We start from the raw sequence: 144,179 nt of genomic DNA, 5'->3' as shown, positions 1-144,179 counted from the left end.
CCCCTCCCCTCGTCTCTTGGACCATCGGGCCCCTTTTTTTTTTCACATGATTATATTAATTAGATTTGTGTCAATATTTTTTCAAGCAACACCTTTCACGAAGCAAGCAACACAAAATCTTAATACACAAATTGCAAATAAAGTATCGATTTAATCTTGGGCGGGCCTTAGGAAGCTGCCTGCTGATTGGCTACTGAGTTTTGGAGTGACAGCGCAATGGACCGGAAGTAGTCAGAGGCTTGGAGTCACTGTGGAACTATACTATACTATACTTCTATACTTTTAGCCATTAATGTCACATGGTCAAACATGAACAGAACTATATACGTGGTTGTGTGTGTGTGTGCGCGCGTAAATAAGCTCGGCTTATCCTTTTTAGGTTCGCTTGTCAGTCCGCTATCAGTTGTTCTCATCAGGTAAAAGAGTGACAGTCATAGAGCAGGAGGACGAGGGAAACGGGGAGTACAGGGAAGAGATAGACAGTGTAATACATAGTCTTGGGTAGAGCCTAAAGCGGTACATCTCCCTGGAGAGGTTACCGCTGACAGCAAGACATAAAGATAGAGAGAGAGCGAGATACAGAACAGGAGAGTCGTAGAGAGGGAAGAGAGAGAAAGGTAATCACCTACTTCAGGCATGAGTGCTATGGAGGATGAGACTATGCAGTACTCAGGCATTTTACATCACTTAAATAGTCATCTTCACATAAGTGCAAAATAATTAAAATTAGCATACAGAATGAATGAATGAAGGATTTTTTTTTACCAGGTGTTAGCATTTGGTTGATCTTAAAGAGCTCTTATTTGGAAAATGAGTTCAAAGATTTGGAATTTCGATTGCCTTCACATTTGTGTGAAGGAACTGCTCTTAGCTTTCCTGCAGAATGAGTCATGAGTGCAGAGCGAGGTTTTGTTAATGATGTACTTTCTCTGTATGTTTTCTTTCTGTCCATGTGCCACTGACTCAAAGACATTAAGGGCTTGTGTATATTTGGAACTTGTATGTATTCATTTATGTAACATGTTTGTCATTTGTACAGTCATTATATTTACCCACATGTTATTTATTGTACATTGATGTGGATCTTAATGCGTCTTTACATTCACATAACGCAGTTTTTTTATTCAATTGCACAAAACTGGCAGAGGTATACACAACATAAGCAAGTCTCTCTAGGTCAAAGGGCAAATTTGAGCCAGATTGCCACAGAGAAATATACTGTAAAAATGCTGGAGCGTGGGGGAAGACAATCTGGCAAAGAACAAGGGTGGGTATTTTGTACACATGGCCAACTCGACACAGGTGAAGACAATCTGGGCGGGGCAGGAAATAGCAGAGGTGGGAAGGCAGACGGGGAGCAGTAAGTGGTCTGAAACAAGACAAGAAGTGAGCATCAAAGTGAAACAGGAAGTGTTCAAATAAAGCGTGAAATGACCAGACAAAACAAAACCTTAGCAGGATTGGTACCAAGATTATCAGGCTGGTTGTACACAAGCCAACATCTTAGTTAAATTACATAAACAACATCATGCATTCTTTGAAATCGCTCTATGCACAGGCAATCTACAGTTGGGCCATGCTGTACAAGGAAGTCAGTCAGTAAAAAAAGAGAGAGGTGTTTATTAGATATGTTTCATTCCTGCTTTAAACAACTTGTATCTGTTCGCGTAAATGTCCATCGCTGAAAATGTATCCGCCGCCATACCAGCGCTTTGTTTGTTTCCGTGTGAAGAATGTGAGCTGCTGATTTAGTTTTCCCGTCACACTGACTGAGTGACAGTGCCTCTGGGGGACTGCCACAGGGAGTGAACCAGGACGCTTCAAAGTGTGTGACTATTTTGTCTGAGCATGCTCTGTGGCGATAAAAGCACAGATGCATGCCAAATTGACAGATCATTTTTGTCTTTTGAGGCAGTTAGGTATCTCTCTCTTCCTCTCAAAAAAAGCCTGTCATAGTGGTTGAGTCTCATTATTGTTTACATATTCAGTTTGCTTCTCTGAGTCTAGTGAGGTTAAATATAAGGGTGCATGCAGGTGTTTGCATGAACGTTGTGGGAAAATGAAATCACCGTGTACAAAGCACTCAACTAACACTTTCTCAACGAACACCGTGTCATCGCAGATGTAACAAAATCACAATTACCATATTACATCTACGGTAGAGCACGGCTCTGCGTTGTATTTCTAATGTAAATTTGTATCTCTGCTTTGTTGTGCCGTGCAAATCTCTGCGCCAATCAGGACACCGTCTCTCAAGTGGTTGAACAGACGAGTTGAAACAGTTCCGCTTTCTGAGTGACACCCATGTCTTTAATGTGGTTTCAGATATGATAAAATAAATCCCGCACCTTGACATTCGTGTTCCCACTAAAGACAGTACAGTAAATGCCAAATTACTAAGATGACAATGCAATCGCACTCAGATCTAGACAGGTCTTGAATGATGCAGACACGAAAAACAAACAGACACAAGATAATATCACTGCATACAGTGCTGCCTCTGGCTCCAAATTGTAGGTTAAGATGTTGTTCTGACAAGAAAACCCAACGGAACACAGCTTAGCCTGTCCTTAGAAACAGGCCTGTGGGTAAGTTTGTCAAAAAAGAAACATAAATCAACCACCACATTTATTTGCAGCAGCCCTACATATGTACCTGAACTGTTGAGGTGGTGATGCCAGAAAAGAAAAAAAAGACTAGCAGCAAAATGGATTATCCAGGCAAAACTCAGCTGTATCAACAAAATAATGTGAGAACTATCAGTTGACAGTGAACCCTCTGTATAGCTGGAAGTGCCCCAAACCCCCATATGTCTGAGCCTATACACATGCGGGTGACATGATAGTTCTGTCAGCAGTTTGACATTATTCTTTGTTGCTTTACCTGTATGCGATATCCCATTAAACGTCAAAAATAAGACGGAAACAAACCCTGTTATAAATACAGATTAAAATGTAGGTTCACAAAGGCAACAGACACAGAACTTAGACGCATGTGTGCAATATTGAAACTATATATTTTTTGGAAATAAGTAATAACTGCAGATCTTTTTGTTATTATTATTTCTGAGTGGTTCGGTTCGGTTCGGTTCGGTACAGTACGCATTTTTTTGCGTTCGCGTTTAATGGAACAGTACAGACCGGCTCCACCCATGTCAGTCAGCTGATTGGGCGACAGAAAAACGTCACTCCCTTGCGATCGGAACGCCCGCGGTCTATTCTCATACAAACATCATTTGACATCATGTTGGGACAAACAGCCACAAACTGACAGCTGTCTTGTCTATTGTCTTGTGTCTGCTGTGTCACGCTGATGTGGCCTTCAGGCACAGCCCACACCCCGCCTACTGAGTAAAAGTACGCCTGAAACGCAAGCCTGACCGAGGGCTTTATCATTCCACACTGTGCTGTACTGTACCCAACCAAACTGTACCATGATGAAAACAGTAGCTTAAAATGATCCTGTAAGAATACATACACAGAGCACACACACACACACACACACACACACGTGCGCACTTACACTCAAGAGACCTTGCCCGGAGCCTCTGTGCTCCAATTATAAGAAAAGCCCAAAGTCCAGTGCTACATCAAAATAAGTAGGAGAGGATTAAGACTTGGGCTGGAGCAGAGCAGCAGTGAATTGGCAAGTGGCTGACAAGCCCTTCAAGCATCAGTCTGCCTGGGCACACAATGGCACAACCTGTCTGTGTGTGTGTGTGTGTGTGTGTGTGCTTGTGAGTGTCTCATCATGGACTCCACTTGTCAAATTGGCTTCCTATACATTGTGCTGCCAGACCTACATTTATTAGGACTTTCTGGGTCACATAGGTTTGGGAAAGTGGCAGCGGGTTGGTTGAACCTGTCACTTTGTCAACCATTGCTAACGTTATGTTTTCAACACACCTGGATTGAAGAAAATACACATTTATTTTACAGGGTTCATGTCGATGCATTTTATTTATGTGGATTGATTTGTACTGTTTGTACACGCGCACCTTTATTACACATCTGAGCGCAATCAATCCATTTTCCCAGAGTGCTAAACCCAATTTCAAATGCTGCATTCACTCAAGCACCTGGACTGAAAACATCCTGACTCACTGGGACCTCGTTGGGTCATGGTTATTGTCAGGTTTGGATCAGGACTGGGTCATATTGGCAGGCCTTTTATTATATGGGTTTATGTATACAGACAAAAAAAGCTTCTCAGGTTTGGTTCAGACAGAAAAAAACACGCCCTGCATCTTCCTCTCTCTCTCTCTCTCTCTCTCACACACACACAGTTTATTTATTCTCCCACAATCGGAGCCTTCAGCAGATGAGCATGTTTGTGAACTCCTGCGTTGGGTCAATCAAACCATTTTATGAGGCAAAGGAAAGGAGACGTGCATGGGCAGAGTGACGGGAACGAAGTGCATAAAGGTAGAGGACAAATCACAAGCCAATCTGCCCTTCTGAATGAAGGCGGCTTGTGTTTAAGGAAGCCCACAGAAAAGCAGGTTTAACATTTCACATCGAGCAACATACAGTTCAGTTGTCCACCTTTTTAAAAATCAATCAAGTGGAGCTGTCAAAGTTTACACGTTAATCGTTGTTTACTTCTGGTGTGCGCTGTCAGTACGATACTGTAGGAGAGACAGAGATAGTAGTTGAAGATGGAGAGAGGTGAGGTATTGTTGGGTAGAAGAAGCTGAGCGACCGAACCGGCTACTACCTGACAAAAGCTTGAATGCCTGAGTTTCTAAGGACATTCTCAGGTGGATTTTTTCATCCATGTTCCCATCCTTTGTTTTAAGATGCCAGTCAGGTTACTTTAAGATGACCTGGTTGGCACTTGATAGGCCTGAGTCTCTTTGAAACCACACAGTTGTGTGTGTAGTTTTTGTTTAAAAAGAAAGATAGTCTGATCACTCATTAATTTAGTCATTAAAAGAGAAGCACACTTTTAATAGCGATTAATCTCGATTAACAATTTAACAATTAGTTCATTTCTTGGTGAAGAATAGAGTAGAATATTTGGAATCAGGGCTCTGATGTTTTTTTTAAAGCACTAAATTCAACACAGCAGACAGGGATGAGGATGATAACTTAACCCCTGGGGAAACAGACTCAGAAGCCACAGGTGGAGGCTGAGCTGGAGGCGGTACTTCTTACAGAGACAGCAGTTGACTAAGATAACTGGCTTATTTCACACAATCATAGCTGAAAGCAGCTCAGCAAACCTGCCTCTGCTTCAATGGCAACACTGTGAAGAACATGATGTGCCATTAAACATCATAATCTCCACGGGCTCGCTATTATTTTATTCACATCGGTGCACTTCGACTGTCACATCTTAATTATGAAGAGGGATTTGATTTCATTTTACAACCAAACGTGTTGTAGTAATACGGTGTTTTGTCAGTGAAAAGAGCTTAAAGGTACATAATGGACAAAAGTGTTTGTGTGGGCGACTTGGGAAATTGTTCAGGCAGTCGAAGAGACGACGCAGATTAGAGTCAAACCTCAGGCAAGGATCCAGCAACACACTCCAGCCCGAGGGTAGACTTGGTGTATGGCAGATAATGACAGCCTGGCGTAGTTCTTCCTTTCCTAATGAGTTCGCCTTACATTTAGCCTCTCTGATCACAGAGTTTGCTCAGGATAACCTTGCACACATCACCCCTAGATAAACCTTAAAGAAAGGAGAAAACAGGATGCACATTTACTGTATTCTGTTCTGATTTGAACCTGTGTCATAACTCTTTGTTTTGTTTTTTTTAAATTCCAGTGGGAGTGGGATGGATCAGATTTTACCTCAAGTCCTGTCCACACCACTGACATGACATGATACTGACATGGCTTGTACACAAATATATCCGATAACCAGCTAAGATTCTGATAAAATAGCCATCAAGGGTCTACACAGTGATAAGACTATACATGATCCTTTGTCTCAGGAGAACGCTTTCATAATCTTGGGGGAACTTTTACATTTGTTTTTAAAATGAACTACTTATATTTACGTAAGAAACTCCCCTTAACTCTTTTTAATGTCCCTGGCTCAAATCTGGTTGTTGGTTGTGCAGGGGCATCATCCTCTTCCTCCTCCATCTCAACTTCCTCCTGCCATTGCCTTGCCTCACCGCTGCCGGTGCGTGAGTTCCTTGCAGTTGACAAACTCATGTTACCTGGACACAACTTTGGATTTATACACAAGATAAAATAAGTAGTAAATAACATACAGTGTGTTGCATGTGGATTAAATATACTGTACAGGTACAGATCTCTGTGCTTTGATCAAATGTAGCATTTAATATATATAAAAACCTGGTTTTTGTGTACTAGTAGTGAGGCTGGAATACAATGTGCAGATGCTTTGCACATAAATCTGCCAATGGGATGTACTCAGCACCACTTGTGATTGCTAAGGAGCAGCGAGTAATAAAAAACAACACAAAATCATAATCAGTGACTGATGAGTGTTTATGATGTACAGCAATAAAGCTCTGTCGATTCTTAAGAGACTCCAGGTCCTTCTAGTTTAAGAAGCACGTTTTTAAGCCATCAGATTGATTGAGCAATGCGGTGAGTAGCGCATCAAACTTAAGAACCTCAAGTTTACCTCTGACAGTTCCAGTTCCAGCATGCTGCCACATGGAGTGTATCTCATTATTTTCTCAACTGTGCTGCATTGTCTTGGCAGCGTTTAGTGGACTGTAGAGTTTGGCTGTGGGCTGCCACTCTCAGAACCAGCTGGAGTTTGTTTGTGTGCATGCTAAAGGCTAACACATTGCACCTTCCAAGGTTGTGTCTGTGGGGGACTGCCAATGTGGACAAACACTGACTTAATAACTGTCCTCTTTGGAAATGACTGTATGCATGTGCAAGAAGGGAAAAAGAAAAATTGCAATCACATCACATCTGAGCCGGAACAGAGAGAAAGAACTGATCTCATAACGACGACAAGTCACAGAGATGAACACGAATCGAAATCTTTAAAAAAAAACAAAAAAACAAAGGCCAGTAAGGCAGGATATGCCCCTGAAGTTTTATCATCCCAGAGGGACAAATTTGCTAAATGGAAGTTCTCACAGCAGGACATGGTGTCTGTGAAATTGCTTCCCTTGGGACGTGATGCCTGCAAGTGTCACAGTCCTCACAGGGCTCAAGTCTCCAGGCAGCAGCAAAGACCTACTGTTGGTTCCAGGTCAGACCTCAGAGGAGATAACCTGTCTATGTCTGTCCCTGCTTGTTCACGCCTTGCCTCTATGACTGTCTCTCTTTTTTTTTTTTGTCCTTGTTCTTCATCACATACGCCTCTCCATCTGTAATGATCTGACTGCCTTTCATCTCTTGCTTCTCTCTTGCATTTTCCTCTCTTCTATACTTGCTTCTCACTCTACTGTTCTTTGTCCTTGTTACCATGGCTACTGCTATCTTCAAATAAAAAAGAAGATTCACAAGGACTGGTGGAAGATATAGGGGCCTATGATACGCTTGCCTTTCATCGTTTTTCCATCGTGAATTCTTTCTCTCTGTATTTATATTTATACTATTTGGCAGACATTTTCATCCGAAGCTATTCACAAGTGTGGGACAACACAAATACAGTAGGAGACCTTAAAGTAAATACTCTAAATAAAGCAAAATGTAGGAGCTCAGTAAGTCAGTAAGTTTACATGTACAGTTTAATCAAGCTAAGGCCGTAGTCCGACTAAGACAGGCAATTGGACAACTTGCCGATTCAGAGTATACATGTGTAGGAGAGAATCAATTTATTGGCCATGTAGTTCCGACTCCGCCTCTGTAGGTGTATCTCTCTACAAGCTAGTACATATTTAATCAGTTTCCTGTTGACCTTTAAGCGTCTGTGAAACGTGCTGTGATTCTGTCTGTATCTTATCTGCTGTACACCAAGTCTGACTCCAGTCCGACTAAGCATATACATGCAGGAGTAATCGTACCACATTATCCAGGTATGTTAGTCAGACTAAGACGTGTTCACAGTACATGAGATTAAGAAAACTGACTATTGTCTTAGTCCGACTAAACTGAACCTTTAACATGCACGTAAACTTACTGAATGTTAACTCAACATTAGAGGCGAGATGCATTTTCAAGACATTTTCTAAAGACAGAACGAGCCAAACCTGAACTGATGGCATTTGGTAGCTCTATCAGCTGCTGAGGATCTGCTGGGCTGCGGCTCTTCTGTGTGCATGGCCATGCCAGAGGACAACCTTTTGAAAAAAGCAGCAGCTAAGGCAGGACATAACCCATGAGACTGAGTTCAAGTAGATAGGTGCAGACACAGAAGTAGTAGTGTTTTGAATTTAATCAGGGCACGGGTAACCAGTAAAGGTCGATGGGCGTGATGAGCAGTGCAGTGACATGTGCCCTTTCAGCCTGATCGAAGACCAGATGTGCTGCTGCAATCTAGACCATCTGGAAGACTGGTGATTTCTATAAAAGTCTTCAATCAGCAGCTGCCACAAAAATATTAATGCAGTACTAATGCCGGATCTATCCCCTTTTTGTGTTGTTGTTTACCACAAAAAAAGTTGGTTTCAACCCTCCGTTTTAACACTTTAAGTAATAAAACACTCGGTGGTTGATTAAATTGGGTAGCCTTTGTAAGTTTGTGTTGGGATAGAGAAGCACGGGGTAAATTATGGAAGAAATCCAGAGGAACAAAGGAATGGGATCACAAGATGTGTGAAAGGGAAAGACAGACAGCAAAGGAGGAACAGAAAAGGGGATGTGCATGTCTGTGATGCAGATCAAAGTCGAGGTGATATCCAGGGAGTGAAGAAAGAAAGAAAGAAAGAAAGAAAGAAAGAAAGAAAGGTGGAGAAAAAACACACACACATGCAAAGTTTCAGTTTGTTTAAAGCCCATAAAAAAAGAGAGGGCAGGGATCAAAGTAAAGATGAGGCGATGGAGGAGGCAAGGGGGAAGACATAAGGAAGAGTGGGAGGTAAAGTCGTAGGCATAAGGCCTGTGTGCGCGCATGTTATTGTTATGTGCACAGCATTTATAGGACCGTTTCTCTTTCATGAGCTTTGCCTGGAAGAGGCATTCACACTGTGTTACACCCCCACACACACAAACTGTCACCAACCTTCACACCAGCTTTTTTATCAGGGATCTGTGCAAAGCGCCACATCCTTTAAAGATGTGGTCACACTGTGCCTCACAGCTTTGCCTTGTTACGCTGACCGTAGAACTATGGCGTTAAAGAAATGTCAACTGATGTTGTAGATACCATTAGGCCTTTGCCAGGTTTGTCCTAACTAAAGAGCAGGCACCAGTGGGGACTGCAACCAATGAACAGCAGGTACACGTTCGAATACACAAGGCTCCCACACAGCAGCAGATAGGAAGTTATTTACATAATGCTTCTGACTGATTACCTTTCTCCCTGCTTGCACTTTGAGTTGCAAAAGTGGAAAAAACAAGCTTGATAGCATGTGATTTCCTGTGTTATTACAGCATTGACTCCTGTGACCTTGGGATACGCACATATTAAAATCTTCTTTATTTAGAATAAATTATATCTCCTTCCTTTGGGATTAGATTAATTTTGTAGATGTATCACACAGGAGCTTATATTGTGCATGGCTCATGCACATTAGAAGTGTGGGGACAGCAGTAAGACTTATATTACCCAGCTATCAGAGCCACTCATTCAACTTGTTTACCTGCAGTGACCCATCAACACATAGAATCCGTGGAAAAACATAATTATCGTTGTATTTTTTACCCCTAATGTTAAAATGGATGCTTTAAATCAGAGGTTTTAAAGTGACTCAATGTAGAATTTCAATCTTAAATGTCTCCAAGTTTATTTTGAATGTACATAAACTTACAACAGTGTGAATAGCATCCCTGCGTTGGCAGTGGCACTATGGAACTTCTGGTTTCTGGCATGTCTACTGTATTTGAGTTTACAAAATGCTGATGAAACTGATGAAACAGCTCCACATGACTCCTTCTGTGGCCCCCTTTATGCCATTAGTGAGTACAATTGTAAATACACCCAAGGACAGATTGTTATTCGATCTGCCAGACCACTTTAGGAGGTGGTCTGAGACGCAGACGTGTAAATGCATCGAGTCTCTGATGTGTCTCCAGTGCATCTCTGCTCCACCCACAACACCTATGTAAGCGGAGATACGGTGGTGGCTCCAAGCACAGCTAACGTGGAAGCGTCAAAACTGCACAGTCTCCTCTGCAAAGAAGACTTCCTCCCCTGCTTCGAAAAGCAAAGAGGAGTCTATCTAACGACACTGTAGTAAGAGGGGGAGGTGACGTAAGGGGAGGAGGACCATGATCAGATAGCAATCTGATCTTGATGTGGACACCAGAGACGCGTGTTAATACCAGGTGTAAATGCATGTGGTGAAACGCTATCCGATCGCTATCTGGTCACAAAAAACTAATGCCAGGTGTAAAGGGACCAGTGTTGTTTTTGTGACACGACTGATGAAACAAAGGAGGAAGCGTAACAGCGACACTCGTAAAGCAAAACAGTGATATGGCAGGTTAGAAAATAGACCTCAAGTCGTCCTTTCTTAGAGCTCTGCAGGCTTATCTGAGGAGTGGAGTAGGGGAAGTCTGATATCGCTGCCTGCCTTCTTGACTGAAAATGCCAAGGAGCACCAGTGGAAAGTTTCCTCTTCGTAGTTCTGTGTGTATGTCAAAAAGCTGCAGCAGGAGAAGATGTGGCTTTCTCACAGCACCGTCTCTGTCACTCACTGCAGATGCTCATTTCATGTCTGTTTGTACTTCCAGCAATTTGTTTGTGAGCTTAACATTGTAAGAAAAATACCTAATAATAGTGTTTAGTGGAGTGTTTGATTCACGCTCGTCGGGTAGCAGTGTTTTGGCGACAGCACACCAGAGCTTGAAAATTGCATATTAGATTTAAACATCCTCCAATTTTACTTTGGTGGCATCTCTTTGGTATTGTTAAGTGTGCATCCTAACCCCAGTTGCCCTGTTGTGTCAAGTACTGAAATTTACTTTGCTTAAAATGGTCAAAGCTACTTAATTAACCAAGTTAAAAGGTTATCTCTCAATCAGCTAAGTCGGGCAACGGTAGCTCAGTGGCAGAGTAATTTATCCTTTGATTCCCGCTAGTCTGCACGCCAGCGTGTCCTTGGGCAAGACACGTAACTCTACATTACTCCTGATGGGTGTGCTGGTGTACACATTAATGCGCTGCAGACCATTCATATGGAACAATCTAATGCCTCAAGTCCTGGTACAATATCAATATGTTGTTGGTAAAAAAAAAATCCTGTTCACTCCAGAAGACACTTCTACACAGCAACTGAACACCTTGTCATGTTTGAACACAGGCAGGACGGAACATCACTCACAGAGGGCACTGAAGGGCCAGCCTTGGCCTAAAGGTTAGAAGGCCTCAGAGTTGCAGTGCTTCGATACACTCCTTATGAATGATGCATTACCACCTCGAGATTGGTCCCGTCTGGTAAAGGAGAGGGAGTGGGCAACACTAGCCGTAGAAGCAAATGAGCATTGATCAAGGGTGCTACAATTATACTGACCTCAGCTGCTTTCTGTTCCTGCCCCCAGGAGTTGAGGAAATGGCCATAGCCAAATAAAGGATCCTGATGTGTGTATGTTGTGTAACTGCAACTTTGCAATTTTTCTTTTCCCTGAGGATATTAAAAAAAACACGGCAAAAGAAAAGAACCATTAGTTACTTTATTTTGTAAAAAAAAAAAGAATGTTATTTTGTGCTGCAGCAGCAGCGTCGTGGTATGGTAATACCCAAAATGGGACAATGAGTAGGTGACAGGGATGAAGTTGGATAAGGAGCTTGGTGAGAGACAGAAAGAGCGAGGTGTGAGATAAAAGAGAAGGATGGGAGGAATGCAAGAAGGTAAAGGAAAGGTGATATGGTGGGCTGGGGAGTCGACAGATTGATGGATGGTGCTGCTGCAGATGGAGACTGAGCAGAAACAGAGTTTCAAAATCACACCTTCGCACACACACACACACATATGGTATGCAGGCACACCTAAGTGCATTCACACATGTAAATTAAAAAAGAGACGAAGAGATAATAACGAAATGGTAACAATCGTATTGAAATGGTCACACACTCAAATCCAAATGTGGCGTTCAGCTGCAGACAATTATCCATGACACTTAACCCCACAGATACACTAATACACTAATGTGTATCGTACAGCACAGGCTAGTACGCTAATACTAGCCTAATAACTGTAAACAAGTATCACCATGGGGCCCATCACGCAGCCCAGTAATGGTTATGACCGCCATCATTCTTCGTATGATTATCTAGGCCCATCATTAGCGAGAACATCGTTCTCAGATGCTCTGAAATGCAGCGCCGCAGAGAACACGCTCGACGACTCTCCGCTTCATTCATTCACACCCCGAGTACATCTGCCTGCAACGTGTCACCGCGGTGTGAGCAGCGGTTAAAGCTCATCGTCAGACTGTCTGAGACCAAAGAAAGACTCCCAACGCTTGGTGAGATGCATGTGTAACAAGTGGCGTCTTTTTCGGAGATGACTGGAATGCGTCCATCTGTTGATGCACCGTACCTCACAGGCTGGAGATGTGTGTATACTCGCGAAAATTAAAAGCAGCTGCGAGACGTCGACATATCACCTAATGTATCTTGTATTTCGATTGAAAATCATTGAAATCTGTCTCTGATGAGGACGACAAGAGGCTGTACTTGGTGAGCGTCTCTGGGTGCACATTTGGGATTAGAGCTCCTTTTTTATGGCTGTCAGTGGCTGTTCACTTTAATTTACTCAAATCTGTGATATGCTACTTCTTAGTTTGTAAAGGCAGACGTATGCATATGGTAAATAAGTATCAACCCTTTAACACGGACGACACACTTGCGTAAGCGCGCTTTGCAGTGGTTTCTGAAAGTGGAGAAGTTGCACGTCAAATACAAAACATTTGGTTATTACGGTAATTTCGCTCACGCTGTTGCAGGAAGCCGGAGAATCAGCGAGTTGGAAAAACGTAGTACAGTACATAGTTTCCATTTTCAGCCTGTTTTCTTTGGCCATTGAGCCAAAAACTCAAAACATGGTATATTAATTATATTTTATTCTGTTCAAATGTAAATTTAAAATCTGGTGTCCATTTACAACTACAGTGTTTGTTGTTGTTGTTGTTTTCTTCATTTTAAATTGTTAATACACTGTTTGAACATGCAGTAAATTGTAAATAAGTGCCAGGTACTTGAAGATATTCTGGGAAAATGGGCAAAACTTACACTTACTCACAGAATCATTTTCAGGCCCATTCATGATTAAAATAAGCACACAAAACAAGTCCAGGCGGACATTTTGAGGCTTAGGATTTCTGTTACAGGTTATAGGTGGAAATCCTCTTCCACTTAAGAGTTGTAAACATTCAGCACTTTGCGTCGAGCTGTCTTCAAGGTTTGTCTTCTTGGGGCCATATTTTCCCCGCTTTAATCAAGAAATTAATGGGCCTTTGGCCATGGAGGCTCAGATAATAAAGTCATTTACTGTAAATTAATTAACAAACATAACAGCAGCCAGTTAGAGGGAATTATGCAAATAGGGGCAAGCATGCATAATGAAACTTATATAGTATGCTAATGTTGTATCAGTGTGATGTGTAGCGTTATCCAATAAGGCCAAGGAAGCATCAAAGCAAACCAGGGACTGATTTTCCTCTGCATGGATGTCATGGTCAGCAGCAGCAATGTTTTTGTGCTGTTTCTGTTCTTTCTCATGGACACTTGAACAGAGTCAATGCCTTTCAAACTTTATACTTGAATAATGTTTTTCTCTAGTTTGGTGCTGAAGTTAACAGAATCAGGTTAAAAATAAGGTAAAACTCAAGGAGGCGCAACAAAAGTACGACCCCGTGCTATCAGCTCCTGCTCATTGAACCACTTTGACTTCCTCCGCTGCACAATTCTCACCATAAAAATGCCTTTTTACATTGTGAAGCATGTTGGCGAAATCGGTGACTGTTGTGTGACATTTTTTTGAATGTTACTAAAAATGTCAAAGGATTTCAGGCTACATCTGTCATGTTGAATGCTGGGGATGTTGAATAATGGATGAGCGCTTATAAGAAGGCCTTGCCTCGCGCTGTGTTTAAAGCTGAATCACATCTTACCTTCAACCTCGTGCGAAAGTGTGATGATTTGCCTCCACTGTAAATGTTTCTTTTGAGAGATGTGAGGCAACAACACTGACATAGAATAAAAAAAGGCCCAGAAGTTAGGTGATGGTCGGCTTGCACTTCTATTAAAATGAGTTATTAACACGCAATTAACTACATCCTATTAGAGCGCATTTTTGTGGGCTGCGCTTCAGGTGCTGCTCTTGATCTATGCTCTTCATTCTTGTCTTCATCGTTAAGAATGTGTTTCATCTCTGGTTTGACTCTGCAATTAACAACCTTTCAGTGGCCGACCTGAGTTGTCTGCTCGCTTTTATAATCACAGGCAGACAAAACATTTATTATGCTTTATTTTTTGTTTCTTTTCACATAGTTGTTTTCTGTATCCATGGATTGAATTGTATTTGAGTATTTGGCTTATTTTGAGGAATTGATCTCCCCTGTTTCTCAACTATTGTGCCGTTGTACAGCAAATGTGTTGTGACTGGTATTTTATTGATCATCTTAACACTGTTGACAATAAAATCTTATTTTGGAGCCAGTGTGTTAAGACGTACCTGTGCTGCCATGTTAACAATTAACCTAAATTCTATGTTGTATAATTTCCAGGTGATGAAAGTTGCGACAACGCCTCCTCGGTTCCCCCAAGGTGGCGTCGTGGCAACTTTCCCTCCTTTGCTCCTGCCACGTTATCTAGGCTTAAAGCAACTGATTAAATTTCCATCTGCACTTTTTCCCCCTTCTCGTTGCTTTCATCCTCTCTGTCTACAATCAGCACGCTCACTTTGTAATGGATTAAATTGCCAAGTGATCCAGAAGCTACGCTTAAGATGATGAATAGCAATACTTTCCTCTTGACATAAATACACAAAATTAAAATTATTGCTTGTACGTGACCCCAAGAGACAAAACCTACTTCTTGACCAACGTGAAGCACGTGTTCTTTTGTTTATTGTTACTGTTCTGTAAAGTACAGGTCATATAGAAACACGTCATCGTGTGAAGGACACTTCCTTTTGCCATTTTTTTTGCAGAGTAAGGTGATCAATTGAGTGTTGTGTTGTACTTTAAGAAATGATTCATACGGTGCATTAATTAACTGCAGCTGAGCAAAAACAACTAAATAGACTGAAATCTGGATGAATGTTACTGATCATTAGGCAGCTGCAGGGCCAGGATTAGCCGTATAATCCACAGCTGTATGATGACGTGCAAATGTAGGCTGATGCAAGTTAAGCTTCAGTCATCTGCCCGAACTTATACAACGTTCCATTTGTTTTCTATATATGTAGAAAACAGCGAAAAGAAGAAAAAAAACACACACCGAAAGCCGTGATGAGAACCATCTGTAAGATTAACCAAGACTCTTTCTCTCCTAAGTAAGAACCCCCATTCCATTAGGGAGGTCAGCTCAAAGTGCATGTTTCGCGTTGCTCCTGCCAGCTCAGGTTGTAAAACCCAGACAGATAAACTCAGACTTTGTTCTTGCCAAAGTTTCTGCACGCTCAGAAAATACTTGTGCGATGTAGGCTGCATATATGCATGGACAATATTGACTTTAAATAAGACGGGGATATTAAAGAAATACACCAGATATGTCGAGATGAGTCACTGTCCTGGTCTCTGCTTTGACATATACTCACTCAGCCAAAGAATACATTTATGTGATCTTTCCCAACCATCTCTTTCATACATCTGCATACGGAGCTTTGGAAACTCTCAGTGCTCACTTCTTTGGCCCGGCACACGTTAGTCTGTCAACCACAGATTCAGTCACTGATCACACAACCCTTAACCAGCTGTTTGGCAAAAAAAAAAACAATGCCAAGAACAGAAGGTTCATTTCTACTTTTGTTTGTTTGTTATTTTTCCAACTAGTGGTCAAAATTGCCAACCGTGTTATCTGCAGCAGTGGTTCCTAAACCCCTGGAGTTCCAAGGCTTTAGAGTGCAATGGATAGTCAAATTATTTTGACTTTGCTGCCTGAAATAGGTCACAGATTCTTTTCAAATCAAACATTTTAAAGTGAAATAATTCCTTGGCAATTGTTTTAATCTTGTTGTGGCTCCTTCATATTTGATGATTAGCGGCTACCTTATTAAACCAATTTGACAGGGGCTGTATTGCCTGTGCTGGCAAACACGGGCAAACATTACGTCGCAGCTTTCTTGGAGACTTCACACCACCTGCACCCGCTCAAGAGACAAAGGAAGCCATTTTGTCACACTGCACACAATCAGCAAACACAGCTTGTGCTTGTGAACATTAAAGAGTGTTTTAATTGGGTTTTAATGACGGCGTTGTTGAGATGTTGAACCTGTTGCATGAATGTGTCTGTGAGTGACGTCTTTATGTGTTTGTCTGACTGATTTTCCAGCGGACTCTTAACACCTTTATACATTCTTATCTATGTGTTTATTGATCTCACACACAGACACACAGAGACATACAGAGAGAGAGAGAGGCAGTTTATGCACACATGCCATGGGGGTGAAGGGGGCCCTACTAACCGCGTATAAGCCACCTGTGGGCAAGCCAAGCACTGTGTAAATACCCCAAGGGACAGAGGGGATGAGCCGTGGCACTCTGTCAACTCTAATCTAGGAAGACACCTAATCTCCACAATCCCCCATAGAGCCTTCTCCATCACTCTGAGAGGGTTAGGTGTAGTACCTGAAGAAACATCACAGCGGGATAACTGCACTGGATTCCAGAAAATAGCCTGGGTCATAAGAAGCCACAAAAGACTGTATATATTCCCTGGATTTTATTGTTATCTTTTGTCTTTTTTTTTTTTACATTATATACATATATACTGTATACATATATATATATATATATATATAGAGAGAGAGAGAGCAAAGGTCTTAAGCCCACTAGATTTCATGTTTTAGCAATGCTATCATGCGCATACAGTATAATAATTTCTCAATCACTTTATTGGACCATATCCAGAAAACATAGGAAACATGAAAAACAGACGCAACAACAGAAAAAAAAAAACCTACTTCTGCAGGTTAAAGTGTCAAGTATTTAGTGTGACCCACCCGTCACACTTGAACAATAATAGCACAACCCTGGCTCTCTTGAACCTGGAGTTTAACCCCAATTAATATTTCTTGCTGTGAAAAAGGTTTATTATGGCAGGTTTATTCAAGACATTCTTGAGCATTACATGCATGATGTATGAGTTAAACGATCAACAGCATGCTTATACAGTATATACACACACATATATGTATATATATATACATATATATATATATATATGTATATATGACCAATTACACATGTTTCTAACCAAATATTATTGCACTTCAAAAAAACACAGTCCTTGTAACGACTGCTCTGGCAGGTGGAGTGCCTCAAAACAATGCGCTGATCCATTAATCAGAGTGTTCTTTGCACACGGACGTCATTTTAAAGAGGCACTTGAGCTTGTGTGCCTCCATCAGAGAGACTAATGAAGACTATTGTATTAATCAGTCATAAGCAGACGGCTCGCCTGCAGTTTAATACTGTGCCTCAGTGTCAGGACTTCACGTATACCATGTTCTGGTATAAGGGGAAAATGCCAATAAATAAGACAAGCGGAGGGGTGATTTATGGCTACAGAGCAGTCATTGCAGGGAGACGTATTCATCTTGCTGCCATCGAGAAAAAAGTGTCAATATTTTAGCAGCAATAATCAAAACCATACCATCACAATATACCTTTTTTTTCAAATCTGAATACATATCAGCTTCCTTATCCTCATCAATCATATGTAACCCAGTACATGGACCACATTCCATTCTTTCCATCCTCATCCTCCACTTCTTCATTGCCAGTGTTTCTCTCCCCCCCCCATATACTATACTAAATAGCACATTGACAGTTATACTTAACAATGTCTATTCCCCCCGCTTGCCGTGTAGGACACCTTTAAACAGTACTGAGGACTGAAATGTCAGGGAAGATTACAAGGTGATCTTACAATGGCACATACAAAGCAGGAGACGCACACCTCGGTGTCTTATTGCAAAACATAAATGGAGACATGCCGGCCCGGCCGTGACCTTATTAGCTAACCCCTAGTCAAGAGCCAGATGGCAAGAGATGAAAAAGATGGTGTAAGAAACAAATGAGTGAAAGTGACACATGCTTTTGATGAAAGAATAATCCAGGTACTGTAGGTTCAGTTAAAGATTGTTTGTAAACCGCGGTGACACATGTGTCAATCGTATCACATTTCATGTCACCGCACTAACCACTGAATGTAAGTTAATACACGTCAAACATTGTCATGGGCTTGTGGAATAAACAGTGGAACAGTTAAAACATAAGAAAACCGTGTCAGAAATTGTGATAATAACACAGAGATACTAAAAAAACAACAACAACATATACACACAAACACACAGAAGCTTTATTCATTAGATTGATGAATAGGTTTTTATTATAACTGCACCAAGTCAGGGCCGTAATATAAACACTTGGAAGGGATAATGAGTCTACGCGGAGAGCCGTAATTGTGCAGTAATGAAAGCTTTATAGTTACAGTACAGATTAGAATAGAGTCAGACATCTAGGGTTTCATATCTGTTTGTCAATGTGTTTGTTTTATCTTTGCTAATTTGTTGTGTTGTTGTTTTTCCATCCTCAGCAGGTACGTTAGAGAACAGAACACCTATGAACACAACATGTGTGTGTGAAGCAGCGTCCATGAGCAAAAAAAAAAACCTCAATTAGAGAGACCATTAATCTTTTGTGTGCAAAATGGTCACATGAACATGTGGCTCAGTGGCCCATTAGCTCAGAAACAAGTTCTTGGAAACATAAAAGCTAAGTAAACAAAATGACAGATCAGCGCCCAACCATTTCTGAAATAATCATGACACTACAGAGAGAATTCACAGTATATGGATGATGACAGTGCTTGGGATAGAGACTTTCACCATGTGGAAACTGAAACAACATCAATGTCCAATAAAAAGATTAGAATTCCCACCTCACACCCAGTCCTCTTAGCTCTGTGGTAAATACTAATGCAAGTATTTACCACAGAGCTAAGAGTGTTGGTCATGTGTCCCACCCAAGTGATGCTCACTGATATGCAAAATGGCCACAGGAGACAAAAAAAGGAGACAAAGCAAATGTCAAACTGTGATCCCCTGAATTGGGATTGGGGTGGTGGGTGCAGTGGTGGGGGCATATTGACGTTTCGGGGAGGTTATGCAAAAATGTCTCAGAGTGTGTCTGCGTGCCAGCAAGTTCTTAAAAGTGCAAGCAGATGTTCAAGGACCCACATTGATGTGCCCATGTGTGCGTGTGTTTGCGTATACAATTATTAGCTGCATCACACGTTACCTTGTCACAGCTACCTCCCCCTGTCATCCAACTGTCCCTGCATATACACACACAGACACACAAGTCTCACAGGGCTTGATATTTAATGCATGGGAGAAGGAGGGTGTCTTGTGTTACTATGGGGCCCTAAGCCGGTTAATGACGCCGGGCACCAGAAGCCCCACAGATGGCTAATCTATCCATTGTCTTCTCTATCCAACCCCTTAGAGCAAACTCTCATCCCACTGCTCCCCCATGCAGCATGTTACTGTTTACCCCTATTCTACCCAATTCTAATCCTGTTTAGCAACATTCTCAGAAGTCTGAATGGCCTTTCCCCGACCCATTCCTCTCTCCTTTCTCTCTCACTCCCCTCTAGTTTTTTTTTTTTTTTCAAATGATAAAACAGGACTGCTGGGTGAAGAAGGGCCGCTGTTATCCTCTCTTGTTTAAAAGTAGAAGATAGGGCCACTGGGGGAAACGGGTGAAAGCACAAGGAGGGTGGGAAGACCTTGGAATGTTCAGGGTTTCTTTCAAGGAGAGTTCATGCCCTGGCTAATTAACGATTATGCTTCATAGTTGTTGCATTCACTAATATGCAGGGATGATGGATGTGGTGCTGACAACTTCAGCCTCCTAATGCTGCTCCCAGTGCCTCCCTCTCCTTCCCTTGCATCGTCTGTCAATCCAAGTCCACTGTGTCAGTCTCGGCCCCAGCCTGGCTGACTAATACTCCCAGAATTCCTTTCCCTCTATCTAAGGGGAGGTGTCTGTGTGTGAGGGGGGACATTGTATGTGTCATATAAAAAGGCCTCACATTCAGGATATGAATATGACTTCATTACCTGTCATTAACCTTATTCTTTCTCTCCCTAGTTTATCTCTCTCTCTCTCTCTCTCTCTCTCTCACTCTCTCTCTATGTCCTCATCTTGCAGGTTGCAGGATCCAGATCCAGTTTCGAGGCTATTGTTTTTATTATTATCATTCACATCATGTCATCACCATTATTATTATTATTATGCTATAATTAAAGTTGATATCAGTATAATTGTTATCAACAATCTCTGCTGCTGCTTATATAAACATGTCTAAACTTATAACTGTGTATATTGTATATTCTGCTCGTGGTCTCTTTCTCTACCTCACCTCCCTCCTGTCCTTTCTCTTCTCCCTTTCAGACCCCCTTGTCTCCTCTGTAGCTCATTTTTCCTTTCGCCCCAACCGGTCGAGGCAGATGGCTGCACATCTTTGAGTCTGGTTCTCTCCACTGATGCCTGGTGCTTGCTCATTGTATGAATTGTTGGGTTTCTCTGCTCTCTATAGTGTTGTCTATGAACACAGCCTTGAGATAATGTGTGTTGTGATTCGACGCTATTCAAATAAAATTCAATTAAATTGAAAATAAACCCATTGCTCGTGGAGCTGCACACACACACACATAGACTGGTGGTCTGTAACCTCTACCAAAGCAAGGATCAGTGGACTGGGCCTGTGTGCGCACGTTGCCCTCTTTTCACTTTTGTTTCCACACATATCAAAGCATTTCTGCAGTTCTTTCACTCAGCCCCGCTAATATGACATATTGTCGTTTACACTGATTTGAATAAGTGGATAAGGGGCTCAAAAGCCTGCACAGAATAGGGAATGACTTGAAATGCATTCATCACCTGCTGAAAAGGATATTGTTACTGTTAGACCTCACCGCCCGACATCCAGAGGCGTTTCAACAGTACAGGGGGATTACAGGCGGCGAAGGAATCCACTTAACATGTTTTTGTTTTGTGTTTCTCTCTTTTCTTCTCCGCCATTTCCCCTCGGTGGTGGACATTTGAAAAGGTAGGAATTGTACACAAATGGGATTGCTCTCTATCTGTTCCACCCAGGTACGAGCATGCGACGGCTTCAAAGGCCACCACAGTTCTTTGAAGTGTAGCTTGAAGAGAGACACCTGTTTTGTCTCTTGTTGTAATAACTGCTTTGCACGCTGATACTTAACACTCGGCTGAATGACAGGCATGGAGTGTGTGAACATCTCAAATCCAGGTCACACACTAAAAAAACTCCAATCCAATGATGTGGCAGAGGAAAGAGCAGCAGCAGCAGCACCAAATGATACCGATCAGTGCACGACTCAACTGTGCACTGATCAGTAAAGATGATTAGTCATGAAGTATGTGCAACTGGAAACTGTCATTCAATATTAAAGAAAGGAATTACTTGCATCTAATGTCAGTGATTTAATTTATTCAGTGTCATCAGCCACCTTCTGCTATCACAAGCTGCATGTGTCATATTCCATTTAAAAGCCTTGTGAGAAGTGGTTTGTCTAATTAAAAAAATACTATGAGCTCACATGCCCGCTGTCTGAGCATGTACTTTTTCCCTGTACTGTGAAATATTCAAGGAGTTCTTAGGCGACCTTATCATTAAAAGTCTTCCTATTTGAAGATGATGGTGGAAGTGTCATCTATGTTGGGGTGAACCCAGGGGAACTGTGTTAATCTGTAGCCATACCTGTGCCTTCTCAATTTCACTGCTGAAGGTGAATATAAAAAGTTATTATGTTTCTGACCTCAGGCCAAACATGTGCACTCACCGCCCCAACCTCTCTCAGTTTATAACTATAAAAAGCATTTCTAACATTTCCTCCCGCTAACGTCTTCTTTTATACGGCGTATATTTACCCAGAGGACCTTAGAGTATTAAGAACATGGGTTTTTAGTATCTTTGGCACATGTTGCAATTGAAACCCTGCAAAAATAAAAACCTCTTCTCTTTATCCGTTTATCCGTGAAACCTTCTGTGAGACGTCCACAACACAGTCTTAGAAAAATAAGTCTTCAATCCACAAAATCGACGATGACTACTGTGAGTATATTCTATATTATACAACCATACACATGAATACTAACAGCAAGTTACTCATATAGTCGGTTTATTGAATGTTAACATGGCATACAGCAAGGGTCTCAAACTCGATGTCCTGTGGCCCTAAACTACAACGACATTTTTAAAATAGGTTATATTTATCACATAATTAAATTCAACATTCAATTATTTACTGTATAAGCTTGTCTCGTGTTTTAATTACAATTGTCTTTTATTTTGATTTAATGTCTTGATTCCAATTGTATTTCTGTCACTTTTTGCATCCTTTGTTGTGAACAGTGTGAATTATTTTTAATTGCGACATCATGATGGATTATCAAGATATCATTTTAATTTCTAATCTCCAAACACTTACTTTTTCCCCATGCTGTTGGACGTTTTTCACCCCAGATCATTTCAAGTTTGAGGCTCCTGGCTTACAGTGTACTAACTAAGTGTACTACTAAGTTTCATGCTGCCAACCATTAAGGCCCAGCAACAGGGAAGTAAAGTAAAGTAAGCTTAAATATCTATATCCAACTGTAGGTGTGGACAGATTAGGTTTGAATGACAGCTGCACTCTCCTGTTGATTTTGTAGCTCTTGTGTGAGTGAGACAACTTGGTGGCGCGTTAACATTCTTGTTAGCACTTAGAGTGTTGTGACATCCTAAATTGCAGTCATTTGCAGCATTGTCTATAGCTATTATCAGCCAAAGAGAGTGAAGAAGCTTTAAGTCCTAAGTCACATTGTTGACCGTAGACCAGATAACATGACACACGTGTTTCAAAACAAGAGGTAAGTTGCGTTGGCTCTGTTATACTTTATTCATTATGACACAAAACCTGCACAAATGGTGCATATCACATATGTATGCATCATATAAGCAGTGGTAAAATACCTGTATTAAAATATACATAAATATACCAAAACATAAATTACAGTTTACCCCAACCTCCTTGTTTTCCCCCCAATTTTTGAGTTGAGAGAATTTAAATGTTCATACATTTTACTCATTCTTAAATTCAAAGGGACCAATCTGCCATCTTCCAGCGTGTACGCGTGTATGGCAGGTTAGCAGCATCAGCAGCATGAATCTACAATGTGGTTTCCAAACTGAGCAATAGCACAAAGAGAAGCTCTGTTCCCCCACTGATGAGCCAGCACAAACTGCCAGCCCCCTCACTGAATCATTCCTCTAGTAAATGTCCTTCACCATTGGCTTTTATGCAGCACAGCTCCCTCGCCCAGACTTCAGGCACTGTAAACGGCAAGCAGGGTCAGAGTAATTGAAATCATTAATCGTGTTTTATTCCACTTTGGGGCAAAGTAAGCTTGAATTGGAAAGAGGTAGGTAATGGCTTTGGATAATGTACCAGTCTTTGAGGGGAGAGAGTGAAACAATATTGCGTTGCATATAGACTATTGAGTTTCAAAGGTGGAATAGTTGTACATCATGTATTATTATACTGTCATAATAAAATAATTGATTTATCTTATGGAATTAATCTCATTTGTGCCGATTTATTGCATTAAATAAAGTCACTGAGACATAAACAACGCCTCACACTTTTTCAAAACATCAATAGCATGTTGACAGTTTTATGAAAATCTGAATTTTATATTCGCGTTTATAGATGTTTTTTACATTAATGACATGAACTCATACTGCAAGCAGATAGTGTCATGTGGAGAGACTGGAAGTGAATGGTGCTGTTTGAACGAGGCCTGTCCCGGCAACTGGAACTGACCTGTATTCAGAGACGAACCCAAACCGACATATTCAATTTTAAGGTACAATATCCATCGATTTCTTTCCTTTCCTTGTTGATTTTGGTATTGTATTTGTGTCAGGCATAATAAGTAATAGCAGTTTTCCAAATCCACAAATCATTACCATAATCTACCTATATTTATCCTTCCCAGAGGCCACGGCGGTGTCTGTGTTTTGTGTATGGACCAGACATAGCTAAGGTTTAGAGGTGACTGTCTGGCTGATTGTAGGTTCATGTAGAGCAACATGTCCTCTACCCTAATGATAGCAGAACAGCGTGATGACCTCTCTGGCGCCGTGCTCTCAGTTAGGCTGTGACCTCATGATGTTCCCCAACTGCTTCTTACAGGCCAACGATATCAGCTTGTGTCCGGGCCTGCTCGAGTTTCAACATCGGTAGACGTGCTGGATGAAGACTCAAAGCCCATTTGTCCACTCAAGCTGCTCACAATCCAGGTTGACTCTGCCTCTGATGGCCAAAAAAAGCTGTGAAAACAAAAAGTCAAATATTAAAATGAATAAGCTAATAAAAAAATTGTTCTTCCAGTAGGTCTGAACCAAACATCGCTCTAATTCATCTGCCAAAGAATGTATCACTGAGTTGAAAAAGTACACACACAGAATAATAATCTTGTCTGTTAAAATCTATGGATCAGTTGCTCCCTTTGATTCATATTTCACTACATGCTTTCCTGGAGAATGTGAAGCACCATATCGTAACCTGCAACCTGTAAAAGAGGGGATTGGGTCCAGGGATGATTTACTGCACATTAAAACTGTACTCACTGCAAACGCAGCGTCGCTAAATGCTCGCCTTCGGAGAAACATTTAACCTCAGCATCTTTTTCTCCTCCATACTCAAAGCCGGCCTCCACATGTTCCAGATGTTCACTTCTCTTTACGCTGGGGTGCTGTGCATATCATCCAAGTTGTTTTGGGAATGTATTCCCTCATGCTGTCGTTTGCGTAGCCCATTTGAAATGATTTAAAGAAGGTTCGCCTAAACTGAATAACAACAGATAGAGTTTCCCTCAGTAAGTCATCGCTGGCTCTTTGGCCTCGTGCCATCAATTACTTTGCTTTACTTTTTCGATCTGCTTTTTAACATATTCCACATAACAAGACTCCAGAGATGACTGCTCTCAACTTTGCCATATTGCTTATATAATAAGAGTCTTCATCCTCTTTCCCCTTAAGTGATGGCATTCTAATTGTCTTTTCTGCTTTTGTTTGTCTGATCCATGTACCAACACACATGTGTTGTACAGAAACGTATTTCATTTCTCTGATGTCCTTAGTTTAGCTCCATGTTTGTAACCCACCATGCTGATTTCATTAGATTATTACTTGTCCACTTGTTTTCTTGTGTTCGAACACGACATGTCTGCTTATTATACACTGTCAGACTGGAAAAACACTGAATTCCATAGCATTTACTAATGTCCGCTCAACCTGGTCACTGTTCAGCTCTTACCTGTTTATTACTCATTCATTGAAAGGCTTCAGGGAGAGTAACTCCTCTTCCTTTGTGGTTATGTTAGATGTGCTGATTGCATCTTTATCTTTTTTTGCAATAACTATAAGGCCCTGGTATACTTCTGCGTACATATCGCGGACCCTGGTGTACTCACGTGTCAGGGTCCTGTAGTATCCCACTTAACCATTGGGCGGTGGTCTGGGCACAGGGAAAAGGACGCATTCCTACCAAAGAAGAAGAGAACAATGGTACAGCTCCCTGTTGCACCCAACATGGTTAAAAAATCTGCGCTTTGCTGATGTAATTTGTGCCATTTGCAGGGTTCAGGTGTTGACACTATTTTGCATCACTCTCATTTTCCAAAACCATTATGTTCTGGTTTTAGATTGTCCACTGTTGTGTTGCTTATCTGACTCTTAACTTCAAATTTTCATTAGCCCTAATGAGTCGGAGGCACCTTTTCAACTTATTATATGTTCTTTTACTGGTAATTAACTTATAGATACCATGTCAAGGCCTGGTTAAATGTAACCTATAATACATATTAAAACCTAGCTGTATGTGACAATAATGTTGCTTTTAAGTTGTATAGACAGCTTCATGTTTCTCCAAAACTGGGGAAAAACCCACAAAAAACAAACAAATACTACCATATTACTGATGTGCTGACATATCATGTGTCACTGTCACTGTAACCCAAGCACTAGAAGTATAATCATTTTTGACAGGACTGATACAGCAGTTGTGCAAGGCAAACTTTCCATTATAAAGTATGACATTCAAAGATGTAAAAATCTGCGCTTTGCTGATGTAATTTGTGCCATTTGCAGGGTTCAGGTGTTGACACTATTTTGCATCACTCTCATTTTCCAAAACCAAAATGTTCGCAAATTTCAGATCACAGTTGTCAGCTAGATGAATTTCTACTGATTGTTAACATTTTATTACTCTATTACCAGATTCTCAGTTAGCACTTCACTGACCATAACAACTTAAACACAAGTTTAAGGAGTATGTTTAAAACAAACTTTCACGGGGTTAAACCTTTTTTATGCTTACTACTGATGAACTCCAACAAACAGTAATGAATGTCCCCAGAAGTAATGCAAGAGCGTTTCTTCAGAGCAGCAATTATCTGACTAAACTCCCCTCTAAGAGGTGTGTGAACCAATTCTGTAGCCTGATTGAAAGCAATTCATCACAGCTGGCAGTTTCCCCACCTCTTCTCGGCGTATGTATAAGTGTGTCACATCTCAGTCCTCTGCAAAAAAAAAAAGCATCTTTCATTTTACAACAGGGCCTCTCGGTCTTTGCTTGTATTTGCAGCTACAGGAGCGTTTCACATGGAAAATACTCAGCACTTAAAGGAATAAATCCACAACTAAATACACAACAACATTGAATTGTGTACATGATGTGGTGTGGCAGTTAGCGTTTTGTGTTGTTTTCAGAGTCAAATGTGGATCGTTCATGACTCAAATGGCACAAGCGAACTGCATGTTAGCATTTCTCACAGGAACCAAACCAATTTTTTAGCAGACTTAATCACTCTTGACCCTCAAAGCAAAGGGCAGATAAAAATAAAGTTGACTTTGAGATTAAAAAGAAAAAAGCCACCACTTGTTTTCTCTGTGCCATAACAAAGACGTATTACCCTAATCACCACTTCTAAATCAATTCAATTTCCTTCCATTCTTCCCAAAGTCCTTTAGGAGAAGCAGTATCTTCATGTTCAAGGTGAATCATGTGGGCTTCTGTGTGCAGGAATGCATATTTCTGTGTCCATGTAATATGTGCATGAAGGTTGCGTCTCCGTTTGTGTGTATATGAGTGTGGCGGGAATGTGGTCTGTGTGAAAAGCAATAAAGTCTGGCAATAATCACCTATAGCTGGAGAGTCTTGAGGAAGACATCCGCTCAGGCAGTAACTGCAGCCACATTATCTCAAATATACGCAGCGGCATGGTAACGGTGAGAGAATTGAACTTTTCAGGTTCTGTAGTTCAGACCAGAAGGTGTAAAAGATATCAGTTTGCATTTTGAACTGAATATGTCATTATGTTTGTCCTTGAGCAAAGATTGTGTCACCCTGTAGTGTAATAAGGAAGAGTGGTTTAGCAGCAGGGGCACAAAAATAAAGGTTTAATTTTGGTCTTATGTGTTACATTAATTATAACTGGATAAGAAATGGGTATACATTTTAAAAGAAGGTTTTATAAAAATATGATTTCCAAATTGTTTTTAACTCTTTAAAACTTAAGAATGCCGAATGACCGTCTGGACTTTTTTGCTAATTTTAACGATAAAATGTTAAGATTTTATCCTGCAAGTACTTTTGCAAGTGCTTATCCTGCAAGTGCTTTTTAACAATTTAAAATGAAGAAAAACAAAATGTTTAATCTAGGAAGAACACTGTAGTTGTACATGTTAAATTTGAAATGTGAACAGTGTAAAACACATTTAAAAAAAGGAAACTATGTGAAATTACCGTAATAATCAAGCATTGGGATTTTTCAGATAGCACAAACCGGAGAACTAAAAGATTTATAGTATACAACTAAAAAGCCATTCAAGACCTCGCCTACAGACCTTCATATAAAGCCACAAAAGAGAAGTAAATCTTACAGGTTGCGGAGCATTCACAGGGACGAGAGCAGCAAAAATTATCATAATAAGTATCAACAATGTTTACTAGTTCAAGCCATAATATATGTCTCCTATCTTGTATCACAGAGAGCTTTTCATCTGGGACAAATAAAACGATTGAATGAGCTTTTTATGGCCCAGCAGCTTTTTTTACGGACGGCAGACCTTTCAGTCATGTGAGCATTTCATTTATTCATTGCTATAAGGATTTCAAGGGAATTTCAAGAGATATAACAAGTGTTTCTGAAAGAGACAAAAATCGGACAAAATCTCCATTAAACTCATTGTGAGGGTCTAAAGGTGGAAGTGTCTTGTATTTCTCAGACTGCTTCAAAATGTCACTTTCATTAGCATGAAATATTCACCTAAAGTCAAAGGTTGGGACATGGTGGCAAATTAAAGGGAATTCCAAAATATTGCTTTGGAAGTCAACTGAATTAACTAATGACTAATGACTAATATGGCAGTTGAACCTGTGTCAATCACACACACACACACACACATGATTTCACCGCTAAGCGAACTGCCAGTGGAAACCACATCAAAGCTACTTGATGATGACACATCCAAGGTACCAGATTGCTGTTATTTATAGGACCACTAGCGGCGCATATTTTACAGACTTGTGTCGTAATTAGTGCATGCAACCCATAGTTACGTTTGGTTGGAGGACAGTACTTGTGTGCGAAGAGCAGTGAAAGCTATAGGAGCTTTGCCTGTGCACATCACCCCACTGTCTGCCATGCCCCTCAGCCTTTTTGATGTTTTTTATCACATCACAGGAAACCAGTGAAGCGTGTGCAGCAGGAGGTGTACTTGCCCCTAATGTTTTTTTGTTTTTTTTTGCTTCTGTCAGGCACAAATGATCTTCATCATCGCAAGAAAACCAGCTTCATGAAGATACAGCTGTGTCATGAATGTAAATATCAACAGCCACACTCATTTGCAGACAGACACGCCGTTGTGTGCGTATCGCAGATGACACACTTGCACAAGCGCACTTTGCATTACCGCAATTTCACAACGGTTTGTGCTAGTGGAAAAAAATCCAATGGTTTCTGAAGCTCCCAATCGTGCTGTTGCCGGAAGCTGGCTAATCAGTGTCTTTGTCACCAGAGAGGAGAGCGTTGGCAAAATGCCTGTACATAGTTTCCATTATTTGGCCTGTGTTTGGACATTGATAAAAACTGAAAAATTTTAAAAATGTTTTTATACTGTTCACATTTCAAATTTAACATGCAAAATCTGATGTGGTGAAAAATGGGCAAAAACACTTACTCACAGGACATTTTCTGGCCCTTTTATGGTTAAAATGAGCAAAAAAGTCCAGACTGACATATTAAGGCGAAGGTGTTAAAGGGTTAAATACAACCAAAGGTTCAAAATCATTCAAATTCAAAAATTCACAGGTTAGTATGTCGTACAAAATGTGACAAAAAAGTCATAGGTAAGTATGTCGTACGAAATGTGAGAAAAAAGTTATAGGTTTGTATGTCGACGAAAATGTGAAAAAAAAGTCATACTTAAGTATGTCATTCAAAATGTGAAAAAACAGTCATACTTTAGTATGTCGTCCGAAATGTGAAAAAAAGTCATACTTTTTAGTATGTCGTCCGAAATGTGAAAAAAAGTCATACTTTAGTATGTCATCCAAAATGTGACCAAAAGTCATAGGTTAATATGTCATCAAAAACGTGAAAAAAAGTCATACTTTAGTATGTTGTCCAAATTGTGACAAAAAAGTCTTACTTAAGTATGTCGTCCAAAATGTGACAAAAAATCTATAGTATACAGTAGTATGTCGTGCAAAATCTGTTAAAAAAGTCATAGTATAATATGTCGTCCAAAATTGGTCAAAAAAGTCATAGGATAATATGTCGACCAATATCAATCAAAAAAGTCATAGTATAGTGTGTCATCCAAAATCGGTCAAAAAAGTAATAGTATAGTATGACGTCCAAAATCACTCAAAAAAGTCATAGTATAGTATATCGTCCAAAATCACTCAAAATCACAGGAGACATGAACCCCCGGCATCTCTCCAGGATGTCCCCCTCTTCCTCCTCCGGCTCCGCGGATGATTGGGAGACTCTAGTCGCCATCTCTGCCCGCTGGAAGTGGTTGCTGTTGGCTACCAGCACTGCTGTGGCCGCTGCTGCAGTCACGACTGCGGCTCCGCTCAGCGCCAGAGCAACTCGCCGGATTCGTCCGGCTGTGGATCTCCCGGCGGTCCCATGGGACACAAACCTCACCCCGGTAAACCTAGAAAACCATCTCGCTCCCGGAAACGAAGTCAGTGGCGGTCTGTGAGTGGAGGGACACTCTCTTACGCCACTTACACGCTGAAAATGTGCATTTAAACATCGTCGCGCCGAACTCTGAGCCGTTCTGTTGACTGTACAGAAAACGATGGTGGCCATCTGAAGGACAAACGGTTTACTCGACGTGTTCGACTAGCGGGTGGAAGCGTCGCATGCTAACAAACGACTATAAACATTAGAAGTTGTGTGAACGTGTGGTCGCTCGCGTCTCAACTAAAGGGGCGTGTCGAATCGCAGATGTGATTGAGGCATCACGGGGAGTGTGTTTTTTGCTGTGCTTGCGTTCAGCGCTCTACGAACAGTAAAAAGCAGCAGACTTCAACGCCCAGAATACATTGCGTCCAAAGTTACGTGTTGCGTCCAAGTGCTCATGGTTATATCTCGTAGCGTTATTCAGCATGACATGCCGTTTTCATCTTCATATTTTATTAGTTAATCTTTTAACCACGTCATCGACTTAACTTCTGATGATTTTATGAGGGTTTGTTGATGCTTGTGGCTAGTGAATAATAAATTAAAACAAGATAATATAATATAAAATGTGCTCTTATTTATGCAATTCAAATTAACATTAGGTAGCAGCAAAATGCAATTGAATATAAACAAGAATAGAGAGTGGAACAGAAACAAAGTGACAGTTAAATATAGGACAAATAAGATAATAACCTAATTTAATATCATATACAATAAACAGCGTACACAGGTCGTGTAATTATGATATCCTGAAATGATAGATAGATAGACATTTGTTAATGGTGTCGAATGGTGTTTGGCGCATGTTGCCTATCTGCGCATGCGCAATGTAGTAAAGCGTGTTGTCTGTCTCTATGACGACGGGTTCCTTAAACCTTTTAGTGCTGCAGAGGGACCAGAAGCAGATTATGTGCTCAGGTGTTGCTCCGCATACTGTGTGGACTGTGAGAAACAGTCATATGAAGAAACAGTGACCAGATAAACGTGTCTTCATGTCTTCTTTTACCGCTTTGACTCAACGCAACCGCTACACAGGAGACAACTGCTGGTGAGTTTCAATTCCGTACTAAAATAATATTTACGGCTACTAATTCTCATGTAAACCAAACGGTTGATTATTTTAAATCGTTCTGTAGTCTCTTTACTCTACCTCGGTTTTAAATAAACCAGATTGTAGTATTTTTGTGTGACACTTGCATGCCTGTGTTGCCAGAGTAAACTGCTCTCAGCTACCACAGAAACACAGATATAAAAGTGACAGTAAACAGAACCTAAATAAAAGCAGATAGTCTCACAAAACACTGCAGTGATTAACAAGAATAATATAGTTTACTTCCAAACCTGTGCTTATTTCTGTCAAATAAATAAAAATACTGTACATTTCAGAGTAACCCATATATTATATGGGCTATACCATTAACGGTGTCAGGTTGTTTAGGCTAATTCATTTTAATTTTCTTCATTAAGTCAAATGTTTTGTTTCTGTTACACACCATCACAGTATAGCAGTATAAATCTGTTGTTTATTTTTTGAGTTTGCTGCTAACCATCAAACTAACAAACAGACAGATAAACTTACTTGATATACTGTAGGTAATAATCCTGTGCCATTCTTTTGGAGCCAGTCAAAGTTGATGTTATAGTGTTTGGCAGTATAATCACACAGTGAATCTCTCTCTCTGAAGGACATGAGTGAGGTGGTTTGCACAAAGTCCCAGGAGGAGTATGAGGATGACTTTGAGAAGGATCTGGACTGGTTGATTGATGAAGAAGGCCAGAACGGGGGCCAGGTAAAAATCAACCTATGTCGTGGTTTTGTTGGATATACTGACTGCAGACCAGATGCTGAACTGGACCCTGACCCTGCTCTGTGAAAGTGTGACAGCGAGTACATGGCGTTAAATTACCTGATCTGAAACACCTCACTATTTGCCTGTGAAACCTCCTCTGTTGTCATACAGTCGGTGACATACTTTCACTGTGCCACTTTGATGCAATATTAATGAACACACTTATACATGTCTGTTATCGCAGCAGCACACCTATTACCTGTTAAGTATTGATGCTCCTCATTCATTTACATCCAGTGTCTCTTCCACCACTACAGAGCCCTGAGTACAATGACACTGAAGTGGACATTGACAAAGCACTGGAGGAGGAGGATGAGAAACTGCAAGTAATCAAACAAAAGGAGAAGCACTACAAAGACGAGAAGAAAGGTAAGAAAATGGAGGAGTTGGAAGAGGAAGAAGAGAGGTGGCCCCCACCCATGGAGCCGCTGGAGTACGACTCTGATAGAGACAGCTCTCCAAGCACTGATGACCAGACGGATGAGGAGAAAAAGTACATCCTGGAGAAGATCCAGCAGGCGAACCGTGAGCTGCAGGACCAAGAAACTCCAGATATAACCAGACGGAGGAGGCTGCATTTCAAAGAGACACTGGTGGACCTGGTGGTGCCTCCACTGCAGTTTGAGAAGGATGTAAATAGTGTTGAGGCAGAGGGAGGAAAGGAGAACAAAGACAGGCTGATGGACTCGGAGGCAGAGACTGTGTCAGGGAAGCTGTCTGAGCTGAGACTTTCTCCTCAGGAGGGAGACGATCGAACTGGACAGAGCAGTGACGGTGGGCAGGAGATGAAGGAGGGCCGAGTCCTTGTAGAAAAAGATGGGAAGTTTGACCTGGTCAGCTTGAAAGAGTTAGAGAGTCAAGGACTTCTCCCTGCCATTACAAACAACCACAGTGACCACTCACACTTCTCCCCACTGAGCCTTGTTAAGATACCCAATTCCTCCTCCTCCACCCGCTCTTCTGCTGGCTCTTCCACCATCAAGAGTGTTGACCACCTCCGAACTCCCAGACCTCCAGCACAGCCCAGGAACCGACCCAGCTCAGCCAATCACAGCCAGAGAGGCAGCCAGAGAAGAGGCAGCCAGCGACGGGTGCACTCGGCCACTGGGACGCCTTACCAGGCCACCTACACCCTCTCTCCTCAGCAGAAGGAGCTGCTGCTCAGGATCCAGGAGAGGAAGGAGAAGTTGGCCAGAGAGGTAGGTAGAGGTAACACTCTAAAACTGAAATTGCTTATACTGTATATCATATTCAATTTCCACTTGATGTACATTACTGTTGTTATCCCCCTTTACCGCGTCAGGCAGAGGAGAGGAAACGTGAGGAAGAGGAGCAGAGGAGGCAGGACAACGAGCTGGCATTCAGAGCCTGGCTGATGAGGAAAAGAGAGCAGCTTCAAGAGGAGAGAAGGATCCTCCGAGCTCAGGAGATGGAGAGGATCAGTTCTAAGGTATGGCCACAAGGGGGCCTTCTGATCTTCTAAATAATCAGTCAGTGCAATTAGAGAAATCTAAAAATTAGGACTTCAGACTGTTTCTCCTCAGTGGGAGAAACAGTATGGATGACTATAGATTTACTTCTTAAATCTATAGAGATGAATTTCCGATTAAAAATATTCAAATGAAAAGGAATATGAGTAATTCTTTGTGAAATAATTTTAAAAGGTAGGCTATTATTTTAAAATGTACTCTAATACACATGATGCAATTGTTTCTGTTCCATAGCAAATGCACAAAACTCTGCAGAAACTCAAACTTCATTCACAGATAGATTGAGGTGTTAGTGTCACATTAGGTCATAACGTTTTCATTTTAGACTCATGACTGCATTCATTTCCATTTCTCCAGAGAGACTGTGCACACAGTGACTCAGAGGAGGCTTTCAGGCTGTGGCTTCAGAGGAAGCAGGAGCAGCGGCAGAAAGAGCAGCAGCTGCTGGAGCTGAAGAAGCTGGAGGAGGACAGTGGTTTCCTCTTACACAGCCGCCAAGAGAGTGAACGTGCATTCAAACTGTGAGTTTTTACATTTTAAAGGCGACATAGACCGGAAGCTCCAATTAACGCTGCGTTTGTGTGTGTATCTGCGTCATTACCTCGTTTATGAAACCCTAAAGTTTCAGAACAACAGTTCAGCCACTGCTGAGAAAATAGTGTTGTATTGTTTTCCTGGGCTCTGCGAAGCGGATCGGCACTTCCTTAATTTGATGTCGTCATCAGAAATCCTCACCACTCCTCTCACCACCGTAGCGCCTCCTGGTGCGGCACTAGTCCGGGCACATCTGGTTGCGTACATTCAACCGCAGAAGAAGAAGAACTACTCTCGTTGTAGCTGCTGAGATGCAGAGCATCCACCCTGCCAGAGGGGGAGCTGTGTATCTGAGAGCTGGCCTATCTATTACGTCACTTCCAAGTACCTGGCCAATCACAGGACAGTGGGAAAGCTCTCGTTGGCTGGCCAATCACAACACAGTCCACATTCTGGGGGTGTGGTTTTGGTCTGAAACAGCGCGGCTGACGAGAGCGTCAGTGAGGAGATATTTTGATCGGCTCGTTTGCAGCGACTAGTAGGTTTTTAATCATGAAAACAAGTTAATATATGTAAGTAGACCTCCATAACTAACATATATGTGTGATACAAGCATTCGATGTCGCCTTTAAACAACAATGAAGTATCCCTTTAACTATTCTTAAACACTACCTTTTAAATAACTATTCATCTGTTCACCCTCACCTCACACAATTTCGATGAGTAAACTGAATTTGCTCCTGGCTTTAAGTTGAAATTTCAGTCTAGATCAGGTCCGGACTCTCTTTACACTGTTCTGAGTGGGCAAAATTAGTCCAGACAGAAAAATAAAAACTTCACCAGACGTAATACCACACAGACTGAGTCACTGAAAAGATATCTGTTATAGTCTAAAGCTGAATCAGACATTTCCAGACATGAAAGTATGACTGAAATGAAACACTGGGCACAGGCCGGCGGCACAAGCGGTCATTTGGCTGCTGAGCCACAGCTTGTTTTTGAAGTGAAAAACCAGAAGAGAAGTCGTCCTTTATGAAACTCGATAGTATAGTTAGGTTATAGGTTTTGTTTTATTTAGTATAAATACCAGAGGTGGGGGTTAGGGTAAGCTTGAATCACATGACTTGACTTGAGTCTGACTTAAGTCGCAAATTTGAGGACTTGAGCCTTGCTTGACTAACGTTAGAAAAGACTCGACTTGACACTCGTGACTTTAGACTTAGACTTGAGTAAAAGGACTTGAAATTACTTGAATTATGGAATATTTACATTTTCCCAAATATTGAGACATTACAATTTCAAAGGTTACAATTTGTTGTTTTTTAAAAACACGAAAAACATTGGGCCTTGTGTACAAACCTGGCAACCGAGCGATACCGACTTAATTCGACACATTTAAATCTCAATGTTTTTTAGCCTAATATTTGAAATGCAGTCACATGAGTTAAGTATTCAGTATTTTTTACATTTTAGGCTCTGTAGTTTTATTTTCATTTTATTGATGTTCATTATATATATGTGTCCATGAATCAGTCCTTACATTGTATGAGTAATAAGTGTTTCTGTTGCTGATAAAACTCTAGCACTTCAAGATGACTGTCTTTTCTTTTAAACATATTTAAATGTGGAACATCTGGTAAATAATCTCCATTGTCTATATTCATACGACTTGACTTATAACTTACTTGATTTAAAACAGGGACTCGACTTGACTTGCTTGATTCTAGCAAGAATGAGTCTTGACCCTAACCCTAGCTTGTGACTTACTATGTGGGACTTTAATTTCTCCCATCTCTAATAAATACTCAACAGTAAAATTAAAACGGGGATTTTACATGCATGTACCCAGACATTCACCTCAAAACGCCAACATTACATTTGTTAAATTCCAATCTTTCTCACCCAACATTCTCCCTCTTTCACATCCTCAGTTGGGTGAAACGGAAGCGGGTGGAGAAGCGAGCAGAGCAGCAGGCAGCTCGAGAGCACTCCCGCAGGCTGGTGCTGGAGGAGCGTCGAGCGCGACGCATGCGGGACCTGCAGTGCACCGTCACTGAAAACAAGCCGTTCAGATTCGGTGAGCTGCAGGCCCACCACTTCTGAATCAGAGGCTCAAAACAGGCCTGCTGAATTCACACAGAACCACCCGACAGTGAATTTGATTCTGTGTCAGTGCGACAAATCTGTTCTTATATTCATTTAACCACAGACTCAGTGTGAGGAACAAGAGACACATGTTTATTCTGTGTTCACTTGGTTTTGTTGTATACTTGCTATTTCCCTGCTGTGTTAAAAGCACATTTCTGTCAATAAGTTTACCAAAGTGACTTCTACTCAGCATGAACATACTGAAAATAAGTCAATAAATCCTTAAGGTAACATATAGGACATTGAATAAATTACTATTTGTCTGTAAATGCACTTTACTTTCAACAGATCTCTTCACAAACAGAGTTTTTAGGCTACTGTCCATCATCAGAGTATTTGAGTACATGCAGTGACTCAGTGAGGATATATTACTTTTTTGTAAGAATTTACTTTAAAAGTCTATACAGAAGTAAAATATATAGAAGACAGTAAATATGTGAGCAGTTACATTATGAAGAGATAATTCACAGAATAAATTGCTGAAAAAATAAAATGTGTGTAAGAAAAACAAATATTCACAATTGAATATAGATGGGGGGGTAGATCATTTTTTAATTTATGGGCATGGACACATACATTTTTTAGTGCCAGAGTTTTCAAAAATATCAGGGAATAATACGTTGTCTAGCTTACAAAACAACAGGATTAAGTGTCTGGTTTCTAGCTAGAAAAAAATAATAATTAATAGTTACTCTTTGCGTTTCTTTCCACTGGATTTACAGTGCACGACTCCACCGATCATCTGACTCATTGACACAAATATAAAATATAAAGACACTAAAGACCTTTCAGATAATGTATTCCTTGAAACAGGAACGATTTACATCTTTTATGAAAAAAAGTTTCTCATATTAAATGTAGACAGTTAGAACAGCAGCCTTGTGTTGGTGAAAACAAATAAATAAAAGTAACCTATGCACACATGCACGCACACACGCACGCACACACACACACACGCATGCACACGCCACACCCTCATGTCAGTGAACATGTAAACCTGTATTCTGCTCTGTGTGCTCTGAGAAGAGGAGGAGGAGGAGGGAGTGATTGATCACGAGAGGAAAAGGTGGACAAAAGTAGTGCAGAAGACAGTTTCAGGTGTGACACACAAAAGGACAGAGTGCATGATCATTAAATATTCAGCAAAAATAAAACATCTCAAAAATATATATATTTTTTTTGAATGAGTACTATTTGAGCTTCAGATACCCAAATAAAAAACAAAAAAACAGTGCACTGAGTACTTAAAAAATAATAATTACTGGCGCAGAAAGAAATAATAGCATTATGTAACAATACCATTAACAGGGATGGAATCTAATATGATTTTTGAACTACTCACCAGCGGAACTAGAGTAATTCATTTTTGTTTGTTCAGAGCATTTTGAAAAAAGGAACAAAGCAAAAACAAGGTGAATGTGGTGTTTTCTTAACTGAAGTCCGTCACTGACAAGAATGACAAAATTCAGTAAACTCAAGTACTGGTATGTAGAGAAACAGTGAATAAAAAACAAACAACATACGAGGGACACAACACAAACAATAAAATACTGATCTCACACTTCAACTTGTATAAAGATAAAAATGTCCTGATGCAAAGGTCAAACAATAAATAGTTAAAATATACAGTTTAGAATGTTTTTTGAGGGCACTTTTTCTGCTTCTACAGTTCATCTTTAGGGTTGATGTTGAGGCCCTGACCCCACACAGACTGTGTGTCCAGTGCCTGGATCACCTCGTCTGCCTGTAGTCTTTCCTAGTGAGGACAAACAAAACAACAGAAGTATGATTGAAAGTATCTAAGACGGAGCACAAGACCATGTGATACGGAAAAACTATTTAAAGTCTCCCATGAGAATTTGATTTGGGAACACAGTGGCCTTTTATTTATGCAGGAAAAATCGGGTCAGGTTTATAAAAAAGAAAGGATTTCATCACATAAGGCTCGCCACTGCCTTAACATTGAGATGCAGTTAGATGAAGAAGTTATACTGTATATAATGAAGTGAAAAAGTGTCATCTAATAAAGGACACTTTCAAGAGGGTTAGAACAAGTAATAGAAATGTTAACTGTACTTTTACAGGTATTTGTATTCTGTATTTGACCCACAAAAAAACATCTCATAACTGCTCTTTTTTAAAATGTATTTTATTGTACTGTATTATCTTTGTTGTACTGTATTATTTTTTTGACTGTTATGTAATCTTTCACATTGTCTCCTATGTGGTTTAGTGAGATTTTATATTTAAATGGAGACTTTAAGTACTGTAAGTCCAGTTCACTATATCTTTTTATCTTTTTCTTTCGTCTTTATCATTTCTGTGTATTTTATTGTGCAAAATAAATCACATCAAAGTGAAATCAAAATTCGGATGACGATTATAATTACAGCAGGTAATTACCAGTTCTCTGTAGAGTGGATCCAGGGTGAACCACATAGCCACGGCACACCTCTGCCCACTGGTGATGGCTTTCACGCCATGTGGGTTTTCACCTCCGGATGAGAAACCTACCATTCTTCCACACTTGGGCTTCACCGATGCCTGGAGAGGACAAAAGTGATTCATTTAAATTCATATTAGTAAGACAGATTCAGGTTTTCACTGTCACAGTGGTATGTCTGAGGAGGAACAGCTTACTGTGACTGTTTTGGCATCCATTTCTGTGAATATGAACTCCCCTCCTTCGAAGTTTCCATTTAGATATAAGAGTGCACTGAAAATAAAAGAAAGTGACCATTTAACATGTTTACCATGGCAACACAACAGTGGGATTATGTTTTTACTGATAATATTATCCTGGTCCAGTACCTGTAGTCTCTGTAGGTGTATGCTGGTGGCTCCTTCCAACACACATTGGCATCAGGGTCCAGCAGACAGTTGTCAGCATGAATGGGATGACTTAGGTCATTCCTGTGGTCTTGTTGGCCTGTGAAAAAACAAACAAAACAACATTATTACAGATTATTACATTTAAGCATAAATACCTTTCATTTTATTGATGTTAATACAGCAAATAATATTAATTAAGCAAGAACAAGTATTGGATCTACTCTGTCAGTGTAGAACATCTCTGTATCCCTGACTGACCCCAACTGTTTTTATTTAAGTAAAAACAAGCAAACAAATAAAACCTAAGCTCCTCAGCTGGTCTGGTGAGTGGTTTTCCATTATACAGTTCTAGCACTACTCGACTTGACTTGGTTTGGTATCAGGCACATAATTTTTCCATTACTTCAACGTGGGCAGGGTCGTCATCATAGCACAGCTGCGTGAAACTGCTGTGACATCGTTTTATAAGTGACACAGTCAACAAACACACACACCGACACAAACCCTAACCCGTCCAGCCCTCTCTGGATCCTCTCATCAGCCAACAAACGCGGGAACTTGATTTTGTGGGCAGCAGCCACGTATTCTCGGCGAGTTTGATTCCTGTATCGGACGTCACGCTCATGACTCTTGCAGTCTGTTGGTGTCACATTTTAGTGTCGGCTCAGCTCGCTTAGAACCTCACCAGAGCAGGTACCATCCCTAACAGAACTGTATGACGGAAAAGCACCACATGAATGTGTGTGTGTGAGTGTGACCTGTGATGGCTGTTCTGCACACAAGGTGTGTGTAGGAGAAGTGCAGGGTGGAGTTCAGAAGGAAGTAGGACTCGACGATGCGCCTCGCTCGCTCACTGACTTGATAGAAGAGTTGAGCGCTCCTCATGGGGACTCTGCCCTCGTAGCCATACTGTGGGGGAGAGAAAACAAAAAAAGCACTCTCATTGTTATCTGATGCTCTAGCAGAAGTGTCACTATTCCGGCAATTTTGTGTACCTGCAGGGTTTTGAGTACAGTGGCTCCTTCAAATTTTTCATTGGGTGTATGTGGAGACATCCTCCCCCTGTAACCGTCTCCACCCATGGTAACAACCTGGGACACAAGAATACTGCCATGAGTTAAGCATCGAGTACGGACTCACCTGCTGAACCTTTCTGTCGGAAAATAGTCAAGACAATCATTCTTCATAAGCCCAGTGTTTTTTTAAATCTATTACAACCAGAGGAAACTTGCACCATAATATTTATTGTTGTTCGTGACAGTTCCAGCGAATTTAAGCCCTCGTTGATTTTATCAATATTGAGTAATACTCTTACGTGTGCCAAATGTCTGAGCTCTGTGCACTCGTCCTCAGATATGACTTGATCCAGCAGCACCCGCTGGGTCCCGTTTAAGGCTGCAGAGTTCTGCACCAGCTGCACACGGTCATACAACAAGGAGCCGCCTACACACAGAACAGAACAGAACAGTGCAGCATGTTATCTCGATCACAGTGGTCAGAGAGGATTTACATGAACACTAATGTCTTAACCTTTGCAGTTTAACTCCCACTTAGCTCAGTGGAGATTTACCTTCGCTGACTTTGTGTGGAACAACAACACTGACGTCCCTCTTGTCTGAGATGGGAACATATTCCATCCAGCCGTCTGTGCTGGAGGGAATCCTGAGAGAGCAGAGAACAGAAAACAGCAACGAAAATGTAAATGTTTAACTTCAAAATGCACATGTATCACTTCGAGACAGTGAACCAAATATGTGAAAATGTTTTCAAAAACATTCCTCACATACAAAGTCAATGTGTAACTTTTTAAATTTGCTTTAAATTAAAAACAATTTGGTTTTCATAACCTTGGAATCAGGCATTAATTTGTACTTTTTACTATGTAAACAAAGAAATCTATTGTTGTAGTCCTCTGGAAATAAAAGTTGTGAATCTGGCCAGCAGATGAATTCAAGTTCAATATTTAATATTCTGTATTTCTGTTCCCTCCTAACCCCTAAGGGAAAGGTGTGGCTCTTTATCTGCTGATACTTCTGTGCTGTGTTCTCCCACTGGTCTAAATCTGTCTCCTGTTCTGTGCTGAACAGGTATTTATTGTGTTGTAAATTTTTGGATTTTTTCCACCAACAGTGGCTGTTTGTTGTGGCTGAAAATGTGAAACCATGAGAGCAGGGAATGTGAAACACATAAATCCAAAGAATCCAGAAGACGGCACAGTAGAGCGAAAGCTGTAGTTGTATAATTTACTGCAGTGTTGAAATGAAGCTTCTTTGCTATTTTGAAATGTGCATGTTATTTTGCCGATACAGAAGAACAGACAATGGAACGTTGTGGAATTATTATTTTTTTTTTTTACCTGTTTGTGTTGTTTCTTCCACCTGTGCTGCTCCAGTAATTCTACAACAAAGATAAAATGAAAAAATCTGTAATTTTGCAATTTTTGAATACGGACAAGAATACACCTGACCAGCTGATGCAATTCGACCAGCAACATTTAACAAGTATGATATGAAACACACCAGTAGGTGTCGCTGTTTAATGAGTTGACATCACTGCCAAACACCTGTTACCCTGCTGAGCGTCAGCCAGCAGCAGAGGCACACTGAGGCTGTTTACACACCCAGCAGAGAGTCTGCTCTGCATTAGCGACATGTGGACTTGAGTACTGACTTAACAATAACTGCTCATTATATTACACAACCATTTATTTTTTCCCGGGAGGGGGAAAAACGTAGTGTGGATTGGAAGGACATTCACAGTCAAACATTTATTGGCATGTTGATGATAAACAGTAACATTGGGATAAAGTTGTATTCTGCACACTCACCCCTTCAGTAAATTCCACTCCCATTGTTTCGCTGCCAATGAGAAGCAGCTCCAGCTCCTGTTTATGCCTCCGCAGGTACCAAGCTGCTTTCTGTTAACACACAAACACACACTCCTGATAAACAAAGTAGGTGTGAAAAAAAACCCAACTCATTCGTGAATTTAGCAGTGCCATGTTAAAAGTAGGGTGTGAAATCATTTTCTGGAGCATTATTTACTGTATTGCTTAAAATTCTCTTCAGACTTATATTGTAACAATGCACTGTCACAAAAAAGAAAAATGTCTGTGGAACAGATAGACCCAGTGTTTTTCGGCATCACGCTGTCTCTGGAGGTGTGGCTTCTGAGGTAAGTCTGAAGAAAGGGGCTTGGCCTTTTGAATTCAAAATGTAGCCTGCTCAAACTGTTTTTCCAGGATCTCCCACCCTAGCTTTAAGTTTAGACAAATGCCTCAAATTATTCTATACGGATGTCAGACCATTGCAACAAATTCAATGGCATTCTTTATGATAACTAATGGGGATGGCACAATACCACTTTTTCGTCTCCGATACCAATATCACAAAAACGTGATGGTTTTGGACCAATACCAATATTGTAACTCATGGCTCTACACATACCAAAAGTGATGTGCCTATGTTTAAACATTCACTATGAATATTTAACCAAATATTCTTAACTAAAGCTAATTTTGGTATTCAGCATTGTTTTCTGAAAATGGACAAACACACTTGTGCCAGTATATCCATTAACAAAGCCCATATTGGCTGATGTATCTGAATAAGTGTAAGAGTGTTATTGTAAGAAAGGAATTGTGCTGAGCGAACATATAAACATCTTTTTTTTTAATGATTTGGCATTTACAGTAACATTAAGATGACCTGAATATCAACTTAGTTAAATAATTGAAAACAAGACAATAGTCTCCTTTTTCAGAACAAAGGTTTATATTCACCCATCCCAGTTTTCCTCCTACATCCATGTGACATACAGATGTACACAGTCTGTGCTGTGTGTATTTATTTTCATTTCGTAACCTGTCTGAAGTGCAGACGATGTGTGAGTTCAGTGTTTGTAAATCTTACTGTAAATGTGTTATGACTCTACATACACCCTGTCATTTGTAATTTGTCTGTTATGTGAGAAAGGGGTTGGTGTTCGACGCCTGGATGGAACTTGAGCAGCCAATTGCATTTTGTTGTAATAGTAAAAAAAAAATCAAAGAAAAAAAAAAGCAAAGTCTTTTCTTGCATCACTCTGAACACAAACATCCCCTTCAGCGGGCACCGTGACATGAGTTTTCCTTTGCCCCCCGTTTTCCTGAAAGACCGGATTATTTGGCAGGGGAGCAGAGTGGGCCTGGCACAGAGATCTATGACTGTTTAAATGAGCTCCCTAAGGCTGGAGGCGGAGGAAACGGTCTGTGGGCCAGCAGCTGCACTGTAGCACTGTCAACTGACGGCACTGGAAAGACTTGAGGGCAAGAAAAATGTAAGCTATGAGTAAGAAAAAACTAAAAAAACTGCATGTCAGCTTCTCTTCAACTCACTCAAACACACATGCAGTGTCAACCACACACACGCCCACACATTGCCACAGCCCTGGTGGGATGTGGGAGCCTCATTCACTCTAATCAGTACCAGGATTTCTAGGAAAAAATGTTACCAAGGCTTGCATTCAAGGATTCAATAGATCCGAATTTTAAAAAAATGACTAGTCAGTGTCAAAAGTGGCTGATGACTTCACACATCTAAATTCGTCCGACATCCAGGCAAGTACACTGACTTAAAAGTACAGTGTGTAAAATTTAGCAACATTCATTGTTGAAGTTATATGTTGCAGCTGAATATCCTTCACCTCACCTGTCCCCTCCAAGTATGATGGAGAACCTATGTAGTCTTCAGTTAGCGTCAACATCTCAAAAGATGCAGTGCAGGACATGTATGAGGACAGTGAGACAGGGGTGAGGTGTGCATTTGGAGTGATGGATGGATGAGACAGATGGTACAGTGAAGATGCAGAGAGTAGAGGTAGCCAGAGAAGATGAGTTTAAATACCAGGGATCAACCGTCCAAAGAAACGGACAGTGCATAAGAGAGGTGAAGAAGAGAGTGTAGGTTTGGTGGAGTGTGTGGAGACAAGTGTCAGGGGTGATGTGTGACAGAAGGATAGCAGCAAAAGTGAAACACGATGGTGGGTAAGTTCTGCTATCATGTATGTCTTAGAGACCGTGGCACTGTCTAAAAGACAGGAGTTGGAGCTGGAGATATCAAATATGAAGATGCTGAGATTATTGTTGGTAGTGACCAGGAAGGTCAGAATTAGAAATGAGCATACTCGAGGGACAGCTCAAATTGAACGGCTTGGAAATGAAGTAAGAGTGTCAAGGTTGAGATGGTTTAGTGACATGCAGAGGAGGGATTGGGATTATATTGGACAAAGGACGTTGAAGAGGGAGCTGCCAGACAGGAAGAAGGAGACCACAGAGAAGGGTCACAAGGGATAAGACAAGATGGAGGCATATGATTTGCTGTGGTGACCCCTAATGATTTTATTTTATTTTTATTTTACCTTTATTTTACCAGGAAAGTCCCATTGAGATTAAAAACCTCTTTTCCAAGGGAGTCCTGGCCAAGAGGCAGCAAAATTGTGAACTGCATTCAATTTCTACAAAAAAGAAATTTCTCCTACAATTTACACACTGGACCTCAAAGTTATGAACACCCGACTGCATAAAAATAATGAGCATGCTTGGAAGAAGAAATAAATGTCATAAACACACCAAGTAGCAAAACTTGCCTAAAACGTCCAGCTGGATGGAGAACATATTTGAGTAAAAAGCAAACTTTATGAGGCAACTCGTGCCAAACGTAGAGAAGCAAGTTCACCCAAGAAATACAGCAAACGACACTGCTGCCTGCTGTCTTCACATTCTCCCTCAAAATCCACTTTCCTTCTCTATGTCTCTGCTTTTTATCTTCACTTCCTTTATTCTACATTCTCTTCCCACACAGAACAATGTGACACGGTAGGTAACATTAATTGCCTCCGAGGTAAAAGTTTATTGTTTGCTACACTGCTACAATCAATAGAACCGTTCATTATGCAGAGACACCCAGAGTGTTCCCAGAGCAGATCCTCACCTCTCGTGGTTTGCCGTTATATCCCAGCATCTCTCTGTAGTAATCAACGTTGTCCATCATGAACTCCTCTGCCTCGTGGAACAAAAGGTAGGTCAGAGCACACTCCAGTGCCTCCTCCAGCATATCCACTGTGGACAAAGGGACAGAAAATAAGGTCAATTCTCTCATTCTTAAATGTGTACTAATATAAGGACAAGCATGTACACACAGGTGTGTGCAAAGCATTGACATTTGGACAGTGTAACCCAAAAATTAACCTTAACTAGTTAATACCTAACGATAACATGACTCTAACCACAATTCACATGTGATCACTAACTAATCACTAATCTCAAAGGTCTGCTGTAGAGGTAGACCGATAAATAATAATTAATTATTGGCATTGGCCGTTTATTATTTAATAATAAGTTAATTAGTACTTATTTAAGTAGGTTTACACATTTGAGTTTGGAAAGTTGTCTTTTTGATGACGTTATTTGTGAGTATAATATTTAGTTTAAAGATTAATCTTTAATAATAGTATGCAGACCTTTTCAGGCTTCTACAGACAAAAAGACAGACACACACAGCTGCTATGAAATCCTGTTCACACAGATCTGCTGGTCCACGTCACATGCTTATGGGTCATTAAGTATAATCTGGTGATCTCGTAACTACATAGTTTTTCACTACAAGACTTTGTTCTCATGCCAACACTTTTGCCTTAAAGAGCTTTTCATTAATCTATTAAACAATAGAAAATGTTTTATATACACACAAGCACGCACGTATGCACGCATACGCACACACACACACACACACACACACAAACACACACACACACACACACACACACACACACACCTGAGAGCATGAACCTCAGATTTTACACACCCATATAAATGTCACTCACAGATAATATCAAATAATGTCAGTAACACATGGTGTGCAACAAACCTCAACTTCTACACGTTTTACACGATGTGGCTCACTGGTGATTGACTGCAACTCTTTGTGGTCAACAAGGATTTCTTGAGCATGCATATGAGTGCATGTGTGTGTGTGTGTGTTCTTGTTATTGTTACCTCTGTAGGACCTTTTCTAGGATAGACTCTAACCTTGTCAGGAGCAGTAGTTCCTTATGGAGACCAAAACCTGAACCTAATGAGGCACACCTCATTTCTGATGGACTGGTTTAATTTTAATTGTGGTTAGGTTAAGGTTAGGCATTAACTGGTTATAGGTACAGTTAAAGATAAAGCTGTACAAATGAATGGAAGTCAGTGCAGTGTCCTACGAAGAATAGCTGCACAAACCTGTGTGTGTACTTTTATTTCCGTCTTTGTACAACAGATAATTAGTAGTCAGATAAACAAAAATACTTTGTTGATACCATAAGTCACAGGAGAATGGCCAGACTGGTTTAAGATGATAGAAAGACAACAGTAAGTCAACTCAGTATAACAAAGGTAAATAGAAGATCATCTCTGAACATACAACATGTCAAACCTTGAAGCAGATGGGCTACAGCAGGACCTCACCGGGAACCCCTACTATCAACAAAACACATTAAAGGCTGTTTACTTACACTGGAAGTAGGCAAACTGAAGGTAATCATAATGCAGGGGCAAGTAGTTCTCCATGGTTGAGAGGCGCCCTGGTCGAGTGGCGAGGTCTCTGACACATTCATGTTCGCAGTGCAGCACCTGAGTGAAATGATCTGCAAGAAAACAGTTGAAAGTCAGGTGTAAGTTGATCAACTTTGCTCTTTACATTTGCCGTTTGGCTCCTTTGTTTTCATATTAACAATAAAGCGCACATAATTAAAATAACTGTAAATCCCATAGGAAATTCAGTAAAAATGCTTCTTCCCCACACATCAGTGGCACTGGGTTGCAGAGGATCTGTCATTTAATTTATATCCAGATGTAACAAATAACAGCCAACTGCTGAGCATACTAGTTTCTCATGTCCACAGCCATTAATTCTAGTGAGATCATTATGTGAGCTCACAATTAAATGAACTTCCACTCCCCAAAAACACCAGGGAATAATAATTATTTGTTAGCATTTCCTCTAGTTTAATGGAAACAACAGCTGATGATCACAGCATCATTATCATGATGAATGCAGTCATTTTGTTTGACTGCGGCAGAAACCGTTAATCATCTGTTTATCTGGAAAATCGCAGGCTAGTCAGAAACCCAACACGACAAGCAGCTCTTGATCAAAGCTGATACACTAATTAGCTGATAAAATATTCTGTGTGTAATACAGATTGCCACTGAACATAAGGATCTAAATCCTTATGTTCTAAATCTAAATCTAAATCCCAGCAGTTAAAAAATGAAGAAGATGCATAAAATACTAGTGAATATCTCTTGCTCCCCGTTTTCCAGTTATGCTTTTTTTTGGTTATGATTTCTTAATCAAGTGAAGTCAGCCTGAAGTCACATGATTCCTTGTTGTTGTGAAATCTATCAGGCAAACGCTGCTCTCCCCGTAGCAGTGCAGAGCGCTCACGTCTTTGTTGCTCCATCATGTGGTGATAAATCCTGGTGTTTGTTGATCCTTCAGGGAAGACAACATTCACAGGGTGCCACATATCATTTCCTTATGTCGAGCCCCATGAGGAACAGGCAGCAGCGTGGATGAGGGCTAGCATGCCTGTGTGTTATGAGCATGTATTTACAGTGAGGTCACTCTTGAGCAGCTGCAGGACTTTCCTCACTGTCAGACAATAAAGCTGTGGCCGGTTTCAGTTTCCTCTGTAGCCTCAGAGGATATAATCATGATGCGGTGTGAAAATGTGTCTGGGTCAGTGGAGCCTGGACACCAACATATTTTTTATATGAAATCATATAATTTCATCCAAGCTACAAAGCAGAATATGTTACATGCACATGTCAACACAAATACACACAATCATCACAGTCTCCACTGTGTTGTTGCTATAGAAAATAATCTTCTGACACTGACAGTAGGGAAACCAATGCCTGGTAAAAAGTAATTAGCTGTCTTTTAAATGTTATAGCAACTGGGCCATGCTTTGAAGAGACAAAATTAAGCTGCAGCTACTGCACACAGCGCGCCTCGGGTTCCAGAGAGAGAAAAAGAAGGGGTGACTTCAAAAAGAATCCTGACCAAAGTTACTGTGTAAGTGTAATCGCTTAATTATCATCTGGTCTGCAAGTGTTTCGCTGTGGCTACATGCATCTCCACATCAATCATGCATAGAGACAGTTTAAAGGGATAGGTCAGGTTTTATTGTTTTTTTTTGTGTGCTTTTTTGTCATACTGATGGTGAACCAGCCTGTGATACAGAAGCTTGAATGTGTTTAAATGTGTTTGGATTTATCCAAGTGTCACAAACTTAGCATAAGGCCAGCAGCTCCTGTGAGCTCAACTTGCTGAATAATATGATAAGATATTTAATTCATAAGCTATAGCACAGTGCTGTCAGTGCTTACTGACCTTGTACAACCACATCTATAAAACGCCTGAATTATCATTCAACAGACTTGTAAAGTACTCACGTCATGTTGTAAACAAAATAAAATAATACACTTCATGAGACGTGCGATTCGAGCTTGATATTTGAGAAACGTATTACTACATGCATGAAAATGTAGTTTATTGAAAGTAGATGGATGACAAGGCTGTGTAGAAAGTAAGAGGATCAGGTAGAAAGAGGAGGCAGTTAGGCACATGTTTATTCATGTACGTCTATAATCTTAATTACTACCCACAAAGACTTTGTGTTTTTTCAGACCAGACTGTTGTTGTTGAAGAGTGAACTTTATCGCAAAATTGTTTATTTTCGACTGCATGTGTAAAATGGCGTTGTAACTTGTCTGAATGATACATAACACATTATACAACATATGTATATATATATGTATATATATATATATATATCGTTTGACAGTCCAGGAAAACATCCAGATACAAGAGCCAGGAGAGCAATTGAAATCTGAAGATTGTAAAATATATATAAATATATATATATACTCTACACTGTACTGTAGTACATTCTAAATTTGTCAAATGGATGTTTGAAAATGTCCTGTAACTGAAAGCAGAGACTGATTCAGGTGCAAGAAAGGAAAGCAAACAAGAGAATTATACCATCATTAAAATCTGAGTGTAAGCTATTTGTAGTAAATCAAAACTCACTACTTTCCTTAGTAAACATTTGTAAAAGAAAAGATATTGAGTAAAATCACTGCGGTTAGACTATTGCCGTAAAGAAAAAAAAGGTTAAATGAGGTTAGAGAGAGAAGACACTGGAGAAAATACAGTATTTTACAATCTTCAGATTTCGATTGCTCTCCGGGCTCTTGTATCTGGATGTTTTCCTGGACTGTCAAATGTTAATAGAGCATATCTACCAAATCCAAGTGCAGCTCAGAGTTTTTAACAACAGAGAATATCATTCCATACATCTGCGCCAACTGGGGCTTGGCCAATCTCACTTGGTATTATTTCAGTTTTTTGTTTTTTGATTTTTAAGAAGCAGTGTGAAATGTATTTAAGTTCCAAGCTGCATATGCAAGTGATATATTCTGGGCAGTTTGATTGTTGACGTACAGCCTCACATAGGTTAAATCACAGCTCATATTTGGACCGGAGCTCCAGGGCAAATCCCACTGGCCCACCACGTGTCTGTCACTTTCGGGTGCACATGAGTGTGTGCTAGGACTGGACTCACTGGCCAATCATAACATGTAATCAACCCCCACCCAGTTTTCTGGTGTTGCAGCAGCAAACCTCTGCCAAAAAACGTGCCTTTGCTGAGATGAATGAAGAATGAATGCGTGTGAAGTTTTAGAGTGCGTCATTTATTTACACCTCCTAATTACCAGGAAATTCAAGTCAGCACTGACATTTTCTCATAAATCACTGTATTTCAACAGGGTGAGAGCCAAGCGATGTACAAATAATTTGAAGATTGACTGTGATTAACGGTCAATATTTGTTTATGAAGTCTTTTCGGCATTTCTGGCCTTTTTTAAAAGAAAAAAAAGTGAAAAAAAAACAAAGTTAAAGAGAGGGGGAATAATATGTAAGAAAGAGCTGAGGCCAGAATCAAACATGAACAATGTCATAATATATCTCATTATGTTTATTTGTTTTCAATTAAATCTACTGTATAAAAGGTGTTCATGGGCAATAGGGTGGTTATTTGTTACTTCCAAGAACCTGCAGTGATTTTCATCCAGTTATTTGTGTCATTTGTTTCATGAACATCCTCACTTAATCTAAAAACCTACAACTTACATCCAACACCAAGCCACTGCTGGGCAGATCTGATCACCTCGTGAGCATGAACCCCCGCAGGCTGTCTAAGCTCAGTACAGCCAGATGTGTTATTGGAACAGTCACGCTAAGTTAATAGCAACTAATCAATGTGTTTATCCAAGAGTCTTCTAAAACTCATCTGACAGGACAGGATTTGTGGAAACACTGTGAGGGCGCTGTGTTTGGTAACATGTTGTGACTTTAACATTTTGGTTTAACTTCTGAAGTTGCACAACATGCAGGAGGTGAGCAAATTCTTTCCAGCTTACATTTCATTACTGTATTTCCACAGGTTTTAAAATGAATACCAGCTCTCATACAAACAGAAACTCAACTCTGACATGTTGTTTGGGGTATTTACTCCTTCTTCGTTACATACAAAGAGAGTGTAAATGCCTTAAATAATAAACACCTGATTATCCCAACAAGTTAACCAATGACAAAGTTTATCTGAGGGAAGACCTCAGTAGTGATATACCTTCAAACAATGAGATTGATGTTATTTATTTTTAGGCATTAGGCAACATTTACAACAATCTTTAAATCTATATATCTAACACAGGATTTACCAGTAACATTAATTAAGGTTCCACTCCAGTATTAACAGAGCTGTGTTATTGTTCAAGTGTTTTCTGTTTTCTAAACAACAAAAAAACTGCATACATATTTTCTGGATGTGTTCCAGTTAAGTAAAATAGAAATAATCCTCTATTGTTGTTATAGCATTGCTAAAACAATAAATCTAATTCTGCACAATAATTGACTGCCTTCTTGTCAGGTCTTGATCTTACCTGATATGACTTCATGGAGGCTGTAACGATAGCGGAGGTGATCTTGGTCCTCAAATTTCTGTGGTCCTTGACAGAGAGCCCGACAGTCCACATCAGCTTTATAGTACTCCACCAGAGCCTCCTCAAACAGAGTGATGGCACCCAAATAGTCGCCCGTGTCATACAACCTCACTGCTTCTGCAAAGGAGCGCTGTGGATGGAAGAGAGATGGAAAATACCATAAGTTAATCTGCAGACACAGAGGTTTTTTACAAATCCTTTATTGCACATGTAACATGTTTTTAAGAATCTACAGAGGCCAGAAAACAGTTGACAGAGAGGAAAGGAATCATATGTATATATTAATGTCTTCAGAGACAATTTGTACACCAGCTGCATGCAGAAACAAAATACAGAACAGCTAGAACACAGATACAGTTGCAGATGATCTATTCAAGGTTTCTCTTGTCTTGTAGAGGATCATACTAAGAGGAATAGTTTCACTTTAAGGCAAAGAGAAAAACAAGAGCTATAGACAAGCGAGAAGCAGACAAAACAATGCAAAACTCTCACTCAGGGCTGAAACACAACAGATCTAAATGAACTAACCGAGTTTCCAGTCATTAAACTGCAAGGTCCATTTATACAAAGAGGCCTTCATATAATGAAAGCATCTGTACTTTTCCCCTTTTGGAAAAAAATGAAGGAGGAAAAACCTAAAATTACTAAACAGACCTTTTGGCACAGGCTGAAAACGGTGGCAACATGTCATTTACTGTATGTAGCATTAGCTTTATAAGAGGCCTGACAAAGAGCAGTTTATCTGTGTTAAAACTGGCCAATTCAGATTTCTGGGCTTACCTGGTGAGGCCGGGCTTCTTGGTCTACAAAATAGTTTTCATCCACATCTTGCTGGTTTTTGTACTGCTCCAGGTTCTGACCCATCTCCACATGTTCTGGATTAGCCAGGAAAAAGGTATGAGCTGCCGCTGCTGCCTTTTCAGGTAACTTCAACTAAAGAGAGACAGGAGAAGGAGAGAGAGAGATGTGAATACCAGAACTTTATATACCAGAAAGTTGTCACTACTCCTAGAACTGGTAAAAGCCTTAAAAATGAAACAAACAAAGCTGATAAAGTTAGTTTACTGACTTGGTTAAAAGTGTTTGCTTTTATCTCTAATGTAGCATCAGTGTGGTTTTCCTGTTCTATCAATCTCTCACTAAAATGTCAAACCAGACTTTCAGCTTTAACAGATGATAGGAAAGAAAAACAGACAATTTGCTGACATGTCTCTAAAGCCATTCCTGCAGGAAGTTTAAACTCGCCAACATTCGAGTGTTTGTGAAAAATGGATTCTCGGTCGGTAAGTAATTTGGACTGAAATTGGTTCATCAGACCTGAGCAAAAATGACAAGATTTATGGGGACAGAATGTTCCCATGCACATCGGGTCACTGGAAGAGCTTTCACTCATAATTACAGCTAATGTGATGGATGATGTCACTGAGTTCAATACTTGGGGGAGTAGAAGAATAAAATAATCTCGACAGGAATGCCTGTTGACTTCTTGAGAAATGCATCTCACACAGTCACAAGAGGAAAAGGAGTCTACTGTTGATAGTTACAGAATAGATAAGAAGAATACTGACGATGTTAATGCACAACATCATCATCAGTAAGTGACACTAAGTAAACTGCAGACCAGTTCCTGTGTCAGTGACTTCAGGGTTTGAAGAGTAAAAGTAACAGCTGTCATATCTCAGCTGGTTTGTTGTTCAACAAACCAAAACAGAAAAAGTTCATGCAGATAAAGTATTGAATCTTGTGGATTAAAATCCTCAACATGCTTCTATTGTTAAGTTTTATTTAAACAAAAAAAGTATTAGTGTATGTTCAAGTGTAAATAGTCTATATTCATATAGCACTCTAATCTTGATGACACATCTGCTTTACACTTCAGTTGTTTCTCATTCACTCACACATTCATGCACATAGCGCATCTATGTGCAGCGCTTTTTTCTGTCACACACCTATTAAACCCATTCACATGCATGACGGTCATTGCCATATAAAACAGCAGAGCCAGCGATCGAACCCACAGCCTAACTGTAATTCTTAGACTGTTTTTCTTTTTGTGGAGTGTGTAAACTTCATTGAGACATTAATCTTCTCAGATCAAACTATTTATAGGAAAGAAAGATCATATTAACTTACATTTAAAGCATCTGGAAGAGAAAAGAGTTTCAATATTATGTTACTGTTGATGATAACTTTGAAACTGTTACCAAGGAGGTTGTGTTTTATCCTGTGTTTATCTTTGAATAGCATATACCAAACACTAAAAAACTGATTTTGATTAAAAAGAAATTTCTTGGGATACAGTTTATGGCCATATGAAATCCCAGTGATATTTTGAAATGTTTGCATGATTAATTAAAACCACATTGATGAAATAAAATCATAGTCCAACAACCTGGACTCCATGATGTCGACTCAGCACAAAGCCAAAATAATGACCGCATCCTACTGTACCTCAAAGCAGATCAGCTCAGATGTTGTCCTTTCACATCAAAAGCAGGTAAATCTATTTGGTAGTACGCAACACACAACCCTTGTGGGTTAGCCACAAAAACTCTCTTCAGAGATAAAGATTCCAGATGTCTGCTTTAAGATACTAAAACATGCAATGTTGCAACACACCTGCTTCCATTGAGGTAAGATCATAATCATGCTCAAGCCTCAACATTGTCCGGTTGCACAAAAGCCTGAGTTGAATCCAGCTCATTGCACACAAACTCATAAAGCACAGTTTGCTCTTCTCCTCTACATTCTCTGCAGCACTGAGACTAAGACCATCAAAGAGGTGAAGAATTGAGTCAGATATAAAGGAGGGGAATCAGGATACTTGTAAAAGAACAAGAGAGTTGAAAGCAGTTAAACAGTGCCTTCACTAACGTGAATCATTAGATATCTAAGCATGAACGCCACAGATTCATGTACACCTTCTTGCTCCCAGCTGGTGTGAAGCTAAAATAGATCTCAGTGTTTATAAAGCCTCTCTCCTGATTGTTGAAAAGGTCAACCTGACCTATTTGCCAAAAACATTCCTAGCTTCAACACTTCAACAAAACAAACCAAAAGAAACTTTAAATGCGGGAAAAAAACGGAAGAAGCGGTGATTTGTGGTGTTTACACAAATTGATACAATAGAACCTTGTATTTGCTATGGGAAAGGATATTTATTCCTGCAAAGCTGCACAATGCTGTGAAAAAACAAAAACGGATCTGCTGTGATAAAAGAAGCTGAAATTCTTCTTCCCACAATCAACCCACTTCTTTCTGAAAAGTCCCTGCTCTGTCACACAAAACTGACTCTCTTTCATGTGGCAGCAGAAAGGCAGGAGGGGAAAGAGCCTGGCTGGACATGCTTGGATACACCAGAAGGCCCAAAGACTGAGGTGGGGGAGAATGCACTCCCGGTCAGGTCACCTGCACAGAGCCAGCATGACACACCCAGCATTACAAACCAGCCGACTCATGCTGGCTTTCTTGTGAATTCTTGTTTGCTCCACTACATGTCCAATGAAGTATTACATTTGAGATATCACATTTAAAAACAGTGATAATGTGATAACGCATCATCATATTGGGTGGAGTGGCTCAGTGGTTAAGACCGGTACCCTGTGTGCAAAAAGACATCATGGTCGCAATTTCGACTCCACCCCTGGCTGATTGTAATCAATTCCATTGTAAGTCGCTTTGGATAAAAGCGTCTGCTAAATGACATGTAATGTAATGTAATGTAATGTAATGTAATGTCATATAGCCTCCTTCCGATCAACTGAACATCATTTATTGTCTTTGTCTACATGAAACAGGTAATCAGAAATGTTTGTCACACTTTGTCAAAATTAACTTCTGGATGAACCAATCTAAATTTTCGTGCATGTTTTTGAGAAAAAGTAAAAAAGTTTCAATTTACATATATAAACAATCAGCCATTTTTTTTTAAATGTCACTTATCAGTCTGCTGCTATATCACATCAAACAACATAGCAAAAAAAGATGTGGAAATCATTTTAAAAGGTTTTCTTACACAAATTAATTTTATTTTTGCACAGCAAAAGCGTAAATGGAATGGATTAATCTGATGAAACCAGTTGAAGTGTATCTAGGGGTGAATTTTTTTTCCCCTCAAACTGATGGTGCAACCTCTTGCACACACCGCACCGCTCCCTTATGATCCCTCTGCTGCTGCTGCTGCTGCATTCCTCAGTCTCTCTAAGATAATTCAGGGAGAACATTCTCCTCTGACAATATTGTTGAATTTTCTGGATCTGATACTCATCTGTTGATACACTATACTGTACTTTGTCTGGATTAAACAGATGAGATCACACAGGCTGAGGAGAAAGGAGGTAAAGGAGAAGTTGCAGCATGCACTCTCCTTCTCCTCCAGTGCTGGCTGCTCTCAGTCCACTGTGAAGGACCTGGCTTTGTCCAGAAGGTCAGATGGAGGAGGAGTGAAGAGGGGTAGGTGGTGATGGTACTCCATACACATACATACACCAAACCAGCACATGTAGCTGTGTTCAGAAATGAGGAACCCACAGTCTGTACAGTGGGTTGCCTTGTAGGTTCCCTGTATTTTCCCTCCTTAATTGTGAGGTTTCAAGTTTGTGTTTTTTTATTTCAAACATACACAGTATCATGACTGTGCAATTTTAAAAATAATCCCTTGTTGAGAAACAACTGGATCTGGAGAAAAAAAACCCCAGATCTTTCTGGAGTGTTGTTCTCTTATTTCAAATTCTTAAATGTGAATATTCTTGATTTCTTGCCTTCTCTACAATAGTAAATTGAATATCTTTGGTAATTTGAGAATGTTTTTTTTGTAGTTTGAGACACTAAACTACTTGGTAAGATTAATCAATGATAAAAATGATTGTAAATTGCAGTCTTAATCTACTGTTTGTTCAGGCCATACACCTGAAAACGTACGCATGTTCACACACCGACACACAAGCACTGTGCACACACCTGCTGATGGAAACAAATTGTCTACTTTGAAGTTAGATGATAAAATGCAGAAAATAATCTTAACAAGAAACAGCAAAGGCAATAAATTAAGAGATTTCAGCCGGATGACGAAGTGGAACTGATAGCAAAAAGAAAAATGCAAAGGTGTTCACTCCATTGTTTCCAGTTGAGACGAAAACTCAAACCTTTAGCATTTTACGGACTTAAAAACTCCAGACTAGTTTGGACACAAGTAATAGATGTGACAAAATGAATGTGTTTTAAAACTAAAACATATTAGACTAGCCCCCTGGTAGATTTATAGCACCCCTGCTCACACATACAAAAGGGTCACTAGTATTTTATGGAGACAGATAATTCAAAACAGAGGATTTCAGAGAGTCTGAGTACTCTATCAAAATTGTCAAAAAAAAAAGAAAAAAAAAAAGAAGAAGCTTGGAGCTTCTGAATACAAAACACATGCTCATAAGTCAACACAAGCAGAGAGAAATGTTTTAAACACCTTGTCAGCAAAAATCAAGCATCAGATGAGATTGTCATAATGGTAAATGCTGTAATGGAAAACAGAAAATAGTCCACGTCGCTGCATGTCCGCACAGTGACACTATATATTTCCACATACTAGTAAACAGTTGCGCTTCCATTCACACTAAAAAAAGTAAATCAAAAATCAATCTAGCATTCTGCACATGAGTACTCATCTCACAATATTATTACTATTCCAGCAGCAACAATTTGATGCCCGAGGTTTGCCCTCATATCCATGACTTTGTATACTTTGAGCGATGGGTTGTACATGTGTGGATACTGGCAAACTGTCCATGGTCACCATCTTCTTTGCTGTCTCTGTGGACCAAAACACCAGACTGCATACAGTCCCCGAGGTCTGTGGAGGAGCTCACAGTGGTCTGTATAAGGTTTGTGCGGCAGGACATCATTTACTGTACATCACATGGACGATAGCAGACTTCTGCGAACATGCGTATGTACTAAGTACGACCTGGGTCAAAGAGAGGTAAACATTTTACAAGAAAGACCCCTGAAACTGAAGTCTGTCTATCATAAGCCGATGTTTCTCTGTGGATAAAATATTGGTGTGGCGGAATGCCCCAAAAGATATCACCTTTTCCAGGATTTATAAATCACAGCAGCACTAAAACTCTGCCTTGATGAAAAGCAGGTCTTTGAACACATTCTGAAGTGTATATCTTGTACCACAGGAGCACCTGTAGAAATGAATAAAAGTGCCTCTCAGTCTGAGCCCTGGGTTTGCCCTCCTCACTGAAGAGCAACCTGTGTCCGAGCTGCTGGACCTCCCTGCCAAGTGTTCTTGATGTTGGCACTGAGTAGTGCCAAGCCAAATGTACATTTGCATGCCATTCTCCTCTGGGCCTCTTGCTTGATTCCCACGTACGTTAATGGGCCTCGGCTGGCGCCACAGCTGTGGAGATGATGTAACAAAACACACGTATCTTAGCACCACAAGTAGACTCGGAGAGAGCAACACGGACGACTTGTCGGAGGAGATGCAACAAGAGGTCAGACCTGACAACCACGGTGTTGAATACTTGAGACACAAGCTTTTTGAAAGTTTCTTCAAGTTCCAAGAGGTTAGAAAACTCTAAAGTGTGAACAGAGTTTAGTGTTAAGGTTAAGAACCACTGCAATTCCACACATTCACCTGTGGAGGATGATAAATATAAAGCACACATGGTCTCTCAACAGTGTCTTTCAAATCGGGGTAATTTATTTTTTATTAAATACAGTGCAGAACATTTAAGTCAAACATGCATCCTGGAGAGTTAATATGCATTATGGTTCAAATTGAGTGCGTATACATTTTCTAGGACAGACAGGCCATTATAATTTGTGTTCATGCAACATTTGAGGAAGTTCTAAATTTCTTCGAAAAACTTTTGCAAAGTACTTTTGATATTGATAAAATCCATACTGGTGCTTTTAAGCACGATTTATCCACATATTTACACGGATGCGCTGTTTGTGAATGAGGCCCAGTAAACAGAGCTGACTGGCTCTGAGTGAGGTCCACACACTCTCTTAACAGTTGACGTAGGTGCAGGCCAATTGATTAATGAGAGGAGCTGCAGCAATGTATAAATATGAAACACATAATGTGTATTTTAATGAAGCCTGTAAATGGACATAGGTATGGATACAAAATCAACAACCTCCCTGCAGTACAGTACAGTCTTACACCACCTAACACCAAAATACAGCCAATAATAGTTTAAGGGCCAGCAAGGAGGAGAACTTGTGTCTGCATCTGAAGGGTAATGTGATACAGCTGTTTAAGAATATACTGTCAGATTTACATAAACCTACATTACTCCAAGAGATACTGGGGAGATGTGTTTACATATTAGGAGACATAAACTAACGGATGATAAAGAGTGACCACATAACGGCAAAAAAAGTTTTAAACTAAACTTGAGGTTGTAAAAAGTCTTAAATGATAAGAATGAGAAAAAATAAGGTCCTTAATTTTAAGTATAGCTGAACACTTCCCTAACAGAAAGCGTTCAACTGCTGAGAGCTATTGTCATGCCTAATACTAGGTCTGAATTAACCCATTATTTTTTGCAAATCCCTATTTTAATGTAACAAGTATAACTGAATCAATATTTGTGTCATACGGTGAGGAAATTTGGAGCTTATTCTTCACAGCATGTTTAGCCACTGAACAACAAATATACCACATAATGTAGGTCTTTGATCCAGCAGCAAATTCTGAGTATAGATGTATTTAAAGAAGACCAAACAAAGACAAACATTTAAACTGTTCAGGTGAAACCTATGATAACAAAAGGACAGATGTTGTTATTTGAGTTGATTCAATAGATGGTGCAGAGACAATTCAGAACTGAATCCTCTTCAGAAATTGATTAAAGAAGTCTCCATACTCCATAAAAGCAGGTGGCAGTCGGGAAAAAAACACGAGACAAAGGTTGATAGTGTAATGTGTAATGTCACTGCTTCTGCTTTTGTGTCAACATGTAGAAAAAATGCTTCAAGCATGATGTCAATGTGAGCGATGTATTTCAGACGTACCGCTTCTTGCCAGTATCCATGTTGAATACTGGGAGGTAATGTCAGGTAGACTTCCTATTCCATGAGGTCTTTATGGTCTCAACCAGTTAAGTCCATTTAATTGACTAGTTTCAAGGTTGGGAAAACACATTAGGGGGCTGGCACTTGGATTTAAGCATCTGGTTGGAAAGAGGACTGAGACCATTTCGGAACACTTACAAATCATTAACAAATGGGATACACTGAGTTCAGAGGTGATTGGTCTGTGATAGCAAGGGAAGTGCTGCTTCCTCTAAAATTTCATAAAATAAATGGTCAGATATGTACTGTTGTATTTACATTTCATTACTAAAGGTTGGCTAGAACTCGATCCACTGTATGACTGGTGTTTATCACAGGTCGTCTGACGTGATTCTTTCCTCGTACATTCCTGCAGCACGACACATTACAACCAGTGTGTGTGTGCGTGTGTGTGTGCGTGTGTGGGGGAGGGGAGGCTGGTCTTTTTATGGCCAGCGATAGGTCTTGCAGCTATGCTGAGTGAAAGTATTGGCATCGATGCCTGGTATGAGGAACTCACCATTATAAATTAGTCTAAATGGCTAATTGCCTCTCCATGAAGCGAGCTACCCGCTTCCTTCCTCCCTGGTTGTTTCAAAGTGAGCACACAGTGAGGTCTTTGATTGATGATTCATGGAAATTCAGAAATTCTAGAGAGGTCTGGAAAAGAACTCACAACTCTACTTTCAGAATGTGGTAGGATGTGGCAAGATGGAGATGTAACATATACACAGACGTGTCAACACCTTTAAATATATAGTGGAAAATGGTGGTCATTATGTATGTGTGGTGCTAATTGGGGAGGAGAATGTCTCTTTAATTTCATTAACGTTGCATCTTTAATGGACAAAACCTGCTTCAGCACATGCTGACTCTATGCACGGACCACACGATATCTCAACTGTACACTAAGGTAAGGTATGAACGTTGCTCTGACTACTTTGCTTCATAATCTCTGCTAAACGAATCAGACAAGATTGATTTTTGATGTTTCTCTGCTGCTAAATAAAATACCACTTTCACACAAGAACTGAAGTGCAACACATTTCTGCTATGCTCATCAGGGAACCAACCAGCCACTGAGATTGTGCATTATATGCAATACGGCCCACACGTTAAGCACATGCTGTGGAAAAAAAGACGCATTTCCTCTTAGTGATGTCATGGGTAAAAGTTGTCCACCTGGATGTCCTCCCTCTCTCCCACCCTCTTTCATGCCCTCTCTGTCACACCCCCATCTTCCTCTCATCTGTGCTGCGCTGATGACGGCTCCACACAGTGGCTTCTTTCTGCCTGTCCTTCCTCCCTCCACCCTGGACCACAGCGTGTACCTTCTATAAGGTCATGTCAAAGGAATGTCTGAAAAGGCCTCAGTGATATTGCAGTTAAAAAGCCTCTTTCATTTCCCTGTGAAGTCACTGGAGGCATGACGAGCGTGGGATAGGCTCACCCTCATTACGTTCTTTCCCCGCCTTACATCCATCAGCTTTCCTAAAAACCGCTTGGCAAAACCTTGAATCAAAAATAAAACAGAGGTGGAATAATAATGCCACTGTGCACAGGAGCAAACCATGACTACAGCTCTGTGTGTGTGGCGTGCCTGAGCTGTGTGTTTGAAAACTGCTGGCTTTGATTATGCGGAAAAATGAGTGAACATACTTGACCGCAGTTGCCTGAACTCAATGAAAGCCCAGAATGTGGAACAGACGCTCATGATCCAGAATCTATTAGTTATGAAAACACAGTACACGTCCATTATGAGCTAATCTGGATCAGACAGCTTGAATGGAGGTGGCTGTTTGTACATCTGTGGCAGTGTCTGCCCCAAGGCTGACATCATTTGGCTGTAGAGTGGAACGACTGCTTCTATTAAATTCTCCATCTCCAGTGACAGTCCAGTGAAGCTTTGTGGGAGTTAATACAACCAGACTACACAACCTTACCCTCGAAGATATCCTGTGGCCACCCGACACACCTCCAGCTACCGTATCCTTAGTCAACCATCACACCCTTTCCCATGTCTGATCTCGCTTTCTGGCCAGTTCAAGGACACACAGGCGCAGCTTTGTGTGGAAACCTCAAAAACACAAGGTGTGTACATTTTAAGCAGCACAGACAGGGTGGAAAATCAGCTATAATGTCTTCCTCCTCCCAACACCTCTCTCATATTCCCTCCTGCTAAAAACACACACTCACTTTTCACTCACAGAAACATCTAAAAACAGGACTGGTTAGCCAATATCTTACTTTTTTTTTACAACTACTCTCTGATCCCACACTCCACCAGTTTCCAGTCACATAGAGGAACCCTATTTTAGACTGGAAAGACACACCAAGTGGTCACCAATACCTGAAATGTGGCTCACAGTAGTTTTGTCCTTGAAATTTAACCACTAGTTGAAAAAGAAAGTAGGGTCTATATTGTAGGTCTAACTGAGCTCATGCGTGGGATTCCTTATATACAGTACATGCAGTCAGGCTTTCCTCAGCCAACTCTCTTTACATTGCGGTTTACTAAATGTGAAACTTAGAAGAGACATATGCTATAACCCCAGTCTGTACCAGTATATAAGAAACACACACCTGAACAAGTCATTGACAACAATTTACATTCAGATATGTGTAGCCCAGAGAAGCATAATCATTTCAATAATGTCAAACATTTCATTTAACACCATTTGAGAAAGAATCTCTCAAATCCCTACAATGTCAAGAAGAGATAACATGACACCAACCACTTCAGAAATCTTGAAGGCCTTTCACTCCATTCTCATGTAAAGCAGAGATGAGATGAGGGGATTTTCCTGTCTTAGAGGAGCAGTATGTTTAAAGGAAACATTTATGGGCACGGTACTCAGAGGCAGGAGTCAAAGGTGAAACTTTCACATGAGCATGGCTACTCTTCCACAGAGGTTACAAAAACACCAGGCCATAAGACAATTGATTTCATTCTTGATTATACACGACAGATCAGTACACAACAAAATAAAGCGTACATCTGTGTGTGTAGCAGTGAGTAATTGTGCCCCAGCAGACAATGCAAGCATTCATCCAACCCTATTCCACCCGGTACAGTCTCCACATCTCCTGAGAGAAACAGCAAATGTATTTGTTCATGTTAAATGAATCTGGTGTTGCAGCAATGAGCAGACATAAGGCATTACACAATGCCCAAAACAGTCAACGTCAGCTGGTGAGAGATTTAGATCAGTAATATGTCAAATCTTAACTGGGGAATTATAAATTTGGAAACCATTGGAAGCTGTCAATTATGTGGAAAGTAACATAATTGATGTGTTTTGCAAGAAAGAGAGAACTCCAGAGCAACTTCCCATGTCACTGAAAAATGTTAATGAGTTCCAATCGGTCAGCTGTCAACACAGAAACAATCATCCTTCTTTCCCTTTAGATTAGTATCTGTCAGGTTCAAGTGTCCTGGAGGAGTATTTCCTATAGTCAAGATTCACAGTTTGGCCTCACTCTACGATGAGGTAATGGATCCACTTTATTCTTAAGTGAAACAATGACACAACAGTCCTGTTCATTGATTCATCACAGACTTGGACCATCAATCTAGCCACCACCCCCTAGAGTCTGGAAAAAGAAACCTCTGCAGGCGTACAACAGTTGTATGGAAAAGGACAAGTAATGGCCAGAAAAAAAAGCAAAAACAGTACAGTCTGCATAATTTAAGGATTACCTCAAGGAGAGAAGAATACATTACCTTCAATATTTTCCTACAGCTGCTGGTAGGCGATGTAACTAACCTATCAATACTCACAGCCAAGCATGGCAGATTAAATCACAGTCAGGAGTCACCAGAAGTCCATATATTCAACTTCCAACATTCTTTAATGGTCCTGTAATGCATCTATGCATAGACTATAAAATAAATCTCATCTCCCTATACACTAAACAGGAAGGATGGTGTGGAATTAAATATACAGTAACCAGCCACTTTATTAGGATATTGATCTTTTGAATGTGAACTGTCAAATGTGATCTGTCCTAAATTCATTGAATCGTGAGTGTGTGTGCGTATACACTCAACTGGAGGCAAAAAAGACTTGATTGTTCTGCACATGGATATATTTAATTATTTTGCTTTTCATCTTACCAGCTGTCGCTTAAACACAAAGTGTGACATCCAACGTCAGCTGAGATTGTTTAGCTTGTAATTTTAATTACAGAGGAAATCTAACAGCTCTTTGGAGACTGGCTTACGCTGCCTTCTCAGAAATCTAGGACAATAGTCGAGGGGCCTACTGCGTTGTATTTTCAATAAACAAATGTAAAACTGTGAAAACCACAACAGAGCCAACCAGTGTCGAGTTCATGGAGTAAAATACGAGGGTAAATGAATCATTGAGATATAAATTCAGGAAGGCCACTGAAATTAAATAAGAACAAAATGATGGGTATGAATTATACTGACATGCTAGAACCATTGTTGTGGATAGAACAAATTCTTAGAGATGATTGAGGTTTGAATTGAATATGTGCACATACTCACACATTTTAAACTCACCCACACAGAGATTTTACATACGACAGCAAACAATAACTCAGGCTTAACAGTCAAAGTCCTCTTTGTACATAAAGGGAAGACACAGAAGGCAAATAATTTTCAGGCGAATTGTCGAGAGAAAAGCTCACAAGACCTCATTTTAGATATTTTCTAAATCCGTCACCACTTCCCTCTGGGGTACAGTTAAAAACCTGACCATGCCGCTGTGTCAGGGGGTCGACACAGTGCCACATTTCATCTGGCTCTTTGCAAGTGCATGCTGTGATCTGGCATGTGTGAGAAAACTCAAAAACTGAGACTGTGCTGCATGTGTGAGTGGCTGTGTTAACTGGTGTCTGAGCGGATGGCCATAACTCTACACAAATGAATACACACAAACGAGGATGCTTGTTGAACAAGTTGAACCGTTTACCCCAAAGAGTCTAATTAGTGGCTCCTCCCCTGAAAATGGTTTTGTTTTCTTATCTACGGCTACATTCCCATGCTGTACACAGTGTGAAGTGTTTTACGAATAGACCATATTAAAAATGGACTTTGTCTTCTATGTCCCAACTGAAACCGAATATAAGAAATAAATAAGAATATACTGAATAGCCACTAGGTGACTACTACACTGTTTGGATGGCTGATTACTTTCTTCATTGAATCAACTGATTGCTTTCTTGATTGATTGTTTGGTCTAAAAAAAAACATCAGACATTTATGGAAAATCAATTATGAAGCACAAGGTGACATCATAAAACGTCTTGTTTGAATAAGAACTCCAAATATTTAATAGATTACACATCAGACAAAGAAATGCAGCAAATTCTTACATACATCTCATATAGCCATGTCTTCAGCTTCCTTGGTGCAGATAAACAGGAACCAAGCCAGAGTTAAATCTCTTTGTAGGCCTCTAAAGAGCTTTGTTCTCATTCATAAACACTATGTGGTCCTGCTGCTGCCGTCACATTACACAAATCTAGCATTCTTGACACACAGCATGAAGGCTGGAATTCAGGCCAAGCCAAACTGGACAAATAACAATTATTAGACATTGTGTGTCAAATCCATGAGCAGATGTGTTCCACCACAGTGAAAAAAACAAATCATCAGTTTGTGTTGCATGCTCTCAGATTTGCAGACAGGATAAACAAGTGAGCAATTTAAATAAGTAAGTGAGTAAACCAACAAGTCTGCACCCGTCTCTCTTCCTCTCTGTGGCTAAACCCAAAACTGACTATCTCTTCTGCCTTCAGTCTTTGATCAGACTGCACATGAGCCGCTGGACATGGCCCAGGTCAAGGGTTGTGTGGTTGCCAGGCTGATGACCCGATAGTGAGACGTCTTAGGTAACAGCATACCTCACATTCTAAAGCAGTGACTGAGAGGCAATTGATTTCAGATGACACACACACTTGAGGGGGCCACCTCAGTTCAGGGACATGTCAGGAAAAGTATGCTAGTCAAGACTGCACTAAAAAGACTAAGACCAGAATGTACTGTAAACCTTTAGGGACTGAGAATGAGTCGAGACAAAGACCAAGGCATGGCTTTAATACCGTTTATTGTATGTATAACTGTATATAGTGCAGTTGTGTTGGTCTTGACCAAGCAGTAACTGGATGTGATGTAAAATCCAAACTCCTATTATTAAAGCATCCAAATTACAATTTGGATGTTGATGTTTTGCGATCATAAGTTCAAAAGGCATCACCTGCAACCAGGCTCCTATTGGACAATAGCGGCTGTCACAATGGTGTCTGCTTGCCTGGATTTATTGTCTATTTTCCTCTAAACTGGAACATCATTTACAAGACTGTGATACTGAAGACCTGAAACTAGCTACTGAGACCATTGACTCCCCAACTGACATTGTAAGTCAAGTAAGATGTAGGCCTAGTGCCTTTCTTCCTAGTTGGTGTCAGAAAAAACCTGATTTGTGTCTGCTTTCGATAAAATACACTGCGTGTTGTACGGAAAGTGCAAATAATTGAACAGCTTGGCTGCACCATTGAATCAAGGCTGTGGCTTTGTACAACATGAATGAAACCGTAAGGAGTTGGGCACTGCTTGTTTTATCAGTGATGCTACTGACTCGCCTTTGCTGCCCAAACCTCAGAGTGATTGGCCAAGCACGTAGAGCACAAATGAAAGAATCCAGAAGTAGTAATGCGATATTATGGATGCAAACTGCAGTTAAACCCAACCAAACCAACCAACGAATCACATGCTGCATTTTTACATTAATAATGTTACAGAATCAGTGAATCCAATCATCGACATTAGGCAAGAAATAAAAACGTACAAGATTGAGGCTGTACAAATCTCTTAGACAATCAAAAACATAGCCATGGCAATAATATGTGGTTTTTCGTTGAGGTCTTAAAAACATGCTTCCAGCTAAGATTTCCATCCTTCTATATGAAAAGCTGTTTCCACTTCTACTCTGAATTGTTCTTTGTTAAAATTGTAACCTTTCCTTGCCTCCACTGTTGGGTGCAGACTAATGGAAACCAACTGAGTCCAAGTCTGTCCATTTGGTTTTCATTCCATGCCAAATTAAAGAAAGGGTAAAACTTGATGTCTCAGTGATTGGCCTATTTAGATAATCTGAGCTATCCTAAGCATAGAAACTAAGTCCAGGCTGGAAATGACAGCTAGGGAAAATGAGAATGGGGGTTGTAGGAGGAAGTTGGCGCAGATGTGGATTGTTTGTTTATAATCTATCTGTATGTCTTTTTATAACTTAGTTTACATTCTATTTCCTGCTGCAGCAGTCCCAGCATGGCCACACACAGAGACTCACTGTATTCTCACCTGTTTCTGTGTCTCACATTATGTGTGTCTGTATACTCTGCACAATAGACTCAACACAATGCACCTTTATGAGTGTGACTCAGAAATAATGTTGTTTTGTAGCCTTGTTTTGGAAGCATGAAAATACTGAAAATGTTAGTGTTTGTTCTTAGTGGCTATAAATCACAGAGAAAGAATAGCCGTAATCCAAAATAACACCAGCACCTGAGGCAATATCAGAGCACAGCAATTACCACCTAGATCTCCCTGCAAAAGATCTTATCACCAGTGGAAATAGAACCTGAAATGTCTCACAAAAAGACTTTTACAAAAACAATAAATATGACTGACTCCAGATATGATCAAACTGTTGATTGTTGTCTGATCAACGTTTTATAATTTTGATTTATTTTCCACACAAATATCAAAATTACATGCACAATATAATCAGTGAGAAAAGTTGCACAGTTTACAGCCACACACTGCTCTGTGCAGCAGTATTGACTGAAGCCGACGGCAATTTAAACTAAATGCTTACATCTGTGTAGCCATACGAGTTCAGCTCACCATCTTAGTTTCAATAACATTTGCAACTTAAGCACCTTAATCTTGCAGATATTTCCTGATCAACCTGAAAGTCCAATTTAATAGCCATCTGTTCAGCAATTGATTTCACTAAAAATCAACAGACTCTAAACCTGTCCAGGCTGTAACACACCTTTTGCCTTATGTGAGTTAAGACCACGTAGAAAATAAAACTGTAGATGATGGATGGATGGTTGCCCTCATTGTCTGGAGCTAACTAAACATCAAGGATGTTCTTCATTCAAATCTGCATTACTATAGAGATTTTGCAAGTTCTCCCTTTGTCTGTGTTTCTTCCCCAGTAACTATGGTTTCCTCCTCTAGTCTAAACACATGAAAGACTGGAATTAGGTTGATTAGAGACTAAATTGCCCCTAAGTCTGAGTACAAGAGTGAATGGTTGTTTATCACTGTATGTTGGCCCTGTAGGTCTCCTGTCTGCCTCTAACAGAAGGCTGTCTTCTGTGTGTGTGTGTGTGTGTTTGAAGATCAAAATGTCTAAACATTAATGGAAATCAATCCAGTTACTGTTGAGATAAATCAGTGTAAATCAAAATGTAAGACTATCATCAAATTGGTTAAATACAGTCTAAGTGTAAACTTGTAAACTGTTACTGCCCACGGACACTGAAGCAGAAACAAATCCACCTGCAGCATCAGCTTCCATTTGTTAAGTGTTTCTGTCTGTGTTATTTTTCTGAACACTTCCCACATCAGTGAATGACTGACAGCAGCTAATGCCATCACTATGAGCAACCCTGAAACATTTAAGAGGCTCAAGATCAAGAAAGAAAGTCAATGTGAGGTCAGTTTGGAATGGAAAAAGGTGGGAGAGATGTTTTTGTGGCTCATGTGTTCCACCTGCATCGACTTCCACGCCTTTGTGTGGGGCCTGCCATGTGTATATCTCAGGCGGGAGATTGTTTGAGTGTCTGTGAGCTCATGCATGAGTGTGTTGTATCCGCACGTCCACCCATGTGTGCTGCAATCACTTCTGCTGGTATTGAGGGCTTAAAGACTCTTCTGTCTAATTGAGCAGGGTAAGCAGAATAAACAGTGATGAGTGTTGACTTAAACACTCTCACATTGAAATTGTTGCCTGTTCAGTCCTCTCAACCTCCCCAGCAACGTATTCATAAGCAGATAGAGACGAGAAGAGTCCACTTTTTTTTCTGCCAAACAACACAACACAAACTAAGTGGATCTTTTCTTCCAAGAGTCCTGAACATTTAGACTCAGGCAGCTTGGACACTCTCTGTTACACTTATAAACTTATTTTCAGGACTGTGACTTTGGCAGGAAACGATGCCAGCTACCACTTAAAATATTTTACAGAGAGGCTTCTGGACCTCAGTAGCTTTTAAAGCCCTGGTGAATATTTTGAGATGTTTATTGGTTCTATGTCTGTAAATACAGAGCAAGGTGAGAGACTGAAATGTCTCACTTTCAGGTCTGGACACTGCACTGGTACACTACTGTGAGGAAGTGGTTTGGCAAAGATGTACAGACAGGAGGTCAGGAATTAGACGACTTCATTATACGAAGCACATTTTTTTCTTCCAGGTTCTAGCCTGCCAACATCTGTCTCTGTTTTACTAACACCTCTATCACAGAGACTGAATTATGAAATAGTCTGTATAATGTCTGAAAGCATAGCTGGTTGGAAACAAATTAAGACACACAAAAGGAAAACACAATGCAGATAAATATTTCAGAGGGTTTATGAACACTATAAGATGTGAGTGCACCACACTGGCCAGCGGAATCTGGGCTGAAATCAATGCTTTCCTACATGAAAATCCATCTCACCAACATGTGCACATTTTAAGTATGCTGAGTTAAGGAAGCTTTTCATGGGTCAAGTTTTGATTAGGCCCTACATTTTAGAGCTACGTACAAAGAGACCTCTGTGTCAGCTCTCAGAAAAACAATAGTAAAACTGATATGATAAAAAATTATTTAATAAATACTTCAGTTTCAAGTGTCCTTGCGTAAACTCTTCAGGCAGCCATTAAAAAATGAAACAGCTTGATGACTCAACAGAGGATCATTATTCCATAAGTGGGATTCTTTGAGGCTGAGGTAACAACCACTGTGAACACAACAGACCACATGATGGGAGAGTATAAAAAAAGTCCTCTGAAGCTAGTGACTGCATGACCTCAGCACATTCTCAGGCTGAATGAATAAATGTGTGTCTGTAGAAGCTTGATATAGATTCATTTTGAAACCTTCCAGACTGATATTCTTCCCATGCACATGTTGATCTCAACATCCTGAGAAGTTGCTAAATGAAAGGGGAAATGAAGAGGGGAAAAGTCTGACACTAAACTTGGACAAATCTCAGACAGTGAGTCAGGAGGCTCATTGACATTGGTTTACTCATAACCCAACATTTGACAGTATACACAGCTAATACTGAAATTAGCTTTGAAAGATTTCCACCTTAGTCTCTTGGCTTCGTCATCTTTCCAAACTCCATGAGACTCCTATGATGTGGTTAAAATACTGTAATTATTTTCCCACAATATCTTTTCACTACAAGAAAATTTCCCCTCAGGTTTTGGGTGTAACTACAGGGGGAGCATTAATGACTCTTTCTTAAGAAGAAAATGACATACTGATATTTTTACTTAAGTACTGGCCATAGTGACCAGAGTTCACCCCACCCAACCGCTTAACAGGAGGCCCTTGGGCACAAGTGGGATTTTTTTTGTTTCCCTTAACTTCACAGCACCCTGTAAGGCTAATAACCCTTTGAAGAAACCTTGTGTGACACACAGCAGAAATGACCAAAGGAAACACAGATTTACAATATACTGTTATAGTGATCACTGCTGTGGTTCGCTTTAAGGGTAAACACTAGGGCTACAACAAACAGCTTTTTAGGTAGCCGGCTATTTATTGACCATTGAAACCATTAGTTGACTATTTGGATAATAACAAACTGTCACTTTTTATCTAAAAGTTGAATATCTGCTCAAACTTGGGCAGAACAGTTTAGACTCAAACATTATCCTCCACTCCCTTCTGGAACTCCCTCCCCACACACATCCGTGACTGTACCAAACATTTAACATATATAAAAAAACAACTCAACTCCACCTCGTCAGAACTGCTTTCTTTCTTTCTTTTTTCTGTATGTTCATCTGTGGTGCCAACAGCCAGCTAGCTAATGGAGTCGGAGGAGGCATCACACACAAGTCGCTGTCGTCATATTTGTATTTGTGTGTGTGTGTGTGCAACTCCCAGCAGAGATGGGTGGGAAGTGAGGTGACTCACTCTCGACAACAAAGACAATTACATTACAATTTGAATCGATTTTTGTGGTCATGCAAGGTTGACTTGCACAAAAACCTGTTCACAGTTAGCAAACAATGCCAGACTATCATTAGGACATGCTTTGATCAATTACTGTGAAAATGTGTTTTTTAGTGTTGTTGTCTTGGACACTGCTTGTCCAGTGGTTCACTGCCAAATATCCCAGGGCCTCACTGATAACAATGGAAAATACAAGGTCTGACTCTGAACAGATGATATTTAAAGATCTGTTGGTGTATGGTTTCAAAACATTCAAAATGTTTTCCTTACCCAATAATAAACTTAAACGTGCAAGCTGTTTTATTAATCTATCCTGAAAAAAAGTGTTTCCTCTTGTCCAGACCAAAGTCAACCCACACACAGCTGCTCGAGTTACAGAGCAAATGACTGATTTACAATGTGTTTCCTTTTCTTTTCCTGTTACAAAGTGGCAATCATCCAGCCTTAAAAAACTGGCATGTACCCTTATAAAATACTACATCAGTGCTGGATAATGGATCTAAGGTAATCTGGAATAGTTGATTCAAAAAAACTGACCACATCAATCAAATGTAGAAATCTAGGTGGAAGAAAAAAGGTTGACTCACTGGAAAGAGATATTTCCACTGAGTCACAGCTCAGATAACAGGATGCCCCCAGGGGAGCAGAGGAAATCCCCAGCAAAATGAGGGGAAAAAACACCAACAGACCTCCCAAAGCAAAGTTTAGTGGATACATCGACTACTGTCACTATTAGATGCTGAACCAGTCACTTTCTCAGCTTGACACATGCCTTGTAAAAATGCATTTAAACAAGAAGAGGTGATGAAAAGAGAAAGAAATGCATCATAATTGTTGGTGTGGGTTCCATAAAAATCGGACTGACTTCATTTCCTCAGTGTTCACAACTGGCTCACACAGCCACTGAGAAGTAAACCAAACATATCTTTGCTTGTCTCGTAACCCTTTCTCTGTTCATGGAGGATGGAGTTGGAGATGTGACATGGCAATCAACCACGCAACCTCCACCCGCAACTGCTGTTTCCATTAACTTCATTAGCCGCCAACTGCAATCCACAGACAAAATATTTAAACGACAGCTCTTTGTTTTGGGTTTCACTGCGGGCTACAATACCAGGAAAAGCGAGGAGGAGTAACAGCTGGAAACTGGCATAAGAGGAAATAATGACATAAAGCCTCATAAAACCTGAACTACACCATCGCATCATTGGAAAGATGAACTCACCTGATGGTTCTGATTTCCACAGGAGACATAAAGGACGCTTCTGTTAGAATCACAAAACATCATAATAACATGCTTACAAAATAAAGGGTCATTTCCAAAACACAACCCCTATATTACAAGGCAGGGAGTGACAAGTATGAGTCTAAACTTTTACTACTAGCATTCCACATAGGTATACACCAGCTGGTCTTTGAATGAGGGGAAGCTCATGTCAGGCCCAGCTATTTATACATAAACTCTATCCTTCACCCCTGACGACAAAATACACATTGATAAAAATGAATGAACAAACAAACAACTGGAACAAGGAAATGCAATACTTTATATAATTATACTTTCTGTAATAGTGTTTTTATTTACAGTGTATAATACGTAGTAACCGAAATGGGCTATAATTGCTGAGCAAATAACACACAACAGGCTGTTATTTGTTTCTACATTTCACTTGCAAACTCTGCGTGGGACTGAGACGGAAAAGGCTCTGGTATCCTGTATATTTCTTCAACGCTGTCCATCAAAAAGTGGTTCCGCCTGTCAGAAACTTCCTCCAATGGGAATGGATGAGTAGAAAATCGCATCAGACCATCTGTTATAAACAGCTGATCCTGAACAAACTAGTCATGTAGTTTCACATTCACATTCTAGCGATGAAATGAACAGTACATATTTGATCATTTATTTTATGACATTATGCACCCACCAAATCAACTATAATCAGTCAGTTAGTCAGTTTACAATAGCTACAGTTATCTTTTGTAGGCTTGTGGAATAATCATGGATAAAGCATTTATTTTTAAGTGTATACAGTCAAATACTCATAATAAGCAATTATGTTCTGGATACACCTGCTATCCACATAACCTCAGAAGTTTAAAAACAAAACAAAGACATTTAAAAACACTGGCTGGTTCCATTTTCCTTTGAAAACTTCAAGGCTGGCTTTTAGTCTAGACAAGCAAAAAAAGGAGACATTTGGGAGTGATGATGATGCAGTTACTCACTTTCGCTTCCTGGCTGGTTCTTTTCAGCCACGGCTCAACTATCAGCTGTGAATGACAAGCTCCTTAAGCAGTTTCACCTTCTCTAGACATCTTACTTTTCACCATTGTTGTTGGTTGTTGGTAAAAGTGGAGCAGAGAGTCATGCGATATCCTGTATGCTGTTGGTATATTGTACATACTGTGTGTGTGTGTATGTCAAGGTCTAGGGGAATGACCATGTAGTTGAAACAAAGGTGAAGGTGATTAGAGAAAGGGTAGTCATGATTGAAAGTGTGCGGAGCAGGGGTTTCTTCTCAAAGACTTAAGTGTGACACTGGTTATCCATTATCTGGACATTTTAAGTCAAGTAACAATGACTGATCTGCTACAGCAGAGACCTTTAAACATTCCACAGCTCATACCTCATCGTAAGCCTATCAGAATAAACTGGCACAACAGATATAAAGTGTATATGTTGGCCACTAACTGAGTAAATGTGTTAAAATATTTTACAGAAATATAAACTTTGTCACATCTTAGATGTTATTTGTTAACATTCATTAAATCTCCCAACAAATAAATGTGATGATGTTGGTTTTGATTTACACTCTGGAGAGTCTTGCACATGTTTATATGGTTTCATCATCAGTTTTCATTTATATTCGCTCACACATTCTGAATTTAAGAGAATTTTGAATAAATTGGACAAGTTTATTATGAATGTAGCTCATCTGTATAACTATGCAGAGCATTGATCACAGACAGAATACATTTAAGTCAAATCATGAGCTAATCTTGCCCTGGCAGTGATTTGATGTCTGAGACCAACTTATCGCCTGTGCATCCCATTACTGAGCCTCTCTGCTATTCCTCTCACACCACACACATGCAGCATGTGCTGAGGCCTCCTATGGGCTGACAGTGCACTTCAACCTCACCGCATACAGTAGAAGCATGGAAAACATGAAACGCAGTGGCTTCACTATAAGAATGACATGCTTACACTCAACTGAAACCACACCGCAACTGGCAAGTGAGAAGAAAAAAAGACTTCTGTGAAGGAGCAGCTGTGAGCACAGAACCACACACGAGTTCAAGAGTGAGAATAAGGAGCTGGCTTCATACAGGGAGCATCCTCATTGAGAAAGTTAATTTAACTAAACTGCTGTGCTACTTCAAATGATTCCTCAATGAAAAAAAAGGGTCCCGTTTTTATGAAAACAAGTCAAACCCGAGCCAGCAGTGGCCTGGTGAACACAGGATATTAAAAGCTGTCAAGACGATGCAAAATTGCCCAGGAATGAGCTGATATGACACTCAGTATCTGTATTGGACTTGATCTCTCTCAGAAAATGAAAAGGCTAAAATCAGATCCAAAGACCCAGGCTGTAAAAATGTCCTTATTTGTAGGAGCAGTGTGCAATATTTGTTATACAGTTGAATCATTATGTTTTTGAAATAGCTCATTGTGGCAGCAAGGTAGATGCATCAGCACAAATAAGTTGTTAACAGATTGGCGGTTGAAAAAGATGTAAGAACAACTGTATCCAACTGATAACAGTATCAGCATATACTCAAGGTTGTGATATCAATATCTGTAATGGTATCAAGTCATCCCTTGTACTGCCACTTGAATCTACACTATGGAATAACTCAATGCAAGATTTTCCCACTCAAACGGTTAATAACAAAGGGTGGTTGTTTATCCTCCATGATGTCATGAAGTCATTTCTACACAGCACTACAATGGTCCTACTGTACAGAGAGCCATAGAGTATTCCTCTCTTTGGTCCCAATCAAAGTCAATTACAGACTTTCCTGAGGAATTAACCACTCATTTCCTCAGTATGACACAGACTCAACATTCAGTATACTGCCCAAACCATAAATTGCCCAAAATTCCACTTTGATGAAGAAAACCTATAGGCCGCCACATCACAGAGCAGAAAGCCTCTCATTGATTCTGTTATCCTTGTTGCTGCCTGGAAACCAAACTTCAAGTTGAACTACTGCACTGCACTTTTCATTAATTTGGAGATTTTCTGTCGAGGCAGTTGTGACAAACTGATGGTGGATTTTCTTCAACATTGTAGCTGGGTTGACATTTGACATTTTAAAAAGAGATGTGAGTATACCATAGTTAAAACTAAGGAATTAACTAAATTACACTACAAAACTTATGAATGATTTAAGCTTTGCCAGGGAAAACAAAAACACCAAACTCTCACAAACACAGACCATGAACACATAAGATATTCTAAGGGTTTAACAACTATGATTAACTCAAACAGCCTTATTTAGACCATTAAATGCAAACATGTTGTGCCTTTACAAGAGCCAGGGGTTTGCCAGTAAAGCAACATGAGAGGAAATATCTGAGTCATGTGGATGTCTAGCACGTCAACAGCACTTTAGGGCTCGACGGAAAAATGTAAAGTCCTCTCGGGAGGCCATCTTAATCTCACAGTATTCAAATTCAGAGTATGCACTGGAAGGAAGAAGCTGATGGTGATGGTTTAGGTTTCTAAGAAAACTCTGGGGGGCACCCCCAGAGTCCACATGTCAACAAATAGCAGGATATACAGCCTAAAAGTGAGAAGCTGAGGTGGTTGTTTAACAGATGTTCTGACAGGGATGTTTCAGCCACAAAGCTTGATTTAAAAGACGCACTGAGGTAAGAATACTGCCACAGCAGCATGGCCTTTTTGTCTACATTGCCATTTGCTGCACCATTCAACATCACTATTGCACAACAGTGTATTTTAAGTTTTAAGAGCCAATCGTGACTAATGCCATAATTGTAAATATGATTAAAAGTTCAAAGACTCTTCAGAATGCAGTGGGATGATTATTTTTACAAGACCATTTGAACTGAGTTTTATTATTGATTCACTGCATTTTAATTATATTTATTTTGCCTTGTTAAAATAATAATACATCTGATTTCCCTGCAGCTGTGATTCAGGTTTATAGGAGGATTACTGCATGACTGCAACACAGCAAACATAAACACAGCTTTAGTTTCCAAAATAAAACCTGAATGCATCACACAAATCTAATAATTATTACAATAATAGCGAGTCAGTAAATATTAGCAAAGATTAAATTCTAAAGCCCAGTTTAATACATGTTGAATATCACATGTAAATATGTCCATGTGGAAATGTAACAAAGCAAAAGGAGACTGGACAACTGCTACTGCTACTGTTACTCTACTGTCTAAAACATGGCAGAAGTGTGAAGTCTTTGTACAAGGCTGGTGAAGACAGTGTGGGACTTGTTTCGGACTTCCAGACACACATTCTGTAAATACCTCTGAGCTGGTATAAAGCACCTCAAGCATTTTGTCAATTAAATTAAGATGCCTGTAAGCCTTTTTGTTGGCCATATCTGCATACCAGAGGATAATCCTTTTTCTTTTTAAATCTGATCTATGCCAGAAACAGAACAGGTTCTTTATCTCAGCAAAATTGATAAAAGAGCAAGTTTCATGCAAGAAGCATAACATTTTCTAAACACATTTTTGAACGAGGATTGAGCAAAACAAGGAAACCTTTATTATGTTATGATTAATTCCTATTTTTGTGCATTTTACACCCACTGGTGTAGATTGTTTCTGATGATCTATTCCGTATGGAATTATTCATCATCACTAGAACAACAAAACATGTGTTTTAAGCAAACGACAGACGGTACAACAAAACAGCTTCAAAGATAAAACAACATGCTTCTGCATCATACAAAGCAGACATGTTCAGGGTGACATTGGATATCCTGAGCATGGACATCAAACTGCCTGTGAACTTTATAAAAATCATTTTTCTCCATGTTGAACGCATCTCTGGCCTTGGCTGTGTCATTGTGTTCATGATTACAGTGGGAGAAAGCATCTGTTTTCATACAGTATATTCCCTTGTCTCCACAAGTTGAATGATCATTTCTGCATGTACGTGATCAGAGGGTAATACATTGTCTTTAAGTGGCAGGTCGGAGGTTGTTTTCTCAAAATCCCCACTGAGCCAAAATTTTGATTCGTCTGCAGGGACACGACCACTGGGAGACTCTGTAGTCCCCTCAATGCTTTCCATAAACTGAACTTCCAAAAACTGCACTTCCATGACTCATCACTAATTTGGCAAAAAGAGCTGAACATAAACATGCAGAGGCCAACAGTAAAAAGCTGTTTGAGAATAAACTGTAAATTGGACCTGTTTTGTAGCTGATGGCAGAATTCAGGGTCAAAGTTGGACTTAGATACTCTGATGGGCCTCAGTAAGTAATTCAATTATTTTACATCTCCCTGAATGTTTAAAGGTGCAGAAGAGGACAATCCCACAGTTTCACCAACGAACAATAGGATGTAGAACAGTCCAACATGTCTGTGATAATCAGATTTACATTGAAATGCACAATGATTCCGTTTAACGCTGCCAAAAAGTAAACTCCATCCATATGTCACTTATGACATACAAAATGTGGCAATTTTATGACCATAGAAGAGGGTGTGTGAATTATTAAAAAGCATGTATAAGAAAAATACTTAAAAACTTTTATCGTATAGAATAGAATAAATTAGAATAGAATAAATGTTGGTGTGTGTGCCTCGTTCTGTGTTTTATCATGTTTAAAACTACTTTCCCCTGCCCTCCAAAGGGGCCAGAATATGTAAATGTATTTTTGATTTTGTAAGTCAGTTGCTATAATAGTTAGAATCACTAATAATTTGTTGCAGCCACATTTTAGTGTATAGGTAGAGAGATGATTAATTTGTTTCGACTCTTCAGAGGTAACTCCTTATTTATCACTTGTCACCATATTAATCAAGCCACCTAAAGATGTAAAAAAAAATTATTTACACCTCCTGTTCAGGGAAGATCCTGGATTTACTGCAAAGGTTCTATAAGGACATTTGGTTCAGGATACTCATGAGGGAAGATCAACACATGGGACTGAACACATTTACCTTTGTAACTCATCCTATGAAACCACTGCCTTCTGGAGGCTACATGATAAAAATAGCTCTAGTGAAAACTAAAACTAGACTTTCTAGATTCACATTTAAAAAAATAAATAACTGTCTCAGTTCAAAGTGGCTCTGTTTGGGTAAATTAGTCATACAACTGATAGAAGTTTTCTTCCAGAAGTGATCTCATTGCTTCATCACCTGAGCCACAAAGAAAGATCTCTAAAGATGAAGAAACGATATTCACTATATATGTACTTAAGCACACATTCCAGCCTCAACCTCACTTTAGACAAACCCACAGCTCCTTGTGCACTGCAGTTCACGGAGAACTAAACCAGATGTGCAGGCGCTACAAGGTCAGTATCGGCCACGGGTCAGGTCAGCATGGGTTCATAAAAACTACTTTCTCCTGTCCTTGAACGATGTAACCCTAACTATGTCTCTGCAGGGAATCTCATGTTATGAAGATGAGATGCTGAGATCTAATGACAAACATAAGCAAGTCTCAAGCAGAAAAATCCTGGTGTTGTGCTTTGCTAAAATGAATTAGTCTTTGGCAGTTGCAGGCTGGAGGGAGGAAAGAGGGATGTGCAACTTGTGAATAGGCATCTTCACTATGCCAAACTCAACTCGCCAATTATGTCTTTGGGTGGAATCCTGACAACAGTGATATTGTTTTAATCATGATATGAAATAAACAGATCTGTGGTGGAATGTTTATAATGGAGGACAGAATGGACGAGGCTAAACACCAACTCTGGCCTAACTCTGTTCACCGCAGACATTATCAACTATCGAACAAATATCATAGTCTCTAATGCAGTGCCACATAAGCACATATTTACCACAGAGTCACCATGGCAATAGCACACTGCAGACGACAGCTTGCAGTGCTTGTGACTTGCTTATGCTTGTCATTAGCTAAACAATCAACACTTGTAATTGAATTTCACAGGAACCAGCTGTTGGGTCAAAAGAGCAAAAAAAAAAAAGAAACTGCCCCAACAATGTGCACAATTCTAACTTCTGACAAACACTTGACAGCATAGGATCGTTAATTTAAATAGTTTAAACATTGTATCTTGTCCTGTCTTAATAACTGGTTTACTTCAGTTTATTCTATCTGCTTCAGGGACAAAACACAAACATTCATTTTTAACATGATTTGCTTCAACTCAACATGGACTGCGCACGTTTCAAAAAACTAGTTCTTTTTCCAGTGTTTCAACAGATTTGACCTCCTGCCCCCTCTGTCTTCTTGCGCTTTCCACACCTAAGCTTAGCTCACAACTTTCCACTTCCACGAAATGATCTGCTGAGAACAGGAGCAACATGAGCTGTTGGCACAATTTAGCCTAAAGTTGTGCAGAACAAGCTGTGTGTGTGTGTGGGGGGGGGGTATGTCGGGAAAACTGAGGACTATGTTGGTTTAAATTTGAGTCAACAGTCCTGTCAAAATGTAGCACCATATGTGTAAAATAGTAAAATAGTAAGATAATTTGCTCTCAGGCACTTCCCACTACTATTTCAACAGTTATGTTTACTTTACAGTATATAACAAACCCCATAGGTGAATGGAGGCCTGAGCTACAGACATCAATGTCTCAATAAAAAGTGTTTTCTCTCAAATGAATCCACTGCAGATTTTACATTGAATTGCTTATCATTAATCTTTTGTTCTGTCCAGATCAGTACAACCTGAGGTTTTGTGTTCTTCTCACAGTCAGCTTCTTTGCACAGTGCTGTTGTCTCACTTGACTGAAAAAAATACAAGACGAAAAACAAAAAACAATTCCATTTGCACATATAATAAAAAGATACAACATGAGATTCAGATGTAATTTCTCTGTTTGTGCCCCAGCAGCAGCCAACACATAGTTCATGTCACTAGTGAAGCTTAACAGATGCCTGGCAAACTCCCGTTTTTCCATCCCAGCTTTGATTTCTCCTCACAGACACCCGGGAGTCTTTGGCCAGACTGATAATCACAAAACACAAAGAGTAATACACACACGCACACATAAGGAATCTGTAGTAGCAGCAACTGTCCTTGCCAAGGTTTCAAATAGAGAAAGACTAAAATGTACATACACACACGAACACATAATCTATGATGCTCTCCAGTTGATTGCATCTCAGAAGAGAATCTTGGTCAAAATCCTCCAATTTGATAAATTGAGACATTGATCTTCCATTCATTGAGATAAATGTCTCAATTATTCAAAAGTGAAGGTTTGGAACTTAAATTAAAATGGCCTGATTGTTGATTCTGGCTGACCCGCTGTTCTGTTGAGATTCAACTACAGTTTTACAGATGTGTTAATCCATAACCATCCTCCTTTCTCCTCCCCTGCAGCCATTTAACTGTTAATCAGGACGAGAACAATATTGGTGTGTTACGCCACAGCACGCTCCCACATTCCTTTGGTGCATTATCTGTTCAAATCCAGTCAAGCAGGAGACCTTTGGCACATTCAAGTGCCACACTGTCTGGCACTTGAAATGTGCCTTCTCCGGTCTAGAAGGCAGGAGAACAGTCGAACACCAGTGCAGGTTTGTGGGAGACCGGAGAAAAGGATGGAGAGAATTATTTAGATTTATTAAAGTAAATGCAGCAGTGCAAACCTTTCCCCATTTTCCAACATTAATACAATTTATATCATGAAGTAATGTTTCTTTGTCATGAGACAGGTCTTGGAGTATTTGAATTTCAACGAAAATGTTGTAGCATCTTAGATGTTTTTCCATTTTGCATTTTAAGCACACGCAATAACATGAATGTTTCTGTAAGTTGAACTGACAGAACTAGATCATACATAATCTGTCAACAACGATTAGTGTCAATCAACTGATGAATAGCAGCATTAAAATTGAGGGAAGATACATTTAATTGCAATGAAACCTATTATATTAGCTTATCATTCAGATGGTTTAAATTCACCTGAACTTTATGTATCAAAAGCAATAACTTAATAATTTGTCAAAGTGTCACATTTCTGTAACCACCATGAGTGAACAGACGGTGTAAACAGCCAAGTTCTACTGTCATCTCGTTCAGCTCTACTCCCACTCCCACCAAGCTCTGGAACTCTAAATCTAACTTGGTGGTAAACAACCCGCCTCCCTCTGAGCAAATGATGGCGTTTTTGCTTGCTCTAACCAATCCAAAGTGAGAGCTCAGACGCCCTGTGTTTGGGGCCTTCGATCAGCTGGAGGTGGCAATAACATCTGCGATTCACATCTAGAGCAGAATAAACACGATGAGTTCTGTAAGAGACTTTTTTGCTAAGGTTCAAGTTTATGTGAGAGGCTAAATGTGGAAGCAAAGGAGAGGATAAGCAGCGATAAATCTGCCAGAGAGGAATTACAACATCAGCAGGTTTCGAAGGCCTTTTCCACACATAGGTGGGTATTTTTGAAAAAGGAGTCTTTCCTCCTCCAATTTTGAAAATAATTCTGTCCACAAATGCCAAGTTCTCAAAAGTACTCTCTGTCCACATGAAAACACGCACAAAACATTAAATAAAAAAAGCACTCAAGTGCTGCCAGCAAGCACCACAAGTCAACAAATAGCAAAATAACTGTGAAGGATTTTCGGGAAATCCGAAAATAAGAGAGAGAGACAAAATGTCAGTACCTGTTTTGGTAGGCAAACAACAATGGTGTGCTGCGGTAAAGGCGAATCATTAGTTTGGACAGACTACAAACTTAAGCTATTCCTCAGCACCACAGTGGAATACAAAGTTAACAAAGCATTTGACACAACACACCTCATGTAAACGGACCTTATGACTTGGCGTTACAAACCAAACACTCTATTTTCCCTGTCTTCACATCCAAAACACACAGAAAATTCTATGATTTTTAAAAAAAAACACCCAAGTGAGGAATGGGATCAAGACTGTCTTGAGCTAAACTGTCACCTTTGAACATTGTGGTGGAACACTGGGATCGATCAAAACAACACAATAATAGTATGGTTATTGAATTGTGTCTCCAAATCCCAAGACAAATTAACTTGTGCGAAAGCTGCGCTTCTATTTATGATGAAATTAGAGTATTTTCAAAATCTAGAGCTGTTGCCAAATCTCCTCAATTTCAGCCCGGAGCCTGTATATATTTAATCTTCCCTTATTGATGCAATATTTACATCAATGACTCCAAATGCCTAGTCTCAGAACAAGGATCAAACTGAATGAGCATGTCAACGTGATCATTGCGGTCCACGATCAACCTCTTCAGTTACTCTACTACAAACTGGATCATTGTCAAACACCAGATTTTTTCTGGCAGCCTGATAGAGCCAACTGTCAGACAACCTTCATTACAGTCTAGTCATATGAGATGAGCTGTGTATGACTCCACACACACACGAGATGACACCTGTGTATCTTACTCTGGGTTCAGAACTGAGGCTCCTAAATACTTTGATGGAGGACATGATAGATAATTCACGTGCAGATTATGTTTCATACTTAAGGAAATCATTTCATTTTGAGAAGGCCCTTGTAAAAGGGTTTAGATTAGGATGCCATCCTTGTTTTGTGATTAAAAAAAGACTGTACAGAACGCGACTGTTTTCAACATTTAATGTTTTGAAGATCACAGCTCAACCAAAGCATGCTGAAATGACATCGCTGTATTTAATTTCTCAACATGTTTCGCTTGCACAAGTATGAGTAAAATGTCAGTCAGTCAGTCAGTCATCATCTAACCACTTTATCCTACACCAGAGGGTCGCGGGGGGTGCTGTGCCTATCTCAGCTACATCGGCCGATAGGCGGGGTACACCCTGGACAGTTCGCCAGTCCATCGCAGGGCCACACACACAGATGGAGACAAACAACCATTCACTCTCACACTCACTCCTATGGTCAATTTAGAGTGTCCAATTTACCTAATCTCCACATTGCATGTTTTGGACTGTGGGAGGAAGCCGGAGAACCCGGAGAGAACCCACGCACACACGGGGAGAACATGCAAACTCCATGCAGAAAGGCCCTTGTTCCAACCTGGGTCTTCTCTCTGCAAGGCGAGAGTGCTAACCACTACACCACCGTGTGGCCCATGAGTAAAATGGGATCAGGTAATTTCATTGACAATTATATTCAGTTAAGTGGCAGATATTTTATCATGACCTTTATATTCTAGGCTGTGACTGAAGAGCACCTGATTGCTTTTGCTGGCTTTTCATGGTGATTTCTTATTCATGTTTTTTTTTAAGCTTTAAGGTTTTTAAAGTAATAATTATGGTGTAACTGTATAATTTATGTCCATGTACCATGTGGTTGCAGCCCTTTGCTGAAGCTGTATATTTACACTGAGGAAACTAAAACACCAATAGTCTGATGTTTTATACACACTAAGAATTCACACTGACATATCCGGCATCTACGGAAACTTTGGGACATGCGCTCTGGAACTATGATAAAGGTTTTGTGGTTTTAAAAAATGTACACAACATTCCTTTGTTATGACTGACTGGTAAGCGTGTCAGTCTGACAGAAGAGTATCTTCTGTATCTACTTTGGCTGCCTTGTACCTAAATCTGATCAATTTAGCAGATTTTCATGGGGCAAAATCCAGATTCTTAAAAGTATACAACAGTTTGAAATTATTTTTCTTTTTTTTTCCACACAATTCAGTCTTTTGAAACATAACTCAGGATAATAAGCACTATTTTTATGTAGGGCTCATGCTAACAGCACAGTGATCTCTGTCAGATTAAGGATGAAGCAGCTGGAGTCTAAATCTCTTTTTTTTTTCCCCTGAAGGCAGCTCAGGGCCTCAGATTGCTTTGTGTGGGCAATGGTAGTGAGAGGTGTGGACAGTCAGTATGTTTGAGCTATGGTTGTAGCCCAACTATGCCATTCAATTGGACTATTCAATTGTTTCAGCATACAAGCACTAGCAGGGAATCAACTTATTGATGGAAGTGTGTCTGCCATCGCTATGGTAAGTGGTGATACACCACCATTCAGCACCAATTTTAATCTTTCTACCATGAAGATTATTTTCTCTTAGCTGACAGAGCATAGAACTGGTCTACAACTGTATCAGCCTAGTTTTTGCAATGTTGTTGTCAATGTTGTCTTATTCTTCCATGAACTGGCTTGGGGTAAGTGCTGGGGGTGGTAACTGTGGTATGAACATATACATACAATAGTAGTTCAACTCCCTTTTATTTATATACCCTAACATCATAAACAAATTTTGCCTCAGAGGGCTTTACGGTCTGTACAGCAAGTGACACCCTCTGTCCTTTGACCCTCAGGAAGGAAAAACTCCACAAAAAAACCTTGTACAGGTGTGTTGGTCCAACTTTGAGAAATTCAATTTGGTGTCATTTCTGTCAGACTGACATGTTTACAAGTCGTCAAGCTAACATAATAATTCAGTGTTCTCTAATGTCATGTAAAGGTACTGACTGGCACAGATCACCAGAGGAACAAACATCCCCCTTTTATACCTGCAAATGCTGGCGTGTCTCTCTTTTTTTAGAAAAGCAAACAGACCACAAAAGGAAAATAAAATATTTGCCAGACTAAATGATGAGTGTGCTGGGGACATACACAGCAGCCTCAGCACGGAGGACAGTTGGTGACTGTGGAGCCTTTTCTTACACACCCAATGGCAGCGATATGCCAGAAAATGTCAGCAAGAGGGTGTGTGAGGCAGGAATGTTATTTATTTTCACAAACACCACCAAACGCACCCATATCAACACACATATGATGGAGCTACACACACAAATACACACAGAAGACACTAATGTGCATGTGTACACACTGTCTGGTTTGATGTGCTCTACTTGGCCTGGCCAATAGGAGGGCTCCACCTCAGCCTCTCCTCGCCCATGGTAAGATCAAAATGAAAGCTCCCATCCTTCATGTGCTGCCATATACTCAGCTCATTAAGATGTCAACACAAAGGAAATGCAAGGCAGCACAGTGGAGACCAAATTAAAGAGCTGCTCCAACATTCAGGTTTTTTTTTTATTGTTTTGTAAGGAAAAAACAAATGTGCAACTTTTCTTTCAGATATATGTCAGAGAAATCATAATGGGTTCGGATTAGTCTGTATAAAACATATTATTTATAATAATATATTATTTACAATAATATTTTGACAGCTGGGTGACCCTCTTTGTCTAAGAGTATGGCCATGTTTATGTCTAGACAGAAGTGCACTTTTATGAAAGGATAACATCAGCTCTTAGTCTTCCTCTGCTGATTAAGAAAATAATTGAGAAATCATTTGCCCGCAGACAGGGAAGATTAACTTCCCACAACTACTGAGCAGTGGAAGCTGTGTGTCATCACCCGGGCATTTTGAAATTTGTTCTGGAGTCTGCAGCAGACTGGGTCTCAGGTTCATGTAAGGAGATGAAAAAGGAATAATATTCATCCATGGCTTAAGGCTTTAGTTGCTAATTTGGAGTTGCCCCCAAGTGTCCTGAAGTCAACCCTGACCTGTGCAGCAGAGGGACCAACACAGATAAGACAGTTCCCAGGCACACAACTTATTGTACACCTGCATATTTATATACAGATTGCTGGTTGTAAAGCTCAAGTATCCGATGGGATGAAAGGCTTTCAAAAGGGTTTGGGAAACATGCAAACTAAATATTGTTGAACAGATGCAGAATCAATGCATAACATAGGCAGCTTCCACGTTTTTTAAATAACTATGGGTGATGGTCATGCTTTGATGATACCAGACACATAAAACAGCAAATATAATATGAAAGAAACATCAAAGTTTCTTGCACCCAGGAGACAAATACACCACAAAGCTGCACAGAGTCTGAATAAACAATTACATTTTGTTCCCCGCTCCTCCTGTTTTATCTGTCTCTTGAACTTTCCCATGCCTAGTCCTTTTCATGGGAAATGCTGTGTGAATGCAAAGTGAATGTGAATATTTCTAATCAGTTAAGACAGAAATTGTGGCAGTTTAGTAGATGGAACAAAGTCCACCACTTAACTGAGTACAGTAGGGTATTAACAGTCATCTCTTGCAAACATGTTGCCTGTTTTTTGACATATTGCATGTGGGATGGAGAAAAAGAAAAAGCTTCAACCACCAAAAAGAAAAACTGAATAACATGTGTTAAAATGGTCCAGGGCACACAGAGGAGTCATAAAAACAAAAGGGCTGAAACAAGTGCACACATCTGCTGAGTGAATTGACTCTGATTGGGTGACTGATCCTGTAAATTAGGTTAATGCCACACTGCTGCAGTCAGGACTAAAAATTATCTTCATAATAACAAGAAAATTAGCTTTTAAAAAACAACAAAGACTAATAGAAAGCACTCAAGGAGCACAAACCTCAGCCACGGCTGCTCAGTTTCCATATTTCAATCAACACCAACATCTAATCACTTCTTCAAACAACATTCCCAGAAAATGTCATCAAATTCAACTGTTTAATTGTTGATAAAGGCTGCTCACAGACAGAGAGACAGACTAAACAGCTTTGGTTTGACAGCAGTTTAAAGGGAATGGGAAGTGGAACTAGAAAGTGGAACTGTAATTGTCAAATCATTCAGCATGGTTAGTAGTCAGATGAGCCAATATGGTACTCAGTATTAGTCCAATACCGGTCAAAATCACTGGATCGGATATCGGAAAAAAGAAAAGAGCAAACCCGAAGTAATATAAATGCTTTACATGCTGTATGCTGTTAAGAGAACGTGCGCTACCACATAAATGAGAGCACTATGTGAATGAAGTGTCCACTATGCTGATGGAGCCTTATGTTCAGCAAGGAAATGTCTTAGTGACAGTTAAGTTGATGTAAAAAGAGTTAAAAGTCTTTATTGAACTGATGTAAGTATCGAAATAAATTCAAGGTTCTGAGACCGTACTGGGCACTAAAAAGAAGTAGTGAGCCATCCCTAATCTGAAGGTGGTTAAACTACACGAGTAAGGTACTGGGACCGACCCATGTCTATGACATGCAGCTGCATAAACAGCTGATGAAGAATGTCGCTGGAGGTAAGTGGACAACAATAGTCCCCATTCAGACCCACCTTACTGATCCACATGTAAACCCCCCACCTCTCCTTCAGCCCACCTACCTTCTGATAAGCCATTTGGAGATAGTTGTAGGGAATCCTCCTTTTAAAGTCCTGTGCCACATCCTCGCTGACTTTGTGCACGGACTGTGAGCCAACTTTCTCCTCGATGCACTGGTTCATACACGCAGCTCTGCGGAGCACCACGTCGAAGAAGCGCAGGTCCGAGAAGGTCTCGTCAAACTGATGCTGGTCCTGGCACCGCAACCGGCAGCGCACTCTGGTGTGCCGCAGCTCTGCGTGGCTTCTCAGCGCTGCCTCCATGTAGCGCACCACATTGGTGTCGTCGCCGCTGTAAAACGCCTGGACCGCGTTGTTGTATAAAAGGTCGTAAGGCTCCTGAAAAGCAGCAGCAGAGTAAGGCAACAGGTCGGCGGTCAGCAGCAGGACCACTGACAGGACAGCAGTTGGCCAAATGTTTCCATCCATCCTCTGCTTCTGTTCAGACTGTAAGAGCGGCCGTCAGTCAGCTCACACTGATTTCACAGTCCATTTAAAAGTTGCTCTCTCGCAGTGATACTCAAGGGCAGGGCGGAAAAAACACTGCTTCAGCCAGGGACACACATTTTTGTTTTGTCCCCCCTGCGCTTCAGCTGACTCCTCCCCTCCAAGCAATGAATGGCCGGTCTACAACAAGCAGAGCAGTGGGGGAGTCACTCACTCACTCCTTCAGGGAATCTCTGAATATAGACACAGGAAAAAAGGACAAATACATACATTTCTATTATCAACAGCATTGTGTTATGTAAAAATGTATTTCTTAATTCACCATTCAAAACATGTCATCTCATATGATGTTAAATGTTTAACATCACAGCTGCGACAAGTATGGGTTAATTCATACTCCATAACAGGGGACTATACAGAAAAGACTGTGTCTGTATGAGAAATGACACCAAATACACAATAGTTACAATCATAAAGCTTCAGAGAAACATAACTTTTGGCTAACTGTATACCATAAGTCATATTTTATGACGAGCACAGTTCATGTTAAATAAACTAGTAAATAGCAATTAAATAAATGGACAGTTTGCAAACATCGATTTTGCTTATGATCGAACTAATATCTAGAAAGTAATGTATTTTTTTCATGTCATGGATAAAAACTGCCTCAAAGTTTTGGTGTGTCTTCTAGGTGCTGCTCAATTGAAAGAGTCTTGTCTCCCTCTTGAGGAAATTTGACTCAAAGACATGTGAATCTGTTTACATGTTCTTGCTGTTGTATTACTTTGTCAGAAACTAAAAAAGTTTTATTTGATCAAAATTTTTGTTATTTGTTATTTGTTATTTTTTAGTTATTCAATTTTTCAGAATAAAAACATCATTAACTTACACGTTTTAGTTTTATAATTATACCTGTGTTATTTCTAAAGTGAAACCTAAAATATATATTGGCTATTGAATCACATCAACAGCTGATATAATTCCTTTTTTTTTCTTTCAAACTTCTGTTAAAAAAAATACAAGCACAACACAGACACATATTATACCACTCACTGGTAGCTCTGCTGGCAGGCTTGTTTTTAATTGATCGTAATTGTGATCTGAACATAGCCACAGAAAGTAAAAAAAGGGGGTGGGGGGTCATGATTGTTGACTTTTTGATTTGACTAAAATTAGTAAACCAACTGGTGATGCCATAAGTGAGAATTCATTCTATTTTTGCCCTGTAGAAAATTAGCTTGATATTAGATTCTGGAGCCAACACCGGTCACCTTAAAGGGATTCCACATGTTTAATGTCATGACTATGAATTGCCACAGGGCATTCATCACCCACTTGTGACTTTTTATTTATTCAAATTTCAAACTGCATTCTAAAATTATTGTTTAGCCCAATTTTTAACATATTTCATGAAACCCATCATAAAATCACATTGAATTCAAAAGCTGTCAACATAAATATTAAGAGACCAATTACTTAAATAAATCTACAGATGGGATAATGTACTACATGGCTTTGTGTTAGCAGTATGTACAGTTAAGTTTCCAGTCTTCATTTAACAACCACTTTAAAGAATGTGCAGGCTGCTAGCTAACTAGCTAGCTAACTGACAATTTCTATACGATTTCTCATTGTGTTACTTCATGTGTGCTTTATAATTTAAAATAATATCTTTACGATCTGTAATTATATTAAAAACAAAGAAACGGAACTTTAACACAACTTGTAAAAAAATGACGAGCAGAAGAGAGAGATACTATGGGTTCACCACACCTGCGTAATTCTGCTAGCTAGCTAGTAAAAAACAGCTCGCTATCCTGTCTGACGGGCGTGCGCGTGCGTCCCTACCTTACGTAACACGAACATTGGTCTGCTGAATGAGAGCTCCAGTTCAGTCTCAGTCCACTCAGTCACCTGCAACGTTCTGGAAGAAAAACGAAATAGTGAATCAGCAGAGAGATGGACTTCACAGCAGAACTTGAGTTCACCATGGCCACTTTACAAACAGATCACCTCCAGGCGCTGGTAGATGACCTGCTGAGTAACATACTGGGCAACTCACCTCCACCACCTCCTCCTCCTCCCACAGCCTCTGCTGACCAGTGGGTTGAACTTGACCACCATCCTCCACCTACTCCTCCTCCCATGGCTGTAGCGCCTCCTCACCTGTGGTCCTCCACCCACCATGGGCACTTATTTATAACCCTGGATCAGATGAGCTGCATAATGTTTGCCTTTTTGTGTATTCAAATTGTCCTCTGGAAGCTTCAGTATTTTACAGTCACTGCACTTAAATAATGTGTCTCGTAGTAGCTGAATAATTCTCTTATCTTGTCTGTCCTTTAGGACAACAACACGTGTGAAAAGTTAGTTAAGCTCTATTATTCCAGGTGTCAGCAGTTCTGCGAACCTGTTCACTTACAGCCACAAACTTATGTTTTAACTCATGTTTTATGTTTTAACTGTAAAATGTAAACATATTCTATGTGGTTGAATGACTTCAAACTGTGTTTAGTTTGAGCGCAAAAACTAACTGACTTTCAATGTAATCTGAAAACAAATTACACAATGTACCACTAGAGGGCAGTAAACACAAGACAGTTTGGATGACATTTCATTTTAAGTGGTACAAACATGAACACTGAAACATGGAAAACCCATTTAAATATGGTTTAACAGCATCTGACTGTAACGTTGTAGAATAATGTATACACCCTGCTGAAAAATTCACATCTGTTTCTACAATTTTGTTTCACATTATGTTTGTACCCAAATATTTAAATGCACTTATTGTAAGTCGCTTTGGATAAAAGCGTCTGCTAAATGACATGTAATGTAAATGTAATTTAAATACTGTATGTTTATCTGCAAGACTCCTATTTGTACTGTGTCACCATGAGTGTAAATAAATGAAACTTGATAGTGAGAACAGGTGATCAACCAAATTAAAGAAATGTGGACGGGACAAAGTGATTGTTTCACTGGTTTCTTTGAATAATATCACACTGTTGCAAAATGTCCATGTTACATTTTATATCTTTCTGGTTTTGGAAGTGTTGTGTCACTAGCTTACAGTCCCCTGATATAGTTTATCAGGGTAGACTGTGTTTTTGTTAGATTGTTGTAGTTTTTTATGAAATTATGCTAAATAACAGTAATCACATATGCAGTGATGGCTCAAAGCTCTTTAGGGTTTTGACATTCATTCATTCACACACACATTCATACAGTGTATCTAAAGCAGGGATCAGCTAATTTAACTCCAATAACTCCCCAAACCTGGCTGTCCGTGGCAACAGCAGTGTTTTATTTGTATTTTTCAAACCAAACATTTTAGTTCAGGTTAACTCATAATCTAGTTGAATAAATTCATATTTTTCAGAATAAAAGCTTCAAACTCGATATGAAAGTATTTTTTTTTTTGTGAAGATTAGCAAATAATTAAAGATCGAATTTTTTCAACCATCTAACAGGCTGGATGTAATATTTGTATCGTTCTTACAAAAATTTAATCTTCTGAGTTAGTTTTTAAATATTTCAAACACTGAGCATAGTGGATAGCACTGTTGCCTCACAAAGGTCACTGGTTCAAATCCCAGTTAGTCAGAGGGCCTTTCTGTCTGGAGTTTGCATGTTCTCTGTGTGCATGTGTGTTTTCTTGGCTCCAACACACTTGGTATTTTACTACAGAAATTCCCTCCTTTCGCCCTGTCAGCTGGGACTGTCTCCAGCCCCCCCCAGACATTCATGTGGAAGACAAAGTTGTAGACAATAAGTGAGAATTTACCTTCTCTGCAGATTAAACCTCCCTAATATGATGTAACAGTCTACTCCCTATTTCCTCCTCATTCCTGTGAATATGAATTTAAAAACATAACTCAGTTTATCCAGTAAATCCTTGCTCATTTCCCAGTAAATCCTCTACTCACGCTCTACAATGGTGGCAGATTAACAACATACCTTAAATACAATCGGCTATATAAAGAATAAAATGATGGCAGATAAGAGAGGAAGGAAACTGTTTCAGTAGCTGCAAAGCTCTAATGAGCAGAATGCTGGAGGTCTTTTGGCAGCAGGATCTGCAAAGCAAACATCATCAGCGGTGTGTTATCACTAAAACTCAACCAAATCCAGGTCAAACTTTACTAAATATAAATATATAAATATAAATATTTATATAAAATATAAATATACAATTTGATAATGTGTTAAATCATTGTTGAAACTAAACCACTGGTACAATTAAATACTTGTACCACACAGCTACAGCCATTAATTTAATATATTACAACAACTTAACCGTACAATTCAGGGAGAAATACTGCACTTTTTTTATTGACTAAACTAATTTGATTACTTAATTGTCATTATGTGAATGTTATAAATTGTGTATGTTATTCAGCTTTAGTTATTAGTTACTTTATAGATTCTTTATAAATAATTAATAATCTAATTATCGTGTAGTTTCCAGCATGCATCAACAATTACAAATAATTAATACACATTCTAAAGTAAGTCATTGTGCATAATATGAATATGAATAATATACTGTTTATCAAATAACAGACTTATGTTACAACTGAAATGACTATCACAACACTCACATTAAAGTATAAAATTATGTAAATCATAAATCAGTTTTTTAATCACTTTTCAATATTTTTTTTCAGTTTATAATACTATTAATTCAAATAATGTATGCTATGATTGTATTGCAATGGGATAGAACATTAGGTCATCCAGCTCAGTGAAAACAGAATTATTTTATTCATTTTTTTAATCTCAAAATGTACTGTACATACTCTTAACTTTCCATAGAATGACTTGCATCAGTAATAAAAACAACTGGAGGAGTTACAAAAACAAAACAAAACAGTTCAAAACTCAACAAAAAAAAAGAAACAACATACATTAGACTGTAGAAGTACAGAAACATTTGTGTTCACTGTAAACTCTTCAAACAATTGTTCTCCAATGGTCGTTGTGAAGAGAAACGTCATGATTTGGAAACAGGTCAACATTAAAACACCATTTTTTAATTAAAACGCACAAATGATGTGTAATTACTGGCTGTAATTATTATTATGTACAGTAGGTGGTTCACATCAATCCCACAGTAGTATGTTTCTGCCCCCTAAATATGAACTGCTGCATGGACTGTGTCAACCCTTCTTGACTACACATAGTTGGACTTGGAGTGTGTGGTGGGCATGAAGTGGTCAGTGTGGAGGTTAGACACGGGCAACTCGGACCTTGAGCATCGCCGGCAGCTCAGGAAAGTTCCGCCAGCCATCATGAGCAGGCCGCCAGCCAGGCTGACAAACACTGCCTTACCAAACTCAAACCTTTGCAGGTGATGGGACGTATGGAGGGTATCAACAATCATTTTGACATACCAGGAGGTGATGATGATAGCCAGTAAACCTGAGGAGACAAATATTTGTATTGTTAATGAATGAGATTCATCTGCTGGTCTTTTTTTTTTTCAACCAATAATTTCATTGTTTGATCACAGTTTGGTCCACTGTGTCGCATGTAGGAGGATCTATAGGCAAACATAGTAAATAAAATACATTGAATAAGAATGAAAAAAAAGATGAATTAATATTTATTATGAGATTTACAAAGAACAATCATTGAAGGATTTCTGCCAGTTGTTTTCATTGATAAATGAACTACTTTGCTGCTGAACACACCTGAGATCGTGATCATGATTCCTCCAACCATAGCTATTGTGGATTTGCTCCTAGCCTTGTCATCCATGAAGCGTGTGCACTTCATTCCCACTGTGCCGATCATCAGTGCCATCGAGGAGAGGAAGATGCTGAGCATCATAATTGACCTGGTAATCTGGATTTCACCTGGAGGAATACAAGGACAGACATTACAACACTGACACAGTCTGTCGGACACTGTTGGACATATTAGAGACGCATGGTGTCGGTTTAACCTTAGTCAATAACACCAAAATATAACATAAAGGTGAAATACTGTAAATGGGGGAGTGATTCCTCAGAAGATGACTATGACCTGGATGACTGAGAACCTTCACTGTCATGTGATTTACTGTGTGACTTTGAATGTGATGTGGCTGGAAGGAAGAATCATGCTTGTGGGGAGAGTTTGTGACCACTATCATTACTAAGGATTGATGTTAATATCAGGTCTGGGGCTGAAACAACGCCTCTTTTAACCGATGACTAAATTAAACTATTTTGATAATCAATGAATCAGTTTGAATGTTTTTTTTCTGAGTTTTCAGCCTCTGTGAATATTTTTCTTTGCTCCATATAACAAAGAAATCCTTAAAACTCAAAATATTTTTGGGTTGTCTTTTTTAACAAAACAAGACATTTGAGAACATCATCATTTCCAGGTTTGAGAAACGCTGATCAACATTTTCTGACATTTTCTGAACTTAACGATTACTCAGTTAATCGGGACAATAACTGACAGATTCATTGATTATGAGAGATAATCATTAGTTAGTTGCAGCCCTAATCAGGTCTGAGAACTTTTAATTAATTAGGTCCTGTGTAGCTAGTAATGTGGCAGGCAAGTGTGAAGTGAATTCTGCTCGAAAAAGTCAAATCCCTATGAGATCTTGTGTATTCCTTTAATTAATATCACCACATTGTCACAAGGTGTCAACCCAAAGAGACGCATTCTGTCTAATTATAGTAACTTAATATCAGTGAAAGGAATCTCAATGAGCAGTGCCTGGTGTCTGGAGGAGCAGGAGCACTCACAGGCTGTTGAAAATCTAACAATAACAACAATTATGTAATAATAATAATCATAATAATACTCACTGGGGAGCTCCAGGAGGGACTCGTGATACTGGCATGTGGTCCTTTCCTCTCCACTGCAGGTCATCCACAAACCCTCATAGATGCGGTAATTTTCTCCCTCCATCTGTTTCTTCCATTCAACCATGAACGTGGCGGCGACAGTGGCAGAGATACCGACGAGTGAGAGGAGGAAGCCCAGCAGCTGAATCCCAGAGCTGGCCATCACAACAGCAGGTCAAAGAACAAGAATAAAGATAGGAAGATAAAAAAAATCCAGATAACAATAAATAAATGAAAGTGTTTTATCCTCAAAAGACAGAGAGTGCTGGTGACTGATTGAATCTCCTCAGACCGCTATACGTGCGCTCCTCCTCTGCAGCCTCTATTTAAAGCAGTGACTCCACCTGCACACACTGATGGGAAGAACTTTCTTCCCGTCTAACTTTCTTTAGAATCTTATCAGGATTCTAAATGGACGATGGCAACAGCAATACATGTCTGAACATACAGTAAGTGAAAGTGTGCCTCCTCTTAGCCATGAAGTCATTATCATATATCAGTTCATAATATCTTATAGACTTTCTGTTTATTTACTTTGGAGACCAAAACTGCAGCCATTAAGCACCAGTGTAGACTATAGTCACCCCTCCGCACGACCCTTCAAGTTAAGTTAAGTTTGCACTTAACTTGGCTAAGGGATATGTGCATTACACCTATTTATTTATTTAGGTATTTATCACAACCTTTTTAACCTGGGGCAGTTTTTTATTCCCTTTATTTTCATTTATTTTTAGACCAGTTTGGCTCGACTTGTTGCACCTTGCATTGTGTGTGTTGTTTTCAATGTTGGGCTTTGAACGTTCTTTCCCACACGTTCCCTCACGCTCTCTGGATTGGTGAAACTGTGGAAACTGAATGTCCCCAAGGGGATAAATAAAGTTATCTGTATCATCTTCATGTTTCTCGTAACCTCTTGGTGCACAAAGGCATTCTGAAAGGAATAAACATGGTTTAGACGTAGGTTTATAGTCGAGTAGCAATCCAGAGCTGCTCAGAGAGGAGCAGCCGCTGATGTCTGCTTTTTATTTGCGTCTGCAGTTGATTAATTCTTTCCTAATGTTCAGAACATTACAACTAAAGACGGCTGAAACATGAGTAAACAGATGAGTTCTTTGTGCTAGTTAACATGGCCAATTTCATTCCTTTCCTCTGCAAATTACAGCAGCAAGATTGTCATTATGTTGACAAACAATTATCAAATGATTTGACCATATTTGGTGAAGGGGATGCCAGTTTGTAAACACTTAGATTGGATCAGTGTCCTCCCCTTCCTGAAATGAGCCTAATCCAAAGCATTTTTCAGTTTCGCTATAGCAAGTTGTTTAATATTCCTCCCTTATGTGCATTCAGTGCATTTATTTATGTTTGATGATTAAAAAAAAGAAAGAAAAGAGAATTTGATTTTTTTTTCTTTCCCCCTCAGATTTTCTTTCTTTGTTTTGTTTTACTAATTACTGAGATTGTGCTCAGTAAGTGCTTGTCCGTATCCTGGAAACATTCCCTTTTTATCCAACTGATCTTGGAGAACATGGCAGTGTCCAGCAGATGCAAACATTCTTTTTTTCAACAGTCGACAAAGTGTAGTTGTCACATCAATAACACTGAAAGTCAGGAATATCTCTGTCTCAGAAAGAAAACAAAAGTAAAACTGGACTAACATGAACAAGTGGGACAAGTTAGGTTCCAGTAGAGCTCTCTTTCTCTTTTCATTATTTCAGAAGAACAGGCCCAAACTCAATTTCAGGACAAATTATCTATTTAACTCAGAAAAACAGTAAAAAAAAAACTGGTATATGGAATTGGTATAATTCGACAATATGAAGGATTATGAATTCAATTCCCCTTTTTGGCACAATCAGGTGTGTGAGCAGAAACACACTGATCAATGCAACAAAAGGGTGTAATTAAATCCTGACCTAAATCTTGTGTCCTCCCTCAGATTCAAGATTCAAAATGTTTATTGTCATATGCACAGTAAAAAAACACGTTTCCCTGTGAAATTCTTACTTTGCAAAAAGTAAACAAAAGAAATAGTATTAAAAATAGTATATAAATATAAGCTACATATAAAGGAAAATAATAAATATTTAAATATATGTAAATATATGCATATATACAAGAGAAATGTAAACTGTACATTAAGGGAACCCTAATTAGTCAGTCAGTCATCATCTAACCGCTTTATCCTCCACCAGAGGGTCGCGGGGGGTGCTGTGCCAATCTCAGCTACATTGGGCGATAGGCGGGGTACACCCTGGACAGTTCGCCAGTCCATCACCCTAATTAGTACAAAATTGTGACAAATAACAGATTTAAAGTGACAGTGATGTAAACAGATGGCTTTAGTGTAGTCCGTTCAGCTATTGAGAATTCTGATGGCAGTGGGGTAGAAAGAGTTCTTTAAAGGGGTCGTCCTGCATTTCACACTCCTGTATCTCCGTCCTGAGGGCATGAGTGTTAACAGTCCATGTTGTGCGTGGGTGTTGTCCTGGGTGTTGAAACAGACAGTGAGGTGTTATAGCTTTGTTCTCCACTTTTTAGATCATATTTACAAATATGACATGCTGGGATTTTGGAGACACACAAATTAAAACCTGTATTTTTAGATTTAGCAATGTTGTTTCAGAAATGTTAATGTTCAATACCAACCGCACTTTGTTTCCAAATGTTGGATTAACATTAAGAGGTGACGGTAAATGTTTCTGACTCAGCTTGACTGACTCAGTGGCTGGATTACTCTGAGGTTTATGGAAAACAGATTTGCTTACATCCCTCAAATATCAATGCACACGCTGGCATCCTGTATGAGGCACATTTCGTTTCATATGTACATACGTCTCTGTCTGTCACACACTCATGGACTAATCAGGAGAACGTTTCCTGCAAGTGCTGCCTAATGACATCCAGAATCATACAAAAGGAGGAAATAGACACCAGGGAGGAACCGCAGCATAATCTCAGTTCAAGATATTGGAGGTAATTACACTAACAGTATTTAACCTAAGGCTAATACATGAAGTCAGCAAACTTTTAAAAAGAAATAAATAGCACAGTATGGGAGGACAATGCCACCTAGTGGCCAATTTGGGGAACGGACACGGCAGCAGCAGGAGCAGCTGAGGACACTGTTACGTCTCCCACAGCTGACAAATTACACTCTTCATTTGACTTTTGAGTAAAGAAGCACATTCACTTGAAAAGGGTTGATGCAAAGAGTGTATTTATTACTATAGTTTATTTAAACATGCCAAACTGGCATCGCCTGTGCCAAGAGACGCATGTTTTGCACATGCAAGTTTATTTAGGGTTCAGTGAGATCTAAGTGTAACAGAGTCAGTGCAGATTGTCTGAGACACACCTTTGCTTTTCCTGTACGACCACATAGTGTAAAACAAACAAACAAAAAAAAGACTGAGTAAGAGTGTGTCATAACTACCCGACAGAGGCGTGCTGTGATTTTGACTTTGTTTGAGTAGTTCACAGAGCTAAAACAATGATAGTGTTTGACTGTTTTATTTATATTTTGGTATTTTTAATTTGATGCCATTTGTATTTGGTTGCTTTATCTTTATGAACAGATAGAATGTTCTTACAGACAGTGAACCATTAGTGTTTTTCATGACAGGTGACATCTGTAACATTTCATTACTGTAAACTGTAATGTTTGAAATGTATATATATATATATATATAGAAAATCTTTATATTTTATTATTTCCGGATAGGATCGGATCGTTTTTCGGAGAGACAGGGGTGATATCATATAAAACTTAAGAATGCAGTGTGCCAGGACAACTTTAAAAATGATGCGTGTTTCAATCTCAGGGGTTAAATTATGGTATAAGGATGAAGAAGAGCAGTTTAATCCTTTCATCCAGGAAATGGTCGTGTTGAAAGCCAGAAATTCTTGTGTTATACTGAGAACATTAAAAACAATGTATAACATACAGTAAATATGTAAATATTTGGTGATGGATACAGTAGTGTATAATTTGGGTTGTGTGTAATAGGAATGGGGATAGGCACTTATAAGTTTATACTTCTGCCTACTCCTTTTCAAACATGTGACTGGATGTAAATGTCTGTCTACCTATCCATCCGTCTACTGACTTTTGAATTGTTGATAGTGTTTTCTTATTTTATTAAAAACAGACAGAGTGTAGATAAAACATATAAAAAGCCCTTTGATCCACTGCGCCAGATTATAAATTAGAGCTCATTTGCATCTGTAGTTGCAAATGAGCCAGCAACAGCAACAGCAATAACATTTACACACTAAATATACTGTATTGTATGTACATGACAAAGCAGTTCTTCAATGCTACAGTTGTGTAATGTTGTAGAATTGGAATCACCACAATATTTAAGCATTTGTGATATTTCATGTAAATAGTTATTTTCATTAGTTTACAAAATAATTTGGTGTGTGTGTGTGTGTCGTACACAGCATGTTCTCTGATAACTGAGCTACTGAAAATACAGGAGGGTAAGAAGCATCACTTGTTTAGCAATAACCCCCTTTTTTGGTGTGAATGATCATCTTAACAATGGCTTAGTACAGTTCAGTTAATCAAGAACGTGTACCGCTGAACCTAGGGAAGCTAAATGGAACTCAGCCATCATTACTTTGATTATCTATACCTGTGCTTTTCCTACTATGACCTGAAATATCCCTATTGCAATATTTCATGTGTAAATTGTTAAATCAAACTTACAAAAAGGCATCGCAGGAAGGGACCAGCACAAACTAAGGACACTTAGAATATCGTCCATCTTTTTCACAACTTTTTAAACTGACGTCTTGTCATAGTAGGAAAAGTACAGGAAGTAATAATGACATACAATCAGCCTTGTATAAAGTACCTAAAAGGGATACTTGAGTAAAAGTATCTTACCAGGAAAATACTTTGGTAGAAGTTGAAGTCACTTAAAGTATATGATATTTACTGTACTTAAGTATCAAAAGTAATTTTCTGATATAAAATGTACTTAAGTTTTAGAAGTAAATGTATTACAACAAAGTGAGTGGTAGTGCTAGTGCGAGTTATCAATGTGGTTTCAATTCCTGGCTCCTTGTCCTTGAGCAAGACACTTAAGCCCGTGTTGCAGAGTGTGACTGGGTGAACACTGTAGCGTGAAGCAGCTCATCACAAGAGCTATATAAATACAAAAGTCTTCTTCTTCTGATTTTATTTAGTAGTAACAAGTAACAAAGGCACTTAGAGGAAATGTAGTGAAGTAAAAGTTAAGTGCAGATAAGTGAATTGTGTACTCAAGCACAGTAACAACACTGCATGTCCTCATGTTTGTTGCGTCAAACCCTCGAGGGGCTTGAAAAAAGTGGCCTCCTACTTACAGAAGATCACAAAAATAAAACATTTACAATGACAAAGTGAACATTTTAAATGTGCAACAGTCAATCGTTCAGCTGACCGTCAACTGTGGAAAACATGGAAAAAGCCTCTGGCAGCTTTTCCTGACCTAGCACCTGATGAGTGTACACACTGATTATACATATGCACATTTATGAAATCCAGTGTGTTCTGTTGAAAGACTATCTCTTTCTGCATGAAACAATCGCCTGCATGGTTCATTTTCTTATATATCCTGACGTGTAAGTCTTTCTTTGGCTTTGGTTTTAACTGAAACAGCAGCAGCGGATTGTTGTCCTAAAATAAATTCAGCCGTATGCACTTTGTCAGCAGTTCTCCTCTGAGCAAACTTGAATTGCCTGAGGATCGCCCTGGCATACAAACAAGGGTGACTCCCTGCACAGATAGGCTTAGGTGCTGCTCCAAACCAGTCCGATGTCATTCCTGCATCAGGCACAGCACAGAGTGCCTCGAGCCAAACGGCCTGTTTAATTTTTTACACCCCACTATGAGAATGTTTGCTTTTGTCTACATGCCACTTAAGCTTTAAAAGTACGACAGACACACCTTGTGCATCAGAGAGTGTTGTTCTTGATTTGGACATATTCAGATAGATTTGTTTGATTGGTGTCGTGCACAAAAGTGTCCGACCCTACTGGGTTTTTAAGACACTAAAAATATTATATTTAAATGAAATACCCTGCCTTTTCTCTCATAGACATTGGTGAACGAACTTCACTACAGCAAAGCTTCCCTTCATGAAGCACAACTCAATGTGTTAATTAACATCCAATCAAAAGAAGCACACAAAAGGACATCTGTCCTCATAGACAGGGACATACAGCACATTGACCTCATTTTCACTTTCTCTGCACTCACACTTCAAATGCATATATATATAAAAGGTTAAATATTATACAATGACCATATAAACAAAATATGCAAGGAGCCCTGAGGCCCCGCAACAGGGTCACACAATATGATCTACAAAATTCAATCTAAATATTTTTAGGAAAAGTACAGGTGCAGTGGAGATAGGTTTGAGTTCATCAAGTCAAACTTTGCGGCTGCGAAGTTCTTTGTGCTGATTTTGGAAGCGACCGCGTGTTTGAAGGTGTGGTGCCAGTGACAGCGATGCTGCCTTGTCAGTGTCAGGGTGAATACTTTACACCAGGGTATAATTAACCATCAGATTACTAAACCTGAAACGGTGTGCGTGTGTGTGAGTGATCTTAATTCTTACATTATCTTAAGACAACAATCCGAAAAAGGGATCATGAATCAGATCATTCATTCTCTTTGAGGTCACATTTCGGTTTCAGTCACACATATTAGTAGTTTGCGATTGCTGTAGTAAATCCCTCCTTCAGAAGTAGAAAGATTCTCCCTGTCGAGGCTTGGAACAGTTCAGTGTCTAACAAAATAGTTCTCTAACTACCTCTACCGGTTTTTCCTGAAGATTTGCCCCAGGCTGAATGAGAGAGAGAGGGGAGAGAGAGAGAGAGAGAGAGAGAGAGCATATATGGAAGCTGCTTTCTCCTTCACAGATTGAGGCTAAGGTCTTTTTTTTATCTTCTTTTACCATTTGCATTTATTTGAATTTTTTTCAATTATATCGATGAAGACTTAACCTCAACAGAACAGAGACACATGGAGAGGGTAAGTCACACCCCCCTTCATTCTCTCCCTCTTTCTTTCTTTAACAAGTGGGTGTGTCTTCGTGTCTCAACACGGCGTGCAACAGTTGATAGACAGCCACCCTTTTTTTATTTTTCACCTGGCAGGTGAGACACTGGTAAAAACATTCTCAGAGTGAATTTAACTTCCTCTGTGGATACTGTGGCCACTTCATCACTCTCAGGATGAACACATGCAGGACAACAGCAACAGCAGCAGTAGCAGCAGCAGCAGAAGTCCAGGGCAGGTGAGTTACATTAGACCTAATACTAAACTTCTCTGTTTGTGTGTGTGCAGCTACAAGATATTAGCACTGTTCACAAACATGGGCTCCTGCTCGTTACGAAGCATGTCACCGTGTTCTGCTCCCTCACTGCAAACACCTGTCAGGCCAAGCCTGTCTGTGACTCTGTGTCCCGGTGCTGATGGTGGTGTGGGTCAATTCTATCAGCTCTTGCGTCGAACGAGTCAGAGCCTGAGCGAGAATAAATATACTTGCCTGCCTATTTTGTCATAGAGCAGGATCAAACATGCAGTCATGTCAAATTTTCCGCTCACTAACACACAACAGCTGTGTCCATATATGAAACAATAACTGTTGTCCTTCCTTCACAGGTTTGTGTGTTTGTTTCCAGCACTTTACTGTTACCCACACAGCTGGAAACTTTGCCTGGGAATTTCTGCGTGTAAAAATTTCAGTCATTGTTTCTGGTCGTGTGTGTGATGTGCATTCAAAACCCAGCAGTGGAGCTATATACAGGACATGGAATGGATTATTATTATTATTAGTGTTGTTAATTTGTTCAATTAAGAGACTCACAAGGTTTTAGTGTATAGTTTCAAAATGCAAAAGTGAATGTGGCAACAACTTAAACAAGCACTGGTAATACCCGCTTGAAGTTTGTAAACTTTATGTCAAATTGCCATTTAAAAATCTTATCACAGGCATCTAAATTTATTTAAGAGTATTCATCACATTCACCAGGACCGAAACTGAGATCCTGTCTGAGGACTTAATCTGCCCAACCGCTGCAGTGGCAGTGGCAATTTGGTTGTGACATATCCCATTGAGGGCATGGCAGGGATGTTACCACACGCAAACGCAGCATCAGTATGTCAGGTATGTTGGTAAACCAGCTCCACTCTACCAATGATGGGTGTAACTCTGTACTTGTCTCTAGAGTGGTATGATTTATTAAAAATGCTGTCAATAAAAGGCTACCTGTCACTGACGGTAAGGCGAGTGTATAAGGAAGTAGTAAAATCAGATAATCACATAACAGATTTCAACCAAGGAGTCCACCAGGAAGAAAATGAGGTGGAAGTGTTTGTGTATGACTCTTTGTACATGTGAATTCTGCACATAAAATAAAGACAAATACTTGTGCAGCAGTCACAACTGTTTATGGAACCATCCTTTCCTGTTTCAAGTCCTGTTGCTGGAAATTATGCAGTGAGTATTTGTATGTGCAAACAGCTAGAGGTGGTCTAAACTGGTCTCGCTTTCCTGTGGTTTGTGTGTGTGTGACCTTAAGTGTGCAAATACTGACCAGAATTGCCTGTGCCCAAATGTCTTGACAGGTGAGAGAGCGACGGTTTAGGAAAAATTTGGAATAGATATCTCTATGAGTTGACAAATTAAAATGTTTTTTATTTATCTGGGCCATAAGTTCAGTGGTTAAGGGGAGACTGAAATGATGCCTGTTCAAAACCATGCAGCAGAAACTTAAAACATTTAGATATACAGTTATGGTTAAAATGACCTGGGCTTTTGTTCAGAAAAGAGGTTCAACAAACTTCTAATCCTGAACCCTGTGTTGGTGAGTAACAAGTATACCAGGTTTCACTAAAAAAATGGTGGAATTGTATTTCACTAATACTATTGGATCTAACATATTAAGTAAAAATATAAATTAGCATTTTTTTGTGCCAGTGCAACCCCTGCAGGTGAAAAACACAAATTGTGTAAGACTTACGTGTAATGGGCTCGTGGCTGAACCTCGACCTTCTGAAGACCTTGGAGCAGATTGGCAACAGCAGCACAAGACCACACCGGAAGTCACTCCTGGCCAGTAAATGCATGTCATGTTATGGGGCTTTACTGGGAACTGAAGAGTATATCAATACATCATGAATTTCAGTGAATTAACAGAAGAGTCTAAAACATAAATTGTGTAAATGCTGATAGTTTATTACACTTTGAAATGTTATAATTAAAATGAAATGGCAAATTCACTTTTCTTAAAGAAAAAAAGATCCTGTTACATTAAGTGCAAACACGTATGGGTCGATTCATAATTGGTAGATTGCATACAAGCCCAGGATAAAAGAAAACATTGAAACTTAACACTTACTGTGTGATGTAGACAGTACTCAAATAATCCAGTCTCATGCACAATAGTCATGATTAAACCAAGACACATCAAGATCACACCCGTTTGGTTGATAAATACATTTTCTTAGCTTCCAACATGTCCACAAGGTGGTGCTCTAATCAAACAACAAAGTAGGAGACCCACCTTGGTGAGGGTGGTAGATTAGCCTCAACCTCGACTTTAAGCTTTTCCCAAAATCAAGTCCCTGAAAGAAAAACAAACATATGGCACAAATCCCATTCCATCAACATTAAAACATGATCAATTCAATTACACCAGCACATACAGTACTGCTGCATGTCCTCAATAACAAACATTTCACACACACAAAGACGACTGCACAGTTTAGAACGCAACTCATACTTTCAGCAACATTTATTGCAAAAGAACATGAAAGCAGCTCCGAAACCCCATTCGAGTCCACCTGAATGTTCTGCCTGAAACCAGTCTCAGTAAAACAAAAAGCTCAAAATAAAATATGTTGTTACATCATCTCTATTCAATATGAACAGAAAATAAACTCAAATAGGTCCCTTATAGTGACATACATTAATGTCAACTTTCCAGCTTCACTTGTGTAAATTTCCCCTCCGTCTAAATGAACTTCTATTGTGGGATTGTTTGCTTGTTCTGAAGACAGGAAGAGATTTCTGCCTTTGAGTTTGAGACAAAGATCAGAGGACTTTTTTTCCACGGAACAAAACCTATGCAACAATGAGAGGAAAGAGCAACAAAATACTGTATAAAATAAAAGTCTCCCTTTTTGGTTGGGACGCAAGAAACTTAAATTTGCCACAATGGAACACATGATTTGGTCACACAAATTTCATGAAGAAAAAAACAAAACAATTACATTTAAATAAACCAAAAGCAGATATTCAATCGCACACTTCTGTGCCATAAGCACAAGCATGAATTCAGGTTTGACACAGACAAGCAATGCACATGCATTTCATTTCTGTTGTTATGAGCTACTTTAGGTTTGCTAATGGCAACTGCTAATAAAAAGGGGCAGGGAATTCATAGACGATCCAGCAGAATAGGAGCGAGCACTTATTTTGTTCATTCACAAGAAGATTATTGTCTTTTTGTGGCTTTAGCCCTTTCTGACTAAAATCTGAATAGAAAGCTAGACAATTGGATACAAAGCTGAAATGCATGTACACAGTTGTACACTTTCAGTAAGCATGCACATAGAAACAGTGAGTCATACACAGAATTCCATCCGACCGCTTTTAGATTAAGAGTTAAAATGTGCTCCTCACAAGCTGAAAGCGCCAACAACCATTTAAATGTCCATAGATCATCACAAAGGTCCACTTCCTCTGCTCTGGAACAAGTTGGTAATAATGTCAAAACTACCAGCATCTTGATAAAAGGCTATTTTTTTTGTTTTGTTTTAATACAGCAATGTATATGTACTCCTCCAGAGTCATACGTTGTGTGGCACATGGACAAGGCCTGCGGAGTCTTCGTGCACAGCATGACAGGTGAGTGCACCTGCAGCATGGGTGATACAAAGCAGCTGCCGTGTTGGTTCTAAGACACTGTAGCATCCACGGTGGACCAGACGGGCACGTCCCATAAAGAGTCATGAGGAAATCTGAGATTAAATCCAGCAAGGAGCCCCTGTGATGACATGGTCCACAGATGAAACATCAGCACATGATGAGCACAGCAAATGGAGAGCCAGTTCCTCTACTTCAACAGCTAAGAATCATGGGAGTTTATGTCACAAGGCTGCTCTTTTGGCATGTCTTGATCTTAAGTCAGATAAAAGAAATCATATCAATCATAATTTAAAAAAAAACAAAAAAAAAACTGTGCGAGTGTGCTTCCAGCACTCACAGGCCCATTTCTTTAATTCTGGGCAAGATATGGAAAATACATAAAAAAATAAAAATAAAATACCATTGCAAACTTAGATTGTCCCAAGGCTTTTACCCAACAGAGTGCGAATGGTTAAAAACAAAAAAAGACACATTTTTATATATATTATATATCTGTAAAGAATGGGCCAACGTGTCTGGATGTGGAAGAGAGCCTGAGTCACCGCTTGTAATAGGCACCTGAAAAACAAACAAACAGAAGAGATCAGTTATTCTTTATCAGATTATTTCTGCTGTTTACACTAACAAAGCCCTCAGAACAGAGATTATAACATGGTCACTCAAGTGTTGCGAACCATGAATGTCTTGACAGTTTTAGCCTAATTAGTGAGGACTTGCAGCTCTGGGATTTCAAGTCATGGATAAAAGGTGCAGTTGGCAAGATTTTGTGATTATTAGTGATCAATAATTAAAATAACCTCTTAGTAAAATGTACTGAAGTGCTATCGGTTGCAAAAATGGTTTACCACCAATAAACCATTTTTATCTAAGAAAATGGTTTTCTTAGATAAAAATCTAAGAAATCATGTCACTAAGATTTTATCATATTAAACAAATGCACATTTTAGCCACAAATTCAAAATGAACACTTTTGTTGAATATGAAGTCAGGACCCTCACCTTCATCACACTTCTGATATGCTATAGGAAATGATAAAGCAATAATTTACTTAGAAAAATATTGAACGTGAAAGTACTTTATGTAAATAAACACAGCCCCTCGGTTACATCATTACGTCATACCTTTGTAAGCAGCCTCAGGTCTCGCAGGAGCACGCTGGGGAGCAGGGTGGTCCGGGTAGCCATAGCCGGGGTTAACGTTCTCATAGTTGTGTGCACGAGGCTGAGGAGGCCTAAGACAGGAAGAGAATAAAAGAGAGTGAAAATGAATGTAATGCTGGACTTTGTACTTACGGAGTATGTATGATTTCGTACCTGGCAGGCTGTTTGTGGTTCTTCTGCCTCTGGTATTCGTACTCATCTCGCGTTCTAGGTCGAACGACTTCTTCTGAATTTGGCTGGAGACAAACAAAAATGATGGTTTTTGTACCACAGTGGAAACATTTATATGTCACCACAACAAGAAAGACTTAATTTTTAGTATGATTATGGAAAATTACCCTGTAATCGCCCTCTGGCCGCCTCCTTTCTACTCCCATCCTCTCGATGGCCAACCTCTCCCTCTCTCGTTCCTTCTCCTTTTCCCGTTCTCGATTCTTCTTGTACTCTTTTTTCTCTTGTTCCATCAGCAGTCGAGCGATTTCCTGCCACATCCAAACAGAAGGCACTTAACTCAATACTATGTACAGCGAAGAAGAGAAACTTTAAATCATATCAAATTAACATCAAATTCAAGGACCGAATGTGCCAACACAGTTTAAGATGGGAGGGCAACCAGTAAGTTTTTATTGATTCTGACCAAGTGATTGTTCGTGGGATCTTGGGCAAGCCAGTCTTTTGAATTTTCTTTGTTGAACCAGAGATCTTGCAATTTTTATTTCCCAGGCATCACATAATTTACCCACTTGCTTAATATTACTCGCTCATTGTTCTGCGCGGTCAACGGCAGAGACAGACAGTGGACCGTGTCCACAACACCGCAAGTACAACTCAATGTCCGTTCTGCATAGGCCGAGTCTGCGTACATCAGGCAATGCATGATGACGAGCTCATGAAACAGTAGGTGACATCGTAAAAAACAAATAACCCAGTTATTAACACTGGATTATGGATCCTCGATTACGTCTCCTTACATGATGTCTATTCAAAACTCAGATTACATGACAAAGCTGATTTAATTGGCAGTGCAGAAGAAATTAAATATTAGAGCAGAGACAGTTGAAGAAATTTTTCCAGCCTCTTACCTCATCCTGTGCCACTTGAGCTGCACGAACATGTACCTTGCTTGCCTGAAAGCAGAGAACAATCAAAAAGTCACGGTTTCTCCTGTTTCGACATTATAACACAGGAAATGACAGAGACTGACGCCATTGTGGATGCTTTTTTTGTTTTGTTTTAAAAAAAAAACATAGACAGACATCAGAGTATTTCACTTCATCAAAGCATATTATTCCAGTAATTGGAATAAGTTTAGTGCAAATCGGCATTTGTACTACGAGAAATTAAGAATTGTTTGTGTTTTTTTTAACATGAACCATTACGGTCTTGGCAGATTGCTGTACCATAATTAGTAGTAAGTTATATTAATTTTGCACATAAATATGTCACTGTTGGTCACAGTTCAGGCCAGGTTTGGACAAGTCCATTTTCATTTTCTGTTGGTGATACAGAGTAAAATAGGGTAGACTCAAACGGCATTATTTAAAAATTGCTGTAGGGAAAATGTGGTGCAAATGTTTAATAAATAGATCATAGTACATAGGCTATTTAAACCATCCACTGTGGATGTTATCTTTTTCCTCGCACGATGGTTGGATTATGTAAGTAGTTAACAAAGAAGTTTAATGATGAGACTGAAATTATATCATGCATGCTGGTGATAACTCATAAGGTGTGAATTGTGTGCTTGGGGCTGGTACTATAGTACTGCAGCTTCCTTCTGGATGTAACGTCCAGTATGTCCTTTCCCCTGATAGCAAGGATAGTAAGCTTTAACTTCTAAAGCTTTAGCTTTAGCTTTAACGTCCGTCCGACAAAAAATACAGTCGGGTTTGGTCAATATCCTCTGGGGCTTGGTCAGGTTCAGACAGAAAAATAAGTTCAGAGACAAACTCTTGTATAAATAAACAAAAATACTGTCCCACCTTGACTTCTTCCTCTTGCAGCTTCCTGGCCACCTCCATGTCCTTCAACTCCTGCTCTCGAATATCCAGCTTCGTCAACCCCTTGGTGGCCTCATTCAGCTCATACTCACTTTCTATCACTGATCCGCTCCCTCGGTGCACAATACGACCTGTGAAAATAACAAATAATTAGGCCTGCAGCTGCATATTTGCAATATCAATTGATCGATTCCTTTTCATTTTAATTCATTGTTTTGTGCTGAAGGCATCGGAAAATGATATTAAAAAATCCAAACGTGAAACAGCACATTTTCTGTGAATCAACACAGAAAATATCAAATTCAACTTTTTTGAAAGGTGCGTTTTGTTCATGTCAAAATGAAATCATTCAAATCACCAAAAATTTCTATCAATGTCTAACTGAACCGATCATTCAGTATCACTATACAAGTGGATTAGAGCCATACGGCACCCAAAGGGGCTGCAATGCATCTTCACTGTTTAGTGTTTTAAAAGTCAATTAAACCAGCTCTCCAGCAGTGAAGCCCTTTGGGAAAACCACCTGGCTGAAAAAAATTGAGGAGCCATTTTACTAAAAAATCACAGCACACATTTCAGTCAGAGCACAGTGTCAGTTTTGCCTTGTAAACAACTGAAAAAGCAAGAATGAGCAAAACCCACAGCACAGAAGCAACAAAACCAATCATTTCAAATCAAATTAAAACCTGAATCATAACAGGAATTACTATGAAATCTTTAAAGTCCACAGGATCACAAAGGAAATTAGTGTCTTTATTAGTGACACCCACACTGCAGTAGATCAACCCACCACCAGTTTGCGACAGAAGGAAAGCAACTCAAGTACACCACACACAAACAGAGCCCAGAGGGTGGCTCAGGGTGGTACCTGTCTCGCTGTTGGGATGAGTGTAAATGCGTTCTCTGCTGGGACCCTCCCCCTGCTGAGTGTCCAAGAATCCCTTGCTGTTCCCTCTCCCTTCATCACTCCTGGGTTCTTCAAACACCTCTTCATGAACAGAGTGGATGGGTGCCCTGCCCTCCCTTGTCCAGTCCCTGCTATGACCTTGCTCCAAATAATCCTCATCAAGTCCTCTCTCCCTGCTCCTGGTTCTTGCACGTTGTCTGTCTTTTTCTTTCTGTTTTTGCCGGTCTCTCTCTCGCTGTCTGTCCAGACTATGTCCTCTATCTCTGGATCTTTCCCGGTCTCTTCCTCTTGCTCTCGCCCCTCTGAGGTCCTGCTCCCTGTCCAACCTGTGGTCTTTTCCCATATGCTTCTCCCTTTCAAGGTCTCTGACCCGGTCTTTGTCACGTTGTCTGTCTCTTTCTCTGTCCCAGGCCTTGTCTCTCTCTATGGGTATATGTGGCTGAGGTGGTCTGTGTGGTCTCTCCTTCCTCCTCACCACTCTCTCTTGGTCATCAGGGCCTCTGGTTCTGCCAGTCTCTGTGGGTTCATACTCTGGGTACCTGTCCCCATGCTTGCCTTTAGAGGGCAGCAGGTGCTCTGGATAAGGATCTGCATGCCTGTTTCGCCCCCCCTCTGTCAAGTAGTGCTCCGGGTATCTGGAGCGGCTGTGGGGTGCTGCTGGCTCCTGCCTTGGGTATCTGCTCCTTTTGGGCTCCGTTGAGCTGTAATCTGGGGAGTAATCACGATGTGAGCTCACCAGAGCATGTGCATCATAATGACCTGGTGAAGTTGATGCGTGGCGAGGGTGTTTGTCCAAATCAAGAGGTCTTCTTGCAGCTGAGCAGCATAGACATGAAGGAGCAAGGGTGGAGAGAACGATGATGGTTGATGACAACATGAGGTGAAAAATGACAGACGAGAATGAGTTAGGCTGAGCTGATTAGTAAAGCACTGAGCTCCACATGGCACTGACAAGGACAGTGATGGTCAAAAGATGGAGTAAATGCAAGTATTAAGAATGTAGGTATTAGACTTCACCCAAAATGTCAAGATTGTTATTACTTTTAATTAAAAGTGGAAAACCTCATCTTTTCAAACTTTTTATGCGACATAGTAGCATAAAAGTAGCATAGCCGACAACATGGCACATTTCGGCAACCTGGAAAATACAGCGCATTAACCACAGCATGACTGACTTAAGGAAAATAATTGAACTTGAACAACATGTTCATCGGTTAGACTCCATCCTGCAGGGAGTTGGCCTGTGACTGACAAAAGTTTAAATGAAAACAAAAGAGATGAAAAACAAGGAAGCACACAGCAGAGGCAGGTCCTCTATGCACAGAGTCAGCTCAATGGAATTCCAGCTATTTAAACTGCTACTTAACGTCTGATGGACTCTGTTGATGTTTAAATTTTAAATTAAAGCCATGCACAGCCTGATTGACATCTGCCACATAGGGGTATGGCTGGCTGTTGCTCTCTTCCATCTTATTTCACTTTTTAATACATCTTTTTCATGTCTGAAATGTATCAGTTGCAGACGTACTGATTTATGTGCAACCATAATGAGAAGAAACATACAGCTAGTCGTCTATTTTTTTCCCGTGGGGGGGGATCAGCCAATAACACAGCGAAATTAACAGCTGAATGACATCACAGGAGTGTACATGTGTTAAAAGCTTTTTTAAATTATGTAACCCATAACCGGGTAGTAAAAAAAACCTCTAAGACTGAGTCTTAAAACATTTGTGAAAGGCAAGACTCTACAATTTAATAATGTCTCTTGTTACTAACTGTTAGGTCACTTACTTAGAGTAGCAGACAGAGTAAACAAAGCAACTGAATCTTTGTTCCTTTGTAAGATCATTCACACGCCTGCAGTTGTATGTACATTGAATACACACAAACTGAGCAGGGAGATTTGATGTGGGTGGCTATGCAAAACACAAGGGTGCACATCAAGGTTTAACAACTTTTTCATGGTTAAATTCAAGCACTTTTCAAGCCACTTCACAGGTCAGTTTTCATGTTTTTCCAGCACCTTACAGCTGTGGTAAATTACATATTTACTACACCAATACATACACTGAAAGATATAGTATTATGCTACAAAACAACCAAAATCCAGGTCAGAGAAGTTTTCATTTAGACTTTCTGACTTAATGTATTCCTTCATCTAAGGAATAAGGAACTATTTCAACCACTCTATCCAACATTCAGTAACTTTTCAAACCTTGAATATACAACTTCCATGCACAGAACAGAGCAAGTGATAAATATTCAAGTATAGAGAGAACAGTCACAGTCAGTAAGGGCAAAGTGCCGTCTTTAGAAACAGACAGGTGTACATGTACAGCTGAAGGCACTTGACCAGTCCTATTTGTGTCAACAAATAAGTCACATGACTGTGCCTATGCAACACTGTGTACACTTCAAACCCCACCCAGGAAATTACTCTCTTGCCTCTCCCTGTTTTGCATTGCATGGTTTCCCTATACAAACAACTGAGAAGTGGGAACAGACTAAACATTATGTGTCGCTATCATTTGACTTAAGGACCAACACAACAGCAATCTGCCAGTGGATGTACTGGGTCATCAAAACAAATTGCTGAGAGCAAAAAAGGAAGGACAGAGAGAACAGAGTGGTTTCTGTTGTGAAGTTAATGTTCACACCCACTGAGTGTGCACAATCAGCCTCTTGGTATCAGTCACCTACATAGTTTAGTTGAAAGAGGGCAACAAGAAAAAACTAAACTTAAAATGAGTAGCTCTTTCCCTTAAAGCTCCAACAGGTCTCCAGAGAGATGAATCGTGCCCACCAGGTACATGAAAAAAGGTTTAAAGTGGATTCTCATGAACAAAATGTGTTGGCTTTAAATGGAGAAGTTTTTTTTAAATGCACTTGGCTCCTAACTAGAGATTCATACAACATCTGAGGTTGATATCTATTCAATCTGCATCTCAATACTGGACAAATTCATTTCCTGTTGGTTTTGTTCTTCAGTAGCAACTCTAGTAGTAGTACTCTAGTCTATCTGCCTAACACTCCAATATATTTGTCTCAAGTCACTCAGCACCAAAAGCACACGCTACATTAATGCATAGCTTAAATTAAAAAAAAAAACTCAGTTGATGAAAAGAACAGCATTTATATCCCTATGTTCTCAAACTCAAAGACTCTTAGGGGTAATGAATAAATATTAGACACACATGACACAGCAACAGCCTCACATTAGCATGAGCCAATGGGGCTAATGGAGCTCTCCCCACCTCCGTGATCCTCAAAGTAATCCTCCTCGACGTTTGCCTCCAGTTGTTTTTTCCTCCTCTTTTCTTCTTTCATCTCCTTCTCCTGTAGTTTACGAGCTATGGCCTACAAAAAAATAAGGCAACAGTTAAACGTGTTGGCTGATATGAATATGAAAAAAGGACAAATCTGTAACAAATGTGTCATATCACTGAAACTTTGGAATGTAGTTTATGCAGATTTTAGTGGTTGGATTAATCATTCCCTGATGTTAGATAAAACAACACAGCAGAATCCAATTATGCCAGTTGGACAATTTTTGTTATTATTAAAAGAGACCACAGAATCCCGATCTCTGCTTTTCATTAAGGCTTTGTTACTATGGCTTACATCAGTTCAATGATCAGTGAAGTGACCCACCCATCATAAGCAATCAATAAATCCACCTGTCAAGTCATTGACAGGTGGATGTATTGATGGGTAGATGTGACCCTACAGTACATTGTGCTTGAATGTGCAAAAATGTCTCACACTGTGTGTGTGCATGTGAGTGTGTTTCTCACCGCATCTTCTTCTTCCTGCTGTCGTTGTTGTTCTGCCTGTCGAGCCAGTTCTTCCTGAATCTCCTGGGCAATCTCATTATCTTGGCGCTCGCTGAAGTACCCGTAGATTCCCATGTGTTACAAAGTGTGTATGGGGAAGAGGGAGAACATGACATTAGATACATGAACAAAATGACTAACAAAAATACATGAACAAAATGACTAACACTTAACATGTAAACATGTAAAATCCTTCTGATGTGGATTTGAATTTGCCACTTGGTGGATGTATGCCTCCTCTGACCAATGTTTCCAAGTTTTAGTCTACATAAGGTTTTCTAGATCTAACCTGTTTGTTGGTTTAGAACTAATGTAATGTTTAACAAGCCAAGAAAATGTTTTGTGAAGCCAGCGTGACCTTGAATTTTAAACACACAAATCCAAGCAGATAATCAGCAAGTCTGAGAACATTTAGGCCAAACATGAAAGAGAACACATTCAAAAGATAACACCTTTATCACACATCGAATTACATCATCTCTGAGTAGTGAGTACAAATAAATGTTTGAGATAGATGTTATTTAAAAAAAAAGAAAAGAAAAGATGTTATGATGAGATAGATGTTATGAGACTTCCTACAGGTGTTCTTGATATAAAGTCACAATCACCTTGACATTTGACCACCAAAATCTTTCAAGTGCATCTTTTAACAATGGGAAGAAATTCCCCAAGGCCCGTTGATAAAATGAAAACCATGGTCACAGTGATATTTGATCTTCAATCACCAAATTCTCATCAGTTTATCTGAGAACACAATGCCTTGGGCCACTGTCTGTCGCTATGACATAATAGTACTTCTCTCATATTTGTTCAATAGGTAATGGTCTGTAATGACCCGTTATCGTTTCTGTTGCGATCTATTTAATATTTTTCTCAGTACATCTCAATCTCAAATGTTCCAGTATTGACTGATTTAATATGGATGACTAAGATTTTCCAAGCACTGGCAAAACCAAAAACTCTCTATCCCGGCCATATCATAATATGCCATGTATGATGAAATATTCTATATTGCCAAAGAGCACCGTACACACCTAGAAAACGACTTTGAATCCATCAAAGATGAGAGAAAATTGACTTGTGTTTTGATAGTGGCAGGAATGCGTCTGACGCACAGCTGAGCTCGGCAGCTCAGTTTGGTTCACTCACATCTATAAACAACGTGATTTTGACAGCGAAAGAATCTCCCTGGAAAGGCTGGTGTGCAAAGATAGTTTTTCTGTGTGTAGACATACATGAGAGGTATAACAGCTTCACCAGCCAGCGCCTCACCTGTTTTTAACCCCGCAGACGATAGAACACTGTTGGCTGTTGCATCATACATGTAGCATGCCTTTATCACTATACCCTGACAAGTGAAACTGCACCTTCCTGTTTCTCTGATGTTAAGTCAAACGTGTGAAAGGGTGAAGAAGCACTGGCAAGAGCAGCGGGGTGGATGGTAGCGTGAGCTCTACACATGACAAGCAGAATTGGCTAGCATCCGTGGTGGAGCATCTGGCCTCTTCCTAGGGGTGCAACTGCCATAGCTTGCTATGTATGCGTGTGTTTCAAACATTGACCTGGTTGAGCTTAATAGCAAACAATTACAGAGAAGATATAAATCCATTTTACACTAGTGCGACTGAACACAGCTTTAATTTGGTAAGGCCAATGTGGCTGTATAGTTTTGGCAATGCTTATACGTATATGTACATATGCAGTAACATAAAAATGTTACATAAACACTACACCAGCAAAGATCTTCTCTATACAGAATTAGATGCTTCTTATTGCAACTCTATTCAATTAGTTTTCTGTCATGTCAGTCACATGCTCTCTCTTAGCCAAACAAAAAAGCTGTATCATCCATTACACAAACACTATAAAAAATGTGGTTTGTTTGTGTATGTACACGTGACTTATGGTGTGAGAGAGACACCCACATGTCAGTGTGCTGTTTCTGGTTCTGGAGCTTGGCCCTCTTGTCCTCCTCCTCCTGCAGCTTCTTGGCAACCTGCAGGTCGTTCTGCACCAGGCGGCTTTTATGGACATTGGACGCCAAGTGGCTCTCGACTGTAGACACAAACACATAAACATTAGCGTTGCTCAGCGTAGGTCAGGTGGCTGTCCTGCAGTACAAGAGGAATTAGATTGATGATGAATAGCAGAACAATTACGAGCTTATTTACAGATCCACACTTTCTTGTCTTCTTCTCTGTAAGGAGTAGTTGTTTTGATGGCCTGTAGAGAACGAGATCGAGGACAAGACACTTCGGTCTCTGGTAATAAACAGGGAGCACTCTTAGTCACTGAGAAATGAATGTTCGCAGCTGAGGCATCGTTCCAAGGCTGTGTGATGGCACGTTGTGGGCCATAACAGATGATAAATCCTGCTTGCTGACGCACTCCAAGTGCTTTGTAAGCATGGAAAGCATCACTCACCTCGCTCAGTTCTGTTTCACCTGCCTATCGATTTGTTCCAAGCTTTCATGTGAAAAGCGCCAAATTACATTTGGCAATTTACCCTGCGAGAGGCTCCATAAAGTTCCTGATCTTTCACTGGTCAGATTGAATGGGGAGACTGTGAGTCACAGCTCTGGCAACTTGGTTAAAAAGTCAAAGGTTTGACATTGATCTCTTTTCTTTTTTTAGTATGACGCTGATAAATTGTACAAATTTATGACTCCACAACAAAAATATTTGAGGACAAATCTGATGTTGCGGCCCAAGATAAGGCTATCATTTATCCACTGCCACGCTTTTCAACAAGATAATTGATTCATCTTTCATCGCAGGAAAAAAACACGACCAGACACCGTAACATTTCTTAATTTAACAAACTCAACCTTGAAGAGGTCTCCTGTCATTCAGAAAAAGTGGAGTGGCGTTTGATAGACTAAACCTCAGACATGTAGTTGTCCACTAAAATAGAGAGAGAATATTCCAGAAACGTGCCAGAAATATTTTCCATTCAACATTTGTATTCTGCAGTGTTTCACATGCCCATCATTTTCAATGAAAAATGGAGCCAGCTGAAAACTGCGTGTGTTAAAAAGTCACCTTTGGGACGACCATCTGTTGATTTGACCCAGGATAAAAGGTACACTGCATAATTAGGACTGTCGGGCTATGGCTTAATGACCTTAAGGGGTCAAAAGGGAAACAAACATTTTTCTAGCTCAAGTCAGATCAGTTAATGAGGCAAAACAAAAGGATCAAAGGGAGATGAGCCTTGGTTATGGGATCACCCAAGGCTTTAACATGGTTAATGAAAACACAAGCCAAGATCTAATCAATCACAGCTAAAACACACAGCTGACATTTGGCCTTCTTTCTTGCAGAGCTTACAGCATAATTGATTCTTTCATATTCATGGACCCACAACAGTAAACTGTTGTACAGAAGAGCGAAGCATTTTCTGTACACAACGTCGTGTTGGATGTTTGTTCTTGCTGTTTTATTGCAGTTGGCATCTGTAATGTTGCCTTACTCTAACTTCTTCTCTATCCGTTGCATCTACTGGCAGGTTTATTGTCAACACTCATTCTCCATCTTATTTCTGGGTGTGCATCATGGCAAAAAAATGTTTAGCTTTAACCACCAGTAGACAAATAGCAGTCCTTAAACACTTCTAACCCTGAGCCTTCCTTTTTGTCTCTATGAACATCCAGACTAAAATGCTACCATGGAGTTTTCAAACTAAAACAGCAAACTGCATTTCTAAACTTCTCAGTTTTAGGTGCTCCAACACACCAGGGTCGTGTGGATGAAAACAAAAATATAATGTGGATGGATGTAATACTAATCACTGGGGTCAAACAGTTAATATTGATGTGCTTGGTGGAAAAAAAAATGCACAGTGGAACTCACCCGAGAGCGAGTGTCTTTGTGTATTTAATGATGTAAAAAAGCATCATGACAAATAAGCTTGCATAAAGGCAGCAGCTGATCTAACATTAGACGCACACACAAAACTGTTAGGGACTGTGTCCATGTGCGCGCACGCACACACACACAGACTCATTTAGAGACAACCGTCAGTGAGTTCAAGATAAAAACCCTCGTTGCAGTTTTAATATCCAATCCTGACTAAGGCTTCTCTGTGAAACAGCTGCAGCACACATTATTAATGTGATCCCAGCTAATCACATACACAACTCTACTGTATTCTACCACTGCCTTGCTTATACAGGTCTGTTGTGGCTGAAGAAGGGGTTATGCAAGATTACTTTATTTTACTGACAGACTTAACACATATTCCAAAAGGGATACGTTTGAGAGAGGGTTAGTGTTTTTACCATTAAGGTCCAAATACATATTCCAACTAGAACAGCAGCAGGGGGAAAAAAAACAGCACAATAGCTCTGATGTAGAACACATATGACAATAAATTATTTAAGTGTTTCAACAGAATGGAAGTACCCATGAGCTCCATGGACTTTTTTCCCCCCGTTTAATAAAGAACAGTAACCATCAAAGGCCCTTTTTCTCTGAAGTTTCACATGCAGTCATATTTAGGAACACAGAAAGCAGAAAAACAGATGTTTAGAATAAGAAGTCACATGCCCCTTCAGATGAAATAAGCCTCTTACTTTCTTGTTCCTGGAGGTTATAGGCCAGACAGTGGTCCTCCAGCACGGCAAAGTCTCGGCACACTGGGGAAAAAAAAGAAAGACACTGAAATGTAAAACAAACCTGAAAAAAAAGTTCTTACTCAGGCCAACTCTAAACAATGCATTTATTTAAGTCAAATTATAAGTAACAGATATTAGATGTGATGTGTATTAAGTGTTACAAAACCTGACATATCTGCCTACATGATTATTTGATTTACAAAACAACCAAGAACAGGTAGACTAAATTAACAGGTAAACAAATTAAAACTGCAGTGTGTAACTTTTGAATATAAAATGTTACATTAAAACCATTGTTCGATAAGTTCTCACAGTCATGATTAAGTACATCAGCTCCACGCCACTATGGCAGTGCATCAGTCTTGTTTCATCTGGTGACATTATTGTATTGAACATGGTCAAGAAAGACAGGCGGCGGCAAGAGCGCAATTAAAGTATTAAAGGATGACAGCTATAAACAGGCTGAAGTACGACATAAACCACATAGAAGTGCCCACAAAAAGTTGCTAATGCTTAAAAGTTTGACCAGATAAACACATCTTGTCCCTGCCTGACCCTCTACTGCCATTTTTGGGATATTTTTTGCATCACCACAGACATGAAGTGAAACTGTAAATGAGGAAGCACAGGTCTTACTTTGGCTAAAAACAAAACTAAGAAGAAAGCAAGCCTTTCCTTAACTTAGAAGTGCTGTAGCCATGTTACTGATAAGCATATATGTACATACAGTTCCCTACAGCCTTTTGTGTGATCACCTTACAACACAGACATATTCAAGTTGTAAGATAAACATGTGATGTACCCAAAACCCTGCTCATCAACCACAATTTATTAATTAAATGAATAAATCAAACTTTTAAAATAAGCAATATGTGAAGACCAACAGACAACCTGAGATCACGCATCAATCACCTGAACAAATGCTTCATGAAGCCAAGTGTGACTAGAAAACATGATCACTTGGCCAAAGCTCACAGACACAACCGCCCCCATTACATCAAAAATCAAGTACTCAATTATACGCATATCTAACATGCCAAACTCACAGTTGTTGTGTAATGACTGTGCACTGAGTCATTGCACTTTGCCTCATCAAACCTACTGAGTATTATCCCTTTTGAGCCAAAAGTTCCAAATGTAAATAGATTAGTATCACAAATTAGTCAATTTAAATTACAGCACTTTCCATCTATGGTTTCAAAATCACTGATCTGAGAGTGTGAACATTCATTCTGGAAAACAATGGTTGACTGTTGTAGGTGGGGACTTCTCCCCTCAAAACTCCAACACCATCACCACACATCAATCTAATGTGTTCTGAAAAGAGCCAGACAACTTTTTTTTGTTATTCTCCCTTTGACTATTTAGGATCTATGAGTCTTTAACTGTTGACAGTTTTCTTAAAAACAGAAACTAAACATAACCTCGGCTAATTCCGGATGTGGAGCTTTTAGCACAAGATGTACAATATGTACTGAAAGTATGGCAGCTGCTTCTACGGTTCAGTCAACATCACAAATAGGGGAAAATAAAGCCATTCACCACCCTGCTGCGCTTGACTTAAGAATTTCTTTCACCTAATCTTGTTTTGAGAAATAATTAATACACGTACAGTTTATTCAGCTGTTTTAAAACCATTATTTGACACTAATCTTCTATTTAAGTCATCTCCTAGTTTTCCTGCATAGTCCAGAAGCTCATATTGCCAGTCTCATGAGCCATCATCTGCTCTCACAAGTATTACTCATTTTCTATGTGTTAAGATACATAGATCTAAAAAAACAAGATTGGACCCAAACAAACATCACATGAGTGGTGCATATTGTCTGAATGCAGCAGAAGGGAGGATGACAGACGGGGTGAGTGGTTGCAATACTCAAGGGAAGGGCAAGACATCACCCACATGCTTCAAATCAGTATGGGATTTAATTACACATCCATTTTCAACCATATGCTTAATCTTCTTAGCAAAGAAACCTGAGATTTGCCATGGCTAGTGCAGTAAAAAAAACGATGGTTGTTTTTAAACTATGCTTTAAGTTTGTGAGACAATTTCCCTAAATAACTTTTAAACCACAAGACTTCTCAAAAGTCAGCATTTAACTAAGAGCAGGATTTTTCAACAACAAGCAACATTTGCAAGATAACCCCAACCCTAACCCAAGATATTTAGGTTCACACATCAGCACCACAACAGACAGTTATTTGACATGCAGCTTGAGCTTTCAAAACACAAGCTCAGTTAATCTTGAGTAACAGTACAAGAAAACGTGATTTCTCACAATATTTACTGTTTCAAATACACAAGAGATGACACTGAAATTTCCCCAGCATCTTTTTTCAGCCTTTCCCTCTGCAGACTGGTCATGCAGTGGAGACGTCCGCAAGTCTCTGACCAGAATAACAAGCATCCTGTTCAACAGCTGAGTACTTTCCACCAGCACAACATCTCAGCCAATATCTGTTTCAGTGTAAATGCTCCAACTTTTACCTGCTGTTGTTGAAAGAGTATGGAAGCAGTAGTTGATAATGGTTTGTGGTGTGCACAAAAGTCATGTGCGAGAGTGGTAGTGAGTTCAAATTTTTAAGAACAACGTTTCAGAGCACTATACAGATTTTACAGCCAAATGCAAAGTGTCAGATATGAATTTCAGATGCACAGATTGTGTACATTTTTCATCTACACAAGGACAAAGGAGCCCCAATACTGTCCTGGACCTGTGGCAGTATCACACCATACGTCTTCCAAGCAAACATCTTTGACATACTTTGGTCAAGCACTACTACCAGCTTCTATAAAACAGGCTAAAGGTAGAATCTCACTCAACACGGATGGGTGGTCTCCACGACCTGCGTAACTTTAACAATAAATATCGTAGCGTGGACTGGTTATTGCGGTGTTGTCTTACCGTGAGATTTTGATATTGTCATAGATGTAATACGAATTGTGACATGTATTAAGGCTATAGAGTCACCCACCTACAGTGTTTTTAACCCACATGACTTCGTGGCTGCCACCATTTCACCACAGTCAGAAAGTGTCACAAATCATTGCCCTACCCCATTGATAAAGGATAATAGTATTATAGCCTGGACACACATTTAATCTGCCACAACACCTGCACCACACAGGTTAAGTGGTCTAAACGGAGTCGTGAGGAATAACGTTAATGTGCTAGCACCCATTAGCAAAGGTGTGCTAATCGTAACCGTGGTGAAGGCGACAGTAACACAAACACCTGTACTCATTCAGTTCATCAGCTTAAGTGCTAATGCTAGCCAGCTAGCTACGTCAAACTATGTTATTATGGACGTTACCCTCTTTCACTCCAGGTAGCTTTTTCTGGTCGATGCTAATGTTACATTCAGCCATGATGACGCCGGTAGTAAGTAAAAAAAAAAAACAACACAGCCCAGCTGACGGTGAATTATACGTCCACGCTTCTTCCGAAGGTTAACGGCAGCCTGATTGATTGCCTTGACTCATAAACCCGATTGATGGTTCAGGTGCTGGACGGCCCTGTTGATTAGTTTCGGTAGCCTCTCTCTCGCTCTCGCTCGCTCTCTCGATACGTCGCCGTTGAGATTGTTTGGCAGCTGTTTTACTGATGCTAGCGTCAGATTTTCTCCACGAGCGTCCCTCCTTCCTACAACCTACTATCGTCGAGTCAGACACAACAAACACCGGATTTTCTCCTAGGACCTTCAAAATAAAAGCTCATATATGCCACGTAGTCTGCAGCTCTGATTCTTTTTTTCTTTCTTTTTTTTTACCTCTGATAAAGACTTGTAATTTCCTAGGAATAATAATCTATGAGCTATTTCAGATTACAAAATAATACATTGATTTATGAAATTATTTTATTAAAATGATATCTATAGGTCACACGGTTGGTGTAGTGGTTAGAACTCTTGGCTGTACAGCAAGAAGACCCGGTTGGAACAAAAGCCTTTCTGCATGGAGTTTTCATGTTCTCCCTGTGTGTGCTTTCTCCAGGTTGTCCATGTTCTCCCAGTTGTCCTTTTCTCCCACAGTTCAAACTGTCATTGATTGTAGGTGTGAGAGTTTGTTTGTTTCTATATGTGGCCCTGTGATGGCATGTCACCCTGTCAGCTGGGATTGGCAGGATAAAGCAGCACCACCCAGGAGTCACTGGTGCGTGACCATTATTGATAGAAGTGTAACTATATAAATTGCAATCACAAAAAAATGCCTAATTTTAATTTGCACTTTCATATTCAAAGTGAAACACTAAATGTGCTGATACTGTACGGGAATTGAAAAAAAAACAACAAAATACAACAGCAGACTGCAAAGTAGTCAAACAGTTTACTGGCCTCGGTTTTTAAAACAGACATGCAAATCTTCAACTATAAAATAAAAACAAATACCACATGATTAACACTATTAAGATATATAGATGTATCCAAAGATATCTATCTAAAGATATCTTTAAAATGTTGTAAATGTTTAAAATGTTTTTCTTCCTACACACTATTGGGGCCCAAGCAGCTGCTTAGTTCGCTTGTGCCCCAGGCCGGCTCTGGATACAAAACAACTCCCAAGAAATAAATTGACCCTTAAACAATTATCTATATAGTGACCAAATACCTATTTAAATAATAACAAACAAACATAAAACAGACATAATATGTTTGTTTTCATGTATCATATCATGATATATGGCACTTTTAATGATCCAAAATGAAGAGTTCAGTGTCAGTGTCTGCTAACTGTTAGTTATATAACTCAACTATATGGTAATAATTAAAAACAGAGCCCTTCAATGAGGAGAGCCACGAGATAAGTGAACTGCAAGACTATTTAATATATATAGTGGCTCGCAGACGTACATTATTTTGAAGGGTAAAATATCACACGTCCGGTATAATTCTTGCGTCATCTCGTTAACTTGACCAAACTCCCTCCTTGTAGTGACTGTGGACATCTGCGGCTGCTAAGAAGCTTCTGCCACGAAGCTGAAGGGAAGACACGGTGTTATCTACAAGTAAATTCAAAATAAATAAGCGCGCAAAATATACTATAAGTCGTGTGATTTAATCAGTCCTGGCCATGATTGAGGAGTCATGTGATGTTATGCTAATATAACTGCTCCATTTAGTGTTAATTATTTCAACGTGCACGCGTCTCTTCTAATGATTTAAGCTGCTTCTATCATTTATGATAAACTGGTATTAGAGATTTATTTAAGTGCCAAACAATAATCCCATCAGGAGGTACTCAGTTTGTCCTTAATGCTACAATAACATTATTACAATCTTTTTTAAAAACATACTATAAGGTCAATGTGATTCTGACATTTTAATTGTTTGATTCAGTAACCTGTTTGAGAACAGAATCTTAACAACACTAACACTTAACAAAAATGGATATGGCCTTAGATGTGTGGCTGTATCCTGTGAAAAGGGAACTCACTTTGATACTGGCTTGATTAAAGACACAATATGTGATATTTCGTCATTAAAATAAAATGTTTCCAACAAACGTTTCATTTAGGTCGCCTTTCATTTGATGGCACTTGCTTGGCTTGTCTCTGCTATATATTCTGGGGCAAACCCTCTATGTAACTTCAGAGTGAGGAAAGAAATACTACTTTTATTTAGTCAGTGTGTTATTGTGTTTATTTGTCACTTATGAGTCATGACTACTAATTGCCATTTGCTGCATAATCTACTGCTGAAGCTGTAATGCACAGAGGGACCAAATGAGACAATAAGACAACCAATCACATGATCCCTTTTGTTTTTGTTTTTTTGAGAGGTCACTAGCAGCAGAAATGACATGCTATACATTTAAATATGTATACATTCATTCATTAATCCATCTCCTACTGCTTCATCCAACAAACAACCATTTACTCTCACACCTACAGTCAGTGTCCAATTTGCCTAATCCCAAAATTTGCATGTTTTTGGACTGTGGGTGGAAACCGCTTTGCTCACAGTGATCGATGTTCCTTCAGGTCCAAATCCATCCTGGCCAGGATTAAGGAGTTTCTCTACGGCTATGATGCACTTAGGGACTGGTACAATTTGCTTGCCCTCCATCTCCAGACCAACACACTTGCATGTACTTACATAAATAATTAATTAATGTAAAAGAAAAATATGGGCAGGTGCCAAGAACATCTGCTTGTGGTCTCTGATAACCAGCAGCCTGATTGATAACTTCCTCTCAGTTTGATTTGCCCATGTCAGAGTGATTTAGGGTTAGTGGCGTCACCGACAACGTCACATCTCTGTATTTCACTCGGACGCTCCATGAACCCCGTAAAAAGGTGGTCTATTGACGAAAACCACGGTGACTAGCTATTGATTTAGTATGTAAGGGGCTGACTGGCCCCTCCTCTTGGCCTCTGAAAGGATAAATATGTTGACCGAATGGACCAAGGCAGAGGACTGCTTGCCTTGGTTGAGGGAAGGATTCATAGAGCATCATTTGACAGAGTGGTTGCCATGGACAGGTCTACAGTTGTGAATTACTTCTTAGGACTCCTGGGTTTGTTTCTACTGCAGGGCGTGCTGAATGTGGATGGACGAAGCATGTTTAACTCTGGTAAGTATGCACCAATGTCTTTGTAGAATACAAATGTAATGTTTTTTGTTGATTTCTGCACACTTTAAATGACACAGCTTTAAATAAATGCAACAAGTTATAAAATTGTTTAGACATTTATGATGCTAACTGTTGTGTTTTTATTTGTCTTATATGCAGGAAACCATGTTTTTAATCCCAAAGAAGACACAGAGGCCCAGAGCAAGGTTCTTGCACTCTTACTGCACAAAAGCTTAGTTCCAGTTGAAACGGACGATCCTCTGGGTGAGAGATTAAAATCAAAAATGCTTAAAACTTTAAAAACTACACAAATACATGTATATACTTATATATACTTGTAGGATGATAAGTGTTTGGGTTTTTTTAATCCACAGGTCTTGAGCTGGCCAATAAATTAACTGAATTAGAGGGGGTAAGGAAATATACAGATTTATGATGTGATTTATCATATCATCATTTTACACTAATTGATTACAAAGGCCATTTCACTGACGGCGTACCGATCGTGTAATGATGTCTTTGTCTTTGTCTGTGTGTAGCTGAGAGTGTTGAAGGAAAACCTGGAGCTGGAAAAGGAGATTACAGCCAATTTGGTGGAGGGAAAATCCATAACTCGGAAGAGAGGTGAACGTAAGTTTACCTCTTACGTTCTCTCTTCATTTGTATGTAGCAGGAAACATTATTCATGTTTGTATATTTATTCCAAAGGTTCCTATGATAAACCAGCACCTGTACATGTCCGATGTCTTATAACATGTCTTTATCGCCTCTGTCTGCAGCTTGCTTCTGGAAATACTGTGTTTGAGGTGGATGGGTTAGAGGACCACTGTGAACCCCAACATAGCCTTAAGACTCACAGCATCAGTAATATAATCACAATATACTTATCCCAGCAATATCAAGTTGTGCCATAATCAATGTCATCAATAAAAATGTCATTACCACTGCACTGAAGTGCTCTCGTGAGAGATCTGAGCGCAGTGGCTGTAAATCTTTCATCTGTAAATAATCACCTCACTGGAAATACTTGAGGGGCAGATAGGACAACGTGTCTGCAAAGACATTTATCATTTTTGCAGGGACTTTGTTTGTGTATATGTCGCTCTCTTGTGGCTAATGTGGGCATTACATTTTTTTGTAGCGGTCAATACAGGTCATATAATATGTCACAGCTTATAAAGAATGCACTGCCCTCCATTTTACAAAATAAATAACAAGACATGAATTTGTGTTTGCTTTGTTTTTAAAGAATTCTTCGGAACAATTTTCTCTTTTAAAAAAAGGGGGGTACTGATATTAGTATTTATATTATAAATACCTTTAACTTTAATATCTCTTAAAACCAGTAAAATAAGTATTTGAGCTAAGAGATGAGGCATGTAGTGCTCATGTGCTGTGACAAAGTGATTTACTTCACTGTGAAGTTTGTTAGGTTGGCTCCACAGTGACAAAGCTGAGTCACAGGCTTAGTGAACAATTGGTGAACTGATGTGAAAAGATGTGAATCACACAGATCATAATGAGCAGAGGGGGAATCTGGGAAACTGGCTCTCACAGACGAAATCAGGTCTTTTGCTGGGAACACACACTCACGTCATACAAGCAAATTTAATACATTAAGATTGTTTGCAATTTCATTTAAAAGGGAAAACTAGAATAATACATTTGTCTGATTAAAGAAATGTACATTTTATTTAAAATACCATATTCATCATATTTTACCCTTAGTGCTCACGTGGTACAGATCTGTGCTGCAGGTGCACCCATGGTAATTTGGAATAATACACAACTCCTTATATGGACATCCAGGAGGTGTCTATATGTCACATATTCAGGCTTTATACATTTGTTTTTTCCCCGTCTTCTCATGTGTTGTTGAGTCTAAATTATGATTCATTTCATATTGCATTTTTAGTGGTTATATAAAGTAGCAATAATATCCAATTTCAAACATTTTGGGTACCTTTTGCAAAGGTGTGTTTATATAGTTTGTGAAAATGATTTCTTTTTTCATCAGATTGCCTAGGTTGTGCTGAATAAAAGGACATAAGACACTTGACCATTCTTGTACCCCCTGTATATACTGTATGTTTAAACACAGTAATGGAAAAAAGCAGCCAAAATACTCTCCGTTCTAAGGGTTGAATCTCAATTTTACGACACAATTTTTAGCAGTTTACATCAATAAATCTCTTTCTTCCGTCATGATCCTATAGCTTGAGGACCTTTTGATAGAAAACAAAAACAAAAGGATTGAACTCATACTTATCATTCATCTGTAATTTTGGAAAACCATTAGAAAAAACTCACCATGGGACCCAGATATAAAGCTGCTGGGATGTAAGCAGGATATGATCACGACTTGTTTTGCACTCATGCAGATTAAAAGGTGATTCACTGAGGACACTCAAGCTCAAAAATTTCAACAAAGAAACCATGACCTTATATGACCTTATATCGCACATTACAGGAATCAGACACAAAACATGCTCAGTGACATGGGCGCAGAGATGAGTGTTATCTGCTTCAGTCCACAAACAGGAGCACCGGCAGAGTTGGAGAGACACATCCTGTCGAGATAAGTCTGCAGGAAATGAATAAGCAGCATCAACTGTCTTCGCAGTTCCCAAAATCTCTCTCAAAGACAAGGAAAGACGTTTTCACACACGTTCAATCAAAAAGCAAACGTTAATTCGACATGATGTCACAGTTAGGAAAAGCACAGGTGTAAACGATTCAGGAACGATGGCTGAATTCCATTTAGCTAAACCAGTGTCAGGGTCTTGATATTGGACATGTCACTCAGTCATGTCATGTGGTTTTGATGTAACTGTAAGTATGGGAAATGACAACGGGTCGGCATTTTGGCTAAGGAGGAGGAAGTGTGACTTGGCAAACCGCTTCAGAACAACAGAGCATCAACATCATTTTAGTGCGATCCGGACAGTGATGGATTATTTCTTTGGAGGTTGGTAAAAAAATAAAATAAGAAAGAATAATTACATTTAAAAAAAAAATCAAGCCATAATTTTAATCTTGACCCTTCTGCGTCTCAAGGCATTCTTTTTGTGTGTTTTTGTTTTTTTTACTTTGTGGACATCTTTGTCTGTGTTGATCCAAATTGCTTTAAATATGGCAAGGTTGTCTATTTTGGGATGAATTTTGATATTTTATGATTTGTTTTTGATTATGCTTTTTTCTCAATTATTTGAAATCCCTTGTTTTCCACCAGGTGAAGTAAGTATTTTATATAATGTAAATCTACCACTGACAGGAATATTTGAAATATGAATAGTTGTTGTATATGGTGTTAACTGAAGTTAATGATGAAGTTAGGAATCATTTTTCCATTGATACATGTGTGTTGTAGGGTCACAGGTGAAACAAGTTATTTACAACCTGATGAAAATATAAAAATGGATCAAAATGTTGCAGCCCAGATAATCCTCCCCTAAAAAAATCCAATTTGCATGAATGAGATTGAAAACAATCAACTTTTTGTGTTTTGTTGTTGTTGTTGTTTTTTTTATAAAAATGACAGTTTACTTATTTAAGGGGTTAAAAATCTGAAAATACATTAATATCTGTTGTGTATGATAAGGACTGAAGTTAATGATGGCAATCATTAAAAAAGGAAAAATCCATTGTTTCTATTGTTGGGGAAAACATTGAAAACATTTTAGGCCTTTTGTATATACAGTGGATTGTAACAGTTCTTCACTGTATATACAAAAGTATGTCATAATGTAATGTGTTATTGGAACATAGAGTATCTGAATGTATTTTTATCCTGATTATGCAGGTCCCCTGGGGGTAATACTCGTCCTCTTCACGCTGCCTCACCTCACCTACAACATGTCCTGTCCCAGGATCTGCGTCTGTGACAGTCAAGGTGCCGTCAAGTGTGATGGCTACACCATCACAGACACTCCAGCGCTACCTATTCACACATACCGGCTGGAACTCAACTGCACCAGCATAAACGTCATAAAAGAGCGCAGCCTGGCAGAACAGGACCTCTTGTTGCGCTTCAGTTTGACTCACAGCCATCTACACACGATCCATCCCAAGGCCTTCCACTTTGCTCCGCAGCTCCTGTCTGTCAGGCTGTCGTACAACAATCTCTCCACTTTTCCTGCTCAAGTGTTCAGTCCACTGACCGCTCTGGAACAGCTGTATTTAGATGGAAACCAGTTGGAGACCATTGCTCCTGAATCAATGAGCAAACTTGTTGCGTTGCAGAATCTTGACTTGAGCCGCAACAAACTGATAAATCTTGCTTCAGATGTTTTCCAAAAACTGACCAACCTTACCCTACTTAACATTGGCAGGAACAACATAAAAAGGCTTCCATCTAGAATCTTTAAATCCCTGACCAATCTTCGCCAACTCTTTATCTATCACAACATGCTTGAGGTGCTACAAGCGGAGCTGTTTGATGAACTTATCAGCCTCAAGGAGCTAAAACTCCACTACAACCAGATTGCCAGTCTTTCACCACGGGTGTTCTGGTCACTGTGGAACCTGAGGACTCTCACTTTGTCCTCCAATCGACTTCAGATTATCCCAGAAAAAAGCTTTTATAACATGCCCAAGCTGAGCAAGCTTACTATCTACAACAACCCACTGTTATCTCTACCGAACCAGCTGATGGGCCACATGCCTGAGATGAGAGAATTTTATCTGTTTAATACTAATCTCACTACAGTTCCTGAAAATGTATTCAGCAACATGTCTGGTCTGCTGAACCTTAACTTACATTTAAATGAAAAATTGAGGGAATTACCTTCAGACCTTTTTTGTTGTCTTCCCCTCCTTCAGAAGCTCTCGCTGAAATCCAATAATCTCCATAGCCTACATCCTCAGCTGTTCTCCAGACTAACCTCTCTCAACTTACTGTTTCTGAATGACAATATGTTGCAAGATCTACCGGAAAACATTTTCCAGGGCCTTGCACGACTTTTGGCCATTAATTTGAAGAATAACCTTCTCATGTATCTTCCAGGAGATCTTTTTTTGTCAAATGCAGTTTTGCAATATCTCACTCTGAGTGGCAACCCGTGGGATTGCACTTGTAGAATCAGAGATCTTGCAAGATGGATAAGACAAAATAAACATGTGGTCACTGATGAGGCGGATGTGATGTGTCGCAGTCCAGCGTATGACATGCTCCGTACGCTCGGCTCTCTGCGTGAAGAGGAGTTCAGGTTTTGTGATGCTTTTGGACACACAAGCTACGTCACTTCACACAGTGCTCTGACTGATCCAACGCCATCATTTCGCACCTTTACACCCAGTACACAAAGATCACCTTCAACAACCACAGCACCTAAAACAACGTCCAATACCATAGCCACTCAACAAGTCACAACCCCTGCAACCACCAAACCTGCAATATCAACCATCTCAGAGGGCATGATGCTCTCAACACCTCTCGACACTGCAACCACCAAACCTGCAATATCAACCATCTCGGATGGCATGATGCTCTCAACACCTCTCGACACTGAAACCACCACTCTGCCCGATGACAACGTTCTCTTTATTACAGAGTCTCAGTTGACTTATAACATGGCACATGTGTTCAATGACTTACTGGTGATAGGGCAGGGGCCTGAGTTTGTTCACCACAACATTCACAGGGGCTGGGTGTATTTGTGGTTTCTGCCCTCAGATACAGCCTGGGCTGGGTTCCTCATGTTTTGTCATGTCCTTCTGGTGACCACAGGCTTGTTCCTCATTCTAGCTTCCATGTATGGAATGTATTGCCTCAACAAAACTATGGATAAGCTGATGGCTGAGCATGAGACCACAAGATAAACTGTCCTTTTCCACAAGCTGAAGGTCATAAAAGATGACTATTCTCTCCATTGTTTTTTTCTGAAGCTGAATTAGTTGTTTCTGCAAGTACTATTTTAGAATGGCCAGATGTATGTATTTAAAATTAAATATATGTTTTAAATATAAAAAAATATCTGTTTCATTTAAACCACTTCCAATTGAGTTCACGTGATGCTGATTAAATCAGTTCCACATAACTCTTCATTTTTCTCAGTGTCGCAGTGTTTCGATCTTGTGTTGCTCAGCGACATGCTGGTGCTTCACATAGTAAAATGATTCGTTTTATGTCAAAACAGATGGAGGCAACAGCAACATTGGCCTAATAAAGTCAGACAGCTGCGTATGACTAAAGAAAGGCGCCCTTAAAAAGCTTTGAAAGTCAATAAAACTCAGTCATTAGTTAGATAGCGTTGCTTGACAGAGCCTGTTTTAAGGTGACGGATGTAGCACACAAATAATGCTATGTCGTTTCTGCTCACCAAAGCCAAACAAAAACATCAACAACATAAATTAGCTACTGTTACACACGGCAGCTTTAAATTATTGTATGAAGGACTTTTATCAAAGCAATCGTGTGCAAATATGTACAATAATTACACATATTTTTCCTCGCATAATGCACAAGATTTGTTGACCACAGTTATTCCAGATCATGTGCTTTTTGTTCAATGTTTTTTGCCTTTAACATCTTACTTTTATTTTTGTGCTGATCCATCAGAAATGATGAGTTATACTGAAAGTACTGAAAGCTTTTAAATGAAGATATGAAATATAAATATAATATAAATGATAAATTATCCTCCTGTCCTCCTTGTCATAAGACTGCTATCAGGGTAGGTAGAGCGGAATGTCAAGTATCATAAACAAATCCAAGGCAACAATAATACAGCTCACAGGTTTCTTTCTTTTTTCCTTTCTTTCTTTCTTTCTTAACCCCATCACGTTACATCATTACTGCAAAATCAGTTTAAATATGACCACAGTCATACGATTCATAGCAGTAGAGTCAGTATCACAGGATTATACAATCAGGTGTTCTCATGTTAATCCTAGTTGCTTGTTTTATGTTTCTATTCAAATACAAAGCACTCAAAGAAATGTTTCTCCTACATAGGCTGGTCCTTCACTGCACTGTTTTTTTTAAAACCCAATCCTGTTTTAACACAGATATATTTTTGAACTTGAGCTAGTTGTATTTGAATACATCCTCCTCTCTTATCTTGGATTCTTATCTGGATTTCTTCATTTACTGGAAAAAAAAAAACCTAACCCTAACCCACGATGAAAATGTGGTTTCCCCTAAAATACAACCATGTGTTTTCCATCAGTGAGTCATATCCTATACTGGGAAGATCCTACCAACATCATAATAGCTGTCAAAAGACAGTCAGACAGTCAGTCATCATCCATGTCAGAGGTTAAATAACGCTTTCTTTTGTGAAATTTCACAAGCCTCCACAAACCCACAACAATGTGCATGCAATTATAACTGCTCATTACCCAAGAACACTCATGGCATAGCATAAAAGTGCCTCTGTAATTTTATCCCTAAATTATCCTCAGACCCCACAAGACCTATAGAAGAGTATCACTTTAGCTCATACAACTATGCTTACATTTACAGCCACTTTTTTTAAAGCTAAAAGCTTTAAAGGTTTTTAAAGCTTTTATAAACTTTCACAGACTGACTATGGATGCCATGAATTCCATGAGATTGAAGTTTTCAACAAACAGCAACAATAGAGGATGAGGTGGTGAACGGAGGCCAAGTTCATTGCTATGACAACAAGTGATTATGATTTTCCAGCACACTGAGCTCACACAACAGTGGGGACACGGTAACCTACTCATTCACTCACCCCCTCCTTATCTCTCTTACACACACTCACACACACTAGATCACTTTTGGGAACTTACATTCATTTCCTTCACACTTGTGCTGCCTTAAAGCTGCAGTGCATGGCTTTTCTGTGATTTTTGTGCATGTACAATATGTGTAATTATTCTTATTACTTTTATTATATAGTTTTATTACTCTTATTACTATGATTATTAACAGTATTTTTGTATGCCAAGCAATTAAGCAAACGTATCAGACCACACTGAGGCAACACTTGTGTGAGGCGGGTGGGGGCAAGCTTTTATCCCATTAAAGTGCTTTCTGCAAATTCTTAAAACGTGTACTCCCACCTCTCCCAAGGTTGCTGTTGCCTCCATCTGTCTTGATGGAATGTTGCCAGATGACACGAGATCTAAACACGTCGACACAAAAATTTTCCTCATATTTTAAACATTTGCATAATATCTCAAGCAATAGCTGTTTCTGTAACAGACTTATGTCAGCCAGTTGCTCCAAAGGAATGTACATTCAAAGTTTATTGTTATTAGTCTATATGAGCTGATGCAGTGTTCCTACAGTATCCAAGATAACATACAGTTTACATTTGTTTGTTTCCTTAAATGTTTCCTTTATGCTTCTGTTCAACATTGTCACAGAGTATTTTTCAAAGACTGTTTGTATGTAAGATTATTATTCAGATGCATACATTTTTTAAAATGTATGAAATAAATATATGCTGTCACTTTGAATACTTTACATGTTGTGATAAACTGCATTTTTCTTTTCCTTTTTTTTTTTTTTTTAAACTTCTTGATACTGCTCATAATCAGTGGAAGTCAAATCAAACCAAATCTGTATGGTTTACAGATCTGTCTGAGCTTTAAACCCTAGTATGAGGTAAATGCTTTACACAGGCAACAATGATGTCCATCCCTACTGTCATGTGACAGAATGTGAGCGGGGGCTGCACATGCCTGCCATGCTGTAGTAATCGTGAAAGCTGCATGGACGTATTTTACAGCATGAGGAGAAAACGAAACAGTGGAATGTCATTTTGTCAGTGAAAATTTTAAATAAACTATGTTCCTTTATGTGAGTAGAATATTTGTTACACAGTTGAACAAACTGCTCTGAAGAGAGTGACAAATAAATGAACAGCAAATCTAGAAATGGCAGGTTTATCTGTGGTAAAAGAAGAAGTAAGGTTTATGAACTATAAAGTGAGTACTGTGTGACATGCACACTAAAAAATGATGGGTTAAAAATAACCCAATTTGGTTTGTTTTTAACCCAATCACTGGGTCAATATTGCACCAGCCCATCAGTAGTTATTTTGACCCAAGATGGGTTGTCCATTTTAACCCACCAGATGAGTTAAAATAATCTACCCAAATGCTGGGTCAAATTAACTATAATTATGGGTTGTCTTAAAACATATATTAGTTATATATTCTACCCAAATGCTGGGTCAAATTAACTACAATTATGAGTAGTCTTAATACATATATTAGTTATATATTCTACCCAAATGCTGGGTCAAATATACCATATTAATTCTAACACATTACACTACAATCTATAAGAAAATAAATTGCAAAGCCAATATCTATAAAACTACAAACCTATAACAAAATACATGCTAGATTTGGTCATGCAAAGCATATATTATGCAATAAAAACAATACTGGAATCTTGGAAATGTTTTTATTAATATCCACAATATATATGTTTTATAATTCAGGTCACTGTTAAAATCAGTGTCTTTCTTTGTCAATGCCCTCCTCTGAAAGACAAAAATAGAAAAATAAGACATCTTTGTTTTTACAACAGAGGAGCAGAAAACAAAAATGTAACATGGCAGCTACATGGAGGCTATTGAAAAAAAGATGAAATTATATTTCATAAGAATTTAAACAAAAAGGAATGCAGTCAACTCAATGACTATCCAAATTATCACTATAAATAACAATGTAGACATTGATATGCTGTGGATGGGGGAAAACAACGTCTTACCATTAAAGCTTTCAGTAAGGTCTGTCAGTTGCCACAAAATATTGGTGACAAAAATGTCCATTGATCTGAAACAAACACAAAAAGAGCTTAAGCAAAAATAAAAGTGCTATTGTATTAACTATTCAGATATCACCATGCCAAAAGCAATGCAGAGAAGCAGCAGAATGTAATCCAATGACAACAAGCGTGAACAGTGAACCAATCCCCCCTCTCTCCCTACATACACACATATACACATACATAGCGCAAAAACAGCCACATTATTACTGCCTAAAAACTTAAATTAGCGTTATACATGAAACATAAATAGCATTGTTAGCTAGAATACATGTCAGAGAACAGCATATATTAAGATTTTAACCGTAAACTGTACAATGACAGAGAAATGCATACCTGCAGAAGTACAGGCACAATAAATCTCAACATCGTCACATAGCACCGAGTGGGGCAATTAAGTCGCGCCTAAACCGCCACATTAAAAGTGCCTATAAAACTTAAATTAGAGGTATAAATGACACATAAATAGCATGGTTGGCGAGTATACAGTACATGTCAGAGAACAGCATACATTAAGGGTTTAACCGTAACTGTACAATGACAACCTAAACAGTGCAAACGTGAAGCAGCATTGCAGCAGCACAACTTACTTACCCTCATCAATGCTCACAACACTGTGAGGGAGGGAGGGAGGGAGATATATAGATATATATACATACACATATATATTTGTGTGTGACATGTAGTGTGTACAAACCTTTTATCATCTGCTTCACTAAGAAGATGCTGAGTCCAGGTTCTAGAGTGAGCGCTTGGTGCTTGGCGTGTGGACCTTCTATCGTTCGAAAGCACAAACAACCCAGGTGCTGAGTTAACCGATGTATGTTGGGTTGATAGATTTTGACCCACCACATGAGTTGCACAAAATAACCCAAAAAACATATAAATAACCCAAAATGGGTAAAACATTTCATAACCCAGCAGTTGGGTTTTTGAAATAACCCAGCATTTTTTAGGGTGTGGGTACGTTTTTCTCACCCGTGTCGTTATATTATGTATGTGCAAAAATGCATCAACTCTGACTATTACTCCACCCTCACTATCTGTAGGCTGTGGTAAAGGGGTGCATTTGTCAGACAGATGGTTTCACTTACAGCTACGCTGGAATGCATGAAGCAGCAGAACACTTGCTGCTCAACCCTTTTTTTTCTTTTGCTGATATATTGCACATGTTAGTGCAACGGCCAAACCAACCTGTGTTTACAAGACCATGTTAAGAAAAAAACAAAAAACTGAAACGCTCAGTTAAACATATTTGCTGTCCTACAGATAATGCTTAGTTGCATTGATGTTACCGTTTGCAACACAAGAGAGCCTGGATATAAGTGTGCTGATTGTTTGGCTAGTTTTTTGGATCATATTCAAACCTGTAATCCCCTAACAATGGATTTGTGAACACTTCCAAGTTTGCCAAGAGCCAAACCCATGGGTTTACAAGCATACCAAGGTTTAAATATCTGAGCAGCAACTAAACAACAAGAGACACGTCATAGAGTCTTTAACGGAACAAAAACACAAAACTAATTCTATTGCCTTCAAATTAACAAACATCTGTGTCACATTTAATAATAACTTATTTTCTTGGAGGGAAAAATTCAATTAAGTCATCACCAAGGGGAAAACAAACAGACATAGATTATCCATCCTCATATGCACACTCAAACACCCAACATAAAACCACTTCCAGAGGGTGGGGCTTCCCCTTTGCCTGATCCCCAGAAAATGCATGGGTGTGCTTGTGTGGGAGGGTGCGAGGGGATGACTGGAACAGTCACCAGTTCTGCTAACAGTTCACAAAAAAGTGGAGTGCAGAATTCATGTGCTCAGGGGAAACAAGTATTGACAAAGAGCAGGAAAATGTGATGGTGTGAAAGTTCAGAAAGTGCTGGGAAGTTTCATCAGAGGATTTGTAAAGCTGAGGAGGAAGTAAGGGAACTACATAAAAGATAACCACACCAAGCTACTGGCCACAGAATCCTCGACCACTATTGGAGGTGAGTCCTGCAAAATGGCATTTTGTCCTGGTTAAGACTTTTTTACATACATAAAAAGAATGATTTTGGTGAAAATGTTGGTTATTTTTGAGGACTTGAGTAGCAAACAAACCTCTTTCAGGTTTAAAGTAAATCCATTCTCAGTGGCATCAGTAGCACAGATGAGTTTTTCATCTCTTTGCTAGTCCAGTCTTTTCATGACAAAATGGTGATCCTTCAGCCTGGGCACACAGGGTGGAGGAATCTAAGCAATTAATGGTGAAACGGGAAATGCCTTAGCTATTACACTGTACTTCAGACCATTCCACGATGTCCCATTCAAGACGAGACAGTGTTTTTGGTTGAACTGGGACATTATAATACATACCAGAGAGGAAGCATGGTCTGGATCCTTTGAAATTGGAACATTATTAAATTCATACATGTGAGGATCCACACACCCTGCTGTCTGCAGACACAAAGGCTGCACAGTTCTCTGTGATTTTCTCTCAAGGAGAGGACATGTATTTTGCATCAGTCTATTTAAGTTCATTAAATCTTTTTATTTTATTTTATATGTGGCAAGGGGGGTAATGAGGTTTCAGGGTTTTTTTATATAGGGAAATAAAAAAAAAGAAGAATACCACAGAACTACTATTCTACTAACAACAAAAACAGGAAACAATCCACTTCTTGAATGAAAGCACAAATGAGCACAGAATGTTTCAAAACTAGGAAAAGCTGCAATGACCCTTTGTGAACCTCTATTTATAAAAGAAAGAAAGAAAGAAAGAAGTGAAAGTTACTTTCTTGCGGAGACTCTTTCCGCAACCTAATATGCCTGTGCCACAGAAACAACTTGTGCTTGCAGAATGTTAAATGGATTTGGCTGGCACTGCCGATGGGCAATGCTCCATGCCACTGAATACAACACTGGATCAATTTATGTTAACGTCTCATTTTCAGTTGGAACAAGAATGCTGAGGCTGCAACATGGGGGCACTGGTACCAATTAGAGTTGCCTTCAGTTTTACTGTCTTGTGATGGTAGTGATTTAAAATGCAGAGATTCCCCCTTTGGCTGTTCTCACAAGGAGAGGAAAAACAGACCCCAGAAATTAACAGCTAATGTCAACCGAATCGCAGAGAAGCACACAAGTCAAAACACAACAAACGCTAGTGTGTCCTATAAATCCAATTGTAATTTCATGTAATTTCAAATTTAAAAGGGAACAAATTTTCAGTGTTCCTGCCACCTTGGTGACATTTTGTTTATTATTCTGTCAGTGAGTTAAAGGGGATTGTCCTTGATTAAAGTTTATAGCCATGCAAAAGACAAAGACTTTTTTATGTTAAGCTTTTTAAGTTAACATTCAAACACATATTTACCATTTGTAACACTGGCTTTTCTTTTAAATAAAATGTCTCCCATCCCAACCAAAGGTGCTCACAATGTAACTCAAAAATCAAAGCTATTAAAGTGTTGAAATTAGGCTGTCCCCTCTGATTACAAAAACAAGATCAAGGAAATCACTTACAAGGCTCACACCCAAACAACAATCTTTAAGACTTCTAACCACCTTCAACACTTTTTTCTTTCTAGCAGAAAATGGACCTGCCGCTGACCCTTCGTGTGTTCCTACTTCTTTCATCCCTAAACATTGCTGTGTGGACGTGTCCAGATGGATGCCAATGTCAAGGAACTAAGATCCTCTGCCGTGGCCTCTCGAACTTCCCCACGGCTTTGCCCTCGTTCACCACTGTCCTTTCTGTCTCCAACAGCAGTATCTACCTTCTGAAACCAGAGGACCTGAATGATTTCTCTAATGCCCTTGCCCTCTTCCTAATTGAGAACAGTATTTTACAGGAAGTGCACCCTGGAACATTTGATGCAGCTCCGAATATAGTTTCAATAGGTTTTACTGGCACAGCATTGCAGGATCTCCCAGAGGCCTTGTTCAATAATCAAAAGAAGCTTGAGATTTTGTCTCTGAAGAGCAACGAGCTCATGGTGCTTCGACCTAACTGGTTTTCCCCACTGACACATCTGAGGGGTCTTGACCTTAGTAAAAATAAAATCAGTTCTGTACCTGAGGAAACATTCAAGGGTCTTTCTGACCTTCAGCTGTTGAGGCTTAGTAAAAACTCACTACAAGAACTCCCCATTGGTTGTCTGGATGACCTCAGAAACCTTGTGGAACTATCCCTAAATGACAATCAAATCACTCACCTCGATCCTGACCTGTTCTCCAATACTCCAAAGCTCAGAAAGCTGTTTATCTCCAACAACAGGCTTACATCCCTTCCACAAGGGATCTTCTTAAACCTTCCCCAACTTTTACAGATCTCACTGTATGAAAACCAACTGGAAAGTGTGGGTCCAGGAGTGTTTGGTCCCATGCCCTTGCAGGAGCTGTGGCTGTATGACAACAAGCTCCGCCGTGTTGAGGATGACACGTTCAGAAATCTGACTCAGTTGCGTCTGCTGGTGCTCAGTCGCAACCAGATCAGCCATGTTTCCACAGGGGCCTTCGGAGGGTTGGGGCAGCTGGGAGAGGTTTCGCTTCACACCAACCTACTGACGACTCTGCAAGCTGGAACCTTCCAAGGTCTGCCCAGCCTGGTCAACATTTCCCTGGAGCACAACATCATTAGCTCACTTCCCAGAGGTTTTCTACAGGGTCTAAGCCACCTTGGACAGATAGACTTGCGAAACAATTCCTTGCACAACCTGCCACAGGAAAGTTTAGATGAACTCATTGTGACAAAGGAAGTGCTCTTAGAGCAGAATCCCTGGAGGTGTGACAAGGATATTCTGCCTCTGAGGGATTGGCTGAAACATCACCCATCTAAGGTCAATCAAAGCCTTGTGTTATGTGAGACACCTTTTAATCGGACTGGTGAGATGATTTCACTGCTGACAAATGAGGACCTGATGCTTCTCAGCTCTACCAAGGAGCCTGTGTTTACCCCAACAGATCAGCACTTACCCACACCCACCAGCAGTGGACAAGAGGAACAGGAAACTTCCACTTTGATTATCCTCATCAGCATTGCAGTAGTGGCCACAGTCATCATCAGCATGGTCATCATCAGCTGTCTGTGCTGGAGGAAGAAAAGGAGAGGCAGGGGAAATATAGGCGACAGGAATAGGAACTCTGTGCTGTAGACTAAACTTTTGAAGGCAATTAAATTACTCACTAATGACTGTGGTTTTCTTGGAAAATATGGACCGTAGGCATAGAAAGAACCATTAACGCTTGTTCCTCATCACCTTGAACAACAAAGGAAACAGATTTGCTTTTTTTTTAACCAGTCATTAGTGTGTGCTGTAATAAGAAAATTGACATCTTACACACTGTACAGTTTGTAAAAATGACCACCTTGCTGTTTTGTGGAAAGCTGGGACCTTGTGTTGAATGTAAACACTCAATTGCATTGCAGCAGTGTACTTTGTATAGTAAAATTTAGACTGACCATGGCATTTGTTCAGTGGTGTGTCATTTTCCATTAATTATTGCTGTTTGACAATGACTTTTTGAAAATTTTAGCAAAATGACTATTCATACAAAACTCAAGGAATGTAGTGTTTAGTCCACTGTTAAACTTCAATGCAACATGCTACTGAACACTGAATAAATGCACAGCTTTTAATGGGATCAATTCATTAGAATAATGTGCAAATAGTTCACTTATGTCTCAAGATCTGACAACAAACCTTACTTACACGTTAAGTATCATATAATTTGTAATTAGAGTAGGCACTATGGAAAACAAATATTTCAGATATACATTATTACCAGTTTCTGTGCTTGGTGCACATTTTACAGAATCTTTAAAATCTCCTGAAAGGACAAAGTAAGAAGAAGGCATCAGCACTGTACCACAAATTTGTGATTTTGAGTAATGCAATAACGTTAAAAATACAATAACGGGTAAAAATATTCAGCTACACATATAACTTTTGTCTTCTTAAATTAATATAATCAATTGTTAATAAAAAATACTGCATTGAAAGAGTATTGAAAGAGAGTAAAAAACTGAGAACAGACAAAACAAATGAATCAGAAATGTTAGCCAACTGAGAATAACAATGTTCTTGTAGGGACGTGACAAACAAAACATTATCAACTGACTGGAGATTAAAGCATGTGAGCTGATTGAAGTGAACTGATATTTAAAGGTTTACTTCTTTACTTCTTTACTTAAAAATAAAAAAAAAAATAGCTCATTTGGAACATTCTCAGGGGAGGTATCTGATGTGTAATGAAAAAATGAGAAAGGCATGTAAACCTTAAACTGGTTGCTTTTAAATAAAGGAACACCTTCACAAATGAGACAGTCCTTCTTTTCTTCACCAACACCAAGGGGACGTTTACATTATCTTTTAACCAAATATGTTTCAAATATAGCAAAGTACAAGACTTACAGTAACAAAAACATACTGAAAAGAACACATTCTTTTTGAAAACGTTATAGAATATTCAGATTGTGGGTATGGAATGTCAGCTGCTAAAAAAAACAAAAAAAACATTCTGTAATATATGATCCATGCTGCAGAGCTGTGCAGTTAAAACTAAACATGAAAAAGTCTTATCACAACCTGCAGGTGTTCGTTAGACCACGCCTTGGGTGGGATGCAAAAAAGTCTGCTGCCCATCGTCATTACAGAAGATAACTAATATGACTTTGTTTGTTTATGTGTCATGACTGATTAACTCCCTTCTGCTTCATACTGGTGTGGGAAATAATCAGGTATGTAAGTGTTTCTTTGCCACTTGACTGCAACAGTACATAAATGTAATGACAACAGAGGAAAGCTTAGATCGTGCACAGTCAAATATTTATTTATTCAACTGTACAAATATTTTTTTTAATCACATTTTTTTTTTCTTTTCATAGAGAATGACTATGTCAAGAGGAGGAATTGTCGTGCTTTTTCTGTCTTTACTGTTTGAGTCTTTGTTGAGTCAATGTGACGAGGAGAAAGAGTGCATCAAAGGGAATCAGGTCATTTTTTATACATCTGTGACTGAAATTCCTCAGACGCTAAAAGCAGGTGTGACAGAGTTTTTTTTTGTGGGTAGCCAGATTAAAAAAATCCCCACAGCAGCCTTTGTGAACAACCCACAGCTTGAAAAGGTGGAGTTCATGAACACCAACACGACATCGATTGAGCCAGGAGCTTTTGAAGGTCTGGTATCCCTCAAGCAAATAGAGATCTCCACCACTCCATTGACATTCATCCCAGAGGGAGTTTTTACAGACCTCAGCAACCTGGAGAAGATTATACTGAAGTTTAACAAGCTCCAAAGTCTGAAAAAAGGCTTGTTTGATGGCATTAAAAAAGTAAAAGCAATCCACTTACATGGGAATGCGATTGGCTCTATTGAGGATGGGACATTTGATGGACTTGAGAACCTTGTGTTACTTTATTTAGCAAAAAACAATATCTCAGCCGTATCTTCCAACTTGTTTTCAAACCTTAACAAACTGCAAACACTGCGGCTTTCTGAGAATCAGCTGACCACCATTCCTGAAGACATGTTTAAGACATTACCAAACTTGCAGGAAATTGCCTTGCACAGCAACAAAATAGCAGAATTGTCTCCAAATTTATTTCCACATAAAGAAAAACTAAATAAGCTCACTTTGGAAAACAACCTCCTTACTGGTTTACCTCAAGGACTTTTTGTTGGTTTCCCTGTGCTCAAGACTCTGACCCTACAGAAGAATAAACTGAGAAACCTACCACCCGTGCTTTTTGGAGAAATGCCTAAACTGACAGACTTAAGTCTTAGTCAAAACAATCTCAGTTCACTTCCTAAAGGACTTTTCACTCCACTGAAGAAGGTCAGAAAGCTAGACCTGTCTAAAAACGACTTTGTCACCGTGTCTGCTGAGAACTTTGAAGGCCCAGAGAAGCTCATAGAGCTGAATCTACAGAACAACAAGATAACGTCACTGGATGCTGATGTGTTTGAAAAGCTAGAGTTCCTGGTCACACTTAAACTGGCTCACAATGAGCTCCAGGTGCTGCCCGAGGATATTTTTGAGCCCTTAACAAAACTGAAAAAACTTGACCTCAGTTACAACCCTTGGCACTGTGACTGTAATTTTGTTTCTTTTCACCTCTGGATAAAAGATAACTCTGACAAGATAGTTTCCCCAGTGGTCTGTGAGTATCCAGAAAGCTTAAAAGGCCACGAAATCCAATCCTTAACAGAAGATCAATTTATTTGCCCCACTTTTCCCCCCATGACTACTCTCCTACCCTCTACCACCATAACAACAACCATTCCTACAACCACATCCACGACACCCCCAACCACGACACTACTGACTACACTACCAACAACCACCACACTTACTACAACTACACCTTCTCCAGCAACAACCACCACACTTACTACAACTACACCTTCTCCAGCAACAACCACCACACTTACTACAACTACACCTTCTCCACAACAACCACCACACTTACCTACAACCAACAACAACCACCACACTTACTACAACTACACCTTCTCCAACAACAACCACACACTTACTACAACTACACCTTCTCCAACAACAACCACCACACTTACAACTCCAACAACAACCACCACACTTACTACAACTCTCCAACAACAACCACCACACTTACTACAACTACACCTTCTCCAACAACAACCACCACTCTGCCAACCCCAGCACCAACCACTACCATCTCTACTATATCTACAACCACACTGCCAACTATAACACCAACTACAACTGTCACCACCACACCGCTCATTATAACTACAACACTAGCAACAACCACACCCACAACCACAATAGCAACAACCATTCCTACAACAATTATATCTACAATCATTATAACAACAATTGCATCGACAACCATAACAACAACCTTTCCTACAACCACATCCACGACACTCCCAACAACAATTTCAACAACTCTCCCAACAACAATTTCAAGAACTCTCCCAACAACCATTTTAACAACCCTTCCGAATACAACAACAACTACTATATCTACAACTACTATGACAACAGCTGCACCCACAACCACAGCGAAGCCTCCTCCACCAACCACCGCAGTGATCTTCACATGTCCAGTGGGACCAGTCACTCAGACGTCTCCTTACACAAATCAGCACAGAAGCAAAGCTCAACAGTGCAAGACTCACATGATGATCTACACTGCACTGCTGGTGGTGGAGATCATCTGCACAGTGGTGCTTGCTAAGTTCACCATGTCCCTTTACTGCCTGCTGCAGAGCAGAGAGAGGTTGTATCACAGAGTCAAACTCACCCACTTCTCCTACAGGAGAGAGTTCATCCTGAGGCCTCTGCATGAGGCCGAGACTCACAGACTTTAAACACAGCTGCACGTTATAGAGAATTCACTGGTTGCAGCACTGATGGTAAATAACATCTGACAAAGCACCTTCTTAAACCTGCATTCATTTTTGTCCACCTGGGAGCAGAATGTCCACAAGAAATCTTTTGTACCAAATGAAATTCAAATGATGTAATTCTTACGCTGAATCCAACTGCTTGTATTTGAACTCCAGTGTGTATTGTTTTTCTTTTTATTAAATTGCTGGTCTTTGTATTTGTAACCATATGCTATGGTCTTTATTTGGAGCTGAATAAAGAAGAATATATTATAAACGTGTCACCTAATGAATTAAATATATCAATGTTCACAAAAATCCCTTTCATATTAAAATAGTCAATTTATACGTGTGGATAACATCAGTTTTAAATATAGTAAATACAAAAAAATTTTGAAAGGTTATACTACAAATTCATTTCATCATGCTGCCGCTCAGATTACACCAACGTCTCATAAAAATAACAACAACTGTGGTGACGTGTGTTTGAACAGTCATCACTGAAACTCAGTTAGGGTTTGTAATGGATCTACAAGACTTTCACAGAAACCAAGACAACTTAAGCAGGCAGTGAATATTCTGTAATGTCTCTATGATTAACATATGAATCCCTCAAGTCATATAAAATGAAGCAGTCGAGTGAAAAACAAACTCTGAGCATGAGTCTGGTACTTGGATTTGTGTTTGGTAGAGCTGTATG

General features: G+C 39.6%; 8 protein-coding genes and 1 long non-coding RNA gene across 14 annotated transcripts; 6 read left to right on the top strand and 3 right to left on the bottom strand.

The window, feature by feature from the left end:
* Positions 1 to 23,330: 23,330 nt before the first annotated feature.
* LOC122781183 lies at positions 23,331 to 24,783 on the top strand. Its single transcript, XR_006361770.1, has 3 exons — positions 23,331 to 23,711; positions 24,040 to 24,155; positions 24,485 to 24,783. It is a non-coding gene; the product is annotated as an uncharacterized LOC122781183 (long non-coding RNA).
* A 5,495-nt stretch (positions 24,784 to 30,278) lies between these two features.
* ccdc181 (coiled-coil domain containing 181) lies at positions 30,279 to 36,842 on the top strand. 2 transcript variants are annotated; one of them, XM_044044386.1, is made up of 6 exons: positions 30,279 to 31,599; positions 32,237 to 32,326; positions 32,656 to 33,600; positions 33,705 to 33,851; positions 34,249 to 34,412; positions 36,357 to 36,842. In XM_044044386.1, the coding sequence occupies exons 2-6, from the start codon at positions 32,240 to 32,242 to the stop codon at positions 36,526 to 36,528; spliced, it is 1,515 nt and encodes a 504-aa protein (XP_043900321.1). In that variant the 5' UTR covers positions 30,279 to 31,599; positions 32,237 to 32,239; the 3' UTR covers positions 36,529 to 36,842. The 2 variants fall into 2 exon arrangements, with proteins under 2 accessions (XP_043900321.1, XP_043900320.1); XM_044044385.1 differs by having other exon boundaries at positions 32,237 to 32,341; positions 32,659 to 33,600.
* A 257-nt stretch (positions 36,843 to 37,099) lies between these two features.
* Positions 37,100 to 87,625, bottom strand: p3h2 (prolyl 3-hydroxylase 2). The gene is made up of 15 exons (XM_044044384.1): positions 87,044 to 87,625; positions 52,286 to 52,438; positions 51,446 to 51,635; positions 46,942 to 47,073; positions 45,375 to 45,502; positions 42,233 to 42,322; positions 41,762 to 41,802; positions 40,976 to 41,067; positions 40,721 to 40,848; positions 40,401 to 40,496; positions 40,164 to 40,314; positions 39,385 to 39,502; positions 39,214 to 39,289; positions 38,977 to 39,117; positions 37,100 to 38,329 (listed from the first exon to the last, which is right to left on the bottom strand). Exons 1-15 carry the CDS (start codon positions 87,467 to 87,469, stop codon positions 38,237 to 38,239), a joined length of 2,055 nt encoding a protein of 684 aa, XP_043900319.1. The 5' UTR covers positions 87,470 to 87,625; the 3' UTR covers positions 37,100 to 38,236.
* A 4,661-nt stretch (positions 87,626 to 92,286) lies between these two features.
* On the bottom strand, positions 92,287 to 103,538 carry LOC122780746 (claudin-7). Of its 2 annotated transcripts, XM_044043970.1 has the most exons (4): positions 103,363 to 103,538; positions 94,300 to 94,493; positions 93,184 to 93,348; positions 92,287 to 92,911 (listed from the first exon to the last, which is right to left on the bottom strand). In XM_044043970.1, exons 2-4 carry the CDS (start codon positions 94,421 to 94,423, stop codon positions 92,664 to 92,666), a joined length of 537 nt encoding a protein of 178 aa, XP_043899905.1. In that variant the 5' UTR covers positions 94,424 to 94,493; positions 103,363 to 103,538; the 3' UTR covers positions 92,287 to 92,663. The 2 variants fall into 2 exon arrangements, with proteins under 2 accessions (XP_043899905.1, XP_043899904.1); XM_044043969.1 differs by lacking the exon at positions 103,363 to 103,538 and having other exon boundaries at positions 94,300 to 94,501.
* Positions 103,539 to 104,121: 583 nt separating this feature from the next.
* ccdc50a (coiled-coil domain containing 50a) lies at positions 104,122 to 121,454 on the bottom strand. 3 transcript variants are annotated; one of them, XM_044043965.1, is made up of 13 exons: positions 121,107 to 121,454; positions 117,747 to 117,809; positions 115,098 to 115,227; positions 113,134 to 113,224; positions 112,594 to 112,696; positions 109,301 to 110,155; positions 108,415 to 108,563; positions 107,515 to 107,559; positions 106,771 to 106,914; positions 106,586 to 106,668; positions 106,394 to 106,503; positions 106,271 to 106,291; positions 104,122 to 105,830 (listed from the first exon to the last, which is right to left on the bottom strand). In XM_044043965.1, exons 1-13 carry the CDS (start codon positions 121,159 to 121,161, stop codon positions 105,811 to 105,813), a joined length of 1,869 nt encoding a protein of 622 aa, XP_043899900.1. In that variant the 5' UTR covers positions 121,162 to 121,454; the 3' UTR covers positions 104,122 to 105,810. The 3 variants fall into 3 exon arrangements, with proteins under 3 accessions (XP_043899900.1, XP_043899901.1, XP_043899902.1); XM_044043966.1 differs by lacking the exon at positions 106,271 to 106,291; XM_044043967.1 differs by lacking the exon at positions 109,301 to 110,155 and having other exon boundaries at positions 121,107 to 121,453.
* Positions 121,455 to 124,113: 2,659 nt separating this feature from the next.
* On the top strand, positions 124,114 to 125,590 carry uts2d (urotensin 2 domain containing). Its single transcript, XM_044044601.1, has 5 exons — positions 124,114 to 124,365; positions 124,525 to 124,629; positions 124,740 to 124,777; positions 124,905 to 124,995; positions 125,145 to 125,590. The coding sequence occupies exons 1-5, from the start codon at positions 124,191 to 124,193 to the stop codon at positions 125,168 to 125,170; spliced, it is 435 nt and encodes a 144-aa protein (XP_043900536.1). The 5' UTR covers positions 124,114 to 124,190; the 3' UTR covers positions 125,171 to 125,590.
* A 1,394-nt stretch (positions 125,591 to 126,984) lies between these two features.
* LOC122780458 (platelet glycoprotein V) lies at positions 126,985 to 132,127 on the top strand. The gene is made up of 2 exons (XM_044043413.1): positions 126,985 to 127,333; positions 128,168 to 132,127. Exons 1-2 carry the CDS (start codon positions 127,174 to 127,176, stop codon positions 130,183 to 130,185), a joined length of 2,178 nt encoding a protein of 725 aa, XP_043899348.1. The 5' UTR covers positions 126,985 to 127,173; the 3' UTR covers positions 130,186 to 132,127.
* Positions 132,128 to 135,866: 3,739 nt separating this feature from the next.
* On the top strand, positions 135,867 to 140,425 carry lrrc15 (leucine rich repeat containing 15). Of its 2 annotated transcripts, none has more exons than XM_044044617.1 (2): positions 135,867 to 136,110; positions 137,695 to 140,425. In XM_044044617.1, the coding sequence occupies exon 2, from the start codon at positions 137,698 to 137,700 to the stop codon at positions 139,255 to 139,257; it is 1,560 nt and encodes a 519-aa protein (XP_043900552.1). In that variant the 5' UTR covers positions 135,867 to 136,110; positions 137,695 to 137,697; the 3' UTR covers positions 139,258 to 140,425. The 2 variants fall into 2 exon arrangements, with proteins under 2 accessions (XP_043900552.1, XP_043900550.1); XM_044044615.1 differs by having other exon boundaries at positions 137,692 to 140,425.
* Positions 140,426 to 140,496: 71 nt separating this feature from the next.
* Positions 140,497 to 143,756, top strand: LOC122781107 (carboxypeptidase N subunit 2). Its single transcript, XM_044044618.1, has 3 exons — positions 140,497 to 140,843; positions 140,991 to 142,356; positions 143,073 to 143,756. The coding sequence occupies exons 2-3, from the start codon at positions 140,994 to 140,996 to the stop codon at positions 143,459 to 143,461; spliced, it is 1,752 nt and encodes a 583-aa protein (XP_043900553.1). The 5' UTR covers positions 140,497 to 140,843; positions 140,991 to 140,993; the 3' UTR covers positions 143,462 to 143,756.
* Positions 143,757 to 144,179: the final 423 nt, after the last annotated feature.

Source organism: Solea senegalensis, linkage group LG14, assembly GCF_019176455.1.
Source record: "Solea senegalensis isolate Sse05_10M linkage group LG14, IFAPA_SoseM_1, whole genome shotgun sequence".
Taxonomy (NCBI): domain Eukaryota; kingdom Metazoa; phylum Chordata; class Actinopteri; order Pleuronectiformes; family Soleidae; genus Solea; species Solea senegalensis.
The sequence above is the reverse complement of the archived record's forward strand: the minus strand, read 5'-3'. Positions and strand labels throughout refer to the sequence as shown.

Bases quoted from the DNA above. Each gene is read 5' to 3' on its own strand.
- ccdc181 (XM_044044385.1), top strand. From the start codon at position 32,240: ATGAGTGAGGTGGTTTGCACAAAGTCCCAGGAGGAGTATGAGGATGAC. The intron at 33,601-33,704 runs GTAGGTAGAGGT...TTACCGCGTCAG, and splicing joins AGGAGAAGTTGGCCAGAGAG to GCAGAGGAGAGGAAACGTGA. The intron at 33,852-34,248 runs GTATGGCCACAA...CCATTTCTCCAG, and splicing joins TGGAGAGGATCAGTTCTAAG to AGAGACTGTGCACACAGTGA.
- p3h2 (XM_044044384.1), bottom strand. From the start codon at position 87,469: ATGGATGGAAACATTTGGCCAACTGCTGTCCTGTCAGTGGTCCTGCTG. The intron at 41,068-41,761 runs GTAAAAAAAAAA...CTGCTCTCTCAG, and splicing joins GGAAGAAACAACACAAACAG to GATTCCCTCCAGCACAGACG. The intron at 39,118-39,213 runs GTAAGCTGTTCC...TGTCCTCTCCAG, and splicing joins TGGATGCCAAAACAGTCACA to GCATCGGTGAAGCCCAAGTG.
- LOC122780746 (XM_044043969.1), bottom strand. From the start codon at position 94,501: ATGGCCAGCTCTGGGATTCAGCTGCTGGGCTTCCTCCTCTCACTCGTC. The intron at 93,349-94,299 runs GTGAGTATTATT...GTATTCCTCCAG, and splicing joins GTCCCTCCTGGAGCTCCCCA to GTGAAATCCAGATTACCAGG. The intron at 92,912-93,183 runs GTGTGTTCAGCA...TTGTCTCCTCAG, and splicing joins AATCATGATCACGATCTCAG to GTTTACTGGCTATCATCATC.
- ccdc50a (XM_044043965.1), bottom strand. From the start codon at position 121,161: ATGGCTGAATGTAACATTAGCATCGACCAGAAAAAGCTACCTGGAGTG. The intron at 115,228-117,746 runs GTAAGAGGCTTA...TTGTGTCTACAG, and splicing joins TAACCTCCAGGAACAAGAAA to TCGAGAGCCACTTGGCGTCC. The intron at 106,504-106,585 runs GTACGAAATCAT...TTCCTGTCTTAG, and splicing joins AACCACAAACAGCCTGCCAG to GCCTCCTCAGCCTCGTGCAC.
- uts2d (XM_044044601.1), top strand. From the start codon at position 124,191: ATGGACCAAGGCAGAGGACTGCTTGCCTTGGTTGAGGGAAGGATTCAT. The intron at 124,778-124,904 runs GTAAGGAAATAT...GTCTGTGTGTAG, and splicing joins AATTAACTGAATTAGAGGGG to CTGAGAGTGTTGAAGGAAAA. The intron at 124,996-125,144 runs GTAAGTTTACCT...CTCTGTCTGCAG, and splicing joins AACTCGGAAGAGAGGTGAAC to CTTGCTTCTGGAAATACTGT.
- LOC122780458 (XM_044043413.1), top strand. From the start codon at position 127,174: ATGTCATGTGGTTTTGATGTAACTGTAAGTATGGGAAATGACAACGGG. The intron at 127,334-128,167 runs GTTGGTAAAAAA...CTGATTATGCAG, and splicing joins GATGGATTATTTCTTTGGAG to GTCCCCTGGGGGTAATACTC.
- lrrc15 (XM_044044617.1), top strand. From the start codon at position 137,698: ATGGACCTGCCGCTGACCCTTCGTGTGTTCCTACTTCTTTCATCCCTA.
- LOC122781107 (XM_044044618.1), top strand. From the start codon at position 140,994: ATGACTATGTCAAGAGGAGGAATTGTCGTGCTTTTTCTGTCTTTACTG. The intron at 142,357-143,072 runs TCCTACCCTCTA...CTCTCCCAACAA, and splicing joins TTTTCCCCCCATGACTACTC to CCATTTTAACAACCCTTCCG.